Consider the following 121,896-nt stretch of genomic DNA (forward strand, 5'->3'; position numbering starts at 1 on the left):
ACTATATACAAAGGCAGGTTAGTTTTGTACTCATGCCCTCTACTTCTATAATCACACCTTGATTAACCTGCTCACATCTAAATTATCCTTGCCTTTTAGAATTTGAAAGACCTGTATACATTCCATTATTTTTTAATTAAATGAAAGCCAAACCCCAAACGAATGTACACAGCAGCAGCACAGTCTCACAGTTCATTATGTCTTCGGTGCTTCTCGAATTAATTTCCCTTCTGAGTATCAGTTGTTTTTGTATTAACCCACAAACTTAGTTTTGTATTTTAGCTATATTTGTAATATAAATAAGTTTCCTTAAAGGGATTAGATTTCAGCTGTTTTGATGTACATAAAACTCACTCGAATGTTCCTGTAGCTTCCCTACCAGCATAAAAACAAAGCCTATAGTTAGAAAGTACTAGTTTCAATTCCTGTATTGTACTTTTAAAAAAGGCAGAGACAATGCACTATCTTTGCATTTCAGCACAATATCTTTCACAGCATTTAAAAAGGATTCTTTTAGTAAAAGATCTACACAAATTATACAATCATCATCTTTTGCCACACCTTCAATAGAGACAGTGCACGTATATATTTTATGTATTGAATATACATATTTCAGTTTATCTAATATCTTTTAACAACTTGGGCCTGCACAGCCATGAAAAAAGAAAAGGATTTAAAAGGATACATCTGGCGCATCGACAAACTTCGCAACAAAGAATCCTTCAGCTGGCTAATCTGTTCTTGGAGCCTCTGCAGAGATGTCCGAATTGTCACATTCAGCTGGAGGGGGGCGGGGAAGGGACAAAATAAAATATTGGCTTCAAATCCACTCATCAATATTTCAACAAACATGATCATGTAAAAAACCCACAATAACTGAAAGAAACCTTCAAAAAGTCCTTCAGCGTTTTGAGTGAAATACATTCCACTACTAAGTATTTTTGCCATTTGGTACCTACTAAGTAGGAGACCAAAATAAACAATTGAGAAATTTGAATAATCGTTTCAAAATTTTAAGAACCTACACAACTGGCCAATACATTGCTCAACCTTTCAACTCTTTCAGATTGCTTTTTTGGCAATCAGTAACACATGATGTCAAGGAGCTCCGTTAATAACCCATCCCCCAAACATCCCCATTGACTCACAATAGAAGTACAAAGGGGCAGAGAAAATGACATCTTAGCTCAGGCAGAATAACATTCATGTGCATATGCCCCGATGTTTCCCACCGGAGAACAAAGTAATAACACAAGTCACCTAGTAAATTAAGAGTGTCTTCAACCTAAAATCAGCGCTTGAAGTAATAAATCAATTTAAGCAACACACATAAAATAACACAAGGCGCACCATCATTGAGTTGCAATATTCTGGATGAAAGTATGACATTTTTCACTTTATGTTGCAACAATATATTCAAGTCAATAAACAATATATATGTTTTCTCTTTGTCGATGCATGCGTTTGAGATGAATCAGAATTTTGGTGGTTTCTCAATTTGAAAATTAAATGAAATTTCATTAAAATGAAATGTAAAAAGTCTAACAATTTGGACAAGAAAAGCTTGTTTTAGAAAAAAAAAGATTTTTTTTAAAATGGAAAGTTATGTGCATGATCAGCAACAGATTAAATGTCCTCTTAACAGAAACAATAGGATAAGCAATGTAACCTGAATGTTTTCATCTCAGAAACAGTCAACAGAATGAGTTATGTGACAATCTGGATAATGTGTACAAGTGACAGGTCAAATGAGTATATCAGTTTAGGATGTGGAACACTTTCGTACTTTGAGCCAAGTTTAAATTTTTAAAAAAAGGAAGCTGTCAGTCAGTATTACCAATGGTAAATAATTACTCATTAACTTCCTTCCTATGTTTTTCAATTTTTCCTTTTCATAAATTATCTTCATTGTGAAGCCCAATCTATTTTTTGCAGTAGAGAATGGAGCAGATAATTGGAGAAATACAGGTAAAGAGGTCTCCTTCAATAGGTGTATTCAACAGCATTGTAGTTGGTGTTTCCAAGTCTCACCTGAGGAATAAACTTGGTGTTTATTCAAATCTCACCAAGTATAGGCCATTACTAAGAGACCGAGGAAAGAGGAAAACCACCCTGATCAGCCGATAATGAGTGGAAACTCCAATTTTTATCGAGAACAGTTGTTAGCTATATAGCTACTTTTCCTCTTTAACAAGTCTTCATTGAATGGAATCCCAGCACCACTCGATATGAAGTTATACTGACCCCTGGTGTATTTTGATCTTCATCAGCAATTTCCCAGTTTACATTACCTTTTCTCCTCCCTCTGCTATAGCATTCATTAAATACTACTTTATCAAGATCATTTTAAAAAGACTTTGTCTAAACCGTTTATCTATTTAACAGGCGTGTTGCATTGTGCTTAAAGCTCATAACAGAAAGAACAAAATACCTTACATATCTAAACATCTACTTTACATATCAAGTATTACTGTTCCAAACCAGTATAGAACAAATATTATGGCATAACATTGGCCCAGATTTTGCTGTAGTAGGACATCTAACAGCTTCAGCTCAAAACATTGTTGCCCACTAAGTTGCTGAAAGTGCGAGTTGATGTCGGAACAGGACATCTGGGGCCTGAGTGAACAGGGCAACCAACAGGGTATCTCCTTAACCAATGAGATTTAAGGATTGGGATATAAACAGCAGAATAACTAAGCAAAGTTTTCTATGCAGGAATTTTCTCCTGTTCCGAATAGGCAACCATGATTATTTTCCTACCGGACCCTAAATTAAATCGCAACTTGAAATGATTATTAAAGAGTTCTTACTGCCCCAAAGCCAAACACAGAGATGAGAACTGTGCATTTAGTTATCAGTCTGCAAACATAATTTATGAAATCTTGGCAGATTTCTACTAATCCTAGTGGATAAGTTTCAGGATGATGAGTCCGATGCACAGCCAGATTTACCAACATCAAATTGCATGGATGGAAAGCTGCATATACAGAAAGTGTCGTCGAGTTAAGGTAACTGCAAAAATAAGTGGCTGTGTATGATCTTGTATGGATGTGTACGAGGACATCTAGTGTCCATGACTGGGAAGGCAGGCCTGATTAGACTAAGGGAAAAATTAATTTTCATGGTGCGGTGCTCAGAATTCAAATGGAGACCCTCTGTTGGAATTGGATTTAATTCTTCTCTGCTTGGAACATTATTCTGCCTATCTATTGCTGATGGACCTGCTGTGTATTTCTACCATTCGCTTCAGTCATGTTATTAAGAGGTCTTTAAAATTATGAAGGGGTTCGCTAGGGTAGATGTGGAGAAGATGTTTCCACTTACAGGGAGTCCAAAACTAGGGGCCGTGAATATAAGATGGTCACCAATAAATCCAATAATGAATTCAGGAGAAACTTCTTTGCCCAGAGAGTGGTTAGAATATGCAACCTGCTACCACATGGAGTAGTTGAGGCAAATAGCACAGATGCATTTAAGGGGAACTTGAGAAGGTGGTGGTCAGCTTTCTTCTGGTGGAATCCATGTGGTGAAGGGGCAGCACAGATTCACCAGAACGATGCCGGGGCTAAAAAGGTTAAATTATGAGGCAAGGCTTACTAGGCCAGGCTTGTATTCCTTTGAGTATAGAAGATTAAGAGGTGATCTAATTGAGGTGTTTAAGGTGATTACAGAATTTGATAGGGTGGAAGAGAGAAACGATTTCTTCTCATGGGGGAGTCCAGAACAAGGGGGCATAACCTTAAAATTAGAGCTAGGCCGTTCAGGGGTGATGTCAGAAAGCACTTCTTTCACACGAAGGGTCGGGGAAGTCTGGAACTCCCTCCCCCAAAAAGCTGTTGAGGCTAGGTCAATATAAAATTTGAAAGGTCATCGACCTGAAACGTTAACTCTGTTTCTCTCTCCACAGATGCTGCCTGGCCTGCTGAGTTTTTCCAGCGTTTTCTGTTGTTATTTCGGATTTCCAGCATCTGCAGTATTTTGCTATCGTGGATAGAATTGAGTTAGGTAAGGTTATTAAGGTACATGGAAGCAAGGTGGGTAAATGGAGTTTAGATACAGATCAACCATGATCTAACAGGCTCGAAGGGCTGAATGGCCTACTCCTGTTCCTATTTTCCTAAGGTACTCCCACAATGCTGCTAGGTAGGAAGTTACAATATTTTGACCCAGCAATCATGGCGGAACGGTAATATATGTCCAGGTCGGGATGGTGTGTGAACTGGAGGTGATGGTGTTGCCATGCACCTGCTGCCCTTGCCCTTCTAGATGGTGGAGGTTGTGGGGTTGGGAGGTGCTACCGAAGAAGTGCAATGTTCATATAGTGTACAGAAACATTAAAGTGTACGCTTTTTAAAAAAGACATCCACGTCAATTTTATACGCCACCAAGAGTTACATTAACAGTTCACAACAGTTCAAGCTCTATTCATGCTGCCTGTTCACACCGCAGTGAAACAGAGCGAGGCTAAGTTCTGCACAAGCATACACAAACACATGTACAGACCATTGCTTACAGGCTTCAGAGTGCCAATGACCTTCTCAATCTTTGAAAAGAGCTGGCAAGCTAGTCCATACTTCTCAATCACTAAAATGTGAATACTGACACAACAGCCAACTACAGTGTATTTTCCCCTTTTTAAGAAAATATTTGGCAGGGCTTCAGACCAATGCTTTCATACTGATGCCCACACCCACCCTTACCAATGCAAGGCTGCCACTTCCAGGTGGTCTCATGGGCAGCATGCCAACATGGTTTGTCTGTTTTCTACTGCACTTTTAATGCTTGATTGGCACCCAAGAGGATATTGCATTGATGCTGAAGGTACAGTGTAAAAGTAGCGGCAATGTAGCGTGGCATTGGTGGTTCAATTCTGGAGAGACTTCAAGAATTTAATAGCTTGAGGAACTGAGGGAAGTGCTGTAGAAGTGATGGCTAGAATAACAGTAATTTAAGCACAAGATGTGCTTAATATGGAGAAATGTGAAGTTATCCACTTTGGTAGAAAAAATAGAAGAGCAGAGTATTTTTTGAAATGGCGAGTGATTGGGAAGGAGGGAAGAGAGAAAACGGGGAACTACAGACCAGTTAGCCTGACATCAGTAGTTGGGAAAATGCTAGAATCTATTATTAAGGACGTGGTAACAGGGCACTTAGAAAATAATAATAGGATTGGGCAGAGTCAACACGAATTTATGAAAGGGAAATCGTGTTTGACAAATTGAGAGTTTCTTGGGGTTGTAACTAGCAGAATAGAGAAAGGGGAACCAGTGGATGTGGTGTATTTGTATTTTCAGAAGGCATTCGATAAGGTGCCACACAAGAGGTTATTAAACAAAATTAGGGCTCATGGGATTGAGGATTGGTTAATGGACAGAAAACAGAGAGTAGGAATAAACGGGTCATTTTCGGGTTGCAGGCTGCACCTAGTGGGGTACCGCAAGGATCAGTGCTTGGGCCTCAGCTATTCACAATCTACATCAATGACTTGGATGTAATATATCCAAGTTTGCTGATGATACAAAGCTGGGTGGGAATGTAAGTTGTGAGGAGAATGCAAGGAGGCTTCAAGGCAACATAGATAAGCTAAATGAGTGGGCAAGAACATGGCAAATGGAATATAATGTGGAGAAATGTGAAATTAGCCATTTTGGTAGGAAAAGTAGAAAAGCAGAGTATTTTTTAAATGGTGAGAGATTGGGAAATGCTGGTGTTCAGAGGGACCTGGGTGTCTTTGTACATGAATCACTGAAAGTTAACATGCAGGTACAGCAAGCAATTAGGAAAGCAAATGGTATGTTGGCCTTTATTACAAGAGGATTTGAATATAAGAGGAAAGACATCGTACTGCAATTATATAGGCCCCTGGTGAGACCACACCTGGAGTACTGTCTACTTCCAATTCCTATCAAAACATTCTAAGACTTAAGCAAACGACTGGCCCATCTTAACCAAAAAACAGAACTACAGCAAATGTATCACAAGCACAGTAAAAATCAAGTACCTAAATCATATCTTCACAGAGGGTTTTAACGCCAAGCAAACCTGGAAGTTAAAGCTAACTGCCATTCATTCATCCACCTGGTATAATCGGCCTGGGTACAAATAATGCCAAAGAATCCCATACATCAGTATTTTTTTTTAAACAGCTGATCAATATCATATTTTACTTTACTGAAGTATGTGGATTCGGTTATTTACAAATTCTCTAAATTACAGGCCCAGCTACATTATTCTCTGTATGGGGCCACTGCAATAAGATGACAATTGAAAAATGATTAAAAATCTAAAATTACCACACAGTCAATTCTGTCCCAGTTTCTTAACAGTGAAAACCTAACAATGTGAAATATTTTAGAGCAGACAATATAATTATCCTTACAGTGGTCTCTGGCAGAAGTAACATTAAAGTTTAGGCATTAGATTTGAAAAGCAAATTGTATTCGAATATGCGGCACTGGGGAGGCCAAAAATGCATTGGGGTATAAGTGAAGCACTGGTATCCTTCCAAAAAGAGAATCAGTGACAGCTTCAAAAGATGGTAGTGCTACCATCCTGGAGATAATAACAGCAGCCCAAAGTCAAGATTAAATGTGAGGAAATGTACACACACACTACTGCAACCGGATCGGGATTGGACCAAGTGTAAAAACATTCGCAGAATGCATATTGAAGTGGTGTAGAGGGTTTCAATGGAATACAGACCTCTCTCGGGTTGGAATTTGTATTATGGTGTTTGTCATCACATCAAGTATAGATACTGAAGTGAAATCAGCTCCTGTCTGATCCCAATGTGCTGTGCTAACCTGTGCTGTGCTGACCACTGCACTAACCTGCTTCAGTTTTCTGTGCCTTAAAAAATCTAAGATAACAATGGCTCGTTGTATAGTCGTTCATATGCATTTGACTTGACCAGATGACCACTGCCCTTAGAATGATGGTGACAGAGCACTTTCATCTGCAAGAAATCTTATAAAAGTGATCACCCTCGTTGCTCTTCTTGAAGTTAATTTGATACAAGCTTATTTAATGGGTTTGAATTGAAGCTGTGTCAACAAAATTAACCTACTTTTCCAACATATAGTTACTTCAGTAAGGTGCTTTTCACCACAAAAACTAACCAGAGGTGCATCAAAACCAAGTTCCAGTTTTATTTAGGGATTATGCTCTGTATGTAGGAAAAACCATATAGAAACGATTTGTCAACTGAGAAAGTTAACTGTTTCAAAAAACAATGTTCTGATCAGCTGCCCTGACTGGTTTAGCCAGTGTGCATGCCATGTTGCATTAATACTGGAACCACTCAATTGCTATATACATAAAGATCCTGCGCTATTAAGTTCTACATGATTTTAATATTTGGCAGCGTTGCAGCAATCTCTAATACAAGATGGTTATGTCTGGAAAGCATCCGTCTACAGTTTCTACCAGATGGATTCAAAGGCCTTTTTTTAAACAGAGTACAATAGATACTTCCAGGTATGGTGTAAGATGTCAGTGGTGTGACACTCATGGAACTGCAAAACTGCACATAATTTTCCCTCTGTCTTCCTTATTGCAAATATATGATTGCATGTGAACTGCAGAACAATACAGTCTGTGCGCATGTTTAGTGGTGAAAGGATAATCCTAGTGTTCCCTGCCATGGATTACACTTGTTTAGTCAACTAAAAACAGACTATACATGCTTAGTACAAGTCTCCAAATCGCAACAATCTCATACACACTGCAAAAATATGAATGAAAAACAAGAGTTCTTGGCTTTCACTACAATTATCGACTTAATAAATGCAACCAAAATATATAAAGGCTTAAAATGTATATGCAAGCAAATCTTTGACACTCACAATCAACCTTCCTGCTGCTTTCAGCTAAGAAATTTAACAATAATACATTAGCATTGAAGGAAAAAAACGAAACTAGTCTGTAGCATTTGTCATCAATAGTTTTAATCAATAGTTCATTTCAAACTGAACTCTCCTTATTGGCCTTTGACTCAGCACAGCTCGTGCTGCATTTCAAAAGACCCAGGGAATGAAACAATGACATACAACATATTCCAAGCACCAGTTTAATGGAATAACTATTGCCATACACATACTGTAAGCAGCAATAAATGTCTCAGCCATCATTTCCGACAAACTTTAGTGGCTGAAATCCCAGAAAATGACAAGAAGTATGATTAAACCCTTCTCACGGCTGTTGTCTGGGAATGTGGTGGGGGGGCAGATTTCTCAGAAAATGAAACTTTCCCCATTTTAGGATGACCATGGTCGTCGGCTACAAAAGGAAACATTCAAACCTCAATAAAACACTTCCAGATGAATTGGTTATTAATGAGCACTGTTTTCTTTTACAGCAGACTGAACGTTAACCATGGAGGCACCAAAGTAGGATATCAAACTGTGATCTGTGAAACATATTGGGCTATCATCTGCGGTGGCAGGGCATCCACTGGCGTCTGCCGTTAGTTAGACTTGCCATTGCACGTTTAGGTTTTTACATTTTTTGCGTGGCGAGTTGCTGAAAGCGTGAGCTGATAACGTCGCAGCGAGGGAAAGAGGGCATCTGGGATCTGAGTGAAGAGGGCAAGCAACTGTGTATCTCCTTAACCAATCAGATTGAAGGATTGTGAAATTAACAGCACAAGGACTGAGAAGGAAGAGTAAATTAGAGTGAGTGAATTCAATGTCAAATCAGGTACAGAAAGAGAAATAAAGAGGGAAAGAAAGATTGGATTAAGCAAGAGAGAGAAAAAGAGACAGAAAGGAAAAGTAATTTAATTTTTAATTTTACATTTTTAAAAATTAAAAGCTGAAGGAATGAGACTCCATACTTGTAATAGTTCATTTTCAGTGCCAGAGAGGTTGATTGGCAGTAATTAACACTTGTCACATTGTTATAAGGGTACTTAGACTTGAAATTACTTGACTGAACTTTCTGTGGCGAATTTATTTCATATCTACCGCGCAAATACAGCAACTTCACGCCATTCAATGCATTTCAATGTTGAGGCAGACAGCGAGATGCCGTTTTCACAAAGCTAACAGAGGAGCAGCACAACTCGGATATTTGAGTTTAACCGCGCATCTGCCCCTCGCCTGAAGTTGCTGTATCATTTGCGCATAAATAATACTAGGCGCCATTAGCCTCACCGTTATTTTGACAGCAAAATTTGGGCCATTAAAAACAGAATTATGAAACAAGGAAAAAGTAACTTGGCCCACCTAACCCATTCCTTCCAGCAGCCCATGAATTACACTATCAAGGTATAGAGTGCAACTAACAGATGCAAGAGCAAATTGCCTTGAACCATCTTGGCAAGGTAATACAGCAGTTTGGATCAAAAAATTCTATAAACGGAAATTTAAAACTATAATTGCATCACAAAGCAAGTCAGTTTACCATAATTTCATTCTTAATTTAATTCTTAATGTATGAAGGAGGAAAATTGAGTGCTCTTAATGAGTTCCAGCATAGAACCTGCATGTTCAGACACTATTTTCTGATGAACTATATACTTATCCACAATTAAAGAGAATCCCTTCCTAATTGAATTATGCTTCTCCCCTCAACATTATTTCTTCAAACAATATAATAAAAACCATTATGTTCAAATAAAAGGAATTGCAAAATAATGGCAATCACCACAGAATATACCTTTGAAGGATTACCTCCCGTTCTCTTCTGTCTGTTACGTTCATGGATATTTTCAGCAACTTCTTGTGCAAGATGGCCGGTGGAATCATACTTCATTAACCTACACAACGCAGGGAAAAGACTATTAAAGATGTCCAATCATTAATAAGACTAAATTGTTTAGACTGTGATAGTTACATTTATTTAGCTAAATTGCATCAAACATTTGCTCATGACTTGGTTGGTAGCCCTCTTGCCTCTGAGTCAGACGGTCAGAAGGCTATAGTTTCAAGACCCACTCCAGAACTGATGCACTTGAACTAGGCTGACAGTTCGGTGCAGCACTGCGAGAGTGTTGCAGAGTTGGAGGTGCTGTCATTCAGATGAGGTATTATACTCAGTCCCCATCTGCCTGTTCCTCTGGTTCGAGTGGATGGGAATGATCGCCTGGCGCTATTTGAAGATCAGCGAGTTCTCCCAATGTCCTGGCCAAATCTACATGACCAAAACAAGTTAACTGGTCATTCATTTCATGGCTGGTGATGGGATCTTGCTGTGTTTAAATCAGCAACACCAATTCAAAATATGGCCAGTGCTTTGAGACATTTGTGAGATGTGATCTTTCAAGCTGCAGAAGAGCAAATTGACAGCAGCAGCAATTATTCGCTGAAATGCCCTACAAATTGAAATTGCAACATATTCAGGAAAAACTCTTTAGTTGTTTGGACAGCATCACACGACAACATAAATCATGCTGAAATACATCATAGTGTTACTTACGTGTGATGCCATTGTGGCAAAAATGAAACTTTGTCTACATTTTAGCTTGCTACGGCCTGTTTTAATTCTGTCATGGTCCTTAAAAGAGATTAACTGATTGGAACCTCAAAACAGTATTAGATAAACCAGTTAAATTGCAGAGAACATAAAAAGAGCAATGTTTAAGAGTCATTATAATTGTTTTAGCACTAGAATTGTAAACGATTCATTTTCTATTATACAAGCCAGTAAAGTTTAACAACTATGTTATAGTTCTGCTATCATTTATTTATTCTTTTACGTTTAATAAATTTGTTTGGAAGTTAAAGCCAAAACAAAGTTCAGTGTAATGTTATTCTGCTGCTTTTGAAGATACGGAAGAGACCTTTGAGGCACGGAAACACTACACCAGTGCTGAAGTAATCTAAAAAAGGATTCTCTATTCATTATTCTGGGTATGTTGTTGCCTAAATAACAGGTTAAGTGAAAAAACTCTCAAGTATGTAGGATGCGAGGGCTTAACTATGAAAAACACAGAAAACAAAAATATCTAGAATAAAAAACATAAATGAACATAACAGCCACAATGGCTAAAATGAAAAGTGTATAGCTTTCTCACTCAACAGATCATATAAAGTTTATCGACTATGCAGACAGGAATTTGTTTTGATTTTGAGATTCTACAATGTTTGTCAGCACGTTTAATGCTCTTTACAGACAGTATAGAGAAAGTCATAAACATCCCCGGGTGATTAATGGATAGAAATCTGATCAAGGAGCTCAGATGGTGGCAGCAATTTATAATTGTCATTTTAACCTTGAGAGGAGGTAAAAACCTTGAAATTACAGCTTTTTAAATGATGCCAGCTGACCTAATGTGGTGCTACTCACAACTTTTTTTTATTTAACAGTTGATTTATTTATATTATACCAGCTGATGTCCCATGGCATTGCTCACGGTGAGTCTGTGCTTTATAAGAACAAGGACGTTATGCTAAGTAATACTATTAGGATCACTGATTTATCGACATTGCACTGGGAGGAAACTCAAAGTCTAGAGGCACTTTGAAGAGGATTACGGAGATTGGGAGCACCATGGAGAAGCGTTCTGGGAGCATTTGGACAGGCCCTGGGAATTAGAATTACTAGGAGAGGGCTCCTATAATTTGTGAGGAAAGATGCCAAGATTTGGGAGCATTGGGAAAAGACATTCCCAGGGAAGGAATTGCAGTGGGGAAAAAGTTAAATGGACATCACTGGCAGTTTCACTGAATGGTGTAATAAAGACAATAATCTCAGTAGTAAGCTTTTTCTAAGTTGCTGAGCTGGCAGTTGAGATAACCTAGCCGGACATGGAACCATAAGAGGCCTAGAGGATGTAAGTCCTGTTCTGGCAGGAAAGTAAAACAGTGAGTTGGAAGTAAAGAGGCCTAGAGAGGCAGGAAAGGAGGACAATGAGTCATAAGTACAACAGCTTGTGGGATAACGGACATATACTTTTCCGGTAATAAAGGCGGTACTTTAATGTAACGCGGCATAGGCAACCAATCAGTGAAGATGCATACGGGCCAAGGTCCAATCAGGTGGCAGGAATGAATTTTGAATGAGCTGGACATGTGTATTGTAATGTATAATAATGTAGTGTTTGCTGTACCAATTTGGAAAAGTCTGGCTAAGACAGAGCAGGCTGTCTCCCCACCGATGCAATAAAGACAACTTGACTATTGATCTAAAACCTTGTGTCGAGTGTTGGTTTAAAATACTCCACAACAGAATCACTAGACATGGGGCTGGGAGTGTAGCAGCACCGCGGTTACGGATTCTGAGGAGAAGGAGACAAGTCCCAAACCGGGAGCATTGGGAGAAGCCCAGGAACATTGGAGCGACCCCGGTCTCTGGGAGGGTGGTCTAGGGTTTTCTGAACACTGGAAGGATCTGTAATCGGGGGCGGGTGAGGCTATGGAGGACCGTTTTCTGACGATTACCTCACTGTGTTCCCATCTGTCAATCTCCCCTCTAACCAATTTGTGTGGCCCCTTTTGGGCTTTCAGTCAGCCATCCATACTTTATCCATTAGTCGGCTGCTACCTTTAAATTCCTGCTTTACATCACTTAATACGCTATTAATGTTTTTTTGCCAACTTCCACATTCTTTAATAAACAGAGATTAACCACATAAAAGGCTAAAATGTTAATTATGTATGCAGTTTCCAAGTTTTAAGACAAAAAGAATCACCTTTAAATTTCTGGTGGGTTCAAGTGAACAGTAAAGATTAGTATCCAGTTAAAAAATGACTATTCTGGGGCTTCTCCCGTGGATCTCTTGGTTGTATTTGAAAAGCAGGGAGTTCTGTTATGCTGTTTAATGTCAACAACAACAACTTGTATTTATATAGTGCCTTTAAAGTAGTGAAATGTTCCAAGGGCTTCACATTAGCGTTATCAATTGAAAATTGACACCGAGTCACTTAAGGAGATATTAGGATAGAGTAGGTTTTAAGGAGTGTCTTAAAGGACGAGAGACAGATGGGGAGGTAATTCCAGAGTTTAGGGCCTAGGCAGCTGAAAGCACGGCCACCAATGGTGGAGCGATTAAAATAGGGGATGCGCAAGATACAACAGCAGGGAGGTTATGCTTGAACTGTATAAAACGCTAGTTAGGCTACAGCTAGAGTACCGCGTACAGTTCTGGTCACCACATTACAGGAAAGCTGTGATCGCACTAGAGAATGTACAAAGGAGATTTACAAGGATGTTGCCAGGACTGGAGAATTTTAGCTATGAGGAAAGATTGGATAGGCTGGGGTTGTTTTCTTTGGAACAGAGGAGGCTGAGGGAAAACTTAATTGAGGTGTATAAAATTATGAGGGGCCTAGATAGAGTGGATAGGAAGGACCTATTTCGCTTAGCAGTGAGGTCAATAACCAGGGGGCACAGATTTAAAGTAATTGGTAGAAGGATTAGAGGGGAGTTGAGGAGAACTTTTTTCACCCAGAGGCTGGTGTGTGTCTGGAACTCACTGCCTGAAGGGTGGTAGAGGCAGAGACCATCATCACATTTGAAAAGTACTCGGATATGCAATTGAAGCACCGTAACCTGCAAGGCTACGGACCAAGAGCTGGAAAGTGGGATTAGGTGGGACAGCTCTTTTTCAACCAGCACAGGCGCGATGGGCCGAATGGCCTCCTCCTGTGCCGTAAATTTCTATGATTCTAAGACACCAGAATTGGAGCAGTGCAGAGATCTCAGAGGGTTGATGGGCTGGAGGAGGTTACAGAGATAGGGAGGGGCGAGGCCATGGAGGGATCTGAAAACAAGGATGAGAATTTTGAAATTGCGGCGTTGCCAGACCAGGAGGTCAGCGAGTGCAGAGGTCAGCATTCCTCCTCCACACAAAGCCACTTAAAACTGATTGACCATTCACTTCATTGCTGTCTATGGAACGTTTCTGACATAAAATACTATCACATAAAATACTATATAACAAGAGACACAACACTTCCAAAGTAATTCATTGAGTGAAGTGCATTGAGCATTTCAATACAAGTGTTATATAAAATCCTAGTATTTCTATTTGTAATCAAAGGAACTGGGGGAGGGTGTTTAAAATTATAAGAATAATAGAAGGAACTTTAGTCTATTTGTGCTTTTGATCAAACACTGAGTGCCACTGTACAGGTTGCTCGATATGTTTACAGGTGTATGTGGAGTGTATACCACTATCACCACAAGAGGACAATATGGATGTAGGATTATCCCAACATTCACAGGAGTAGTGAAAGTCGATACTGTTTTAAATAGGCCCTATAGTTGCAATGCCTGGACAAGGAACACTGTTTCAAACTAGTTAAAAGCAAATTTTACATAGGATTACACAGGATATACGGCACACAAACAGGCCATTCGGCCCAACCAGTCCATGCTGGTGTTTATGCTCCACTCGAGCCTCCTCCTGTCTTTCCTCGTCTAAATCTATCAGCATAACCCTCTATTCCCTTCTCCCTCAAAGCTCTGCAGTCCTGCCACATCCAGTCGTGAATGGTGGTGGACCATTAAACAACTAACGGGAGGGGGAGGCTCCATGAATATCCCCATCCTCAATGATGGTGGAGCCCAGCACGTGAGTGCAAAAGACAAGGCTGAAGCATTTGCAACAATCTTCAGCCAGAAGTGCTGAGTGGATGATCCATATCGGCCTACTCCTGAGGTCCCCACCATCACAGAAGCCAGTCTTCAGCCAATTCGATTCACTCCACATGATATCAAGAAACGGCTGAGCACACCGGATACAGCACAGGCTATGGGCCCGACAACATCCCAACTATTGTGCTGAAGACTTGTGCTCCAGAACTAGCCACGCCTCCAAGCTGTTCCAGTACAGCTACAACACTGGCATCTATCCGACAATGTGGAAAACTGCCCAGGTATGTCCGGTCCACAAAAAGCAGGGCAATCGAACCCAGCCATTTACCGCCCCATCAGTCTACTCTCAATCATCAGCAAAGTGATGGAAGTTGTCATTGACAGTGCTATCAAGCGGCACTTACTCACCAAAAACCTGCTCACTGATGCCCAGTCTGGGTTCCGCCAAGACCACTCGGCTCCCGACCTCATTACAGCCTTGGTCCAAACATGGACAAAGGAGCTGAATTCCAGAGGTGAGGTGAGAGTGACTGCCCTTGACATCATAGAAACATAGAAGATAGGAGCAGGAGTAGGCCATTCGGCCCCTCGAGCCTGTTCCGCCATTTAATGAGATCATGGCTGATCATCCAAATTCAGTACCCTGTCCCTGCTTTCTCCCCATATCCCTTGATCCCTTTAGCCTTAAGAAATATATCCAACTCCTTCTTGAATATATTTAATGAATTGGCCTCAACTGCCTTCTGTGGTAGAGAATTCCACAGGTTCACCACTCTCTAGGTGAAGAAATTCCTCCTCATCTCAGTCCTAAATGGCTTACCCCTTATCCTTAGACTGTGACCCCTGGTTCTGGACTCCCCTGCAATCGGGAACATCCTTCCTGCATCTAGCCTGTCTAATCCTGTTAGAATTTTATAAGTTTCAATGAGATCCCTTCCCATGCTTCTAAACTCTAGCGAATACAAGCCCAATCGACCCAATCTCTCTTCATACGTCATTCCTGCCATCCCAGGTATCAGTCTGGAGAATCTTCGCTGCACTCCCTCCATGGCAAGAACATCCTTCCTCTCAGATAAGGCGACCAAAACTGCACACAATACTCAAGGTGTGGTCTCACCAAGGCTCTGTACAACTGCAGCAAGACATCCTTGCTCCTGTACTCGAATCCTCTCGCTATGAAGGCCAACATATCATTTAATTCTTAACCGCCTGCTGCACCTGCATGCTTACCTTCACCGACTGGTGCACAAGGACACCCAGGTCTCGTTGCACTTCCCCTTTTCCTAATATATTGCCATTCAGATAATAATCTGCCTTCCCGTTTTTGCCACCAAAGTGGATAACCTCGCATTTATCCACATTATACTGCATCTGCCCAATCACCCAACCTGTCCAAATCATACTGGAGTTTCTCTGCATCCTCCTCACAGCACACACACCCACCCAGCTTTGTGTCGTCTGCAAATTTGGAGATATTACATCTAGTTCCCTCGTCTAGATCATTTATATATAGTGAATATAGTTGGGGTCCTAGCACCGATCCCTGCGGTACCCCACTAGTCACTGCCTACCACTCGGGAAAAAAAACGTTTATTCCAACTCTTTGCTTCCTGTCTGCCAACCAGTTCTCTATCCAAGTCAGTACCTTACCCCCAATCCCATGTGCTTTAACTTTGCACGCTAATCTCTTATGCGGGACCTTATCGAAAGCCTTCTGAAAGTCCAAATACACCACATCCACTGGTTCTCTCTTATCTATTCTACCAGTTACATCCTCAAAGAATTCCAGTAGATCAGTCACACATGATTTACCTTTTGTAAATCCATGTTGACTTTGTCCGGTCCTGTCACTGTTTTCCAAGTGCTCTGCTATTACATCTTTTATAATGGACTCTAGCATTTTCCCCACTGCCGATGTCAGGCTTACCGGTCTATAATTCCCCGTTTTCTCTCTACCACCTTTTTTAAATAGTGGGGTTACATTAGCTACCCTCCAATCCATGGGAACTGATCCAGAGTCCATAGAATTTTGGAAGATGACCAGCAATGCATCTACTATTTCTAGGGCCACTTCCTTAAGTACCCTAGGATGTAGATTATCAGGCCCTTGGGATTTATCGGCCTTCAATCCCGTCAATTTCCCTAATACCATTTCCCTACAAATACTGATTTCATTCAGTTCCTCCCTCTCATTAGACCCTATGTTCCTCGACATCTCTCGGAGGTTATTTGTGTCCTCCTTTGTGAAGACAGAACCAAAGTATGTATTTAATTGGTCTGCCATTTCTTTGTTCCCCATTATAAATTCCCCTGATTCTGACTGCAAGGGACCTACGCTTGACTTCACCAATCTTTTTCTCTTCACATATCTATAGAAGCTTTTAGTCAGTTTTTATGTTCCCTGTAAGCTTACCCTCATACTCTATTTTCCCCCTCTTAATTAATCCCTTTCTCCTCCTTTGCTGAATCCTAAACTGCTCCCAATCCTTAAGTTTGCTGCTTTTTCTGACCAATTTATATGTCCTCTCCTTGGATCTTATGCTATCCCTAATTTCCCTTGTTAGCCACGGTTGAGTCACCTTTTTTGTTTTATTTTTATGCCAAACAGGGATGAACAAATTCTGTAGTTCATCCATGCGATCTTTAAATGTTTGCCATTGCCTATCCACCATCAACCCTTTAAGTAACGTTCCCAAATCCATCCTAGCCAACTCGCGCCTCATACATCGTGGTTTCCTTTATTTAAATTCAGGACCCTAGTCGCTGAGTCAAATACTTCACTCTCCATCTTAATGAAGAATACTGTCATATTATGATTGCTCCTCCCCACGTGGCCTCGCACAACAAGATTGCCAATTAATCCTTTCTCATTACATAATACCCAGTCTAAGATGGCCTGATCTCTAGTTGGTTCCTCGACATATTGGTCCAGGAAACCATCCCGTATACACCCTAGGAATTCCTCCTCCACAGTATTGTTACTAATTTGGTTAGCCCAATCTATATGTAGATTAAAGTCACCCATGATAACTGCTGTGCCCTTATTGCACGTGGCTCTAATTTCCCGTTTAATGCCATCCCCAACCTCAGCATTACTGTTTGGGGGTCTGTATACAACTCCCACTGACTTTTTCTGCCACTTGGTATTTCTCAGCTTTACCCATGCAGATTGCACATCATCAGAGCTAATATCCTTCCTTACTATTGTGTTAATCTCCTCTTTAACCAGCAATGCTACCCCACCCCCTTTTTGTTATTGCCTGTCTTTCCTGAATATTGAATACCCTGGATGTTGAATTCCCAGCCTTGGTCACCCTGGAGCTATGTCTCCGTAATCCCAATGATATCATATCCGTTTACATCTATTTGCGCAGCTAATTCATCCACCTTATTACGAATGCTCCTCGCATTAAGACACAAATTTGGCCCAGAAATTCGGGTCGGGGGCTTCCCGCGGGTGTAAGCCCCCGACCTGCACTTACCTTGCGCGCCGGCTGTTGAGCTGTGGGCCCCCGCGGACTTCTGATCCTGGGCCTGCTCCAACTGCCGGCGCGCAGTGCTTGCGTATCCCAGGGGCGCAGTTAGTTCGATGCGTCCCCTGGGATCACGTGGGCCATGGAGAGCCAATGGTAGCAGGGAAATGCCCATTCATAAAATTAACAGGAAGAGCTGTCAAAACCATAAATACTATAAGCCCCAAAACATCACTAAAACCTAAAATATTTTTTTTTTTTATCACATTTTTAAAAAAAACTATAAATTACATGAAATAACTATTTTAAACAATAATTTAAATTTTTGAAAAAAATAATGTTATTTTCTAATGGGGCTAAAAATAAACTTACCTTTCTTTAAAGTATTTAAAAATAATAAACCTGTGGAAAAAATGTTTTAATTTTAATTAATTCACCACTTACCTTGTAAAAAGCAGGCCTAATATCCTTCCTTACAATTGTGTTAATCCCTTCTTTTACCAGCAATGCTACCCCACCTCCCTTTCCTTTTTGCCTATCTTTCCTGAATATTGAATACCCCTGGATGTTGAGTTCCCAGCCTTGGCCACCCTGGAGCCATGTTTCCGTAATCCCAATCAAATCATATTTGTTTACCTCTATTTGCGCAGCTAATTCATCCACCTTATTACAAATGCTCCTCGCATTAAGACACAAAGCCTTCAGGCTTGTTTTTTTAATGTTCTTAGACCTATTAGAATTATTGGCCCAGTAATTTCGGTCCCAACACGTGAGTACGGACGGGGTACTCACGCGTGGGCCCGTTGGAAGTGCCGGATTTCAGCATGCACAGCGCATGCGCGGAAAACCGGCATTTCCTCTCCTCTGAACCAAGGGGTTAAGAGGCGGCTCCCTAGCCACGTTTGAGGCAGCGGGTACGCGTTGAACTTCGTTTTTTTTGACAGGTTTGTTTGTGCGTGAAGACCTCCACTTTTTACGAATGTAAAAAGCAGACGTAAGGACTTAGTTTTATAAGGTAAGTGGTCTAATAATTAAAGTTAGAAATTTTTTTCCACAGGTTTATTATTTTTAAAGAATTTACAGTAAGGTAAGTTAATCTTTGGACCCGATTTCTTGAAAAAAAAATTTTGGCAGAAATTTGAATAATTGTTTAAATTAGTTTTTTAAAGTTATTAATAGTTAATTTAATTATTGGAATTTTTAAAAACTTTTATTTAAAGTTTAAGTAGTGTTTTGGGTGCCCGTACTTTTCATGAGTTTGACAGGTCTTATGTCTAACTCATGAATGGACTTTTGTAAACTCCCATTGGTTGCCCAGTGCTCACGTGATCCCAGCCAGCTCATCGCACTAAGTACGCCGCTGGATCACACATGCGCAGCGCGCCGGGAGCTGAACCGGGCCACAGACCGGAAATCCAAGCAGGCCCAGTCTTCAAATGTCAGCGCGATATGTAAGTGTAGGTCGGGGGCTTGCACCCGCGGGAAGCCCCCGACCCGAATTTCGGGGCCAATATTTACTGTGGCCATGTTTGATTTAAACTGTTGATTTCTCTGACTGCCACTTTTGTTTTTCTCCTTCCTATCTTTTGTTTTTATCCTTGTTTCCCTTTCCTCTGTCCCGCTGCTCAGGTTCCCAACCCCTTGCCATTTTAGTTTAAACCCTCCCCCAGAGCACTAGCAAACACTCCCCCTAGGACATCGGTCCCGGCCCTGCGCAGGTGCAAACTGTCCGGTTTGAACCGGTCCCACCTCCCCCAGAACCGGTTCCAATGTCCCAGGAATTTGAAGCCCTCCCCCTCGCACCATTCCTCTAGTCACGTATTCATCTGAAATATCCTTCTATTTCTACTCTGACTAGCATGTGGCACTGGTAGCAATCCTGAGATTACTACATTTGAGGTCCTATTTTTTAATTTACCTCCTAACTCCCTATATTCAGCTTTTAGGACCTCATCCCGGTTTTTACCTATATTGATGTATACAATGCAGTGTGTGATACACGTCCTTTATAAGGAATGTATACAGTGCAGTGTGTGACACACGTCCTTTATAAGGGATGTATACAGTGCAGCGTGTGACACGTCCTTTATAAGGAATCTATACAGTGCAGTGTTTGACACGCATCCTTTATAAGGGCTATATACAGTGCAGTGTGTGACACACACACTTTATAAGGGATATATACAGTGCCGTGTGTGACACACGTCCTTTATTACGGATGTATACAATGCAGTTTGTGATACACGTCCTTTATAAGGAATGTATACAGTGCAGTGTGTGACACACGTCCATTATAAGGGATGTATACAGTGCAGTGTGCGACACACGTCCTTTATAAGGACGTGTATCACACACTGCATTGTATACATCCATAATAAAGGACGTGTGTCACACACTGCACTGTATATATCCCTTATAAAGGATGTGTCACACACTGCACTGTATATATCCCTTATAAAGGATGTGTGTCACACACTGCACTGTATACATCCCTTATAAAGGATGTGTGTCACACACTGCACTGTATAGATTCCTGATAAAGGCTGTGTCACACACTGCACTGTATACATCCTTTATAAAGGATGTGTGTCACACACTGCACTGTATATATCCCTTATAAAGGATGTGTCACACACTGCACTGTATATATCCCTTATAAAGGATGTGTGTCACACACTGCACTGTATACATCCCTTATAAAGGATGTGTGTCACACACTGTACTGTATACATCCCTTATAAAAGGATGTGTGTCACATACTGCACTGTATACATCCCTTATAAAGGATGTGTGTCACACACTGCACTGTATACATCCCTGATAAAGAACGTGTGTCGCACACTGCACTGTATACATCCCTTATAAAGGATGTGTGTCACACACTGCACTGTATATATCCCTTATAAAGGATGTGTGTCACACACTGCATTGTATACATCCCTTATAAAGAATGTGTGTCACACACTGCACTGTATGCATCCCTTATAAAGGATGTGTCACACACTGCACTGTATACATCCCTTATAAAAGGATGTCACACACTGCACTGTATAGTTCCTTATAAAGGATGTGTCACACACTGCACTGTATATATCCCTTATAAAGGATGTGTCACACACTGCACTGTATACATCCCTGATAAAGAACGTGTGTCGCACACTGCACTGTATACATCCCTTATAAAGGATGTGTGTCACACACTGCACTGTATATATCCCTTATAAAGGATGTGTGTCACACACTGCACTGTATACATCCCTTATAAAGGATGTGTGTCACACACTGTACTGTATACATCCCTTATAAAAGGATGTGTCACATACTGCACTGTATACATCCCTTATAAAGGATGTGTGTCACACACTGCACTGTATACATCCCTGATAAAGAACGTGTGTCGCACACTGCACTGTATACATCCCTTATAAAGGATGTGTCACACACTGCACTGTATATATCCCTTATAAAGGATGTGTGTCACACACTGCACTGTATACATCCCTTATAAAGGATGTGTCACACTGCACTGTATATATCCCTTATAAAGGATGTGTGTCACACACTGCACTGTATACATCCCTTATAAAGGCTGTGTCACACACTGCACTGTATAGATCCCTTATAAAGGCTGTGTCACACACTGCACTGTATAGATTCCTGATAAAGGCTGTGTCACACTGCACTGTATACATCCCTTATAAAGGCTGTGTCACACACTGCACTGTATAGATCCCTTATAAAGGATGTGTGTCACACACTGCACTGTATACATCCCTTATAAAGGATGTGTGTCACACACTGCACTGTATAGATCCCTTATAAAGGATGTGTCACACACTGCACTGTATACATCCCTTATAAAGGATGTGTGTCACACACTGCACTGTATAGATCCCTTATAAAGGATGTGTGTCACACACTGCACTGTATAGATCCCTGATAAAGGCTGTGTCCCGCCCCCCGGGCCCCGCGCTCCTCACCAGGGGTCTCGAGCCATCGCTCTGTTCCTGTTCTTCTCCACTTCCTGTTTGTTGTCCGTCTCGCTTTTCGGTCGCGAACGCGACCAAGTGCCCTGCACATTAGTTCCGTTCTAGATTTGTGCTTGTTGGTTATGAATCAGCTTATTATTGCATAATATCCGCGTAGGCAAGTGATGTCAAATAACCAGCATCTGCAATTTGTTTTTGCACATATTAACTTTTAACCTCTTTGTAAATATGTTGTATTCATTCACTGCTGCCACATTCCAGCCTGCACCTGTTGTTCGGAGTTGAGTTCTATTTGGTTACCGCAATTTTCCTCTTTTTTACATAAAGCTAAATCACAAGTGAATAATTCAACCTTTGAAACAGTTTCCAATGTATTAAGATGTTCTTTGCTTACAAAATGATACCGAAACATGATGTCATTAGGATTGCCAACCCTCCAGGATTGCCCTGGAGTCTCCAGGAATTAAAGATTGATGTCATGGACACCGCAAGAGCAATCCCGGGAAACAAAATCATAGGGACATTTAAAAAATGTATTTTTCATTTTCTTTGAACACATTTATTAATTTTACAAATATTGGAGAATAGAAAAGAGGCTGTTTGACTGGGCGGGGAGGTTGGCGGCGAGGCGTCCAGGAATGGGAAATACCTGTGAAATCCAGAATCAGTAGAGTGCAAGACAACCAAATGACTGTTGTAGGAATTTACAGTTTACTGAGGATATTTTGGATATTATACATTTTAGTGACTTGACTCAGTGCAACAGAAAGCAATGGTTTCAGAGCTACCAGTTGTATAAAAATTGTATGGAGTAGGAAGCTACTGTTACTTTCAGTTTGCACCATGGTTCCACCTCAGTGAAGCAAATAAGTATTTTGTTCTATATTTTGATTTGTACGACAATAAAGGAACTAGATTTCAGGTGCTATGGCTGCACTGTGGTTTACATACTGCACCTTTTCAAGCCAGTGACAAAGGCAAGACATAACACTGCCAATGCTCCTCGGTTTCAAAAGTAACGCCAGCGGTGAGACCAGCACCTGGAAGCTGTGGCCCAATATAATTCTTGCTGCATGGCTAACCAAGTGAAACTGCAGAATGTGACAGTAGTTAATGGCGAAAACTCTCAATTTACTAATGTGCACTGTCAGCCATGGCTCAGTTTTGAATCAGAAGGTTGTGGGTTCAAAGTCCCACTCCAGAGACTTGAGCACATAATCTAAGCTGAAACTCCAGTCTACTAGTGAGAGAGTAAAACCAGAACATGCTGGAAATACTCAACAGGTCAGGCAGCATCTGTGGAGGGAGAAACCAAGTTAACGTTTCAGGTCGATGACCTTTCATCAGTTCTGACCATCGACCTGAAATGTTAACTTTGTTTCTCTCTCCACCGATGCTGCCCGACATGCTGAGTATTTCCAGCATTTTCTGTTTTAACTTTATATTTCCAGCATCTGCAGTATTTTGCTTTTGTATCAGTACTGAGCGACTGCTGTAGTCAGAGGTGCCGTCCTTTGGATGAGACGTTAAACCGAGGCTCTATCTGCCCTCTCAGGTGGATGTAAAAGATCCCATGGCACTATTTCGGAGAAGAACAGGGGAGTTCTCTCTAGTGTCCTGGCCAATATTTATCCCTCAACCAACATCACTAAAACAGATTATCTTGTCATTTTCACATTGCCATTTGTAGGACTTTGCTGTGCACAAATTGGCAGCCGCATCTCCTATGTTACACAGTGACTACACTTCAAAAGTACTTTGTTGGCTGTAAAGTGCTTTGGAACATCCTGAGGTCATCAAAGGCGCTATATAAATGTAAGTCCCCTTTTCTTTTCAATTCACCTCGTGATATAATAATGTAATTGTTAGATCCGTGTATCTTAATGTTGTGTCCTTCAATAATCAGACAACAGACTGCAGGGAACGATTCAACGGGTGTTTACTGAATGAGGGTTACTCTAGAACTAACTATACAGATCACTACTCAGGGTTTATATACAGGTGTGGTCACTGCCGGTACTACAGTATACAGGAGCTGTAAAAAGTAGTTCTCTCCCTTAAAGGTATATATATACATTACATACATTACAGTCATGACTACATGCACATACATTTAAATACACACAAATATGTGTTTGAGCATAATGTACACTCTCGGGAGCCGCAAGCTTACATTTCGTTGTACTGCACTTGTGCACTAACAATGACAATAAAGTTGATTATTATTATTATTATTATTCATGCAGATTGCAAGGTCCTGTGAACTTAGGCAGGAATTACAAGAGTGAGACAACCTCCTGAGTTGTTCTCATGCCTCATGATGTTAGCACGGTGCGTAGTCTCCTGAATTATACAGCCATTTTCATGTTGATCCACACCCAAAATCCTTTTATAGTAACAGGAAAAAGGCAGTATAACTGTAATCCTAGCTACATTGTTGGTATAGCCTGAAATGGGACATTTCTCAGTGCAAAAATGATTGTTTCATTGGCAGTGGTCCCAGGTTCTCCACAGTATATATTTTTTTTTTTACTGATTTTTCTGTTTTGCCTTTATTTTCCTATAAAATACACCAAGAAAAGTATGTAAATAATGAGTTTTATGTGATGTACATTAATCATACCCTGAGGCAAATTTACAGTGTTAAATATCTCATCTAGTTCCTAATGTTTCTTTCAACTTATTAGACTGTTCATAACCACCTCATCTCAAATACTGTTGCTTGGACTGTAGGAACTCTTTTTATCTATCTATTCATCATATGCAAATATTCAGGACCAGTACAGGAATACCAAAATAAAATACATAAACATGGTGTTTATCATTCACTTGTGACACTGAATCCCTTAATTTTGCTTGTTGCATCACCCATATTCTCACCTCTCCCTTACCTTTTTCACTTGCCAAGCCACTGACTCGCCGCTTTTCCAGCCCTCTTCCTCACTCCAATCCTTCCTTTCTCTTCCAGTTTCTGCCTTACTCCACTCTATCTCTAGGTATCTATCTAGATTCCAATACAGGCAGGGAATGGCATTTTCTCATTCCATCCTTCCTTTCGTTCTTAGCAAGAATTAAAGTAATGATATCCGAGATTAAGATTATATACCTTTCAAAAAAAAACTTTAGTCTAACCTTTAGCAGGAGTGAGAAAGATGTCTGCAACTTTCATTTCTATAGAACATTTCACGTTCGGAGGATGTCCCAAAGCACTTTGTAGTCAATGAATTGATCTTTTACTGCAGTCACAGTTGTTTTGCAAGCAAATGCAGCAGCTGAAATTATACACAGCAAGGTCCACCTACTGCAATGAGATAAGTGACAGTTAATCTGTTTTTCAAGGTGTTGATTGAGGGATAAATGTTGGCCAGGACCCCTGCCAAATCTTCTTCAGAGATTAAAATTTCACACCATTCTTTTTCTTCTTCTCTTCCATGCTTTTAGGGTCTTGGGTTATAATACAATATTTAAACTTGCCAACGTTCCACTCAGACAATCAGTGAATATAAATTGCATTAAGTGTAATATTTGGAAAGTATGAACAAAAATATCAGAAAGATACAAATAATTTTCAGTAATGAGCAAGAATCCAGTGTTAGTGGCTACTGAGGTGCAGTGAAATGATTTTGGAGTACAATCACATCATTAAAAATATTCACTGCCGAACTTTTACATCAGATGCAGAAATCTATACAAATAAAGTAGGTAGAATATTTGGACAATCCAATGTTAGTTCACAGCTTTTGCCCGATTTTCTGGAGAGATGCAAAATGCCTAGATACTATCTTAACACAGAAGGTGTGATTGCAGTCAGAAAGATTCTCATCTGCATTGGTGATCAGTTTCCTGACATCATATACTGCCCAGTCCTTCCTGCCATGGTTACCTTTCTACTGCACCACAGTGAAAATGAAGCAGAATGCTACAAAAACGTCTTCAGGCTTCCAGCTTGTAATAATCCCCAAAATCAATTCATTGATCAAACTTTCCTTTCTTATGGGTCATTCTGCATGACATTTAGGGATCTGGCAAACAAGAATCTCACAAGCTAATTACCGCACAATCTCAGGCTATCTTTCAAATCTATGGCAACTGGAGAAAATGGGTTTTTGGAGATCTTCCATTTGACTATGCTGTCTGTGTTCGCAATGTCTTCCTACTTTAAGGTTACAAAGGAAAGGAGTTGTATTTATATAGTAGCTGCTTTTACAACCTCAGGACATCCCAAAGGGCTTTACAGCAGAGGAGAATTTTTGAAGTGTCATCACTATTATAAGGAATCACGGCAGCCAATTTCGGTACAAACAGCTGTGAGAGACACGACCAGGTAATCTGTTTGTGTGATGTTAGGTGAGGAATAAATATTGGCCGGGACACCGGGAGAACTCCCTGCACTTCTTTGAATAGCGCTATGGGATCTTTAACATCCACCCCAGAGGGCAGACGGGGCCTCGGTTTAACATCTCATCCAAAAGACGGCACCTCCGACAGTGCAGCACTCCAGATGAAGTGTCAGCCTGGATTAAGTCTCTGGAGTGGGGCTTGAACCCATGACCTTGTGACTCAGAGGCAACAGTCCGACCATTGAGCCAAGGCTGACACCTTCTTGCCTTGGTCTTGCCTTACTAAATCAATACAAGTTCTCACTGGCATCCAAAGAAGTTGAAACATATAATCAACTGGATCTGCAGCTTTTCATGACAAACATTTCACAACATACCACCGTTAACAAATGTCTGAAGAAAGCATTTAGCATCTGGCTCTTCTCGCTCAAAGAAATTCATCTTCTGCAACTGGCAAACAAGAAAGCCCTGGTACGGAGAGGCATCACGCTGCAGGAGTGGTGAAAAACCAGAGTCATTTTCACAATTCATTATAGGTCATCCTTGTAACTAAGTTTCTACAAAAGGAAACTTGATCACAAGGTGAATACATTGTTTAGAGGGTGGTAATAAAAGAGTGTATAGAGGACGATTAGGCTGCTTTCATTTGGCTAGAGTTGAGATTCATTGCTGGAATAATGTAAGAGATATTCCTCACTGCAGCGGATGGGCAATGCTCATTTGCCAGGCACTATGGAGAGAAAATGGAGGGGCGGGGGGCAGGAGGGTGCAGAGAAGAGGTCCATCAAGTCACCCCTTTTATATTGTCTAGGGATTTCTGGGGCTTCTCCGAATGACTGGAGCAGGCCAAGAGGCACAGGCCGAGCGTGGCATGTAAATGAGGTGCTGTAACATTTCCAGAACCCGTTGCTCGCCCGAGTATGATGGTTTGCATGCAGCAATAAGTGGTGCTGTCCAGATAAACAAATAAAGCAGGAAGCCAAAGCTTTGAGACCATTGCTTTCTCTAGCAATTGAGAATGTCTTTCCCCTTAGATAGACAAGTTCAGATTTCACATTAGGAATACAGTTTACTTGTGTTATTCTTGTGTGTTTCATACCACAGTATTCATTGTCATATGTTTTCAATGTATCTACAGTTCCTATCACTCCTATTCTCTACTATTGAAAATTAAAAATAAGGTCATACAATTATAATAAAAACGAATTCAAAATAAAAATATTAATACCCACAGGTTACAATGCTTTCACTCCGGTTCTCTGGTAGAATTCCAGTTACCAAACTCTCCCACTAGGTGGTGTACTTGGTGCATGGGGTAGAAATACACAGTTGAACGTTAACTGTCCTGTGCACATTGGCTGATTACTCTAAGTAGCTCTTTAATTTAAGCAAGACAGTAGCTCAGTATAGACCTTCCAGGAACCATTCTGATTACACAAATAGCAGCAGGATTTTAAGGACTTTGACATCAGAAATTCAATGGACCAATCTGAGGATTCCAAGGTAGTAACCGAATGCAATGCCCTGGTGAGACAGTATATAGAACAAAAGGTGTAATTTTTAAAACAACAACTTGTATTTATGTAACGCCTTTAACGTAGTAAAACATCCCAGGGCGCTTCACAGGAGTATTAGAAGACAAAAACGAGAGCCACAGAACGAGAAATTAGGGCAGATGACCAAAAGCTTGGTCAAAGATGTAGGTTTATACGAGCGTCTTGAAGGAGGAAAGCGAGGTAGAGGGGCGGAAAGATTTAGGGAGGACGTTCCAGAACTTAGGGCCTGAGCAGCAGAAGGCACGGCCACCAATGGTTGAGCGATGATAATCAGGGATGCTCAAGGAGGGCAGAATTAGAGGAGCGCAGATATCTCGGGCGGGTTGTGGGGCTAGAGGAGATTACAGAGCTAGGAAGGGGCGAGGCCATGGAGGGATTTGAAAACAAGGATGAGAATTTTGAAATCGAGGCGCTGCTTAACTGGGAGCCAATGTAGGTCAGCGAGCACAGGGGAGATGGGCGAACGGGACTTGGCAGTCCCGTTAGAACGCCAGCGAGTTAGGACACGGGCAGCCGAGTTTTGGATGACCTCAAGTTTACGTAGGGTAGAACGTGGGAGGCCAGCCAGGAGCGCATTGGAATAGTCCAGTCTAGAGGTAACAGAGGCATGGATAAGGGTTTCAGCAGTAGATGAGCTGAGGCAGGGGCGGAGTCGGGCGATGTTACGGAGGTGGAAATAGGCCGTCTGAATTATGCTGCTAAAACATTACATTTCATCACAATGGAAACTGAAATAGTTTTTAAAAATTCTGTATGATCAATTTGCAATTTAGTATTCTTCAGTCAAAATCAAAAAATGCTGGAAATAAGAGCCAAAAACAGAAAAATAAGCTGGGAAGCCACAACAGGACAATCAGCATCTGTAGAGGGAACAGACGGTCAATGCTTTGGGTTTGTACCCTCTTCAAAACAGAAAAGTAAGAGACAAACGAGTATATTAATAGAATCAGATGGGGGGGGCAGGAAGAGGAGGGGGGAAAAAAGCAATATTAAATATTTTTAAAAGGGGCACAGAAAAAATGAGCGAAAGGAAGAATTTGCCCTGTGAGTGTTCACTAGCTCTGATGCTACAAAGATTCGCAATCTGAATTCTCATGGCGAGGAAGCCCAGGTGGTGCAGCTGTAAGGACTGGAGCACTGATTCGGGCCAAGGAAAGCAAACAGGAACAAGGATGTGATCCAGAAACAAACAGCAGAGCAAACTGGTTGGTTCAGAGAGTTTGAGAAGGACACAAATGAAAGTGGAAGTGAGCATTTTATTGCGAGTGAAACCTGCAGCAGGGTGCAATTTTATTGTTATAAAGAACATAAGAAATAGGAGCAGGAGCAGGCCATTCGGCCCCTCGAGCCTGCTCCGCCATTCAATAAGATCACGGCTGAGCTGATCTTGACCTCAACTCCACTTCCCTGCCCGTTCCCCATAACCCTCGACACCCCTGTTTTTCAAATATATGTCTATCTCCGCCTTGAATATATTCAGACTCAGCCTCCACAGCTCTCTGGGGTAGAGAATTCCAAAGATTCACGACCCTCTGAGAAGAAATTCCTCCTCATCTCCGTTTTAAATGGGCAACCTCTTATTCTAAAACTATGGCCCCTAGTTCTAGATTCCCCCACGAGGGGAAACATCCTCCTTGCATCTACCCTATCAAGCCCCCTCAGAATCTTACATGTTTCAATAAGATCACCTGTTGGTTTATCGCCGTAAAAATCAGTGTAGTAAAATGGTGTCACATTTCAGGAGTGTGCTCTCCCCTAAAAGAAAGCATCACTTCTGTAACCATGAGCGCTCCAATAACAAACTGAAGAAAATTCCGATAATATAAGTCATACACAGTTGGAGGTTTTATCTTGTGATAAACAGAAGGAAGCATAACATACATGTTCAGTAGTGCTTACCTGCAAAAATTACAAATTCAGGTCCAAATGGAAACCAATTGTCTTTCTAATCTCATAGTGACATGATCTGTGTATTTTATTGAATGCAACTAGTCTAAAGTTGTGGAAAAAAGGTATACTTCAGCCAAAATGCATCACTATTACACCAGAAAAGGCATCTAATATCAGCATCATTAATTAAAATGTTGATGAAGACAGCATAAAGCTTAAAATGAATAAACTACAGAAGAGCAAATAATGACAGAAACTTTTAAGTTATAAGTACAAGAACAAATGCCAGAACTTAGAATACTATGGTAGATTAACATGTGATCATGTAACCAACATGGTTCCATTGTCCTAATACGGTGTTAAAATGGTTCCCTGGTACAATTTCAAATATTCCCCATGTTCAGCTATCAGGAACAGCACCTATAGCAGGGAAAGATAATGACTGGCCAATACCAGATCTATTGTCTGACTGAATTTAAAGGAAGGCCAACACCCAAGGCAATCATGTTTTTGGGGACAAAAGACTGCTTTGTATTCAGTGTAAGTGCGTGGACAATAAAACGGATAGGAACTAAGCGACATTGTACAGGATTGGTTTTCTAAATGTTCAATTGTGTAGTAAATTTTTAATTAGAAAATTCACAAGGCAACTAGGGGGGAAAGAAAGAAGCCAGTCAGCTAGGGCATACAGCAGCAGATGGGACATAGGCTGTCATGGATACATAGCATGGCACAGGGAATAAGCTAGAAATCAATGGGGATTGAAGAGATGCAGAGAGAAAAAAAAAAAAAAAAAAAAAAATCGCAGTTTGGTCCAAATGCGATCAGCTGTTGTTTTCTACTCTTTGAAGGGGCATTATCACCACAGTGGGGTATTTTTGGGCAGACCCCAAGTTTCTGGAACAGCCATATGGTGCAGCTGGAATATTTTAATGCATGGTGCATTTCTTTTTGCTCCTTAGCTGTAGAAATGGTTACAAACAGTAACATAATATTACAGCATCACATCATTTTACGTCTTCCAAGATAGGGTGTCAAATCTCATTACCCTTTAAAAAAAGCACCATGATCAAATATTGCTGTTGAAAATTGCTGTCACAATTGTCCATTTTGTAGCACCAAATCAATTGTTCTAAGGCTCCATAGAGTATTCTAACATAAACGTAATGTCAGCTGATTTTCTGCAACAATAGTTCGTCAGGTGAAATATCAATCTAACATGTATAATATTATAAGTACACTGGGTTTTGTATCCCGACAAATATTTGAATGGAACCAGATGAATCCTTAACCCCCTCACTTTAACTCCTCACTAAGGAACAGTCTCGGGTTTACCGCCCAGCTTATGTCTAGGTGTTAATGATGCTCGAGTTTGGCTCACCGAACAGTCTTACATCACCAAGTTCAGGTTGAATGAGATCATCTTGCTAACCCTCAATTAGGATACCCACAAAGCAGTCTTTTGTCCCAAAATCATGATTGCCTTGGGTGTTGGCCTTCCTGACTGAAATGAATTAACCCTTTTTTCAAAGGAGTCAGGACAAGAAGTCATGTACACACTAATTCTAAACTACAAACCACAATTATCACTAAACATTAAACAATTAGTACAGGTAGACTATCCTTTATCTGAAAACCTCGGGACCAGCCGTGTTTCGGTTTTCGGAAAATTTCGGATTTCGGAAGGTATTTTATAAGACTGGGAAATTTGTCGGGGGTGGGTCGGCGGGGGGGGGGGGGGGTCGGGGGTGGGCGGGGGGGTAGGCGGGAGTCGGGGTCGGCGGGGGTTCACGGGGGGGGGGTCGGCGGGGGGTCGTCGGCGGGGGTCGGGGTCGTGCGCACGACTTACACTGACCCTCTGCTCAGCGTAAGTCGTGCGCCACTCTGGTCATGTCGTGCGCACGACTTACGCTGAACAAAAAACCTTCGGTTTTTAGAGGGTTTCGGTTTTCGGAAGTTCGGATAAAAGGTAGTCTACCTGTATATATAAATAGCTATAGACAGGGGTTACTTAGCTATCTGAATAACAATTAATAGACAGAGTTACTCAATGAAATGCATAGAGGTTGTAAAGGCAATAAGTGCATCATTGCACTTCAAGTTTAATTTGATTGCTGAATATCAAATTATAGTTGAGATCAATGTGTGAGACCGATATAAATTGGTGAGATTAATCCAGGAGTAAACTCCTTAGATATCTGGCAAGTTAAAGCATTTGAATAATCTACGTGCTGGTGGTTAGCAATGTTTCCAGAGCTTATACAACTGTGTCCTTATGAGTGGCGTGGTTGAGTTGATTTTCTCACTCCTTCAGACAGTGCTGTTAGCTTCTGGGACATGGAGTTGATGAGCCCCTTCAGTGGCGGGATTATCCGTTCCACTCGGATCCTCTGATCCAGCTTGATTGCACATTCCGCATGAATGATGGTCTGAGCTAACTAGCTTAACTCTCACGTCTAGAGAATGGACAGTGTCCAGATAGGTGAAGAGAGGTTGGTGTGGGAGAAGAAATAAAAGGTGAAGGAAGTTGGTAGAATACAGAGTCCATTTAATTCAGTGACACAGGCCTTTAACCCTGCCTCATGGCATTTCTTTGGAGAGGGAGGCTAAATAAAAGTTATAAATAAAATATTTAAATGATATCCATTTCAGCTCATTTTAAATGTAATTTTCCTTTGAATAATTAGCACAGCATAATTCCAATACTCATTACATATTCTTTAAGAAGCTAAAAAGTGTTCCTTTTTGCTGTCTATAACGCAATGTTATGGAAGAAAACAATCTTCACTATAGCTTGAAAAGCTATTGTCAGTTGCTCAGAAAGATTTGTATCTGCTTAATAATCTAGTTTCTCCACGTTCTAACTTTGGTCTTGTTCTCCCACCCTGCCCCAACAAAGTTGGTACACATCAAAAAAGTAGATTTGTATTATGGAGCTTTATTTTCAATCAATTTCCTGTCTCCCTGAAATAATTTCACCTGCGCAATGAATGTAGGAGCCAATTAATGCACAAGTATAAACTGGAGTATTGTGCCAACAAGAATTTGGTTAGTTGACAAAAATGGCATGGTTTATATTTTAGTGGATTAAAAGTTTCCTGGCTTACAGACAATACAAGTATATTACAATTAAGAATTGCACTTTTATTTTAAGCTTTCAGGGAAAAAAGAGACACAACAACTTGTAAAGTTCAAATGACTTTATTACATAAAATAAATCAAAGTATACTAAATGCCACAAGGTTACCCATGCACTGTTACACGGGGGTTTGCTGTTCAATGGTCGTGTTTACACTCCACACACCAAGAATCATTTTTCAAAACAAACTTTAAGTCTTCGGTCTGAAATATTAAGCTAACTTCCGACAAAGATTTGGCAATAGACCAGTACAAAGACATCGCATGTCAAAAGAAATAATTTACAATATACAGTAATGTGCAACATGGTATAAATTTTAAGTTGCTGTAAAAGCTCAAAATATACAGTGTCTAAACAGTCTCCAGATACCATAGAAAAAAAGTGACAAATCAGGGTCTTATAGTCTAAAGATATTGGTCTTAGACAAGCAGCACGATTTTAAATACCAAGCAACTTTCCTAAACTTAATGTGCATTGTCAGGAACAGTTTGTACTGTAAACGTCCTTGGTCCAACGGGGCAAATGATTCCCATTTTCAAGATCTTCAATATGAAGCACGGTACGTAGCCATTTCCCCCCCCATTGGATTGAATTCAGTGTGAGCCCTACTTTTGAAAGGAACTGGGCAATGCATTTCTCCCCACAAGCATTGCTGGTCTCTTACCCAAACTTAAACTCATCTGACTAGATGTACAGAGTGAGTACAGTTCTAGTTCAACACCAAAGCAAACAAAAGTCTAGTATTCTAATTTAATGCAAGATAAACTAAAATAAGCAGGAAACAGGACATAAGTAAAAAAAGAGAAAGGTTCCTGAGCTTCATCAATCTGCTGCTGTCAACAATCCAACTGGAGAACCGTCTCAAGTTGACACTTTGGATAGGTAAAGCTACTAAATACACAACTACCTATAACAGGTAGGTTGTTTAAGGACCTTTAAATACAGATAGTCTGAATTGTTCCATGTTTCATTTTCTATGTAGTGACTAAAATGGCACTTCTACAACAAACATGTCAGCTTAAGCTCAGTTAGTAACACACTTGCTCAGTCATAGGTTCAAGCTCCACTTCAGGACTTAAACACATAGGCATGGAATTTCCTCAGTGGATACAATCCGCACCCATTCTGCCGATGTCAAGTTGTGCTCAAATTTCTTGCCAATCTCATTAAAATACGCCCAAACGTAAAAATGGGTGTAAATCAGCATGAAGAATCAGGGCCCTAGGAAAGTGATGACTTCACACCATATATTCCTTCTTTACGTATGAAAATTAAAGTTTCAACCCATTTAACCAACATTCATGCACACTAGGCACACGTTTATAAACCTAAAATCAGGAAAGCTGTTCAATTTTTAATGTGACTTAATCTTATGCCATAAAAATGTATTATAAGAAACAAAATATGTAGGTCTCAGAGAGGATAAATAAAAAAAGCTCAAAACATTTCAATAAAACACCAAGAAAAATGACTGAAATTCTTGTCATAATTTTAAAGAGACCCTCTGAATGATCACAATTGCAAGAAACTCATACAGAAGACTCTGTAAATTGGGGACGTGGCCAGTTTTATTGGTGGAGAGATCGATTAATAGCCATGAGAGAGAGAGAGATTTGGACGTATTGTCGTTATGCATATAACTGACTTACGCCCAAAATTCTGTGATCTTTAGGCCACATAATTGGTTTGCGCTCAGGATACATGTCTCTCTGGATGCAAATATGAAGGAAATTCAAGGCCATAATCTGGGCTGACACTACAGTACAGTAGTGAGGAGGTGCCGCATTGTTAGAGGTGCCAGATGAGGCGTTAAACCAGGGCCCCCATCTGTCTGTTTGAGTGGTTCAGGAAATTAAGATTCCATAACACTATTCAAAAGAGATGGGAGTTCTCCCAACGCCCTCCTTCAATCATAGACACAAAAAAAATCCATTCAAGTCACTGCAGTTTGTGGAACCTTTATACATTTACCTATATAGTGGACTGCTTTGGGTCATGAGAGAAGTGATAAGGTGCTCTAGAAATTCAATTTCTTTCTTTGCAAAGTTGCCTTGTGCCTATATTTAACTACCAGTGGGACTGATTTTCAGTTTTAAAATGGATGGAATTACAGGAATACCATTTTTTTTTTTTAAAAATCACACAATTAAACTTAAGTCAGTCACTGTAAATCAGTGGCCCTGTCAGTTACTTTGAGTGTCTAGCATTATCAAAGTTGCCAATAGGCCAACAAGAGTGACAAGCACCAAAGAACTATCAATGCGTGTGTTTTGGGGGGTTTTTAATCTTACAATATTTGTAGCTGGGATAAAATAGACAAAATAATACACCGATCACTGCATTACTTTTTTGTGCAATATGAAAGAATCTTCAAGACCAACAAAGAGATTTCAATTTACATTTTTGAATGAGAATTAATTCTTGCAGACTCCAGGGAAAGAAAGCTAACAAGGGTACAAAGTGACAAAACAGATAGTGGTTTTAAATTTAGAAGATATTGTTCCTTCTCTAATTAGTGGAAAATTGATAAGTTTGAAAAGTTAAAAGCATGAGCACCGACTCAATTTGACAATATTTTGGCTAGGCACTACATTAAGCAAGAAGTTGAGGAATGAAACCAACTGAAATTTCCCTCCCTCGTCCTTTTTCACTAGTTCAGTAGTCATCTAATATGAAAGCCTAAGCATGCTATAAATACTGCACAATATACAAACCAAATTAAAACTGTAATGAGAATTAAAAGGACCGGTCATCAAAAACCTGGGTGAACTACTGACAATGGTGACCAGTTTCAATCCCTGCAGCTTGAAAAAGTAGCTGTTAAAAGACGTTCATTTATATAGCGCGTTTCACAACCTCATGTCTCTAAATGCTTTACAGCCAATGAAGGACTTTTGAAGTGCAGTGGCTGTTGTAATGAAGGAAACGTGACAGTCAATTTGTGCACAGCAAGGTTCCACAAACAGCAATGTGATACTGACCAAGTAATCTGTTTTTTAGTGAAGTTGGTTTGAAGGATAAACATTGGCCAAAACACCCGGAGAATTCAAATAAAAACAGAAAATGCTGTAAATACTCAGCAGGTCAGGCAGCATCTGCAGACAGAGAAACAGTTAACGTTTCAGGTCGCTGACCTTTCGTCAGAACACCAGGAGAACTCCCCTACTCTTCCTCGAAATAGTGCCATGGGATCTTTTACGTCTACCTGAAGGGGCAGACAGGGCCTTGGTTTAACGTCTCATCTGAAAGACGGCACCTCCGACAATGCAGCACTCCCTCAGATTTTGTGCTCAAGTCTCTGGCGTGGGACTTGAACCCACAACCGTCTGACTCCGAGGCGAGAGTGCTACCGAGCCACAGCTATTGCTCTTATAGAATCATAGAATGGTTACAGCACAGAAGGAGGCCATTCAGCCCGTGCCGGCTCTCTGCAAAGAGCACTTCAGCTAGTCCCACTCCCCCGCCCTTTTCCGGTAGCCCTGCAAAATTTTTTCCTTCAGGTACTTATCCAGTTCCCTTTTGAAAGCCACGATTGAGTCTGCCTTCACCACCCTCTCAGGCAGTGCACTCCAGATCCTATCCACTCGCTGCGTAAAAATGTTTTCCCTCACGTCGTCTTTGGTTCTTTTACCAATCACCTTAAATCTGTGTCTTCTGGTTCTCGATCCTTCCGCTAATGGGAACAGTTTCTCTCTATCTATCTGTCGAGACCCCTCATGATTTTGAACACCTCTATCAAATCTCCTCTTAACCTTCTCTGCTCTAAGGAGAACAACCCCAGCTTCTCCAGTCTATCCATGTAACTGAAGTCCCTCATCCCTGAAATCATTCTCATAAATCTTTTCTGCACCCTCTCGAAGGCCTTCACATCCTTCCTAAAGTGCAGTGTCCAGAATTGGACACAATACTCCAGTTGTGGCTGAACCAGTCTTTTATAAAGGTTCATCATAACTTCCTTGCTTTTGTACTCTATGTCTTTATTTATGAAGCCCAGGATCCCGTATGCTTTTTTAACTGCTTTCTCAACCTGCCCTGCCACCTTCAATGATTTGTGCACATATACCCGCAGGTCTCTGTTCATGCACCCCCTTTAGGATTGTACCCTTTAGTTTATATTGCCTCTCCTCATTCTTCCTACCAAAATGTATCACTTTGCACTTTTCTGCGTTAAATTTCATCTGCCACGTGTCCACCCAGTTCACCAGCCTGTCTATGTCCTCTTGAAGTCCATCACTCTCCTCCTCACTGTTCGCTATACTTCCAAGTTTTGTGTCATCTGCAAATTTTGAAATTGTGCCCTGTACTCCCAAGTCCAAGGCATGAATATATATCAAGAAAAGCAGTGGTCCTAGTACTGACCCCTGGGGAACACCACTATATACCTTCCTCCAGTCCAAAAAACAACCGTTCACCACTACTCTCTATTTCCTGTCACTTAGCCAATTTCGTATCCATGCTGCCACTGTCCCTTTTATTCCATGGGCTTCAACTTTGCTGACAAGCCTATTATGTGGTACTTTATCAAATGCCTTTTGGAAATCCATATACACCACGTCAACCGCATTGCCCTCATCAACAAACTTAATCAAGTTACTTAAACACAATTTAACTTTAACAAATCCGAGCTGGCTTTCCTTAATTAATCCACACTTGTCCAAATGACTGTTAACTTTGTCCCTGATTATCGTTTCTAATATCTTCCCCACTAGCAAGGTTAAACTGACTGGCCTGTAGTTGCTTGGTTTATCCTTAGACCCTTTTTTGAAGAAGGGTGTAACATTTGCAATTCTCCAGTCCTCTGGCACCACTCCTGTATCTATGGAGGATTGGCAGATTATGGCCAGTACCTCCACGATTTCCTCCTTAACCTCCCTCAGCATCCTAGGATGCATCCCATCCAGTCCTGGTGACTTATCAACTTTAAGTACAGACAGCCTTTCTAGTACCTCCTCTTTATCAATTTTTATCTCATCCAGTATCTCCACTATCTCCGCTTTCACTATGACTTTGGCAGTATCTTCTTCCTTGGTGAAGACAGATGCAAAGTACAGGAAATTGTGTGATATCCGGCACCGACGGGACCGAGCTGTTGCCGTCCCATCAAAACTGCCGGACAAACCAGCGCTAATGTTAAAACATACAGAGCTTTTGAGCTCCGTATCTAGCAACAAACCCTGCAGCTTCTAAACAGTCGGCCATAGCTTGCAAGCGTCTCTGTAGCTAAGCAACAGCTTTAGCTAGACCTTGCAGAGCCTGACTGGTGGAAAAAAAGCAACGAAAAGAAAAAGAACTTACTGAACCGACTCCTGAATTTTGCCAGTGGATCGAGCATTCCGGACAGTTAACCTCTGGATAAACCAAAGTTTCCTGTACTCATTTAGTACCTCAGCCATGTCCTCTGCCTCCATCCATTGATCCCGAATCGGCCCCACCCCTCCTCTTACTATCCGTTTATTATTTATATGCCTATAGAAGACTTTTGAATTCCCTTTTGTTAGCTGCCAATCTATTCTCATACTCTCTCTTTGCCCCTCTTATTTACTTTTTCACTTCCCCTTTGAACTTTCTATATTCAGCCGGATTCTCACTTGTATTCTCGACCTGACATTTGTCATATGCACTCTTTTTCTGCTTCATCTTGCTATCTCTTTCATCATCCAGGGAGCTCTGGTTTTTGTTACCTTACCTTTCCCCCTTGTAGGAATGTACCTCGACTGTACCCGAACCATCTCCTCTTTAAAGGCAGCCCATTGTTCGATTACAGTTTTGCCTGCCAATCTCTGATTCCAATTTACCCGGGCCAGATCCGTTCTCAACCCACTGAAGTTTGCCTTCCTCCAATTAAGTATTTTTACTCTTGATTGCGCGCTGTCCTTTTCCATAGCTAATCTAAACCTTATGATACTATGATCACTGTTCCCTAAATGTTCCCCAACTGAAACTTGCTCCTCTTGACCCACCTCATTTCCCAGAACCAGATCCAGCAATGCCTCCTTCTTCTTTGGGCCGGAAACGTACTAATCAAGAAATCTTCAGAAATTCTTCCCCCTCTCTGCTCCTTATACTATTACTATCCCAGTCTATGTTAGGATAATTGAAGTCCCCCATTATTAATACTCTATAGGTCTTGCACCTCTTTGTAATTTCCCTGCAAATTTGCTCCTCTATATCTTTCCTACGATAGTTGGTGGCCTATAGATTACACCTAGTAGTTTAATGGCACCTCTATTATGTCTTAGCTCTAACCAAATAGATTCTGCCCTTGACTCCTCCAGGACATCCTCTCTCTCCAGCAATGTAACATTCCCCTTAACCAATACTGCCACCCCACCTCCTTTCTTTCCTTCCCTATCATTCCTGAACACCTTATATCCAGGAATATTTAAAACCCAATCTTGCCCTTTTTTGAGCCAGGTCTCTGTTATCGCCACAACATCGTATTCCCATGTGGCTATTTGCGCCTGCAGCTCACCAACCTTATTTACCACGCTTCGTGCGTTTACACACATGCACTGTAAACCTGTCTTAGACCACTTTGTATTCTCTCTTAGTCCGACCTCGCCTAATACCTTACTATTTCTTACTCTAGTGCTATCTGTCTCTCCCCATCCTTTGTGCACTTTGTTTCTCCTTTCTAATGAAGCACTTCCTAGAGGGGAAAAACAGCTCAATCAGCCTCCAATTCAGCAGTTATGGAAGCAGTGGCACAAATGAGATGCCTCTGGTCACAGTGGATTCAACCAGCCATGTGGGTTGAATGAAAGGTTCCAGGCGCCAGTCAATCTACAAGCCATCTATAATGCTCGTCAATAAATAATGTACAAGCATTGCATTAATACCAACAAAACACTGTACACCAGCTTTCATTTCCACTTAATGCCCATGACTAATTTGTTTGCATTATTCCATCCACATAGTGTACAAGAAAGGTGAGAAAAGCCATCCCTCTAAAACCTATTTTCATCTGAATGATTTCCACTTGTGACAGGCATTAGAAATAATAATTAGCACCATTTAACGTCATAAAGCAAATTACTGTTGGCTAAAATACTAAAGACAATCAGAATATATGAATCTCAACAAGTTCTTGCCAGTGATTAAAACGGAAATGTTCATATGATGATCATTCCACATGAGCATCAAATGCTCCATCAGTTGTAGACCCTTTAGTTTAGATAGGTGCTGCATGTCCTAGCAATGCAGCATCATGATCTTGTCATAATAGCCTGCTAACAGTCTATTTAGAGCAGTTAGTGATTGCTGAGCAAGTACAAAGTAAATAAAGCATTAAGTATATATTTGCAGATGTTAAGAGAATGGAATCCAGTTCTTAAAAGGATAACAGATCTTTTCAGTCCCAATTAGATGTCAGTGATGGTTCTCTTTTTCTTCACCCAATTTGAAAAAGTGTGTCCTGTTCTTGTACATCTCACCAGGAAGAAATAACCTCAGCTCTATTCATTTCAGGGAGACTACAGTCTGGATCATTGTTTCCAGGGGGAAAAATGACACTTCACATTGGACTGACCTTTTCAAGTGTGAGAGTGAGAAGTTAATTGTTACCTCCAAGCTAAGAGGATTTTGCAAAACCAAATTGCACCGCTTTAAGACCCAATCTTAAAGTGAAATTAGCTGGTACCTTCTACCTAGCAGCTGCAGACAAACTGATATAGGGTTTTCTGAACTAGTTTTAATTACAATCACCAACTCATTCGGAAAAGCATTCATTGATCAATTGTTAATGTCAAAATAAATTAAGATTGCACCCAATATATAGGGCAGAATGCTTTTCTTAAAACAAATCCTTCTACAGACTGGCTTTGGTATCTGCAAACACTGCAGTTGTATAAACTGATTAAAAATGGGGTCAAAAATTAACCTTTGTTAGTATAACTCCCCATCAATTCAAACCATGAGTGGTTAAAAAGTAAACAGTAGGAAACAACTTGGCATTTAAATTCTCCTTCATTTCCTTATTCAACTTTAATTAAAAACAAAGTTTCCCTTTTGATTTCTCGATAACTATTCAGCAGCAAGTTGTCCGGGAAAGGAAGATTCTACACTAGATGGATAAAAGAACTAGGTTGCTGACAAACTTGTAACTACTTCAAATACTGAACTTTTAAAGGTACATCACATACTGCAAAACTGATCATTTCTGTGGTTAAATCATCTCAGTTCTAGACATGAAAAGGCTACATTGCCAATTAAAGGATCACAACTGTTATTACTTATGCAAAACATGCATTAATGTGAAAAAGAGAATAAACCAAGCACAACTGGAAATATTTGCTATGTAAAAATATTTAGGTTTGCAGTATATAAAATGTCAACAGTACAAATAAAAATGCCTAGTCAACAAATTTTATAGCAATTGTCAACAGTGCTGAAATGATTTGAAATATTATGCTTTAATTAGTTGGTACTCCTGGTATAGTACCTACCATCACGATGTATATTTAAAAGAAACAATAAAACCGATTATGTGAAGTACCATTTGGTGAAATGGAAATTTTCTCACAATGATTCTCCTTCACTTCAAAAACAGGTCACTTGATTCTCATCCAAAAATACTTGAAATTTCTTAAATGTCTGAGTCACAAATAAAAGCATGTTCGAAGTTAATGAAATCTAACTGTAATGGATCAAATAAAATATCTATTTGCCAAATAACTAAACCTTAGCCCTAAAATAATGCTCTGGGATACTAGCAGGAAAACGCTTATAGCAGCATTTCAGTTCAGAGGAGGTCAATGTTTTAGAATATTCAGATTTAGTTTATTCAGAATATTTCTAGAAGTGCAGAATTTTAATTCTGTGCAGCAGAAATATTTGGTGAATACATCCTACTAGCCCTTCAGTGGCCAGCTTTAGATTAGCTTTTTTTTTTTTTATTGGCTTTATTACATTTCCTCCAGTTATAACTTTGTGTCGCACGAATTTGTTTGAGAAAATGTTATTTCAGGAAAACTAATCATACAGCAAAATTAAAATTCTCAAAAAAGTTACAGTAAAATTGTATTTAAGAATAAAACTAAGGGTTAAAAATTTACATTCCATTGGGTCTTTTAAAAGCTGGTTTCCTGATTAAATGCGATCATAACTGGAACCACGAGAATTCGCTTCTGCCTTCCACTCAACTAGGATGAAAGAGATTGTGCCAAAGAATCCAGCCACACCAAGGATAAGCAGCTGCCACTGGAGCAGTAGATAATTGCTGTAGCCAAACGCAATTGCTGCACTGATAGACTGGAGGGGGAGGAAAAAAGTAACACTCAGTGCAATGCTAAGTAGAAACTTCAATGTATAGGATAAACAAGTTCTTTAACAAACACATTGTATGTTGAACCATTTTTTATGTTGTTAAAATATTGTAAATTACAATTCATTTTATATAACTGTTTACCAGACCCCTTTAGGTCACGTGCATGCACTGGAAAGCTTTTTATTCTTACTTGCACAAACTTGAAGACAGCAAATGCAGGAGCACTTTCTTGGGAATACATAAATGCCACAATACTGAGGAGCTGGGTGTTGAAACAGCTGTCACCTAGTCCCAGAAGGAAACTGCAAGCTATAGCAATAGTTTTGCTGCAGAGCAAAAAGACAAATTATGAGCTGGAAAATTCATGGATGCAAACATAAAAACTCTAGTACATACCAATCACTATAATTCCAGAGAAATTTTAACTGCTGTTTTGTACGTGTTAAAAGACAAGACAAAAGTATCCAATTGTTTTGAAACTAGTTTAGTCCCAATGCATGCAAACAAGTTTAAAAAAAATAAAAAGCCAACCCATGTCTGACCTTGACAGTCAGTCAGAAAAAGGAATCCAAAAGGCAGGTGCTTCCCCACAATGAGGGTTTCACCATCTCCTTTAGATCAGAACAGGAGACCTTCAGTTCAGAGTAGGTCAATATTTTACAATACTCAGATTTAGTTTGTTCAGACTATTTCTAGAAGTGCAGAATTTTAATTCTGTGCAGCAGAAATATTTGGCGAATATATCCTACTAGCCCTTCAATGGCCGGCTTCATGTTAGTTTTTTTTTATTGGCTTTATTACATTTCCTCCAGTTATAGCTTTGTGTCGCACTAATCGGTTTGAAAAATGTTATTTCAGGAAAACTATTGATACAGCAAAAGTAAAATTCTCAAAAGTTACAGTAACATTGGTATTTAAGAATAAAGCTAAAATTTAAAAATTTACATTCCACTGGATTTTTTCAAAGCTGGTTTCCTGATTAAATGCGATCATAATTGGAACCATGAGAATTCTTTTCTGCCTTCCACTGAAAATCAAACTGAATGACAACCCAACTGGTTACATTCTGGACAGGTTCAGTTTACTGTTTATCCCCATGGTCAGTAACATTTCTCAAATAGTCAGTGTCCTAAACGGTTTAATGCCCTAGTCACAAGTATAGATTACATATGCTGCACTTACATTAACCAGAAGCACAAAAGCACAAATCAAAATATATGACTAACCTTGGAACTAAATAAGCAACTCGATTAGTTCCTTCATCAGAAACAATTGGCGCATCCCCTGGCACATTTAAGAATATCATATAGAAGGCTACAACATGACATAATAAACCCAGAAGGACTACGGGGTTTCTGCTATTGCCGAGATATTTGCTGAGGAATTTGTTCAATAAACCAAAAGTTGCACCACCTAAAAATAAAAAATGACAAAGGAAATAAATGCAATTCCATTTAATGAAAGCAGATTTCATTGTTTAATAGCAAATGCAACTGGAAATGATCACAAACCTATGATTTCTCCAACACCAATGAAGATGCCAGATAATCCAACCAGGCTTTTGGCTGCATCCCCAAAGTGATTCGTTGCCCCCAAGCAGGTGCCATAGACCCCACTAAAAAAGGTTAGCTCAATACCTAGAAAGGAAACAATTCAACATTTTCACAGACTCATTCTCTCATGATCTCATAACTCTATGTTGAAACGCGAGTAATTTTATCAGTTCTGCTTCCTCACATTAACGGCCAGCAGTCAATTAGCTGTACCACCAGACAGCCAACTGGCAAATTAACAATACCTGCATCGTGCAGGCTAGGTCCACGTCACTTCAGAGCATAGCGACACCAATCACGAGAAGTGCAGAGCTGAGGATATGCATTCTCCAGAGGTCAGTTACGCAACAGGATGGTAGACCCAAGATAAGTTTGCTCTTGCCGGGTATATGGTGAAGTTTTAAAATAAACAGGAACAAAACATTTGTAATCCAAAAAAACTGTAACCGAATCATCCTTGAAAATTTGTTTTTATTTTTAGCAAATGCATTTTTTGTGGGGTATAACTTCTTCACAGTATGATCGAAAAAATAGTGTCTTTCATCCTGTAAGAACGAACATTTTGAAAAAGGTATTTTAGGAATTATTCTGATGTACGACATACAAAAAATAGAAGATTAATTTAAAAAATCAATTTTTGACAAGAGAAATCTAGTATCCACACAAACTCCAATATCTGATTTATGAGGCTTGTGGGAGGATCTCACCTGTGTAAGCAATACAAGCACTTAGAAGTAGCATTTCTTTGGTGAAGAATATATGGATTGCACTTTCTGTTATAGAAAGAAAATTGCTATTAATTAACAATAAAAGATGTGAAGGCCCTCTAGTAAATTACTGTAAACAGGCTAAGTACACATACACACATAAAAGCACACTTACTAAATGCATCTTTTGCTTGTGATAGTTGTCCTCGAGCTCTGTAAACAATGCAAAACAATTTACTAATGATCGTGGAAATCTAACTGCTACCGAGTCACATAGAATTAGTGATAAATGTTTAACATTTAGTATTCAGATTAGTAGCTGCTTCCAACTGGATCAGTTCAACTGGAGCAGGGCTCTTGTCCTGTACATAGCACAAGACTGCATGATTACAAAAGGTCACACTCACTCGCTCAGTATAATTATGGATACATTTTTAGCAACAAAAGAGAGGTGAAAGTCATTGAATTTCTTTTCAGTACGATAGCAAAATACTACGGATGCTGGAAATCCGAAATAACAACAGAAAATGCTGGAAAAACTCAGCAGGCCAGGCAACATCCGTGGAGAGAGAAATAGAGTCAACGTTTCAGGTCGAAACCCTTCGTCAGGACTGAAAAAACACAGGAAATGAAACAGATTAAAAGGCCAGTTTGGGGGCTGGGAAATGGGGGTGAGAGAACAAAAGAGAAGTGAAGAGACATTAAGAGGTATTCAAAAGGAGATGAGATGGTGATAGGACTAGTGGAGAGACAAAAGACGGCTTTAGATTAGGTGTGAAATGCACTGGCAGAATGAGAGACAGCTGCCATGTGGGAGAGAAAAAAAGGGGGAAGGGCCAAAACAAAGGTGTGGATAAAAAAATCTATGTAAAAATGTAATAGGGGCCGAGGTTATGATCTGAATTGTTGAACTCGATATTGAGTCCGGAAGGCTGTAAAGTGTTTCTTTTCATCTGTTTTTGACACGCAAATTTAAGCTACACAGCCTTAACTTATAGTATGTCACACAAATTTGAATGTTGGTGAAGCAGGAATAAAGATAGGATTAAAACTAGAGATTAGTTTACTGCTATCCAAGAAGGGATTTATTTAAACCAATAAATTAATGTGTGTTGATGGATATGGTGAAGGAATTAAACTCATTTGCTAATGCATAAAGTAAACAATTTTTTTTATCCGAACTGTTACCAAGACAACAAACTGATTCGGTTAAAAATAAGGTCAGAAGCGCTGAACAGCAGTATTGGATAGGTGAAAGAAAGGGAGTTGATGGACTACAGCAGAGGTGTCCAAACTACAGCAAGTGTCATTCTGGCTCTTAAACCTCAGCAATCAGCTCTAGATGCAATGATACTTTCCTCACTTGCTTGGAGTTTTGTAAAGGTTTGTATATGCACATTAATGGTACAGTAATGTGATGATTTTAAGTTTCAGCCAGTGGCTCAGTGGGTAGCACCCTCGCCTCTGAGTCAGAAGGTTGTGGGTTCAAATCCCACTCCAGAACCTGGAGCAAAAAATCTAGGCCGACAGTACAGAAAGAGTGCCGTCTTTCGGATGAGACGTTAAACTAGGTCTGCTCCCTCAGATGGATGTAAAAGATCCCATGGCACTATTTCGAAGTTATTGCGGTGTCCTAGCCAATATTTATCCCGCACTAAACAAACAGATTATCTAGTCATTATCAAATTGCTGTTTATGGGAGCTTGCTGTGTGCAAATTAGCTGCCACGTTTCCTACATTACAAGTGACTTCACTTCAAAAAGTACTTCATTGGCTGTAAAGCACTTTGAAATGTCCGGTGGTCGTGAAAGGCACTATATAAATGCAAGTCTTTCTTTTCTTTCTTTCAAAGTTATATATTATGCACTTAAGGCCCACAAAGTCAAATAAACGCACACATTCCTCACAAGTTGAATGAATCTATCCTGAATATCTCATTTATATATTTGTGTGTCCATATATACAAGAAAAAATTAAGCCTACAAATTTACCAATATAGCAAATTAGTGGAATTGTTCATCATGGCCTAGATTTATTGAACAACGTGCAAGAAAAATCTCATCATTTCAAATGCCAATTACAGTAAATCAAAGCCTGTCATTTTTTATAAGAAAAAAAACTTACGCAGGTACAGTTTCAGACTCATCAGATTTTTCATCATCTACAGCCAGAAGCTCTGTGACAGGTTTCCTTATAAGGATGAACAGGACACTTCCCACCAAACTAATTACAGCTAGTCCAATAAAAACGGTCCTGCGATTATGATCTGAGGAGACCAAAGAAGAAATATTACTATGAAATCATTAAGCTACTAAAACAGAGGGAATGGGGTAGAGTGCCTTTATGAACTTAGGAGAAAGGGAACAAGAAGGTAAGCTGCCTCTATAAAGCAGGGAGGGGTGGGAGAAGATGGGATACAGTGCCTCTATAAAGAGACGTGAGGAGAAGAATGTTCTGTGAATGAAGGAAAAGGAAGGAGAAAGAAAGAAAATAAAGTGCATTCAAAAAAGGAGGGGAAGAAGAGTGGTAGCCTGTCTTTGTGAACAAATGTAAGAAGTCACACAACACCAGGTTATAGTCCAACAGTTTTATTTGAAATCACAAGCTTTCGGAGCGCTGCTCCTTCGTCAGGTGAAGTCCGAAGGAGCAGCGCTCCAAAAGCTTGTGATTTCAAATAAAACTGTTGGACTATAACCTGGTGTTGTGTGACTTCTTACATTTGTCCACCCCAGTCCAACACCGGCATCTCCACACCATGTCTCTGTGAAGGGGGGGAGCTGTCTGTGAAGGGGGAGGGCTTAGTATTTAGTCAGTCATGGATGGAAAAACTAGATAATGGTATTTTATAATTTTACAAAAGGGAATACCAATATTAAAAAGGTTGAAAACCACTGCATGTTGACAATATTGTACCATAAAGCATTCTGAGAGGTAAAAGACCAGGTTAATAGATATTGACCAAACAGTACTGAAAACCTTTAGAAAATATTTGCTAACCAATAGCCACCAGTTTGTTACATAATGGATTTGAGGCATTAAAAACTATATCTAATGTAATTTGAGATGGCAACCTTATTGAGATGCCAAAAGGAGCACAGAACATTTGATCTCAAATAATTAGAAACAGCAATGTAAGCAGTGTTATGGCAATGAGGTGGAACTCCAGGGAACTGTAGCACCCACATTTCGTTCGACTAAGACTCTGAAAAAGAACTAAAAATGTCAAAGTGTTTTTTAATTTTGGTTTTAGAATACGGTTTTAAAGTATTAGTTGCAGTTAAGTAACTAGTGCTACTTACCTGCTGATCTGTACTTTTAGCCTAAACTATATGGTCCATCGAGAGGTTCTGCCTATTAAAGTGACAAAGGAGCATATAGTGGGCATCCTAAATGTCCTCCAACACAAAATAACTAAGTAAAGCGGTTGCTGTTAATCTGGCAGCATGCTAACTCATTCACTCCTTAAATGAAGTATTGAATTTCAGATCATGGGATATGCAGGTATGCCCATGAAAGTTGCCTTTCGATGTGAGCACAAATAAGAGTGTTGGAAGAGAACCTGAATTGCAACAGCCTCACAAACTTAAAGATGGCCATGGATAGCAGTAATCCAAATCAGTAAACCTGTCTATGATCTTCCGCTGTACCCGTGGCAAATCTGAACAGCAGCTGATTATAATCCATAAGTGCACAGAATTATATTATACCTTCCAAAACACATCCTTCATAATGATAGGGAAGCTAGAGTTAAGGGCACTTAGTCAAACAGCACATTTCTTGAAGCATCTCTGAACAGCTACGACATTCGGGTTGTGTTCCATACTCCACTAATGCTATCCTCCTGTAAGGATGTACAAGAACTTCTGCTGCAATATAAAAATGGGGGTTAATCTGAAAGTACTTGTCAGGGTCAGCACTGGAGAAGCTAATAGTGCCAGTGTCCTGGCAATAACATATCATAAAAAATAGTAAGCATGGTGAATATTGCATATTGAAATTTGTGGATGGTCAGACAGTGCTGACGTACTAAAACTCACTACACACTTGGTTTGAGCATAAAGCAAGGCTTTAATCAACTTGTTTCAGAACATGGAGGTCTAGTTGTACTTCACTAGTTCCTTGTCTTTACAAAATGTCCCTGGCAAGCTGGGGCCAACGCCCGAGTATTTATACTCCTTGGACGGCGGCACCAGCTGGCCGTCCAGCGTTATTTCATAAGTAGTTTCTTGATGATGAGATTTATAACAAGTGCTATATAGCAGGATGCTAATAAAAATTCAGATTTACACCAGTATGCCAGATCAAAATAGTCAATAATGAGTGGAAGACTCTCCATTAGTTCCTTGGAGCATTCCTTTAATATTGTGCAATGGTACAGGTGATGCATGCAGCATTTGTGCAATGAAATGCGCCTCCCATTATTGGAGAAAGGAATTTTTAAAATTCATAACCAATAAATAGGGAACAAAGCTGCAAACTCTAAATCTGTTGGTTATTAAACACCAATATTCTGCAAGAAAACTCTTTGATGGCTCAGTTCCTACTTACATATGCTCAGCACAGGTTATGACTACTGACCTGTAATGTGCTTTTCTCCTTTCCAGGCAAAATATATATACAGATTTCCAAAGAGAAGACTAGAAAAAAAAGTGATTATTAGATTTCACTCTGAATAAAACAGGTTGCTTATTGTTAACGGAACTAATGCTCTGACTATAATAATAATTAAAAGACAAGAATTCATTGAAACTAGAGCCAATTAAAACACACAGGGAAATTCAAATAACATTTTGGTAATGATATTGTACCAGAGCCTACATTGTTTTACTATTCAAACTCAGAGGGTATGGTTCCAAATGCAGCAGCTGCCCTCCAGTACTTCACCCAAATAGTAAAAGCTAGAAACAAAGAATAAACTTGCCTAAAATAAAGACACCTGGACTCTATAGAAGAGCGTTTGATAAATAAAACTTGAGAAAACTTTAAAACCAGGTCAATCTGAATTAAAACACACTATTGTGAGTACTTCTCCAGAACATCAACCACCTTGGCCCCTGCCTCAACAATGCTCATTCATGCCTTTGTCACCTCCGGACTGGACAATCACAACGCTCTCCCGGCCAGCCTCCCATCCTCAGCTCATTGAAAACTCTGCTGCCTGTATCCCGCAACAAGTCCCGCTCACCCATCAACCTTGCTGACCTACAAGGCTCCCAGTCTCACAATGCTTCAAATTTAAAATTCTCATCCTTTTGTTTGAATCCTTTCAGGGACTCGCCCCTCCCTATCTCTGTAACCTGCTCTAACCTTAACCTCCACCCGAACTCCTTCCTCTGGCTCTGGCCTTTTGTGCATGTCCCCTGCCCCCACCCCACCCCACCCTTTGACCAACCATTGGTGGCCTTGCCTTCAGCCACCTAGACCCCACACTTTGGGATTCCCTCTCCAAATGCCTCCGCCTCATCACCACCTCTCCTTCCTCTTTTAAGGCCCTCCTTAAAACCCATCTACTTGACCAAGCTTTTGGTCACCCCTCCCAATGTCTCCATCTTGGCTGAGCATCCATTTTCACCTGGTTATGCCTGTGAAGTGCTTTAGGATGTTTTTCCACATTAAAGGCACTAAATTAATAAATAGTGAGTTGCTTCCTTCTTGAATTGTGTTACAGCGTAGAAAGCAATTATCATCAACTCAGATAAACATTTTACAACATATTAATGTTATATTTAGTACTGAAACATCAGGAAGGGAAAACAGAATAGATTTAGAAATATATTTTAAACTATACAAAAATGCATTTACCAATGTTTGATCAGATCACAATATGGACTAGCTGGCATCTATTTGAACATTTTCCATAGGATAAGTCCAACTCTGCATTTGCATAGAAGTGTTCACCATTTGAACTTTGTTTAGGATAATTAGTCTCAGTTTTACAAAATATATCAAGACGGTGACAAAAGGCAACACAGCTGACCAGAATCAGTGTACACCATGAGAAACTGAATTTAGAAGGGTACCAAAGCACTACAGGAAACTTTGTGTTATCCGGAGGCTAAGTGTCCGGCAAGCTCGAGCCACCGGCAAAAATCAGGAGCCATTTTGTTAGGTTTTTTTTCTTCTCGTGGCTTTTTTTTCTTCTCGTGGCTTTTTTTTCTCAACAGTCAGGCTCTGGAAAGTCTCTCTGAAGCTGTTGTTAAGCCACAGAGACGCTTCCAAGGTACGGGCCGACTGTTTAGAAGCTGTTGCTAAGCAACAGTGTTTGTTGTCAGATACAGAGATGAAAAGCTCCGTATGTTTCAACATTAACGCTGGTGTGTCCGGCAGTTTTGAGGGAACGGCAACAGCTCGGTCCCGTCGGTGCCGGATAGCACAAAGTTTCCTGTAATATTAAGATTATAGAATTATTTAGAAAACTCATCCCAAGATTTACAGGCTATCTTTAGCAAATATAGATATAAATTACAATAAGGATCTACAATTCCGTTGGGTTTAAATGTTGTGCACGCGATAATATTTACTTTTCCCCACACCATCAACTTCAAACCCCAAAGGAAAAAACATCTCATTTTACAAAACAACTCGAGGATCATTTTTTTTAAATTGCCATTGCACTTTTAAACTTTCAGTTCTAACTTTTAAATAGTTATGAGCTATTTGAACTTAAATGTTCAACTTTCGGTGCGGAAGTGCAATGTCTGTCGATGTTTGTTGGGAAATGTGATTCCCAGTTCTGATACTGCCAATTAGACACGTTACCAATATTGCTCTGCAATTAGCAAAGATCAATCAGAAAGCAAATTGGAATGTTATGTTCATATAGAAACAAAACTTTAAAAATAGATAAGGGGGGAGGGGGAAATTAACCAAAAAGAACAAATGGGCAAGTATTCGTAAGTTCACAAATTTTTAAAGTATTTTAACACACACATGCATACATTAAAAATTTTCACTTCCACATCACTGGCAGGTGCATACATAATCCTGCAATTAAATAAAGAGAACATGAGAATCGGTGGAAAACCCTCAGCCTGAGATCGTTCTACAATACACACATTTATGTATCCAGGTAGATTTCAGTAATGTTGTTGTATAGCTGGTAAACTTAATTTTTTTTAGTAAATACCTAAATTGTAACAGAGCCCAAAATATGCCACTGTTTCTTCCAATAGTGTTTTCATTCGAGTTTATTGTCAAAATGTTGCCTTGTGCAGTCCATAGCACTGAAAAAAATTAAGTAGAAGAAATGTTCAATCAATGCAACAATCAAATCAGCCAAAGTCATTACAGGTTGAGCGTCCTGAATCCGGCAGCCTCGGGACCGAGGCCAAGCCAGTTTTCCCGGACTTCGGAACGTGTTTCTGATGTCCGAAGTCCGGAAATATCCCAACCTGGGCTCGGGCGTTTCCGGACTTTGGACATCAGAAACACGTTCCGAGTCCGGAAATGCCTGGGCCCAAGTTGCGGTTTGACAGGGTGTCTGGATTCCGGAACATTTTACGGATTCCGGACGACCCCGCCACCAATCGTCCCGGAGACCGGATTTCGGAATTTGGACGCTCAACCTGTACTACAGCACAAGCTTTGCAGAGAAATATATTCATAATTTGACATTAGTTTGAGTTAAACATTCAGCAACACTGGTTATCTACAGCTAAATCAGTAGCCCCTTGGTACAAAACAATAAAGATTAAGGGGGGGGGGGGGGGGAAGAGGGGAAACTTCATCCTGTGTTATGGTTTTCTGCCATCTTAAACAAAAGATATGGAAACAGCAACATTTAACCAAGATTTGCACTTTTAAAAATGACAGAAAATATCTCAACCAATAGAATAAATGTCAGGTAATGTATATTTGAATAAGAAATGCTAAATTTATGTACCAGATGAAATGGTGCTACTTTGGAATCGAGCAGTAAATTTGTGAATTCCCATCAGGATTCCTCAATAAAGTAGGACACCGCTAATATTCACGGAAAGGGTGGTCTGATTAAACCAATATTTTAGAACTAAAACATAATAATCAACTAACTGAAATTATAACAGTGAAATGAATAGAAATAAAATACAAAAGGTATTGTGTGATGTAAATCTAATCCCACAGGAAGCAACCACAGGAAACTTTGGTTTATCCGGAGGTTATATGTCCGGAATACTCGCTCTAACGGCAAAAATCAGGAGCCGTTTTCTATAAGTTTTTTTAGTTCTCGTTGCTTTTTTTTCCCCAGTCAGGCACTGCAAGGTCTGTAGCTATAGCAACAGCTTCAGCTAGAGACGCTTGCAGCTGCAGCCGACTGTTTAGAAGCTGTTGCTAAGCAACAGTGTTTGTTGTCAGATACGGAGATGAAAACCTCCGTATGCTTCAACATTAACTTTGTATGTCCGGCAGTTTTGATAGATCGGCAACAGCTCGGTCCCGTCGGTGCCGGATATAACAAAGTTAACTGTAGTGTACCCCTTGATGTGGAGAATACCAATAGTAATTCAAACTCATCCAAATTTATGTTTTGGAAGAAAGGGTAAACAACAGAACCTGTATCATCCAATATTCACTAGTTACAGAAGGTCAGATGAAGAGGCCTGGTTTTAAAATGGGCCTGTAAATTGTGGGATTGGAGATACAATAAATGTCTGCCTTACTACGTAGGGCAAGGCTTATAATACAGGGAGGAATTGGCCCATCCAAACATATTGGCCCAGAAATTCAGGTCCCAACGCGTGAGTACGCACGGGGTACTCACGCGTCGGCCCAACGAAAGTGCCAGTTTCGTGCATGCGCGGGAAACCGGCACTTCCATTCCCTTGAAAGAAGGGGTTGACAGGTGGAATGCGTGCACCGGAGAGGCAGCGTGTGCGCATCAAACTTACTTTTTTTTGCAGGTTTCTCTGGGAGGGTAAGTCTCCAGCAGTGACACTTTTAAAAAGCAGGCACAAGGCCTGCTTTTAACAAGGTAAGTGGTGAATTAATTAAAATTAAAACATTTTTTCCACAGGTTTATTATTTTTAAATACTTTAAAGAAAGGTAAGTTTATTTTTAGCCCTGTTAGAAAATGTGATTAATTTTTTAAAAATTTAAATTATTGTTTAAAAGTTATTTCATGTAATTTAGTTATTTTATTAAAAATGTGATTTAAAAAAAAATTATTTGAAGTTTTAGTGATGTTTTGAGGCTTATAGTATTTATAGGTTTGACAGCTCTTCCTGTCAAACTTATGAATGAAGCATTCCCTGCTACCATTGGCTCTCCATGGCCCACGTGATCCCAGGGGACTCATCGAACTAACTGCGCCCCTGGGATACGCAAGCACTGCGCACCGGCAGTTGGAGGAGGCCCAGGATCGGAATCCCACGCGGGCCCACAGTTCAACGGCCGACGCGCTAGGTAACTGCAAGTCGGGGACTTGCACCCGCGGGAAGCCCCCGACCTGAATTTCTGGGCCATTAAAATAAAAACAACAGAAAATAGGTAAAACCAAAGCAAATACGACAAAAGGTGTCTTGCAGAGCCTGCCAGCCATGGAAGCCCAGATGAAGCAGTCCATGAGAATACAGCATCAGGTGCCTCTCCTTAGAGGGAGGACACAAGTAATTCAGGGTGGGATTGGCCTACCAAAACAGATATCTCCTAATAAAAATTAAAATTTGTATTATTTTCCCTAAATTTACCAAAGTTATCCTGTGGTGCTACCGTGCATTGAAGGCATGCAGCCAGCTGAGAAGACATCATATGTTAGTGTTCAACGGTTACCTGGGCATGAGTCCAACCTCTAAATGTTGGAAGCAGTCAGCTGGGTGAATCTGCATTCATTAGCAACGGTGGAAAAGGAATGAGTTTGGATGTGACTACTGACCAAATATATCCAACCAACTGTAGCATCAAGTACTGTGATGTACATCTAGGGTCTTTGACTGCAGATCAAGTAAAAACAAGTTACTCCAATTTTCTATAGGTCATATGTGCTGATGTTACTCTTTTGGACACCCTATCTACAAAAGGACAACATGTGTTGGACAGGATTCAAAAAAGAGCAACAAGGATGATTCTAGGATTTACAGTTACAAGGAAAGACCACCGAAGCTGATCTTGCTTCATTGAAGCCAAGAAAATTGACAGGGGCACAATCCAGGGCTTCAAAATACTGAAAGACATGATAACGTAGATGCCAGCACACTAATCTGAGATCAGAATTAAAGAGTGCAAAATTAAAAAGTCACAAGCTAGACTAGAGGTTTAAAAGATCATGTTCTCCTTCTGAATACCAGACATAGCAGTCCATCAACACGTTGCAAATAAAATATTGGGCTAAGATCATGGAAAACAACAAGTCCAGGATGAGTAATACAGAATGCAAAGTTGGGCAGATACTTTACACTCCCATTTGACTATCTTTGACGAGCAGTGGGAAATTAAACTGAGCAGCATCCACATTGAAGCAAATCATGCATAGTTAGTGGAAAGAAAAAGTCTGATGAGAAAACGGCCTTTTCTCATGCTGTGCTTTCTTACATTGGCCCGGATTTTAGGAGGCCTATGACCACATACGTGGTCGGAAGTGCCCCACGAGTTCTGGGTTTCTGCATGTTATGTGTGACGCAAGAAGACTACTAGGCACTTGGTCTAAGCGTTAAACAAAGCTTTAACCAACTGTTTTACAACATGGAGGTCTAGTTGTGTCCTTCACTAGTTCCTGTTAAGAATGTCCTGCGCAAGCTGGGCCCGTGCCCGAGTATTTATACTCTCCCTGGACAGCGCCACCCGTAGGCCGCTCAGTATTATTTCATAAGTCTTTCTTTCATGAATGACTGATTCATGTCAATGCGCATGCGTGAAAACCCGGAACTTGCGATCTGTCAAGTTTCAGCTTCACAGATCATCCGCATGCGCAGGAAATGGACATTCACTAGCGCAGGGTTGGGCTATTTGCCCAACTACTGCCCACGAAACCCTTACGCCTGGTAAAAGCAGACGTAGGGCCTTCTTTTACCAGGGTAAGGGTTTAAATAAATATTAAAATATATATATTTTTTAAACTTTCAAAAACCTTTGAAATTAGTTTAGGTTATTTTTGGCCCCTTTTCAAAAAATTACATTTTTGTTTTAAATGTTTAGTTAAATTGTATTTTAATTCATTGTAAACACATGGTGATTTATTTTTATTTAGGTTGTGTGACAGTGTGTTTTTTATGTCATTCCTATTGTGCTTATGGGGACTCCATACGTAAATGGAATCCCCATAAGCATAATGGGAATCCCCCTTTGTGATTGGTTGAACCGTATGCGCCCCTGGGATCCGTGGGCCTTTATGCTGGCGTATGCCTGCAGGCTCAGGACTGCAAGAGTCCAAAGATACAGAGGCACCAGCCTGCGGGAAGCCTCCGACCGCAATTTCAGGTCCATTATCTTTTTCTTCAGCCCTGCATTTATTTCAATATTTAACAGATTTTTTCAAATTTGCCCTCGAGCAGCAAGTGACACTGGCAAGGCAGAACTACCAATCCATAGCCACAGGGCTGGCATAAAGAAAGAGTTAACCACATAGTGTGGAGCTGGAGTCACGTAGCCCAAGTCACGTTGGGCTGTCAGGCTTCCTTCCCTGAAGTACATTAGTGAACCCGTTGGGTTTTTACAATAATCCAGAAGCTTTCATAGTTTTTTTTTGCTACCATCCCCACAAATTACCAGATTTATTGACTTCAATTCTCAACTTACCATGGTGAGATTTGAACTCGCAATCCGGACCACTAGTCGAGTATGACAACTACGAGACTACCATACCCTACAATGTTTTGAATTAAAACCAAATTAAAATTTAATACAATTTAGTTCCTCTAATATTAATCAAAGTAAAGAATTTCTATTGTGACTTCAGTCCATGAAGTTGGAAACTGCTCCATTTGGTGTGATTCTGAACCGTACAAAGCTAGGGAGGTCCTAGGTCAGTGTTAAATAAGCCAGTTTCAGCAAAGGCAGTGGTTGGAGCACAATTAGCTTCAGCATCTAGGGCTGGAAGAAAAAAAAATGGATTCCCACTAACAATCACTAACCAGTGGCCATTGCTGGAAGAACATATACTGTATATGTGAAGACAGGATCAGTCGATCCTATGATACCTTCAGTCAAATAGCTTGCCAACACTCATATGAGGAATGGCCACTGTAGATAGATACCAGAAGCTTGCTCCTGCCTGTGGAACCATGAATCACCATCTCCAGGAGTGAAGGGAAAGAACTAGACAGGAGGAAGAAAAATGCCACATCCTTACAGCAGTTGAAAACAGCTGCTAAAGAGGGTTAAATCAAATCAACCCAGTCCAAAGAATCCAAATGGAATCTCTGCTCAGCTTTTGTTCATAATAAAGCAAAATGCTCCTGCCAGGCTACAGGCTCACAGCCGAGATAAGACTAATTTAGGAACACAATACAGTGGGCGGATTAGGAAACTTCTCATGCATTATGGAATTTTTGCCATTACTTTCTCATCCTGAAAAGAGATGAAATTCCATTAACAAGTCAAATTTAATCAGTTGTCTAAGTCAGGTAGATAACAGAGACCTTCACTGAAAACTTTTCTCCTCAAGTCTTATTCATGTTGCTCAATACATCTGAAAGAAAATTCTCACCTGCAGCTGCTAATCCAATTATGACTGAAGCCAAGTAAAAGGACCAAGTGAGTGGCTCAATGAAAACTGCAACATAAGCACTGAAAAGAAAGAGACAATTTCAGATCAAATATACATGTAGCCCAACTGAACTCAGCTAATCACAATCCCTCCATTATAGACAGGGTTTCATGAAAAACACATGAAAGGACTCCACGGAGCAGTGAAACAGGAAACTATCCTTTCATCTCTACTGCCCAAAATTTAACCTGTTCACTGATTGAATACTCATGAACTCGGTGTATTTTGTATGCAAGCCGATTATAAGCTATATATTTTTTAAATATATCATTTATCATTAAGAAATTATGCAAATGAGTGACATATATTTCATTTTATGGTGAATATTACTAAGTATTACAGACCATATTCAGTTTGAGAATACTGCTTAAACCAGTGTTCACATATAGAGACTGCAAAATATGGTGTTTATCCAATAAGTTTCAGAAGTGCTTTCGCGTTGCCTGTACCATTCCCCTGTCCACTCAACAGCACTTTTCCTGCTATCCTGAAAATCCTATTAGGAGAAGCAATAATTTATGGTAGTATAAAGTTTGGAAGCCTGCTAAGCATGTTTAGATTCTTCTAATTACAAGGAAGTGACATGATACTCCTATGGCCAAAAGAAGCAGCAAATTCCTGCTCACTTTTAGAATCACAATCACGCCACAGAAAAATTAAGCTCTTGGATTGTACATGTCACAGAAAATCGTTGTAGCTTTATATATACACGCACACAAAAAAAATCAAAACAAATTCCTCCACTTAACTGATTGTGACAAACCCTCCAACAAATCCAGGGTTTGTTTCCTTAATACTTGGAGGTAAAGTGCAAAAAAAACAGCAAATGGAAATATAGGAAGACTAGACAGGACCAGTGCCTTCGCTGATCAAGCTCATGAGCAACATTAATGGTGGAGAGCTCTTATCGAAAAGAGGAAGCAATGTAGTCATAGTCATAACGGCACAGGAGGAGGCCATTCGGCCCATCGAGTCTGTGCCGTATGAAACCTTAATTTATAATTGCTACATTATAACCCAAGATGAAAATATTTTTAACTTGTTGCTATACTGGATGTGTTGGGTACAAATGGTACACAGGAAAATAATTTAAGGAAATGCGGGGGGGGGGGGGGGGGGGGAAATACAAGAAAGTGAAACCATTATTTATCTTACCTGTAAACTAATCCAGAAATGAACATGGAAAGCTGACCTCCCAAAAGAGCAACAATTGATGGAGTCAACAGATTGGAGGCAGAAAATACAGTATAAATTATGGCCAAGCTACAAGAACAACATAATCGGTGTTAGCACAATGATATGCTGGAAATGACTATATCCCAGCCTACAACAATTGAAGTAATAATATGAATAAAAGAATTACATTGAAAACAAGCACAGAGATATAATTTATCAAGTTTTTCTGACCTTTTTCTCAATGATAGATAAAATGGTTATGCAAAAGTATGCTTCATTACAAAAGATGTATAGTTCTACTAAAACATTTGTAAGAGTAGGCTTAATATTTCAGCATAATACGAAAATGTCCTTGCAATATAATTTCACAGAGGAAAATAGACAAAGAAACACCTGGTATATCCACTTCCTTGAAACCGAGTACTGTTGATGCTCTTGATGACCGTTTGCTGTTAAACAAAAATCAACGTTATTTTAATAGAAAGAACAAGACTTTCAACACAATCAATCGTTAACATCTGCTCATCTTTTACAGGTTACTGTGGTGACTCAAAGCAACCATATTAGGGATGAACATGACGAAATGGAGGCTTTGAAGTTAAGTTTCTGGAACAAGAACGGTAGTCAGCATGCCCAATGTGACCATGGGCAAGCTTTTTGGTGATGCAATGATACCTGGCACTGGCTGGTTATATCAGCCTACACATTATTATTTGTACTTTTGAAAAACTATATCTGTGGGAGACTGTTATTTACTTGAACTGGGATCAAACCAGCTTCATTTGACCGGTTGCTGCAATCAGTCTCTTAACATAAATTGCAAAGAATGACTTCCATGGAGATGCATTAATACTCTCAATTCTGCAGCATAATCTGATATATAGCAATGCAGGTTTGAATTCAGCCTCTACAGTTTTGAATCAAATTAAATCTTATCTGCCTTTCAACAGTGATGGATTAGTCTTTCTCAAATTTAGGTGAAGAACACCAGTACTCAACAACTGAACACTTCAATTGTTGGTGCACAATGCCAGCATGAAGCACTTCCAAGTCAGATACACAATAGGACAGATGCAGAGCAAAGCTCCAGCCACACCAGTTTGTCCTGTTTCTCAGTTAAGTATTAGTCTATGGACTTGCACTAGAACCTGAATTGAGACTATTAGGTTTATGTCATACATATACATGCATGTATACATACACATGTAAGAATCCTGAGAAATCTCCATTTCAGATTCCCACTAGCTAACATGGACGAAATGAAACAAGCATTATTAGTCGCAGGTTTAAGTTTGTATTATTTAACAGTTAGTCAATGCACGCCGATTCTTGAATAATCATGCTTTTAAACTAGTGTAATATGCCTTGGGTAGACCCGGTTAGATTTTAAAATGGAAGAGGCATGCTTGACCAAATGTTAAAAATGCAGACTCCAACAAGCCTCGTTAGCAAAGCAAGTCAGTCTGTGAGAAAAGCTGAGAGAATTAATGGAATTCCAGAGACGGAGATAAGAGACGGGGACTGTAAGATTGTTATGAATTACGTTCGTTTTTTAAAAAATATTGTTTTATTATCTTATAACCATTAATATCTCATAATCATCAGTAATAGATCTATAATAGCGTGTAAGGATTAAATGTAGAAGTTTTTAATCATCACAACCTGAGTTATGTACAAAATGCAACTCTCTCATCTTATAATTAAAAGCCTGTGAGTACGCTGTAACCATTCAACCTGGGGTGAGAAAGAGATTGCCATGGTCGAATAGACTGCAGTTAGCCTGGGAACCAAGGTTAGCTGTCGTTAACATTGTGCTGGAATGTTAGAACATCCACAGTGAATTCGAAAAACAAAGGCCAACACAGCAGGGGTCGTATCTCAACCTATGGAGACATCGTCCTTTGTATTGCCACAAATACCCCAGAGAGGAGTCTTGATGGCCAAAAACAGGTGATGCAAGAGTGTCACAAGACTAAAAGCCTGCGTAAACCAGGGTGCTACGAACATGGCATCTTTATGTTTGGATTTTGGGTTTGGGTGTCAACCAGTGATTGGTTCAGGAGGATTCCACAGGTTTTGAATGAGAGTATAAGGGTATAATAAGAGGGTCTTAACAGCCACAAATGGTCGAAGATTTCAGGATGAATCAAGCAGACACCCGGGCGACGAGGAGAAATGAGACAAGAGACTAAGGGTGCAGCTTACTCATGGGTTGCAGCTTCTAGCCAGAGTACAAGTGGTAATAGAAGTCTCAATTATACTCTGTAAACTGCTGCTTGAATACTGTAATGTATTAAATCTTGCTTGTGCTGAATAAAGTTAAATCACTGTCCCCAATATGGATCAAGCTCAAATCATTTGGAACCAGGGTCCCTCTGGGATCTTATACATATATACATATACACAAATAAAAATGTTGCTCCTAATACTTCCATGATGCCAACAGCTTTGTGAAAATGAATACAATGGTAGGATCCAACCCTTGTTTATAATGACGTTCATTTCTCACCACAAACTTCATGCTGTCTGACCTTCACTTTCCAGTAACAGAAACAAAATTTATCATATGACTTAAATTTGAGAAGTATACCTGATACAACAACTTGCATTTATATAGTGCCTTTAACATAGAAAAAAGTTGCAAGGTGCTTCACAGGGACATAATTAGACAAAGATTGACACCAAGCCAAAGAAGAATATATTAAATGGGTGGCTAAAATCTTAGTTAAAGAGGTACGTTTTAAAGAGCGTCCTTAAAGGAGGACAGAGAAGTGGAGAGGTTTAGGGAGGCAATTCCAGAGCTTAGGGCCTATATGACTGAAGGCACAGCTGCCACAGGTGGAGTGAACAGAGTGGGGGATGCACAAGAGGCTAGAGTTGGATGAATTCAAGAGTTCTTGAAGGGTTGCAGGGTATGGAGGGGTGAGGTCATGGAGGGATGCGGGGGGGGGGGGGGGGGGGGGCAAGGTTATAGAAGGATTTGAACACGAGGCTGAGGATTTTTAAATCAAGGCAATGGTGGACCAGGAGCCAACGTAGGCCAGTGAGGGCACGGTAATGGGCGAGTTGGACTTGGTACGGGTTAGGATACGGACAGCAGAGTTTTGGATGAGCTTAGGTTATGGAGGGCGGAAGCTGTCTTTGGATAATGTTACCGAAGGGCAGCATGTAGATGAGCAATAGGATAGACTCTCGAGGTATTGGTGTGAAGGTGGGAAGATAAGCCATTGTAGGAGGTGGATAATTGGCTACGACTGGATAGGCAAGAGTGGAATTAGTCAAGGGCAATCCCACACAGCTGAACAATGGAGACGTGGCATTGAAGGTTCAAGGGTGGGTTTTTTTTGAAGAGGGGGGGATGCTGACAGCAGATTTGAACAGCAGGGGGACAGTATCTGATGAGAGGGACATCAGCTAGCATGGGGACCAGGAAGGGAAGTTAGGTGTTCAGTAATTTAGTGGGTATAGAGGCGAGAGAACAGGAGATGAGTCTCAAGAAGAAGAGGAGCTTGGAAAGGACACGAGGAGAGATAGAAGAGAAACTAGAGAAAGATGTGAGTTTAGGGCTAGGGCAGGGGGGAACCTTGGCTTGGTAGGCAAAGGGAAGGAAGGGCTATAGCAGAGACAGCTGAACAGATGGTCTCAATCTTAGTTACAAAGAAGTCCATGAGCTCCTCGCAGTTGTTGTCGGAAGCGAGGGTGAAGGGGGCAGGAAGAGGGGTTTAAAGGAGATGGTTGGTCATGGAAAAAAGAGGCCAAGGGTTTTCTTTGCATTCCAGGATAATCCTGGAGTAGTGAGCAGTTTTGGCAGAGGAGAGCAGGGCCCAATCGTGCTTGATGTGGTCCAGCCAGGTCTGGCAATGAATGGCTAAACCAGTTGTGCGTCATATACTTTCAAGTCTGCACCCGTAAGGTTCTTGGACTTGACACAAACTTTTGGCTGCAAATAATCTTTATTGAGTTGGACTGAGTCTGCACACACTCAATATCTTAAGCAAGTCACACAAAGAAATAAACAATATTATCCACTTTTGCTCTGGGTAGAGAATGTAACCTTCATCAACTCTTACATTCTTGTCTCTCTAAGAATTGTGAAGGAAAGCTTAAGATCTTTATACGACTCTAGTCACGTACAGCCATCCCTTAAAACTGAGTTGGTTTTCAGTTTCGCAACAGATCTGTTGATCGTCGTCTTGTTTGTTTGTGATATAGACTACCCTATTTTTTGTTATTCGTTTATGGGATGTGGGCGTCGCTGGCAATGCCAGCATTTATTGCCCATCCCTAGTTGCCCTTGAGAAGGTGGTGGTGAGCCGCCTTCTTGAACCGCTGCAGTCCGTGTGGTGAAGGTACTCCCACAGTGCTGTTAGGGAGGCAGTGCCAGGATTTTGACCCAGCGACGATGAAGGATTGGCGATATACTTCTAAGTCAAGATGGTGTGTGACTTGGAGGGGAACTTGGAAAACATAGAAACATAGAAACTAGGAGCAGGCCATTCGGCCCTTCGAGCCTGCTCCGCCATTCAACGAGATCATGGCTGATCATCCAAACCCTAGCACCCGGTCCCTACACCGACAGCCATCCCACCCAAGCCCTATCCCCGTAACCCCACGTATTTAATCCCCCCCTAACACTGAGGGCCAATTTTTTTTAATTTTTTTATCATGGCCAATCAACCTAACCCGCACATCTTTGGACTGTGGGAGGAAACCGGAGCACCCGGAGGAAACCCACACAAACACGGGGAGAATGTGCAAACTCCACACAGTCACCCGAGGCCGGATTTGAACCCCGGTCCCTGGCGCTGTGAGGCAACAGTGCTAACCACTATGCCACCGGAGGTGGTGGTGTTCCCATGCACCTGCTGCCCTTGTCCTTCTAGGTGGAAGAGGTCGCGGGTTTGGGAGGTGCTGCCGAAGAAGCCTTGGCGAGTTGCTGCAGTGCATCTTGTAGATGGTACACACTGCAGCCACGCTACGCCGGTGGTGGAGGGAGTGAATGTTTAAGGTGGTGGATGGGGTGCCAATCAAGCGGGCTGCTTTGTCCTGGGTGGTGTCGAGCTTCTTGAGTGTTGTTGGAGCTACACTCATCCAGGCAAGTGGAGAGTATTCTATCACACTCCTTACTTGTGCCTTGTAGATGGTGAAAAGGCTTTGGGGAGTCAGGAGGTGAGACACTCGCCGCAGGATACCTAGCCTCTGACCTGCTTTTGTTGCCACAGTATTTATGTGGCTTGTCCAGTTAGGTTTCTGGTCAATGGTGACCCCCAGGATGTTGATGGTGGGGGATTTGGCGATAGTAATGCCGTTGAATGTCAAGAGGCGGATTGGATTTGTCCTGCTTTTTGTGGACAGGACATACCTGGGCAGTTTTCCACATTGTCGGATAGATGCCAGTGTCGTAGCTGTACTGGAACAGCTTGGCTAGAGGCACGGTTAGTTCTGGAGCACAAGGCTTCAGCACGATAGCTGGGATGTTGTCGGGGCTCATAGCCTTTGCTGTATCCAGTGTGCTCAGCCGTTTCTTGATATCACATGGAGTGAATCGAATTGGCTGAACACTGGCTTCTGTGATGGTGGGGACCTCAGGAGTAGGCCGATATGGATCATCCACTCGGCACTTCTGGCTGAATATGGTTGCAAACGCTTCAGCCTTCTCTTTTGCACTATCGTGCTGGGCTCAACCATCATTGAGGATGGGGATATTCATGGAGCCTCCTCCTCCCGTTAGTTGTTTAATGGTCCACCACCATTCACGACTGGATGTGGCAGGACTACAGAGCTTTGATCTGATCTGTTGATTGTGGGATCACTTAGCCCTGTCTGGAGCATGCTGCTTCTGCTTTTGAGCATGCATGTAGCCCGGTGTTGCAGCTTCCCCAGGTTAGTACTTCATTTTTAGGTATGCCTGGTGCTGTTCCTGGCATGCTCTTCTACACTCCTTATTGAACCAGGGTTGGTCCCCTGGCTTGATGGTAATGGTAGAGTGAGGGATATGCCGGGCCATGAGGTTACAGATTGCGGCGGAATACAATTCTTCTGCTGCTGATAGCCCACAGTGCCTCATGGATGCCCAGTCTTGAGCTGCTAGATCCGTTCCGCATCTATCCCATTTAGCGCAGTGGTAGTGCCACACAACACGCTGGAGGGTGTCCTCTGTAAGAAGACGGGACTTTGATTCCACAATGACTGTGTGGTGGTCACGGCTACCAATACTGTCATGGACTGATGCATCTGTGACAGTAGATTGGTGAGGACGAGGTCAAGTAGGTTTTTCCCTCGTGTTGGTTCTCTCACCACCTGTCGCAGGCCCAGACTGGCAGCTATGTCCTTCAGGACTCGGCCAGCTCAGTCAGTAGTGGTGCTACCAAGCCATTCTTGGCGATGGTCATTGAAGTCCCCTACCCAGAGTACATTCTGTGCCCTTGCTACTTCCAAGTGGTGTTCAACATGGAGGAGTACAGACTCATCAGCAGAGGGAGGGCGGAAGGTGGTAATCAGCAGGAGGTTTCCTTGCCCATGCTTGACCTGAAGCCATGAGACTTCATGCAGTCCGGAGTCAATGTTGAGGACTCCCAGGGCCACTCCTTCCCGACTGTATACCACTGTGCCCGAGGGACAGGACATACCCAGGATTAATGATGGAGGAGTTTGGGACATTGGCTGAGAGGTATGATTCTGTGAGTATGACTATGTCAGGTTGTTGCTTGACTAGTCTGTGGGGCAGCTTTCCCAATTTTGGCACAAGTCCCCAGATGTTGGTGAGGAGTACTTTGCAGGGTCGACTTGGCTGGGTGTGCCATTGCCCTGTCCGTAACCGGTGCCAAAGTCAATGCTGGGTGGTCCATCCGGTTTCATTCTTAATATTGTGTTTCGTAGCGGTTAGTTACAACTGAGTGACTTGCTAGGCCATTTCAGAGGGCAGTTAAGAGTCAACCAAATTGCTGTGGGTCTGGAGTCACATATAGGCCAGACCAGGAAAGACAGCAGATTTCCTTCCCTAAAGGACATTAGTGAACCAGATGGGTTTTTACGACAATCCGATAGTTTTATGGTCACCATTACTGATACTAGCTTTTTATTCCAGATTTATTTTAATTAACTGAATTTAAATTCCCCATTATTTAAATAATTATTCAAATTTCCTATTATCTGGGAGACCATTAACCACATATTAAGCATTCCCTGCTTACTAAAGAACTGTCCTTGCGGACACAGATTTTTCTTGCTAAATGTAATCCGTACCCTGTAGAATTTTGGGAATGAGCAAAATCAGCCATTTTATTATTTCTAGCTACAGTACCATGGGACGGCACAGAGGGACGCGAGTTTGTATCGGGGAATGCGAGTGGCGATGGATATACACACACACACTTTCTCTTCAACTGTCTTAAGTAGAACCGTTACTGGTTAGCTTGTTAAAATTAATTTCTGACACTATACTTGAAACATTCATTGTACATGGACAGCCAAGGGGACTCTGCAATGTTTGTCGAAACCCTTTGTCAAGAGTTTCTTCGACCTGAAACATTGACTCTATTTCTCTCTCCACGGATGTTGCCTGGCCTGCTGAGTTTTTCCAGCATTTTCTGTTGTTATTTCGGATTTCCAGCATCTGCAGTATTTTGCTATTGTAGAGGAAGTTTCATTGTTCAACTCATCAATAAACATCGTATATACTACCTACTTACTCATTTTAGATAGCAGAGATTTTCAGAACAAATAAGTTTGCATTAAAGGTCTTTTATAGTACCACAAAACGGTTTTAAAAACGTTAAAAGTCTATTAATTCCTCCTACTGTCAAATAAAATACTAGAAGGACCCTGGATTCAGGTCCAGGTCCCAAACACTCACCTCAATATTGCCGCAAGTTTGAAATGCGGTGAAAACGAACATAAAACCACATCCCAAAATTATGACATTCATGAGTTTTACTCCTTCTGGCTTCATTGTTAACGGCTGGCTATTTGCTGGTCAGGCTTGCTGTTCTGTAATAATAATAATGTATCTTAAATCTCACTTTGTGAACCATCAAACTTCAAAGAGATTTTCTTCCCTATGATCGACCACTGAATTGGCAACAGGACATGTTTCCTCCTCACTGTAAAAACAGGGCAGTCAGCTGAGAGGCTCGAAGCCCAGAACCGGAAACGGCGCGCGCATGCGCCACAATAGCAACCTACATTTAAATGTATAACTTTCTGGTTGAGTAGATTTAAATCGGCATTTTAAAGTCGCGGCTGATAATTACGCTTTTTTTTTAAAAACAGCGAAGGCTATGTGTTGCGCGGCTCGTATTAAGAATCAAGAGCGGAAGTGGGGGGGGAGAGGCGCGTCGGTTTGTCGTCTGAAGGGGGAAAACTACAATACCCAAGAGGCACTGCGCTTTGAGTGATTTATTTCCTGTGTCGAAAAAGGAAAGATTATCTGCAGAAATTAAAAGAGTTGATTTAAAATAGAAGCGTGCAGTGAATTAATTCTTATAGCTGGTAGAATGTAATTTTTTTAAATGATTGTTTGAATAGATAGTTCCTCAGTTCGGATCTGCTTCCGGGTGAGGCGGGCGCCATCTTGTGATTGTGCCTGGCTCAGGCGTTGGTTTGTGGCGGGGGTTTCACTCGCGGGTCAAACGTTGGCCCCGTCGATCGCGCTTATTTTTTAAAATTATTTTGTCACTGATTATATCATAACTTTTTAAAAAAAACAATTAAGCGATGAGTTACGGTCGAATGCCGCCCGATATCGAGGGGATGACTTCGTTGAAGGTGGACAACCTGACGTACCGCACGTCGCCCGAGACGCTGAAGCGCGTCTTCGAGAAGTACGGTAAAGTGGGCGACGTCTACATCCCCCGCGACCGCTTCACCCGCGAGAGCCGCGGCTTCGCCTTCGTCCGCTTCCACGACAAGCGGGACGCCGAGGATGCTATCGACGCCATGGACGGGGCGGTGCTGGACGGCCGGGAGCTGAGGGTGCAGATGGCCCGCTATGGCCGCCCGGCCGAGTCCCACCGGAGAGGCGGCTCGTCTCGCCGGTATGGCGGCTCTTACGGCCGGAGAAGCCGCAGGTTGGTGATATTCCCGCCGCCGAGGGGGGCACGGTTTATTTTCCCGAATTTTGTGCGGCAAGAGTGGGAAATGCTTATTAAAGCCGAGGATTGGCCCGAACTCTTCAATAAACTTTAAGGGCGGCGATTAGCTATAAATCCAGTGGGTGACCTCTGTACGCGGGAATTTGCTTTTTGAGTGAGGTCAAGCATCGAATTCAAACATTCAGCAAGTCGTTGCCTTGGCACTTTGCCTGGAAAAAGGCAATGATTTTGGTTTAACTTCAAAGCAAACTGGGAGCAAGGGTTTTTGAGTAGTCTCAAAGTATATATTTTTTCCATGTCCCTAGTAGATAGACGTTTTCCTTTTAATCTTTTATCTTTTTGTAGATACTAGATACCGCACTGAGAGAGGCTCTGTTTTCACAGGCTGCTCTAGACGGTTATTAAAAGTTGACTATTTTGTTGCACTTCTATCACTCGTACTGTGAACGAGCAGTGTAGTTAGGTTTTCGGTTAAAACGGTGTTAATCTCGTTTATGCATGGTTCAACAATTAACATTTGGGAGACAGTTATGGCAAACAGCAAGTGACAACATTGTTGGTCTTTTTGTTTCGTTGCGACTTTAGGAGGAGAGTTGACGTTCATTAAAAATAGAGGCAATGGATATTTTTCAGAAATTAAATTTGCACCGTAAAAATTTATTGTACAACTTTAGTTGGGAATTTCTTTAGCGTTTCTAATGGAATCCTCCTTTTAAACGTACTTTTTGAAGTATGTCTTATGTTTTTACTATAATCTAGTTTATTTTTCTGTTCCATGTGTCCCATTTTTTTAAAGCCCGTTTTGCTCTTCAGGTTTGTACATAAGCGTACTTTACTACTTCATTCTGTGTAATTCCCTGGTGGTATGCTTCCAGACCATTCCTGCTATGGTTGTGGGAAGACATCAATTTGTCTGTGGGTGCTATATTTTTTTCTTTTTGGAAAAGGCGATACTTGGCCATTCTGCATTCTCCCTAAGCATCTGAGAAGTATAGGCATAAAGTTGCATTTAGTAATTAAATTGTAATCAAATGGGATAACTTCCCATAAGCTGAGGCTTAAGTTTTTCCAGTCTCAATTTTTTTCTGTGCCAAGGAATATTTACAGGTTTCAATATAAACTAAGTCGAAATGGAAAGCTTGTGTTCTGTTGAGCTTAATGAGCTCAGCTGGAGTCACAAGCTGCTCCTCGGTTAGGGAAAGGCTGCTGATCATTGTGCAACTGTGGCTGTTGGAGAGTGCACACGTGTAGATTTCAGCTAATGGCAGGTTCATGCTCATCTGCAGCATTACCCCATGATTACATTTCCTGCCAGTATTAATACACAAGTGAAAGAGGGCCATTCAGGTAAGATATTGAAAGCAGACCGTCTCCTATGGGGCTGTATTTCAGCATAAGTAAGCACCTTCAGGAGGGTGGGAAGTTGGCAAACAATAGCTTTGTGTCTACTACTCATCAGCAGTATTTCATAGTTTTACTGTTTCCCCCCCCCCCCCCCCACTTTTAACTAGTTTATTTATCTCACTAAAGATATCCTTTGCCCCTAGTCCTAGAAGACGACGTCGATCTCGTACGAGATCCAGAAGCCGAAGTCGAACTAGGTCAAGATCTCGCTACAGCAGGTCCAGGTCGCGCTCGTTTTCTCCGTCTAGATCCCGTTCAAAATCTAGATCTGTTGAGAGATCAAGGTCCAAGTCCAAGTCGAAGTCTAAATCGAAGTCAAGATCTCGGTCCAGATCGAGGTCAAGATCAAGAAGTGGATCTCGGATGTCTCAAGGGTCAAAGTCGAAATCCAGGTCTAAGACCCCAATTAATTCAAAATCTCCACAGAACGATGGAATTGAATCACCATAAAAAAGTGGTAAACTGCATCAAAGTGAGTAAATACACTAGAGTGATGGAATTATTTTTAAGATCTTTTACATTGGGTAGCAAAGCTTATTTGTCTGTGGTTTTAGGGAGAACATAGAACAAGCAAACATCTAGACTATAATTTGTATTCGAGTTGTATTAAACTATGTGTAACCAATGGAAACAATATTCTTGATGCAGACCCCTTGAACACTTGACTTGCAGTGGAATTCAGTCATTGGGAGAAGTTTTCCCTAACTACCATACTATGCTGTTGAAACCTTTGCATGTCCATCTGTCAGCATGCACTGCTGTTCACTCAACTCAGATTTTCATCCCTGAATGCCAATCCAATGTGGGCAGTTACTAAATAATACTGCTGGCCAAGTACTCCTGTGTAATTGATCATTTGTTAGTTGATGACTTCATGTTTGATCAGCAACCAGGAGCAAAAATTGTGTATTTTCCTCAGACTGGAGATGTTGGCTGAAAATTTGCAAGGTGCCCCACCCAGCTGGAAATGTTGGGCCCCCAAGACAATGCGATGCTGGTAATTGCCCTTTAGTTCACCCCCTGTGCATCAGTGAGAAGAAAACAAATTAATTTCCCCAGAGAATATCCTTGCTTTTATAAAATTGGTTACAAGGAATTGTTTACCTTAACTTGCATTTTTTCCTATTTAGCAGGGGTACTGGCCTGGAGAGTTGCTGTGCCCAGCAGTGTGAGAGCTGAATGAACAAACAGTTGAAATTACAGAGTTGCTGATGTCATGATCCCAAGATGTTGCCTCTTCTGATAATTTGGCTCCTTCACACTTCAGGCACATTAACTTTTTCAAACCATTTCCTTAGTTTGTCATCCACATTCACATTTGAACAAAAGCAGCAGAAATAGAAAATTTGAAAAGCTGGTAATTCATTACATTTCTTTTAAAGAGATAGTGATATAGACACTCAAATTGAGGACAGTATGTTGGACCAAAAAACATGATGCTGGTTCCTCTTGTAGTGCAGGAGAGAAAAGAAATGTTAATATTTCGACAGATTATGTTGATTAAGTGAGTTTGCCCAAAGTAACATTTTTGTCTAGAATGGACATAACATCAAAACAATTGCGATTATTTACATGTTTAATTAAGTTGTCAATTCTTCCAAGGATGCCACTTGGTGCTAGCAAATGTCTTTGAGTCTATCCATTTCTGTTAAAGATAGTAATCATTGGATAATGAGGCTAGTTTAAAGTAATTGCATATGGTTGTATACTGCTGCAATAACATTGCACATCCATTTGGTTTCAAGATTCTATTGCATGAATACATTGTCTTGTGGTGGGCTTAATCTTTAATTTTTCAAATCCTGAAAAGTTTCTGTAACAATAGCTCCAGAAGGGTTTTTAGCCTTTGGAGAGTTCGTGAGCCCTGTTGCACTCGAGTTCTGCTCCCAAGCTGACTCTTGCGAAGAGCCTTGCTGTCTGAAGTTTAATGGTAGGTAAAAGCTGCTGCTGGAAATAAATGTGATTCTGAAAAGAATTCAAGTAAAAGCAGAGAATATTAGAATGACATAGGAAGGCTGTGCACATCTGAAAAGAGAAAACAATGGTTAATGTTTCGGCTTGAGACCATTTGTTAGAATGAACAGAATGGTCACTATCCGGGACATCTGTTCTGAGCCTTTATGCCTCGTGTACTTTTTTCCCCCCTTTCCTGCATGCTCTGCGCAATCAGATCTTCACCTACAGTCTACACCCTTCTCCTCCTGTTCCAAGCAGTGGAACTTTTGAGCCGAAGCCATTATGTGCACAATACTAAAGACTTTCCTGACACTTGAGTGCTAAGCAAAAGCAATCTGCAGTTTAGTGGCACTTGTGATTTTAGGGCTTCATGAGCTATTTCCAGGCACAATATCCTGATGTATCCGTTTTAAATTCATTTGTTTGGTCCTACTTGCCCATCAATATTTCACACATTTTAATTCTGCAGTATTTCTGCTTAACCACCGAATTTTAAAGCTCAAGTTTTTTCACCCTTTCTTCATAGTCACTAATCTTTCATTATAATAGGTTATCTTATTCCAGCTAAACAATTGCTCACTTTTGGCAGCTGTTGTGAAATTAGTCTATTTCGAAAGTGAAGAAATTTAGTTTTCATTTTTAAATAACTTTTTTGTTTGCAGTTCAGCCAATCAAGCTTTAAATATTTGGAGAAACAGGAAAACTGTTGGTTGACATTGCAAGTTAATTTTTTTATATTGAATTTCTACATCGCTGACTGCAGAGCACAGTGCTATAGATGCAACAAAATTAATGGTGAAGTTACATCTTGCTACAGTGTTTTCAAATTTCACATTGTAACAGTCTGAATATTTTCTTTCCAAAATAAGATTCAAAATTATTGCAAGATGTTTGAGTTAATTTCTCAACAATTTTATGTAAGATCAGACTTCATAAAATTTCTCTTTAGACAGAGTTCAAAATCCTGTTCTCATAGTTACTGTTGTAATCTATTTACATTCATCCATTAGCAACTGTAATATTTCCATTGTCACCTTTAAAAGTTTCAAAGCTTGCATCACAGTACATGGCATAAAAGTTTTGGTCCCTAAAATTTGAGGATGCACATTTTTAATATGCTCTTGAGATGTGGGGGATTTTTGCAAGGCTGCATTTATTGCCCATCCCGAGTTGTCCTGAGAATGTTGTGGTGGACCGCCTTCAACTGCTGCAGTCCTTGTGGTTTTGATGCTCCCGCAATGTTAGGTAGGGACTTTGGAATTTGACCCAGCGATGATGAAGGAACAGCTATTTATGTCCCAAGTCAGGATCCTGTGAGACTTGTGGACGTTGGAGGTGATGGTGTTTCCATGATTTTGCTGCTCTTGTTCTTCGGGGCGGTAGAGGTCATGTGGCAGGTAGGTGCTGTTGAAGTAAGCTTGGTGAGTTGATGTACTGCATCCTGTAGATTATACGTACTGCAGCCGCAGTACACTGGTGGTGAAGGGATGGATATTGAGTTCAATGGCGGGGTGCTGAGAAAGCGGATTGCTTTGTCTTGGATGGTGTCACTTTTCTTCAGTTTTGTTGCGGCTGCACCCATCCAGGCAAGTGGTGAGTATTCCATCACACTCCTGACTTTAAGTGTGAGATTAGTATACACAAAGTCTTGGATTAATAGTACTATTACACGGCAGTCAAGTATAGATGTATTAAAATCAACTGGGCTTTATATTGCATTGAAATTATCGTAAGATTTAAATGATAGTGTCTCCAACTTGTAATATTTTGCCCTTTAAAGTAAAATAACTAGGAACTACACCTGTAATATAGTCTCGCATTTCATTCAGCCTAGTGAAGGCAATGATACTGCTGGGGCATCCCAAGAAGTGCACCAGCGTCCATTTTCTTTGCTTGAGCAAATATAATGATTTGATTTTAACTTTTTAAAGATTTTTTTTTGAGATTTAACGTTAATCTTACAATCTGTAAAATAAAACAAATTATTTGCAGTGAAGTATTGCTGAAATTGCAGCAAAATATCTAAATCCCTGTTTTTCTTTTAGGCTTCATAGGTAATACTGTCGCACTTCAATTGATAGTGATGGGGGTATTAAGAGTTGTTTTCTGGCACTTACTGAGGAACTGCGCAGAACCAAAATTCAAAAATGCAGCTTCTAAAGAATTCATGCTGGATTGTGTTGTTAAATTGCATTGTGCTCCAGAAATGCGAACTACAGTATTTCTATTCCGTTTGTGTAGAGTTTCATTCACATGGTTCATCTCTCTCACTATTCATCTCCAATACCATGTGACCTGAAAGCTGCCCCAAAAATCCCTTCAATGTCAATTTAATGAATTGTGCTCTTTGGGGATGGTGTACTATTATTTAATTATCCTGTTTTAAAAATAGATGGAAAGGCTTTGGTATTGATCAAGTGAGCCACATATTTGGACTAAGTGTAACTTTTACAGTTCTAATAAACATGGTTATTTGGGATATTTTCTACAGTTGTGAAATAGAATATATACCTTTTAAACTTGAACTTCTCTTTGTTTTAGATATTCTGGATGGCTGGAAGATTTACATGGTAGATGCCTTGCAAGAAATACCATCTCTTGCCATCTGTTTAGGTGATGGAGAGACCTTCCTAAATAAGCAGTGATCTACTTAAAAGGTTATTATAACATCATTGTTTATAATAGGTTTTGTCAGTTTTAAGTCTTGAATTTAAATTAGTGTCTGAAGGCTTATTATATGTTGCGTGCCATCTGTGTTGCTATTACTTAAACTTCTTACAATTTAGTGAAATGCTCGACTTCAGATGCATTTTGGCTTGGATATGTACATAAGGTAAAAAGCATGGAACGTATTTCCAGGTTTTGCAATGTTTCTTTCTGTATACTGAAGTAATTATCTTCTAAATTTCAACTTTGCATATGTCTTTTTTTCCATTTTTTAAAATTTCAGTTCAATACTAATCTTATTGTCTCATGTATTTTTGTGCACTAGGCGCAGTTGTGTAGCAGTTCTGTAAAGCGGGTTAGCTGTAAGGTGGCGTGTTGCAGTGCAGTGCAGAGTGCTTGGCTGTGTCCTGTATTCTCCTGATTGCTCCTGTAATGATGCCTTGACGTGCAGAAAATATGGCTGTCCAGTAAAATGCCTGTCAGCTGCACCTCCAGAGACGTGGCTGCGTGTAAATTATGGAGCAGGCAGTAAGCACCTTTAGCTACCTTGTTTTTGTACTTGGTAATGTGGTTTATACATTTACACATGGAACATACTGTTTAGAAAGCTGTTAATTTTGAACTTGATTGTAATTAACAGTTATATTTGTTTCAGTACATAAAATCCTGTACATCTTGTATTTCTGTAATGATATTAAAGAATTTTTTTTCTTGGTGTTAATTGTTCTATGTTTATGACTATTGATGCTGTATTTAGAAAACACTTTTTAAGAACGATTGTGGGATATTGACGTAGCAAATGTGAATGGTTGCTTGATTGAACCGCTGTAAATCTTTGTTTAGTGTGGATGTCTTCTCCAGTTTTATAAATTTGGTAACTAATAGTTTTGTTCTACTAAATTAAAACAATTCTGTGCAAAACAAACAAAAAAAATCCGTGCTTAAGATCTCCATATTTACAAAAAACATATCCTTTTACCTGCTCTGAAAATAATTAGATGTTTCTGGTAAAGCTTAAATTTAACAAATTTTATGTAAACTTAAGAACTGTCTTGTAGCAACTGTATGAATGATCCAGTGTTGCACTCAAAACTTGACCCAAAACCCTTGAGTTAATGATTTTTCCATTTATAAAAAAAAAGCTTTATTGACTTTGTATTCGTTAGTGATTTTTGCTGCACTGGGAGATTCTGTTTTCAAATTTTAAAACTACATCCTGTTCCCCTTGGAATTGTGCTCGGGCTATAAAGCGCAAAATTCAGATGTCTGATGTAGATCCCTTTCAGATTTCAGTTGGAAATCAAAATTTGCCACATGCGCTAAGCAGGTCATTTAATATGTCCTGGAGGGGTAGATCTGACGGACCCTCTGTGCCCGGCAAAGGGAACAATGCAGACCAAGCTATTGCTGCATTGTATGTAATGAGTAAACCTTGGGTTCCTGGTGCTAAGCTTGCAGGTACAATGCTCGTATTGCAGAGTGAATGCTATGGCACTAGTGGGAATAAACAAACCAATGCATTTGCAGTTGTTTGAAACTCTCAAGTCTTGCTGCTGGAGCATTTCTTGATGGCTGGGGAAGATATGTAGAGGCCAGTGATGGGAAAACCACATTCTGTCCCATGGGCAAAAGTAGCACCATCAGAGGTGTGAATAGATCTTGCAGCCCTGGCATCAATGGTGCTGGAAAAAACACCTCCTTTAGGTCTTGCTATCTCTGAAGATAATAGCAGCAGCTATTATTAATTTGTTTTTAGTATGGCTGAATAGATAATACTCCATGTTCTGAATGGGGCTGGTAAACTCTTTGCATATAGTATTTAACTACATAGATTGTTTTTATCATTTGTGTTTTGGAAAATTGCTTTAAGGATTTTACAGTATAACACAACAGTCAGTGGTGCACTATGTTTGCCATACCTCAGCACCACATGAATAGTAAAACCAGGAATTTTGAGAATTTAAAGAATAAAGCATAGGTTGAAATGTTGCATTTGGCAAGATGGAAACTGGTGTTGCATTTCACCCTCCACTCCCAGTAGGTATTTTAGTAGGGAATCCAATGTGTACGAATCACATTGATTAGTGTTACCCGATACACTGAACTATAATTCAGGGTGATCCTCTTGCATGTGATTGAGAAATGATTGCCTTTAAAATTGCTCATAATTTGTAATTGAATGTTTTACAGCACAAATGTGCTCCTCTAGGTGTAATTGTTGTACCTGTAGAACGTGTGCTAGATATCAAGTGCACGCCTGTACAGTTTCATTTGGAAATGTCATCCGTATTGTACAGTGATTTTTACATATTAACATTGTAAAAGCTGAAACCAAAATCTTCTGGCTCTGCTTCTTAACTGAATAGGAAAAGAAATGTTTGTTCTACCTCAACTTCCTACTATGGTTATACAGGTAGACTACCTTTTATCCGAACTTCCGAAAACCAAAACCCTCTAAAAACCGAAGGTTTTTTCGTTCAGCGTAAGTCGTGCGCACGACATGACCAGAGTGGCGCACGACTTACGCTGAGCAGAGGGTCAGCGTAAGTCGTGCGCACGACCCCCCGCCGACCCACCCCCGACAAATTTCCCAGTCTTATAAAATACCTTCCGAAATTTTCCGAAAACCGAAACACGGCTGGTCCCGAGGTTTTCGGATAAAGGATAGTCTACCTGTAGTATATGGACACTAAAGTCCTGATTTCAACTGGGAGTGGGAATCAAGGGGGTGGGGATGGGCGAGGTGAGCACCAAACCCCCTGCTTGGAACTTAGCAGTGTGAGGTCTGGGGAATTATATCTCTCCGGTCTCATCTGCATGCTGCCGGACAACTGCCTGCCTGAAACTGGCTGGAAGTGTCAACTGGGCAGGAGCAGGTGGAGACACGTGTATGCTGTGGGGCGTGGGTTTCAGGAGGGAAGGGGGAAGCCTTGGGCAGGGAAAGCTTAAACTTGTGGGGCCCAGGGAACACTCCTGGCTTCACAAGGAAAGTTTTTTTTTTAAACTTCTGTTTGGGCCTCTTCTAGCCCCAGGTATTCTTCCTGACTTAAGCTGATTGGGGAAGCCACTGTGGTTCTCCCATCAGCCCACAGTTAAAATTGTAGTCAGAGCCTGATGATATTGGGCATATTGAAAGGAGGACCCAGCAGGCTTCAGGTGGCCTCTGAGGAGCAGGTTAAAATCGAAGCTGGCAGGATGTTGGCAGTAGGTCACCTGGTCAATTTTAACTGCCCGACCAGCCACTTTCCATCAGACAGGCAGGGTTAAAATTGTCCCTCTAGATTCTAGGCTGGAAGAACAAATGAAGCATGAGGCACTGCAAGTGTATTAATTAGCCCCAGCCTCCCATTTGATGACTGAACCCTGCAGCATTACAGCTGTATGCTAACTTCAAATGCCATTCTAACAATATGCAATTCAATAGTGGTTCGCATTGGGAATAGGACAGGAAAGTGAAGTTGAGGTAGGTCAGCCATGATCTTATGGAATGGTGGAGTAGGCTTGAGGGGCTGTAAAGCCCACTCCTATTAATTTTATGCATCTTTAAAGGAAGGTCACTGAACTACAGCCATTTGTCTGTTGAATCCAATGTGTGTTGTAAATGAAACTTATGTTAGGTGACTGTTCAGCAAAATAGCTAGTATGCAGTAGTACCCTGGAGATTTGCAAGATTTAAAACCTGGATGGGGGTGCACATTATGGTCCTGGACTTCATGCCAAGTTTATTTAGTAATTGATGACTGAAGAGCTCCATACATCTTGGCGAATTCACAAAGGGGCCACACTTTATGCAGCCAGAGGATATCTCCATAAATTGTTGTGCAAACTACCTGGACCTGGCAGGAGAACAATGTTCCAGCCAAATTATTGCTAAGCAGTCTGTAATTGTATCTTACCTATACTCTAGAAATTCCTTTTTAGTTGATGTCACTGAACCATAATCTCAATGAATTGAGTGTCTTCCAGCCAGTTTGGAGGAACCCACTGAAGTATCCATTATAATGAGAATTATAAACTTACTGCATAGCATATCAAAGAAACTAGTTTGGATTCAAAACACTTAACCTGTACAGTACCAGAGAAGGAAAAAATCACTTGCTCTAGGTTGTAGGTGCCTTTTTCTGGAGTTATAAGTATTGTGTAAGTGGTTGGTTGTCCTGTACGAGCAGTGGCTTCAGTTTTGTGGAAGTGCAAAATCAATGCAGTTGACATAATGCTCTAAAATTAATGAGAAACTCAGTTGCTGTGAAATTAAAGTTCACACATGAACACAAAAATACTGGGTTTTAAACAATTAGTATTATCATTTAAGTGAATGGAACTAATTATGTGAATAGTTCCATTTGTTCAGGCAATGACAGTTGAGTTAATTATTAGGTTACTAAGTCACTTAGTGGTGCATCACAGATTTTAGGTATTGTACCCTAGTTTATTAATTAAACTAGCATTTGTAAAAGTTTGACTACTTTTTATAGCCACAAAATATTAACCATATACGTTTGAGCTAAGTATGTTATTGAGTTAATTTAACCATAGTTTGCAAAATAAGTAGTTGCCTTGTCAGGAAGGAACCTTTTTAATTATTGTTCAGCATGCAAAAATTCAACCAGCAAGTTCAATCCAGCAGTTCTTTTTATACTGGTTTTACCTCATGCATCACAAAAGTCTAAGGATGTAGATATTTCCAAAGTACAAATTATTCAAATAGAACTGAATAACTAACTGGAAAACATTAATTGAAATTAAGACAGTGTAAAAGTTCTAGCCAAATTAAAATCATACAACTTGGAATACTTACTGAATATCAAACTAATTAGGCATTGGATGTTTTAAATATAAAAATTAATAATGTCCGCTGCAATAATTAGCTACTTTTGCGGTTGGTCTCTGGTGACCTGTTGCAGAAAGCCTTAATATTTAGAGTCTGGCTGTATTCATAAAGTGGCAAGTTGTGCTCTTAAAATGCTGAAAGTGCTATAAAAAGTTATGTGTGTTGTATAAATTTGGATACTGGAAGGTTAACCAAAAGAAATGTTTAAAAACAATTTACTAGGTTTTCCAAATTTACAAAAGATTCTTATTAATTCTTAATCATGAAATGATAAATGCGGGATTAGAGCACTAGAACTTCTCCCAAAGTGGGCTTCAGCAGTGACTGAAATTCAATTGTTTACATTTAGTAAATCTTGTAATAAAGAATGTTTCTAAAAGTCTTAAGTAACAGTGCATTTGTTAAATGTCTGGACTTTAATATAATGTAGAACTAGCTAAATTGTTTAAAGAATGCTTTTTGACAACAAAATACAGTGTTCAAACACATGGGCTGGAAGTTTTACCTGGTAACCCGCCCCGGGGGGGGCTCAGTAAACCACAGCTTTCACGCTGTGGACTTTTAACTCCATGGCATATGTATGATGTCATGAACAGTTTCCCCGCCCAGAAGTCAGCCTGATTGACTGGAAGCCAGCCAGTCCGGGAGAGAACACTGGACAAGAGGTTGCAAGTCCATGACCATTGTCTAGAAATGTAAGATTTGCAGGATTATGGTAAAGGGCTACATATGTATTTTATATATGTATTAACCCAATCTACCTGAATTCAGAGAGGAGGTAGAAGCAACTGCTGGGTGCTATAAAGACATTTTGGGATACTCTATTTCAAACACAAAGAAAAGGATTAGTGGTTTTAAAGTTTATTGGCCTGGATTTTCCAGGGCCTATGACTGTACGCACACCGTATGCACGTGCGCTGTAAGTGCCCCGCAAGTTCTGGGTTTCCGCACGTGATGTGCGTGCATGAAAACCTGGAACTTGCGATTTGTCAAGTTTCAGCTTAACATCGTACGAATGCGCAGGAAATGGACATTGGCTGGCGCAGGATTGGGCTATTTGTCCAACTACTTCCCGGCGAATACCCACAAAACCCTTACGCTTGGTAAAAGCGGGCATAAGCCCCTTTGACTGGCGTAATGGTTAAAATAAAATTAATTTTTAAAAATCATTTGAACATTTGAAAACCTTTAAAATTAGTTAATTTTTGGCCCCTTAAAATGTTAATTTTTTTAAATATTTAAGTTGTATTTTAATTTTTTTAACAATTTATTTTTATTCAGGTTGTGAGAAAATGTATTTTTTTTAATGTGATTTCTATTATACTTATGGGGATTCTGTACCTAAATGGAATCCCCATACACAGAATGGGAATCCCCTTTTTGATTGATTGGGTCAGCCCACGTGATCCTGGGGATGCTTGCGAACTGCATGTGCCCCTGGGATAGGTGGGCCTTTACGCAGGCATATGCCTGCAAGCCCAGGTGCACGAGTCTTCGTAGGTCTGGGGCCATAGGGTAAGTACGGATTTTACTTGCGGTTCGGAGGCATTTGCCCACCGGGAAGCCTCTGACCGCAATTTCAAGTCCAATGTATTTATCAGAAGATTTTAAGCCACACCATTCTACACTTTTTTATTCCTTGATAGACAAATCCTTTCAACATCAGAACTGTACTCTGCAATGAAATGTTTATGTTGTACATTTTTCACTTATTCATGGCATCTTTTACAAACTGGAATATTTAGAACACAACTGCAAATAAAATAAAAAAGTCCAGCATCATCCTCTACTTTTAAAAAAAAAAGTACAGTTGAAAATATCTAAATTTTGATTTGAAGCAGGCTGATAGATAAGCACAAGCAATTTGAAGTACACCCTTTCAAGTTTTTATTTTGATTGATACAAAACAGAAATCTTCCTTAAAAATGACCCTGTGCAAGTAATTGATTTTGGATGGAAAACATGATGTTAGCAGTAGTGGAAGTTGTAGTCTTTCTAAAATGTTCACTGCGAGAAAAGCATCTTTGCCACTGGACCAGCTTTAGGTTACTACGGGAATGTTAGTCCTTAAGGTGATAACCATCATGTGAACAGTGTGACTTCCAGGCAGATTTGACCCAGCAAGCTGTTCTTCCTCGGCATTAAATGTTTCTAGTCGAATGTGAACACACTTCAAATTCCACTTGTATAGCAATGCTTCAATTGACCAATCAGCACTGGAAGAGATAATAAATTATTCAGAAACTACAGTATAAAGAAAATTCTTACAGCAAGATTAGACGGATTGCTTACATAATCCAAACTGGGGTGGATCACTCTCATTTGTTTGAATAAATACAGTGAAGTTAATAGGCATAGTAAGGCTGTAAATGTAATATCATGTTGGGTAGAGATCACCATCAGAATAATGATCAGGCCTTAATATACTACTGGAGTGCATAAGGACAAGAATAATGGGAGTAGATCCTGTTAAAGAAGTAGGGTATGGTCCTTGGCAGATAAACTAACAATATGGTACAGAAAAACAAATTGAGACAACTTGCCAAGATCAAAACTTGCAAGTAAAAGACATTAGAGAGATGGAGCAAGAAATGTAAACGAGAAGTGAACGACAGTTTAAAATTATAATAGCCCAGTTATAGAAATTCAAATGAGTGAATTGCACGGGATAATTTCCACTTTGGGCACAATCAGAAAAATGCACTTGAAATTGCTCTGGTTGGTTAGGCTAGAAGTTTGGGCTAAAATATATCTGCATAATCACAAATGTAAAATCTTCCACGAACCTGCAGAATCGGGCAGCATAATAGAAAGTAATCATTTACTTTTTTCTTTCCATTAAAAAGTATTCCTTGATGTATTTAAGAGTGGTAACCTGGTGCAGTTTTATTAACAGCTGAAAATTGTTTTCTCAGCAAAAATAAGCATCTTTACTCAGGATGTCCAGTTTTCCACCTGTGAGTAATCCGATTTAAAATCACTGAAAATTACTTTAAAAAAAAAAACTATACTGAACCAGTTATTAGTTTCATTGGTGTACACTAGTCAGTTTTTTTATTAAATAACTTTCTTTTAATAAAAAACTTTTAAAATGTGCCTGCTAGAGGATTCACCCTATCACCTCCCTCCCCATCCCTTAGCATTTTTACCCTGCTTGAGCTGAATACTGCCCATTGTCTTGTCTGCCAGTGTGCAACGCCATGGCAGATCAACTAGTGTTAAAATATAAATACAGTCGACCAATGGAAAATTTCGGTCAGTGGCAATGTACCTCATATTCTTGGTCTCGTACAACATTTATGGCATCATCCAGCAGTACAACACGATTAATCTGTATTTCACACAAATAGACCTACAGCTATTTGGCTTACTGAAGGATCATGTAGAGAAATATTGAGAATAATGAATGGATATTATCACAATTACAGTATTGTTTCAGTATGGTTACAGATTGGTACTAAAAACACTTTGTGCAAATTAGCTACCGTGTTTACCTACCTTACAACAGCAAGGTAAGTACACTTTAAAAGTACTTGATTGGTTGTCAAACATTTTGGGGAGTGGAAAGCGCTGTATAAATGCAAGTTTTTCTTGAATTTATAGATCTCCAACATACAGTTGCTGAAAGAGTTATGGAGCTTGTTGCATTTCAGCTATAGGAGGGCAGTTCCTCCCTTCTCCCCACTTTTCATCTAACAGATGACCTGATAATGAGCGATGGAAATAACACACCGAGAGAAGAATGAATGCAAATGCCAACTAAGACTGGCAAGGCTGAATTTCATAAATCTGAAGTGGCTTTGCTATTAGGTTGAAATAGTCACTTCATTATCAGTTGAAAATTCTCATTACATATGGAAATATTGTGTTTTAGTCAAACATGCAAATAGTATAATTAAAAAAAATTTTTTAATGCTGTTCCGACACAATCAAACAGTGAAAAACTCACCTACGTTCCTGATAAGTGGTCCAGAAAAGTGCATGTGGATTTTTTTGTAGGAGGTAGAAAATAGTTGTTAATATATCCTCAAAGTCTATAGAAAGATCAATTAAAGAGGAAATTTAAAACTTTGCATATATTTTCCTATTTATTCACATTCAATAAGAATTATAAACAAAGTATAAAACCTTAACAATGTGAGATTTAGCACAAAAAGTGGTGTGTTAGTCATCTTAAATGTTCCAGCCGCAGACATAACCTACACGCAACGTTTCCTAAGTTATAACGAGGTGCTACTTTAAACTGGATTTTGTGGTAAGTTTAAACAGCACATTTCAGTAAGAATAAGATGCAAAAGTATTACATTGATAAAATGCCTAACATCACACAAATCTACTCCAATTATTCAGCTTGTTGACGAGGGTAGCTGTGCCATAGAGGCCAAGAATATCTTGGGTTCAATCCCCGGTTGATGCTGAGTGAGCTGATCCCAAGCCCCATATCTTTGGGACAATAAAAAAATGTATACCATATTTTATATTTTGAGTGTAGAAAGTTGCATCCTTTTGTTTCAGGATTTATTACTACACTCGTAACAGCATTAAGGATGTCACACAATTACCAGCATTTCAGAAGCAAAGTGTATCACTATTACACTATTTTGTGGCAAGCAGGGCCAGGCAGCTATTCTTCAGTGAGGGATAAGAAGTCATCGCCCATCAGCCAGGTTTCATTCATGGCCAGGATGTCAATAGATTCATCTATGATGAGGTAGTGCAAGGTGAGGGTGTTGTTCTTGAGGGCAATGCAGAGCAGGGAAAATGGTTCCTCATTGCCAGGCTCAGGAGCAATGGAACAGATGGATGAGGCGGTGGTTGGAAAAGCTAACTCCTCTTCAAAACCACATTATCTTCAAATTCCACTTCAGCCTATTTCTTTGGGACCTTCTCCTTCAACTACCTCACTTTCAGTCGCCTCTCCTAACTCTCCCACCATAGCTTGGCATCGATTCCTTTTCATTTTCCCTCTAAAGCCCCAAGGAATGTTGTTAGTCATTGCAGTTAACCATGAAGCAGAAGCTTAACTTCCTACTAAAATTAACAACACCCAATCGTGTTACTAAACACCCAAGTTATGTTTTAGGCAGTGGAATTCTTTGTGTTTTTTTCCTCTTGGGACAAATATATCATAAGTTGTAAAAAAAAATCCATTATTCAGTCAGTAGAGAATAAAATAAACAATACAATATATCTTTCTATCCTGGCACAGCAGTATAGAATAGGTTTTGTAAACTTTAAATCTTTACCCTCGGGCTCATAAAACACATCAGATCCCAGAATGACGTCGATCTGTGGCAACAGCACTAGATCAGGAGATATTTGCCCCCAGGTTAAACCGATGACAGGCACATCTTCAAGGTTATTAATCTGACAACTTCGACGACAGTTGTCCAAGCAATTCTGAAGCTCTGCACCATCGGATAAAATTACTTTGGCACCACATTTTGCTGCCACTATACCAGGTAAGCTTGCACCAGCTCCAATCTGATTGAAAAAGCAAACAATTAATTCTTGCACCATTGCCTAATGATAAAATAAATTTACCTATTAATATGAATACAATAAATATCCAATTTACTGTGATTTAAAAGTATTGCTGCTTTTTACTTGCAAATTGAATCATAAATCTTTTAGAAATGTCAATTAACCTAGCAGGCTGAGCAATCATAGAATGGTTACAGCACAGGAGGAGGCCATTCAGCCCGTCGAGCCTATGCCGGCTCTCTGCAAGAGCACTTCAGCTAGTCCCACTCCCCCGCCCTTTCCCCGGAACCCTGCAAATTTCTTTCCTTCAGGTACTTATCCAATTTTCTTTTGAAAGTCACGATTGAGTCTGCCTCCACCACCCTTTCAGGCAGTGCATTCCAGATCCTAACCACTCGATGTGTAAAAAAGTTTTTCCTCATGTCGCCTTTGGCTCTTTTGCCAATCACCTTAAATCAAATAACAATAACAAATGCCAGAGAAGTAATCTTTTTGGGGAAAATCTGCACGCATTACTTTTAAAATAAACATTCAATACTTTAATTAAAAAAAGTTAATATGTACTTTAAATTTGAAGAATTCCAATGCAACCTTGCTCGAGCATTGGATAAAGACATGAAAAATTAATGCAACTGGCATACTTTTAAAAAAATATCAACAGGCCATACTTACTTAAATTTTTTGTGAAACTGGCCAGTTTGCCAACATTTTAGTAGAAAATTAGTAAATAAATTTCTCATATTAATAACATTTTTTATTCTGTAGATTTAGTCTTTAAAAGACACTTCAGCCTTGACCAGCAGAGGGCACTTTCTTTTCACACTGATCCTATTATGTAGCAAAACGCACATGGAATAGTCCAACAAATCAGCCTGCTAGGTTAACTGTCATTATCTCAGAAGTTTCAACCTATTTTCTGCCTGTGCATGAAATACTATTATATAATCAAAATAAAGTTAATTTATTTTACCTCTAAAATGGTCTTTCCTCTTACTGAACTTTTGTAAAACCACACGTATTGAGCCAGAACCACAGCACTTGGCCATATGTACATCCCATATTGGGGATCCAGTATCTGAAGAAACAACAACAATTTGCATTTATATAACACCTTTAACGTGGTAAAACATCCCAAGACACTTCACAGGAGCGTAATCAGACAAAAACTGACAAGTCAAAGAGGGAGACCAAACCTTTGGTCAAAGAGATCGGTTTTCAGGAGCCTCTTAGAGGACAGCGAGGTGGAGAGGCAAAGGAGTTTGTGGAAGGAATTCCAGAGCTTAGGGCCTAGATGGCTGAAGGAATGGGGGATGCACAAGAGGCCAGGTTTGGAGGAACGCAGAGTTCTCGGAGGATTGTAGGGCTGGAGGAGGTTAGAGAGAGGGATGGAATCGGTGGCTGGAGAACGGAACCAGAGCCAGAAGACTCCAGAGGTAACTGCGCGAGGGCGGAAACAAGCGATTGCAGGAGATTCTCTGGCTACGACTGGATGGATAGGTGAGAACGGAACCAGGCGAGAGCAGTCCCACTTTGCTGGACAATGGAGGAGAGACATTGAAGGAGGAAGGTGTGGCCAACCGTGTCAAAAGTTGCAGGCAGGTTGAGAAGGATGAGGAGGGATAGTGCACCACAGTCACAGAGGATGTCATTTGTGACTTTGATTAGCGCCGTTTCAGCGCTATGGCAGGGCCGGAAACCAGATTGGAGAGGTTCAAACATGGAGCTGTGGGAAAGATAGGCACGGATTTGGGAGGCGATAACACGTTCAAGGACTTTGGAAAGGAGCGGGGGGTTGGAGATGGGACTGTAGTTGGCAAGGACAGAAGGATCATTGTTCTCACTGCCAGTTATGGGATCTTGAGTACAAATTGTCTGTTTGTAATTACGCTTCAAAACAAATGAATTGGCTCAGTCAGCCTTGGTTCAGTGTTAGCACTCTCACCTCTGGGTCAGAACGTCATTAGATTCAAGCCCAACTCTAGAGACTTGAGAATATTGACACTTCGGTGCAGTACTGAGGAGGTGCTGCACTGTCAGGGATGCCGTCTTTCAGATGAAACGTTAAACCGATGCCCCATCCGCCCTCTCGGGTAGATGTAAAAGATCCCACAGCACTCTTTAAAGAAGAGCAGGGGAAAGGCCAGAATATTCGGTCCAATCAAACATATTGCTTCAGAATGCCAAATTGCAGTTTCCTTTACTTGTTTTTCTTCATTAAGCCATCTTTCACAAGTAGCAACAAAGTTTTACAGTACCTCCATCAATGAATCGCAACAACTCAATTATTCCAAATGATTTACTCCCCAGTTCTGGCTTATTATATAATCAGATTGTTTAAGGTTTTTATAATATTCATGGAATTGTACAAACACAGCTTTACAATCACAAATAACGTGTAGTTGATGTCTAATTAGCATTGTTTTACCTTTTTGAATATATATGTAGCCTCCTAAATTAAGAACTAACCACACATAAGAAATAGGAGCTGGAGTCGGCCATTTGACGCTTCGAGCGTGCTCCGCCATTCAATAAATTCATAGCTGATCTTCTACCTCATCTCCACTTTCCTGCACTATCTCCATATCCTTTGATTCCCTTAATATTCAAAAATCTATCAATCTCTGTCTTGAATATACTCAACGACTGAGCCTCCACTGTCCTCTGGGGTAGAGAATTCCAAAGATTCACCACCCTCTGAGTGAAGACATTTCTCCTCATCTCAGTCCTAAATGGCCGACCCCTTATTCTGAGACTGTGACCCCTGGTTCTAGACTCCCCACCCAGGGGAAACATCCTCCCTGCATCTACCCTGTCAAGCCCTGTAAGAAATGATCCTTCTGTCCTTGCAAACTACTGTTGTACTCCCTCGATGGCAAGTATATCCTTCCTTAGATAAGGAGACCAAAACTGTACACAATACTCCAGGTGTGGTCTCACCAGGGCCCTATATAATTCCAGTATGACATCTTTACTCCTATACTCAAATCCTCTTGTAATAAAGGCCAACATACCATTTGTTTTCCTAATTGCTTGCTGTACCTGCATGTTAACTTTCAGTGATTCGTGTGCAAGGACACCCAGGTCCCTCTGAACACCAACATTTCCCAACCTCCCACCATTTAAAAAATACTCTACTTTTCTATTTTTCCTACCAAAATGGCTAACTTCACATTTCTCCACATTATATTCCATTTGCCATGTTCTTGCCCACTCACTTAGCCTGTCTATATCCCCTTGAAGCCTCCTTGCATCCTCCTCACAACATACATTCCCACCCAGCTTTGTATCATCAGCAAACTTGGATATATTACATCCAAATCATTGATGTAGATTGTGAATAGCTGAGGCCCAAGCACTGAGCCTTGCGGTACCCCACTAGTTACAACCTGCAACCCGAAAATGATCCGTTTATTCCTACTCTCTGTTTTCTGTCCATTAACTAATCCTCAATCTATGCTAGTAATATTATCCTCAATCCCATGAGCCCTAATTTTGTTCAATAACCTCTTGTGTGGCACCTTATCGAATGCCTTCTGAAAATCCAAATACACCACATCCACTGGTTCCCCCTTCTCTATTCTGCCAGTTACAACCTCAGAAAACTCGAACTTATTTGCCAAACACGATTTCCCTTTCATAAATCCGTGTTGACTGTGCCCAATCCTATTATTATTTTCTAAGTGCCCTGTTACCATGTCCTTAATAATAGATTCTAGCATTTTCTCTACTACTGATGTCAGGCTAACTGGTCTGTAGTTCCCCATTTTCTCTCTCCCACCTTTCTTATATAGTGGGGTTACATTTGCTACCTTCCAATCCACGGGAACCGTTCTAGAATCTATGGAATTCTGGAAAATGACAACTAATGCATCCACTATCTCTATAGGCAACTCTTTCAAAACCCTAGGATAAGAACATAAGAAATAGGAGCGGGAGTAGGCCATTCGGCTCTTCGAGCCTGTTCCGCCATTCAATGAGATCATGACTGATCTTCTGCCTCAACTCCATTCACCGGCCCTATCGCCATACCCCTTGATGCCCTTACTAGTCAGAAATCTATCGACTTCTGTTTTGAATATACCCAATGACTGAGCCTCCACAGCCCTCTGGGGTAGAGAATTCCAAAGATTCACCACCCTCTGTGTGAAGAAATGTCTTCTCATCTCAGTCCTGAATGGCCTACCCTTTATCCTGAGGCTGTGGCCCCTGGTTCTAGACTCCCCAGCCAAGGGAAACATCCTCCCAGCATCCACCCTATCAAGCCCTATAATAATTTTGTATGCTTCAATGAAATCCCCTCTCATTCTTCTGAATTCAAGAGAATACAGGCCTAGTTTACTCAATCTCTTCTCATACGACAGTCCCGCCATCCCAGGAATCAATCTCGTGAACCTTTTTTGCACTCCCTCTATGGCAAGTATATCCTTCCTTAGGTAAGGAGACCAAAATTGTACACAGTACCCCAGGTGTGGTCTCACCAAGGCCCTATATAATTGGAGTAATACTTCTTTACTCAAATCCTCTTGTAATGAAGGCCAGCATACCATTTGCCTTCCTAATGGCTTGCTGCATCTGCACTTTCACTTTCAGTGACTCACGTACAGGAAACTTTCTGATATCCGGCACTGACGGGACCGAGCTGGTGCCGTACCATCAAAAGTGCCGGACATACCAGCGTTAATGTTGAAACATACGGAACTGAAAAGCTCCGTGTGAATCAACAAACCCTGTTGCTTAGCAACAGCTTCAAAACAGTCGGCTGCAGCTGCAAGCGTCTCTAGCTGAAGCTGTTGCTATAGCTACAGACCTTGCAATGCCTGACTGGGGAAAAAAAAGCAACGAGAACTAAAAAACTTATAGAAAACTGCTCCTGATTTTTGCCATTAGATCGAGTATTCCGGACATATAACCTCCGGATAAACCAAAGTTTCCTGTGCAAGGATACCTTGGTCCCTTTGAGCATCTGCATTCCCCAATCTTTCACCATTTAGGAAATACTCTGCCTTTCTGTTTTTTCTACCAAAGTGGATAACTTCACATTTATGGATGTGGATGTAAGCCATCAGGTCCAGGGGATTTATCGGCTTTCAGTGCCATTAATTTCTCCAGTACTATTTTTTTACTAATACTAATTTCTTTCAGTTCCTCATTCTGGCTCGAGCCTTGGTTCACTACTATTTCCGGGAAGATTTTTGCATCTTCTTCCGTGAAGACAGATACAAAGTATTTGTTTAATTTCTCTGCCATTTCCTTATTCCCCATTATAATTTCTCCTGTCTCAGCCTGTAAGGGACCCACATTTACTTTCACGAATCTTTTCCTTTTTACATACCTATAGAAGCTTTTACAGTCTGTTTTTATGTTTCTCACTAGTTTACTCTCATATTCTATTTTCCCTTTATCAATTTCTTGGTCCTCCTTTGCTGAATTCTAAAATCCTCCCAATCCTCAGGCTTACTGCTCTTTTTGACAACATTATAAGCCTCTTCCTTTGATCTAATACTATCTTTAACTTCTCCTGTTAACCACGGTTGGACCATTTTTCCTGTGGGGCTTTTGTGCCTTAATTTACAACAAATATACATTCCTTTATGTATTAATTCTTTAAATGCTAGCCATTGCTTGTCTGCCGTCATACCTTTTAATGTAGTTTCCCAATCTACCGTAGCCAACTCGCCCCTCATACCTGCAGTTTGCTTTGTTTAGATTTAAGACCCTAGTTTCGGATTTAACTAAATCACTTTCAAACTCAATATAAAATTCTATCATATTATAGTCACTTTCCCCTAAAGGCCCCTTTACTACAAGGTTACTAATGAACCCTATGCACAATACTAGATCTAAAATAGCCTGTTCCCTAGTTGGTTCAACATACTGATCTAGAAAACGAACTTGCATACGTTCCATGAATTCGTCCTCCACACTATTACTGTAAATTTGGTTTGCCCAGTCTATATGTAGATTAAAGTCCCCCGTGATTACTGTATTACCCTTATTACATGCACCTCTAATTTCCTGATTTATACTCTGCCCTGCATTAAAACTACTGTTTGGAGGTCTATAAACAACTCCCACCAATGTTTTCTGCCCCTTGCTGTTTCTTAGCTCCACCCAAACTGATTCTACTTCTTGATTTTCGGAGCTAAGATCCTTTCTCTCTACTGTCTTTATCCCATCCTTTATTATCAGGGCTGCCCCTCCTCCTTTTCCATTTTGCCTATCTCTTCTAAAAGTTAAGTATCCTGGAATATTTAGTTCCCAATCTTGGCCACTTTGCAACCACGTCTCCGTTATGGCTATTAGATCAAACTTATTCATCTCTATCTGCACTATTAATTCAACTATTTTGTTGCGAATGCTTCGCGCATTCAGATATAGTGCCTTTAGCTTTGACTTATTTCTATTTTTCCCTGATGTCACCTTCGTCACTGATGCCCTATTCCCTTTGTTACTATCTCTGTCCCTTCCTGACCCACTCTGCTTATTTTTACCCAAAACTCTGCTCTGCTCTAGAGCCTTGACATTTCTCACTGCTTTTAAATTTACTCTTTCCTGAATCGTCCCACCCTCCCTTCATTAGTTTAAAGCCCTGTCAAGTGCCCTAGTTATTCGGTTCGTCAGGACACTGGTCCCAGCCCGGTTTAAGTGGAGCCCGTCCCAATGGAACAGCTCTCTCTTTCCCCAGTACTGGTGCCAGTGCCCCATGAACTGAAACCCCTTCCCCCCACACCACCCTTTGAGCCACGCATTTAAACCTCTGATCTGTTTGTCCCTAAGCCAGTTTGCGCGTGGCTCTGGTAACAATCCAGAGATGATTACCTTTGAGGTTCTGCTTTTTAATTTGGATCCTAGCTCCTCAAACTCCCTCAGCAGAGCCTCATTCCTTGTTCTACCTATGTCGTTGGTTCCTACATGGACCACGATAACTGGATCCTCCCCCTCCAAGTTCTTCTCCAGCTGCGAGGAGATGTCTTTAACCCTGGAACTCCCGGCCGTGGCTGCAGAGAACAGCATCGATCCCCCTGACTACACTGTCCCCTACCACAACTACATTCCCTTTCACTCCCCCCACTTGAATGGTCTCCTGAACTATGGTCAGCTTGCTCATCCATCCTGCAGGCTTTTCCCTCATCCACACAGGCAGCAAGAACCTCATACCTGTTGGACAAGGGCAAAGGCTGAGGCTCCTCCAGCACTGCACCTGGGGTCCCCTTACCTGCCTGAGTTGCAGTCACACCCTCCTGTCCCCGACCACTAACCAGACCTGTACCACTACCTAAACTAAGGGGTGTGACTGCCTCCTGGATCAAAGTGTCCAGGTAACTCTCCCCCTCCCTGATGCCCCGCAATGTTTGCACCTCAGACTCCAGCTCAAAAACTCTGAGCTGAAGTTCCTCATTATGCAGGCACTTAATGCAAACGTGGTTGTCCAGGATCACAATGCTCTCCACAAACTCCCACATGCTGCAGTTGCGGCACACCACTTGCACTGCCATCCCTATATGACCTTGTTTTATTGAATTAAATTTTTAATTAGGTAACTTAGTTTAGCTTCTTGTCTACTTATTTGATCTAGATTAAGTTAAGGGTACTGTAATTAAATATCTACCTGTAACACAAAGCACCTCAAGTAGTGTAGGCAAAAAGCAGCAACTCCTTCCCCCTCTTCTCCGAATTCCCACTCTTTCCAAATTCCCCCCCCCCCTTCAAGTATTAATAAAGGGAATGCTTCATGAAGTAATACATTGCAATTTTATTTTCATTTGTGAAGCTGACTGGAACTAATTTAAGGAAATAAAAATCAGATTACACTGCAAGGCATTCAGTTTCCTCCATATGTTTTGCTGATAGGAAAGGCCATGGAAATTGCCTGATGACTTGGTTTGTCGCAGGAATATGTTATTATTCAGTAATATTAGAACATTGCATGTCAAGAAACAGATGCATCTTTCAGGAAATTACTAACTGTTGTTAAAAGAAAATTATTTTATTTACCCTACTTGCCAACAATGTTCTTTCTCAATTGCCAATTTTAATGTTGCGTTCCACATAAAGTCAACAAACAAAATAAGCAGCATTCACTCGTAGAAAAAAAAATGATGTACGACGATTCTAAAATAGAAAGGCAATGTAACTGGGGCTTCTCCGATGGATCCGTGGGTAAGTGCATCCTATAGTACAATGCAAAACCAGCACCTACACCATCAGCACGAGTAACAGCATGAGGAGGGGAGAAAATTGAGCAAATTGATCTCAATTCAGTCACCATAGAATCATTCCTCAGGAATTTCCTCTCTCCTCCCAGCACATAATGGATGTCTTTGTCTTTTATTTCTGATCAAACCACAAACCAGTTCCTGCACAAGAGAGTGCACATGTCCAGTTCCCAGACATCCAATCATCTGCTACAACCTCCCTTACTGTGGAAAAACTGAGATCAAAGAAATCAGCACAATAAATCATGGGCACAAACCCACATCCAGTCACTCTATGCCACAGTATGTTTAAGCATCATCTTATCAACTCTTAAAAGGTCAGACTGCCACCTTTTGCAAACTTCAAAACTGGAGAATCCCCAGTTGCATCAGTTTCAATGATACACTTCATTAATGAGGCAGGTGAGGATAAGTTGAAATGCAGAAAGCCCATGAATTACAGTTGTGTGATGGGCAGTCACATTTCACCACAATACAGCTTTAATATTTTTGAAGGTGATCACACCAAGAACACAGATGCTTCAATTCCACTATATAAAATCTACTTAAAAAGAAAAAAAATGAAAAACTTCACAGATCAAACACAAATGCGTTAAGTGTTAGCACGGAAAAAGGTGGTATATGAATCTTATTTTTAAAAGAGACAGCATTTAACTGATAGTCAATAACTTAATTCCTACCCATAACTAAGGTCAGATGCTCTAAATTCTTATGTACTGGTACAGTGCTGAAACTGCCTCAGTGTAAGCCGTATGTGACACTTCAAAGCAACAATGCTCAATAGGGATGGAAATCACCATCAGGCTGTCAGGACCACTGGAAATTGCAGATTATGGCAAAAATCAATTTTTCATCATTTCTTGGAGAAATTGCAGACTATTGAGACTATGTATTGGTAATCTTCATTGCTAAATTTGATTGCTTTAAATTGTTAACAATCCAACTCCTTTACCAATTCACACTGCCATTCTTCTCCTTCAACCTCCTCAGCTAACTTTGACACTTTTTTTCTCTCCCCCTTCCCCTACAGTTCGTGGCAATCTTCAACCACCTTCCGCTCCGCCCCCCAGCCAACCCTAAGTTCACATAACCAGTCCACCTCAATTTGCCCGTCGCAGCAACTAGCCAATACTGCTCTGGGGATCAGCTGCAAAACTACTGAGATTAAGAATTCCCACTCACAGCATAGCTAGGGCAACAGCTGTCTCCTGACAGCAACTGCATGGGAACACAGTCACCTCCAAGATCCCATCCAAATCGCACACGATCCAGATTTAGACATATATCCTTCATCGCGCTGGGTCAAAATCCTGAAACTCCCTACCTAATAACCTTGTGGGAGCCCTTCCTCCACACAGACTGCAGCGTTCAAGGCAGCGGCTCACCACCACCTTCTCAAGGGCAATTAGGTATGGGCAATAAATGCTGACCGTGTCAGATCCCAAGAATTAATAAAAATAAAATGGTAGGAGCCAGAAGCAGCAGCAATGGACAAGTCCAGAAGCAGACAAGGGCAATTTTCAGATTCTGCAATAAGAACTCAATTGCATTTTTCCAGCAGCTCTGCATATTGGTTATAGGAATATATATTTAAAGAATTTGAAAGAAGCTTTAATTTATAAGAGAAAAAACTTGCATTTATATAGCACCTTTCACAACTTCAGGATGTCACAAAGTGCTTCACAGCCACAGAAGTACTTTTGAAGTGGAATCACTGTTACAATGGAGGATAACATGGCAGCCAACATTCGTGCAGCAAGGTCCCGCAAACAGCAATGAAATAAATGGCCAATCACGGCTGTTTTTTTTGGGCAAATGCAGCCACCAAATTGCACAGAGCAAAGCTACACAAACGGCTTACGAGATAATTCATCCGTTTTGGGGGTGTTGTCTGAAGGAGGAACATAAACTAGGAGACTACACAATTCCCTGCTCATCTTCAAGAATGCGATTGGATCGTTTCACACCCACCAGAACAGGAGGGTTTACTATCTCATCTAAAAGAGATTTTCAACAATGGAGCATTTCCTCGGGATACACACTGAAGTGTCGGCCTAGTGTCTTCTTTACAGCCCGCAGAGGGGAGAGAAATTCAACCCCTCACCCTGAGCTCAATCTGCAGTCAGGTCCCAATTGTGAAAGTACACGCTCTAACCCATTGCACCGATCTAGTCTTCGCTCAACACTCTTGACTGCTAAATAAAAGTCACATCGAACATTTCCCAGCTCCACAGCAAGTCCAGTGCGATGCCCAGTTCCACTGGCGGGGGTGGTGAGCGGCACATTTACAGAGGGCGCTTGAAATGGCGCTCACTCCGTCTTTCGGATGAGACGTTAAACCGAAGCCGCGTCTGCTCTCTCAGGTGGACGTGAAAGATCCTATGGCACCATTTCCAATAGCAGGGGAGCCATCTCGGGTGCCCTGGGGCCAATATTTATCCCTCAATCAACATCACTAAAAAAAAATCATCTGATCACTATCACATTGCTGTTTGTGGGAGCTTGCTGTGCGTAAATTGGCTGCCATGTTTCCTACATTACAACAGTGACTCCACTTCAAAAAAAAGTACTTAATTGGCTGGAAAGCGCTTTGAGGCGCCCAATGGTCGTGAAAGGCGCTATAGAAATGCAAGTCTTTCTTTCCACGGAAAGCGGGAGGCTTCCATTGGTTTATTCTTCAAAGGCTGGGCCGCGGCCTCCAATGAGGGAGAAGGCGCTCAGGTCAACTGAGGGAAACGCGATTTGAATTCATCTTTTCCTCATCTAACGAACCAACAGCGTCTTAAGCAATTTTTTTTGTTTTTTTAAAAGCCTGCCACCTCGGGTACGAACACCTCCAGCCGCTCCCCGCCAGCACTCGACGGCTCCGCCACAAACACGAACCGCTTCGCACGGGAAGGCGGCCCGGCGCTCATGACGTCACGGGCTTCAACTCTGACCTGGCAGGCGCCGGGGGGGCAGGAACCATGTGGTGGGGGGCGGGGCGGGGCTCTTTATACGTCATAAGAGAGACACACGCCAACCCGGCCAATTAGACAGGCTCTAACGCCGCGGACGGGCCAATAAGACACGCCATAATGCCGCGGACGGACCCGCTTTAACGTCGCGGGTGGGACAATTAGACACGCCTTAACGCCGCGGACGGGCCAATCAGCACCGGGCCTGCCTTTCTGGGCTTTGATTGACAGACCGCTGCGGGCGAGCGCGGCGTGAAAATTCTGCAAATCTGCTCTTTACCTCCTCGAGTCTGTTTGCCTGTTGAGAGTGAGGAAGCTGGCGGGGGGAGCCGGCCACCGTTTTGTTTTTCTACCACACACCCCAAACCCCCACCCTCCTCCCTCAGGGATCTTAGTGCCAGTAGCCCGCGGCTTTAAAGATTAGGAAATGAATCACAAAACTAAAAAACGAATAAAAGAAGCCAAACGCAGCGCTCGGCCCGAGTTAAGGGACTCTTACGACTGGACAAAGCACAACTACCATGAAACTTTCCCTCTATCCTTTAGCACGGTCAAGGTAAGGAGCCGGGCGGGGGGATGTCCGCCTCCACAGCCCGGGGCCGGGGCTGGGGGGTGTCCGAGAGAGAGAGAGCAGCTGGCCCAGACACTAGGCAGCACGTCCCGCACGTACACACACACACCCACTCCCTCCCCTCACCTCACCTCAGAGCCCCGAGGCGGCCGGGCTGGGCCGGGGGGAGCTCATCCCGCACAAGGTCGTCGTGCTTTTGGATGATGGAATGGGGGGGTGCGAGAGGAGGGTGACCCCACTCTGGGGTGGGGAGGTGTCGTTGGGAAAGGGCCTGGCTCCCCGAGATCACTCGGGCCTGGCGATCTCTTCTACTCAGGAGGTTCAAATAAAGAGACGACTTTGGGCCCGGCTTCACTGGAACCAGTCCTGGGGAGGGGGGGAGGAATTTATTGCATTTATTTTTTGCGGTGAGAGACGGTGTCCCGATTACATTTTTGACACGGGCCCGTCTGCAGGATCGGATGTAATGGGCACCCGGCGGCCTGTCCCAACACAGCAGCAGCAGCACCGCGCTGTGGTCACCAGGGAGGTGGCACTGGTTTGTTTGGTGGTCATTGTCGCAGGCGGTTCTGAGATGTGGGAAGTGCCAGTGGGTTTGGGATCACTCTTGGGGGAGAAACATGAAGGAAGAGGTGGGTTGGCTGTTCTTGATCACTCTTGGGGGGGGAACATGAAGGAAGAGCTGGGTTGGCTGTTCTTGATCACTCTTGGGTGGGGAAACATGAAGGAAGAGCTGGGTTGGCTGTTCTTGATCACTCTTGGGAGGAAACATGCTGTTCACCGGTCTTATAGAGAACACGAGTCTTTTTTTGGGGGAGGAAGTTTCAAAGGAATTGGGTGTTTGTGGCCTCGCCAGGGATGCAGTAGCATCGAATCTCGAGTTGCAAACTTCAGTGTTCAATTGCAACAGGATTGCTTTTGCAAGTGAGATTGTGATACCATTTACAAAACTTTACAGAATAATTGGGGTAACCCTCCATTTTCAAGGTCAGTAGTTTATCTATCGCACTTGGTGTGATTCTACCGTATAATTTGCTACATAGCTGTGGGTATTTACTGTGATGAGTACTGTTTGGACTTGAGTTTGTTCTGCAAATCAAGTTAACACACCAATTTCCCCAGAGTGTGTACTGTGGCAGTAGCAATAATCTGATTATTCAGTGTGCCAGTCTATTTTGATGTTTATTTCTATCCCTCTAGATAAAAGAGCTGACTTTATTGGCCAGCGTCATTTTACACCATTGTGACCTTTCAGCCATACTTAAAAATAGTTATGACTTACACAAGATCCTTGGGATGCATGGAATTGATTCAGTACCACACAGCTATGCTTTCTCAACTGTCAGCTTGTCCAGTTATACATGAAATCTTTGAGCTGGAGGGCTAATTTGGCAGTTACTGTAAAATAAAGCTCTACAATCTGTTCAGTTCAAATTCTACTCTTAAAAGACTCGAAGCCCGTTAATTCTATCTCCCACTGGTGCCGAATGTTGCCAACCACCTTCATGCCCTGCTCATCCTTCCCACCGCTGACCACTTCGACTCTGCCAATCATCACCTCTCCACATCGCCAAACAAGGCCCTTGCCAGCCATGACCATATTGTGCATAATTGCCATGATGGAAACTTGGCTCGTGGGTGACAACACCTTGACCCTCACTGAAGCCTTTCCAGCTGGCTTTGTCATCCACCGCCTTCCCGGCCCAAACTGGCATTGTGGCCCTTTTCACCAAATCCCTCTTTGGTCTGTTCCATTACTCCTCTGGCACCTCGCCTTGCTGTCCATCTCGTCGGTCCTTTAGAATCCTCAATCTATACCACCCACCTAAGCCCCATCCTGAGTTTCACTCAGATAGCTTCACTCCTTTCCTCCCTGACCCTCTGCACTAAGCGTCTCCTTAACCTCGGTGATTTCCTCGTCCATCTCAACTCACCTTACCCTCTCCTCACCTCAATGCCATCCTGTCCTCCCTTAACCACTTCCTGCATATAAACTATCCTACCCATATTGATGGCCACCCCCTCATACTTGTCATCTCTTATGGCCACTCTATTCCTGTCGTCTCAATTACAGGCAAGGCCAGCTCTGAACACTTCCTTGTATCTTGCGCCACTCACAACCCCCTTGCAAACCCACTTTCTTCTGCATTCGTCCCTGGTATGATCTCTCCCCTCTAGTCACTTGCAACAGAACTTTCAAACTCCCAGCTCTTTGGTCCCTCCATTCGCCACGATACTTCTGCACTGTTGGTGGTCTGCACAATCACTCTCCCACCTCTGCCTTTGATGCCCTTTTCCCCAGTAAAGCTCTTATTCTCTCCCACCTTGGTCATTCCAACTGGTACATCCCCCCCCCCCCTCCATCTTTGCTCCAAGAGGCAAAGACTTAGGAATTAGGAAAGCAAAGCGATGGCATGGATAAATATTGACAAGGAAAACCCAAAGATGTTTTCTAAATACATAAAGAGCAAGAGGATAACTAAGGAAAGAGTAGGGCCTATTACAGACCAAAAAGGTAACCTGTGGGTGGAGGTGGAAGATGTGGGTAAGGTTCTTAATGAATACCTTGCGTCTGTCTTCACGAAAGAGAGGGATGATGCAGACATTGTAGTTGAGGAGAACTGAAATATGAGATGAGATAAACATAGTGAGTGAGGAAATATTCAGCGGTTTAGCATCTTTGAAAGTAGTTAAATTGCCAAGCCTGGATGAAATGTATCCCAGGCTGTTAAGAGAAGCAAGGAAGGAAATAGCGGAGGCTTTGACCATCATTTTCCAATCCTCTCTTGCTATAGGTGTGGTGCCGGAGAACTGCTAACGTTGCACCGTTTTTTAAAAAGGGAGAAAGGGATAGACCTATCAATTACAGCCTATCCTCGGTGGTGGGCAAATTATTGGAAAAAATTCTGAGAATCAGTATTAATTGTCATTTGAAAGGCACGGATTAATCAAGGGTTGTCAGCATAAATTTGTTAAAGGAAGGTCGTGTCTGACTAACTTGATTGCATTTTTTGAGGCAGTAACAAGGAGGGTTGATGTGGGTAGCGCGTTTGATGTAGTCTACATGGATTTTAGCAAGGCTTTTGACAAGGTCCCACAAGGCAGACTGTCAGAAATGTAAAAGCCCCTGGGATCCAAGGGAAAGTGTCAAGTTGGATCCAGAATTGGCTCAATGGCAGGAAGCAAAGGGTAATGGTCGACTGGTGTTTTTGTGACTGGAAGGCTGTTTCCAGTGGGGTTCTGCAGGGCTCAGTACTAGGTCCCTTGCTTTTCGTGGTATGTATCAATGATTTAGACTTAAATGTAGGGGGATGATTAAGAATTTTGCAGATTGGCCGTGTGGTTGATAGTGAGGAAGAAAGCTATGGACTGCAGGAAGATATCAATGGAATGGTTAGGTGGGCAGAAAAGTGGCAAATGGAATTCATCCGGAGAAGTGCGAGGTAATGTATTTAGGGAGGGCTAACAAGGCAAGGGAATACCCAATAAATGGTAGGATACTGAGAAGTGTAGAGGAACACAGGGACCTTGACGTGCATGTCCACAGATCCCTGAAGGTAGCAGGACAGGTAGATAAGGTGGTTTAAGAAGGCATACGAGATACTTTCCTTTATTAGCCAAGACATAGAATATAAGAGCAGGGAGGTTATACTTGAACTGTATAAAACACTAGTTAGGCCTCAGCTAGAGTACTGCGTACAGTTCTGGTCACCACATTACAGGAAAGATGTGATTTCACTAGAGTGGGTACAGAGGAGTTTTACGAGGATGTTGCCAGGAGTGGAGAATTTTAGCTACAAGGAAAGATTGAATAGGCTGAAGTTGTTTTCTTTGGAACAGAGTAGGTCTCGAGGGGAGATTTAATTGAGGTGTATAAAATTATGAGGGGCCTAGATAGAGTGGATAGGAAGGACCTATTTCCCTCAGCAGAGAGGTCAATAACCAGGGGGCATAGATTTAAAGTAATTGGTAGAAGGATTAGAGGGGAGTTGAGAACTTTTTTCACCCAGAGGGTGGTGGGGGTCTGGAACTCACTGCCTGAAAGGGTGAGAGAGGCAGAAACCCTCATCACATTTAAAAAGTACTTGGATATGCACGAGAAGTGCCGTAACCTGCAGGGCTACGGACCAAGAGCTGGAAAGTGGAATTAGGATGGATAGCTCTTTTTCAGCCAGCGGCGGCACAGACACAATTGGCCGAATGGCCTCCTTCTGTGCTGTAAACGTCTTTGATTTTATGCTCTCCTTTGCCAAAACTGCTCTCCACTCCAGGATCAACCGTCTCCTTACTTGCACCTGCGTGCACTTTCCATTGACTTTTCTATTATAAATTCATGCGTCCACATTTACACTATAATGGAAACTGCCTATGTAAACCTGCCACATTGTAATAACACGCTATCCACCCTGCAGGAAGCGCTGTAGCACCACAACTACCAAGAGTGTCTAATTATGCCCTGAACTCGTATTTTTCCTCTCGTTTCTGTCCCATCTCCCTTCAATGTTCTGCGAGTTCCACTTGTCAGTCGACCCAACTCCTGCTCTCTTGACCCTATTTCCACTAACTGCAGACCATCCAACTTCCCTTCCTGGCCCCCATGCTCGCTGACATTGTAAATGGTTCCCTTTCCTTTGGTATTGTCCTCTTCCTATTCAAAGCTTCCGTCATCACCCCCCCGCGCCCCACAAAAACCATCCTTGACCCCTCTCCTTACAAACTACCACCCCAACTCCAACCTCTCGTTCTTCTCCAAAGTCCTTGAACGTGTTGTCACTTCCCAAATCCGTGCCTATGTTTCCCATGACTCCACGTTTGATCCTCTGTCACTGTGACCCTGTTGCACTGTTCCTTCTTGTCCATCTTGACCTTGCTGTAGCCTTTGACACTGTCGACCATGCCATCTTTCTACAATGCCTCTCCTTCGTTGTCCAACTAATTGGGACTGCACTCGCCTGATTCTACTCATAACCTAGCCATTCGGGCCAGAGAATCTCCTGCAATGGCTTCTCTTCCCACTGGCACACCGTTACCTCTGGAGTCCTCGAGGAATCTGTCCTTGGCCCCCTCCTATTTCTCATCTACATACTTCCCCTCAGGGACAACATCCGAAGACTTGACATCCAGCTCCACATGTATGCCGACGGCACCGAGCTCTACCTCACCACCACCTTTCTCGACCCCTCTACTGCCTCTGTGTTGCCAGCTTGCTTGTCTGGCATCCAGTCCTAGATGAGCTGCAATTTCACACCACAAACTCCGATCCCTCGCCATTGATTCCATTCCCTTTTCCGGTCACTGTCCTAGTTTGAACCAGACTGTTCGCAACCTCGACGTCCTTTTTGACCCTAAGCTGAGCTTCCAAACCCATATTTTCTTCATCAGAAAGTCTGTCTACTTCCACCTCCGTAACATTACCTGTCTCCACCTTGCCTCAGCCCATCTTCTGCTGAAAACCTCATCCATGCTTCTGTTCCCTCCAGACTTGATTATTCCAATGCTCTCCTGACCAGCTTCCCGTCTTCCACCCTCCACAACTGTGCTGCCTGAAGCCTAACCGGCTCCAAATCCCAGTCACCCATTACCCCTGTGCCCGCTGACCCACATGGTTTCCAGTCCACTAACACCTCCAATTTAAAATTCTCACCCTCGTGTTCATATCCTTCCGTGGCCTCCCCATCCCTATCTCTAACCTGGTCCAACCCGCCGAGAACTGCGCGTTCCTCCAACTGCTTTTGCTCCACCATTGGCAGCCATGTCTTCAGCTGTCTAGGCCCTGAATTCCCTCTGTAAACATCTCTCTCCTCCTTTAAGACTCTCCTTAAACCCTATCTCTCTGATCAAGCTTTTAGTCACCGTTCCTAATATCTCCCTCTTCGGCTGTGTCAATTTTGACTCCTTTTGAAGCGCCGTGGGGCATTTTCCTACATTAGCGCCGCTATATAAATGCAAGTTGTTGTTGTTCAGCATTGGTGATGGATAGAAATGAGTTCTTGAAGTTGCAGTCCGGTTTGGACAACTAACGTTTTATGTCTTGCCCTGTCTTCCCTCCCCTTTCTTGGTTCAGTGACACATGAGTTGTTGAGCCTGCTCAGAACAGTGAATTCCCTTGGGAATCTGGGATGTTTGCAGCTAGCTGGGGAGATGCAACTTTAGTTTCCTCTGTTGCGGTGAGCTGCAAGATTGGGGCCAGCTGGGTGTGTTCAACTGCTGTCTGTTTTTGAAGTTTATAGATTTAAAATGTTATACTTTCTTGGTGGTAGAATCACGATAAAACAATTCTACCACCAGCGTCGTCATTCTATAGCTATCATTTTTAGGCGTCTCTTGTATTAGAAAATAAATAAATAGTTGTATTTTTCTATTTTCTCACCAATGTTTTATTCCATTCTTTCCATTCACGAAGGAGGTCAGTACTTATTGGGGTACAGTTTGATAAGCATTAGTTGCCCTATAGAATTTTACAGCACAGAAACAAGCCATGTGGCCCAACAGGTCTATGCCGGTGTTTATGCTGCACACAAGCCTCCCAGGATGCTGAGGCTTATTGTCATGTCCCTACCACTGCCCCAGTGAAGAATGGCTAACCTAGCACAGACTGGCCTTGATCTTCCTGATCTGCATAGCTCATCTATTCACTGCTTTAACCAGCCCAGCCATTTTGATGCTTATTTTAACCCATCCAGATAAATGAGGTGGCTTATTGACCAGTGTCATTTTCTGCCAGTGTGGCTTTATCAACAGTACTTAAAAATAGATATGACAACACAAGATCCTCGGCATGCATGGAATTGATTCTTTTTGATGCTGCATCACACCAAGGGTCTTGGTCTCCACCAGGACCGTGTGGCGATCACTGCTCCAAAGCTGACATGGACACATCTGCGACAGAGAGATTGGTGAGGGCGAGGTCAAGTGGGTTATTGCCACATGTTGGTTCTCTCAGCACCTGCCGCAATCCTAGTCTGGCAGCTATGTCCTTCAGGACCCAGTCAGCTCAGTCAGTGATGATATTATGGAGCCACTCTTGATGATGGACATTGAATTCCAGCACCTAGAGTACAACCTGTGCCCTTGCCAACCTCTGTGTTCAACATGGAGGAGTCCTGATTCAGAAGCTGAGGGAGGGTGGTAGCTAGTAATTTCGCAGGAGGTTTCCTTCCCCATGTTTGACCTAAAGCCATGAGAGTTCCTGGGGTCCGGAGTCAATGTTGAGGACTCCCAGGGTCACTCTCCCCGACTCCATGTCACTGTGCCACCATTTCTTGTGGGTCTGTCCTGCCAGTGGGACAGAATTTTATAATCTGAATTCAAATTCTCAAACTTCTATGATAGGATTCGAGCTCACATTGTCTGGATTATTCGTCCAGGCCTCTGGATTACTAGTTCAGTAACATAACCACTGCGCTACTGTACCCAACTGATTAAACAGTTTTCAAAAATTAACTGGCGACTTTTCAAAAAGGCTATCTGTTTAATGTATGAAAGAGGAAGTGCATTAAAACCAAAATATAGTAATTTTTATTCGCTGCCTTCATTTTCTAGTAACTCAGTACACCAGGGAACAAACCTGGGAACTTCCTGTTCCGTGTGACTCACCACATCCGGAGGTGTACTTACCTGCCATTGAAGAAGACATACATTTTGATTTTATTATTTTTACATTACCTATTATGCGCACTGTCACAAAGTATTAGAGCAATTAGTACAAACCAAAGCAGTCAACTTGCATTCCATGACTGTGGGCGGGTTTAATCTATTGGGAGGCCAGATTTGCACACTAATAAAAGTAATTTTAATAAACTGGCAACAATCTATACTGGTGATTATTGTAAACAATATTGCTGTGCAGTTGTTATATACCTTTAATTAGACACTATAGCTTTCGCACAATTTGAAAATTAAATTGACAAACTAGTGATTTATAATGTGGCCATTAAAGGCCAGCCATCATGCAGAAGGGTTTTTGTGCAAATTTAAAATAAATAAAACAGTTGGTTTGAAAGAGGATACTGCAGTTGTTTGTGTGTAATTACACACTCACTTTACGCAGAACAAGGTTGGCAGAGGCTGTGGAGATGTGCTCAGTCATTCTCCAGGAGCCTGTGGTTCCTGGTCCTAGAAGATAACAAGTGGAGAAATTAATGTATCTTCAAAAATTAAGCTCAGTTGCAAGGTAATTTGATAACAACAGCCAACGTGCATATTAGACCTGTGAGCCACAGTGAACTGAGCACAAACACGACAATCCAATGTGACTCAGTTAATGAAGTAATAAATTGTAGCAGTCAGGAGGAAAAACATAAGCATTAAAATATGCATATAAAAATTGCAAGGCATTGCTGGAAACAATATAACATAACCAAATGTTATCCTTGAAGGATGAATGATAGCTTCAGGGTCCCTGTTGTTTTCATTGGGAGCTGCTGATCTCTATCAAAAGCGAAAGAAATCCATTATTTCTAACTCGAAGTTAATTGATTTTTAACCAATACTTGTGTTGCCTGAGTTACAGCTACCTCACTGCAGTGGCTCAATCTGCATTTCCTAATTGCTGAAGTTGCAAAAGGCAACCCATTTTATGTTGAATACAGTATATTTTTCCTTTTGTTGCAGGACAATGTAGAAAGGGTAGATGCCCTCCAGACGTCTGTTGAAGAATTCATTGAGAAGTATGAGAAACCGTATAAGCCTGTAGTGCTGGTAAATGCTGAGCATGGGTGGGCAGCGCACGAAAAGTGGACACTGGAGCGGTTAAAGCGCAAGTACAGAAATCAAAAATTTAAATGCGGGGAAGACAACGATGGCTACTCTGTTAAAATGAAGATGAAGTATTATGCCGACTACATGGAAACTACAAAAGATGATAGTCCTCTTTACATTTTTGATAGCAGCTATGGGGAGCACCCGAAAAGGAGGAAACTGTTAGAGGATTATGAAGTGGCAAAGTATTTCAGGGATGATTTATTCCAGTTTGCAGGGGAAAAGCGAAGGCCTCCATACAGGTAACAGCACTTAAACAACCAACCTTGGTGATTAATTGTTAGAAAGCAGTAATGTAGGTCAGTGTGTACAGAGTACCTCCTCCTGTATCCCATAGCTTTCATGTCGGATTTCTAGCGTGACAGAGCAGGCCTTAGTTGGAGAGCTCTTTTAGAGCCCGAGAGACCGACATTCCATTCAAGCAAAAGTGATGAGCTCTGTTAATGTCGGGCAGTAGATGCTTGTGCAGCACGTCAGCCGCCTAGCTGAGCAGTTAGCAAATGTTAGTCTCTTTCATCAGACAAATCAGGAAAGTGTCTTTGTCTTGTTAATCCTCAGTGAGTTCTGCAGCATGCACAGGAAAACCTGTGGATTGTGCCTGAATGTTTTTTAAAAACTGGCCACGATGATGGAACTATTCAGAACGATGCCCTTCCAATGTCTTGCTGATCAAAGTGGTGAATACAAATGACAAATTTAGAAAACATGCAAATAATCAAGTTTATTTTAAGAAAAGGGCCAAGTATCTATAGATTACAGACAAGTAGTGTTTTCATGTGTATGGGATCAAAGCACAAATGGAAATGAGTGCACTATCCTGCAAATCTATTTTTTCAAGTGTCCCATTATATTTCTGTTGACCCTGATTATAACCATTCACAAACACTAAAACTTTATTCAGGGAAAGCTTTCCTAAATGCTGGAATGTAATTAAGAACCTCAAGCCAGTTAAAGCACCCCACTCAAGTCAGCTCAGCTGTCTTGATACTACAGTATAAAGCATATTGGATTATTCATTTTGATCATATAAACTAGTCTGTCTGAAGAAATGCCTTCTCGCTGGAGTTACTTTTTTGTAAATGTTGTGCTCATCGAGCTGAGAGATGCTAGAGAAAGGAATGCTTCAATTTCGGGCATGCAGTGTCAGCATCAAGAATTCTGAGGTCAGGTAAAGTGTGGTTAACTGCAGAGGAAATCTTCCTCTACTCTGTCCCAAAAATATACCTGAAACCCCAACCTCAGAAGGTCATGTCTAACTGCACCTGTGTGACAACTTCATTTCCCACACCAGCTATTCTGTTGAACTTTGGCCTCGTATCTTGGAATTAGATCAAGAGAACGGCCGAACGCATTTCATGTAGGATCCTTACAATAATTAATAAGTCTAGCCTCTATCTGAACCCAGGTTGCAGCAGTGAAAGGTTAGCGTCTAACTCACTGTGCCACCCAGTCCCGGATAACTCATTCTAAGTGTAGTCGATTGCACTGTAAATACTTTATGGGACAGTTCAGAATTATTTACATAAGAACAGAAAACAATTTGGGTTTATATAGTGCCTTTAATGTACTGTAATGAGGAACCCCAGGGTGTTTCACTTAAGAGTGCTAGCAATGAACACGAGGAGGTGAGTTAAGAGAGATCTGAATGAATGGTTAAAAAGATAAGTTTTGAGGAGGCTTTTAAAGAAAGAGAAAAGTAGGAGGCAAACGGGTTTAAAGACTGAGTTCCAGAGAGGACGATAGTGAAGGTTGAAGGCTCTGGCACTGAAAGCAGAATGGCAGGAAGATGAGTCAGAACACTGCAGGACAGGGCATGGAGGAGGGTGCAGAAGTAGCGAAGAACAAGGCCATTGAGGGATTTGTTAACAGAACAAGGAATTTGAGCTTAATGTATCGGGACAGGGAGCAATTGGAGGTCGACAGGGGTGATGGGCAAGTGGGACTTAGTGCAGGATGGAATGTGAGCAGTGAAGGTTCGAATAGTTAGATACCCTGGGTAAGATGAGTTAATGTTCCATGTACATTTTTTATATGATTTTCTAATTATCAGCAATTTTCACAGTATACATGCATTTATGACTGGGTGCAGAGAGTAAGAGAATTGAAAAGTTACTTTCTGAATCGCCACTTAAGTTTTTTTTGAAGAAAACAAGGACATTGTGCCTGTACAGGAAGAATATTTCTAGTAAGTGTTCTGTATACAGCACATCAGTATCCGGATCAGCATTGAAAAAAGCTTAGTATTACAGTGTAGAAGGATAAATGTGAAAAATAATTCCTATGTTTTATATTTTTAGATGGTTTGTCATGGGCCCTCCTAGGTCTGGAACTGGTGTCCATATTGATCCTTTAGGAACAAGTGCATGGAATGCTCTAGTTCAAGGTCACAAGCGCTGGTGTTTGTTCCCTACAAATACACCTCGTGAGCTTATCAAGATGACCAGGGAAGAAGGTGGAAACCAACAGGATGAGGCCATCACGTGGTTCGTCATTGTCTACCCTCGAACACAGCATCCGACCTGGCCGCAGGAGTTTAAACCCTTGGAAATCCTTCAGAAGCCCGGGGAGACCGTCTTTGTGCCAGGTGACTTTTTTTTAAACAGAAAAGGTTTGCTTCCACAGGGCTTTGTTGAAGGGGATCATTGCTGTTGGAAAGTCATTGGCATTTTTTCCACTGGTGCTCAACATATGACATAAAGGCATTGTTTCTGTTTGAAAACTGATTTTGTTGCTTGTGGGTGACATAAAATGACAAAACCCTTGTCCAATCCAACCAACAGTGCCAATTTCCTTACTATTAAAAAATACTTTTTCAGAGTTTTACATTGATTAAATCGTTTTGGTCATGTGCTTCTAGCTATACATACTAGCACTTAGAATCTGCAGGGCTCTACACACTTTGATGGTGTTCCCTATTGAAGGATTTAGGACAATTTGTTTGTAGTGGGTCTGGGGATGACGGTCAGGAACCTCTAATATTGTCCTGTGATGGGTTGTCAGCGGTCGTCTACTGCCCTGTAATAGGGGTCAGAGGAACCCTTAGATTTCCAAAAAAAGAGCCTCAACACTCATTCATCGCACACTTTTTCCCTTGCATTCTCTCCATTCCATAGGGCCCAGTTGCCTTCTGATACCCCACTCAAATGATTATTGATTAAGTGTGAGCTTCGACAGTGAGTGCTGGAACAGATACGTCTCATCCAATCTGTGCCCGATATCCAAATAAGCCAATTTTTCTCTTAAGTAATCTGGGGCGATAGTGTCTATCACTATCCTGGTTGAGTGCTGCTGACTCCACACAGACCACAGATTGAACCTATACTTTTCCTGTTCTGTGTAGCTCATCTGTGGTGACTTTACCATTGAGCCATTGTAATGTGCGCATTCATACTCGTTCCGACTGGCATATATATACATCACACGTTTGTTGCTGTCAGTCATGGGAATTATGCTATCCTGTCATGGAGGCTCCTCTTCTATGGCAGAACTGACGGGCAGGGGACGTGCTACTGAAACTGAGATTATTCGTGGCTAAATGACCTGTCCATACATTTTATGATTCTGTGAATCGTAGAAAGGATGAAACTATTTTAGCCTAGTTTCACTTACACTTCGGAGCATGGGTCAGGATAGGTTCTGGACTTCTCCAATGCAATTGTCGGTCTGTCAGTAATTAAACTTGATTAAATGTACGTTATATTGATTGAGATTTAGAAATGGGTTCCTTACATAGAATTCTTCTTGTCTTTCAGGTGGATGGTGGCATGTTGTACTCAATATGGATCACACGATTGCTGTTACTCAGAACTTTGCCAGTGCAACCAACTTTCCTGTGGTATGGCATAAAACAGTTAGGGGACGTCCTAAACTATCCAGAAAGTGGTACAGGTAATCTCAGCTAGAGATTATTATCTGGAGTGAAGTAGGCTATTGGTATTCAGGAGATGTTGTTTATGGTGGGTCAGTGATGGTGCATAATGTAAATGAGTAAAGAAATGGTATTGATGGGGAAAATAGCCTTTTCTTTACTTGTACGTCTGCCCATTGCCTAAAGCCTATTAAGGCAGTGAGTAGTTGAACCATACAGGGCAGGAAATTCCAGTTTTGATTCAGTGCTGAATTACTTGATCTCAGCCAGGGAGTTACGGTACCTTTGATTCAGGGGCTGCTGTCCCTTGCCCCATGCAGAAAGCACGCATGTGCGGACATTGGATGAGGACAGGATTAGGCGTGCTTCTGTTCCCCCATGGCGGATATTCTCTGTCAGTCCTCGTGTGATGAATGACCACTTCTGCGAAGTACCAGAATTATTCCCCAGTAAAGAATCAGGGGAGAGAGGGAGCAGAGAGAATTAGCAAAAAAAAGGTGAATGAGAATTTTTAGGGACAGGAAATCGTTCTTATACCAACAAGCCCATTCCTTACTCAGACCAGTACCACCTGCCCACTTTCTTATCATATCTCTTCTCTCCGGAAACTTATCCAATTGTCTGTTCCACCCACTTATTCTGTCTACTTCAATGGCCTTTCATGGTAACTTATTCCACAATTCTGTTACCCTTTTGGTGCAAAGTTCTGCCAGACTTCCCTTCTTACTCCTAACTTCCCCTCCCTCTTGAAATGCTACACTAACAGTGTACTTTTAAGGCACATTGTAAGGGCAATTTGGGGAAGCTTTGCAATCCTTTTGGCACGTGTCATATCTCATGGAAGTGCATTTGACATTGGCTCTGAGTGCAGAGTGAAAACATGATTCTTCAGTCAGTTTATGGAAAGTTTCCAGGGTTAGTATTCCTGCTAAGTTGTACCTCCTTGTTGTTTATGGTTTCACGTGTGCCTTGTGCTCTACCATACTTTGCTGAAGTGACCACCCATCATGTGTGAACCTAGACAGTGAGTGTCAGCAGACTGCTCCAGAATACGGGGAAGGGGAGAACCGTGTTCTCAGTGATTTACATACACACACACACAGTTCCAGCAGAGCTTGCTGGAAAGTGATTGGAGTCCTGACCAATTTTACCCTTCCCAACCTTGGGACGCCAAGATGAATTGGTGCTTTTGCTGTTGCCAAGGTGAGATTGTCTGGGATTTAACCTGCAATGTTTCTGTTCTATATGGCTCAGTTACTCACTGCCTTAATATGCTGAGCCATTGGGAGAGCCTAACATTCTAATTGTTAGTGTGTCCCCTAATATTTGAACCCCTTCACCATGGTAAACAATTTGCACAGATCAATTTGTCAATTCTTCTAATAAACTGGAAACTTTAATTGAATATCTTGAAGTTTTTCCAAAAAATAAACGAGCCCAACTTGATTAGCCTTTCCTCTTAAATTCAATTCCAGATACAGGAAACTTTGAGTTATCCGGAGGCGAACTGTCCGGCAAGCTCGAGCCACCGGCAAAAATCAGGAGCTGTTTTTTATTCTTTTCGTTTCTTTTCTTTGCTTTTTTTGAACAGTCAAGCTCTGCAAGGTCTGTAGCTAAGCAACAGCTTCAGCTAGAGACGCTACAGAGATGCTTGCCGACTGTTTAGAGGCTGTTGCTAAGCAACAGGGTTTGTTGATTCATACGGAGATGAAAATCTCCGTATCTTTCAACATTAGCTCTGGAGTGTCCGGCAGTTTTGAGGGAACGGCAGCAGCTCGGTCCCGTCGGTGCCGGATAGCACAAAGTTTCCTGTATGTAGAATCAGTATTTTTTGCTCATCGCTACCTTCTCAAGAGCAACATTATCCTTCCTACAATAGGATGACTGGACTATAGACAGTACACCAGATGGGTCTGGTAAAATCCTTACACAATAACAATGTAACATCTTTTGATTTGTACTCTGTACCTCTGATAATGCAACCAAGTACCTTAATTGCCATTTTTTATTGCAACTAAGCCTTAGATATCTTCCTTGATCAGCAGAGTTGAGTCACTGTACCACTTAGTGCATACACCACATTTTAGTTCTTTGTTCTCGCACTAATTATTTTATTTGCCCACATTGATTTGAATCTACCACTCTCTGGCCATGTTATCCAAAAGATCTAGATCCTTCTGAATCTGGTTAAATTTTTCCTCATTATTTGTGCTGCCTCCTTTTTTGTATCATCTGCAATCTTGCTTAATAAATCATTAAGATAATTTTTTTTTAAAGTAAAGACCTTACGCAGACCTCTGATGTAACCCACTTGCCATAGAGGGAGTGCAGCGAAGGTTCACCAGACTGATTCCTGGAATGGCAGGACTGTCCTATGAGGAGAGATTGGGTCGACTAGGCCTGTATTCACTAGAGTTTAGAAGAATGAGAGGGGGTCTCATTGAAACGTCTAAAATTCTGACAGGGCTAGACAGACTAGATGCAGGGAGGATGTTTCCCCTGGCTGGGGGTCTAGAACGAGGGGTCACATTCTCAGGATACGGGGTAGGACATTTAGGACTGAGATGAGAAATTTCTTCACTCAGAGGGTGGTGAACCTGTGGAATTCTCTACCACAGAAGGCTGTGGAGGCCAAGTCACTGAATATATTTAAGAAGGAGATTGATAGATTCCTAGACACAAAAGGCATCAAGGGGTATGGGGAGAGAGCGGGAATATGGTATTTAGATCGAGGATCAGCCATGATCTTACTGAATGGCGGAGCAGGCTCGAAGGGCCTACTCCTGCTCCGATTTTTCTATGTTTCTCATATTTTCAGCCTGCAAAGTTCCTATTTATGACTACCCTGTGTTGTCTGCTTTGAAGACATTTTTAGAACCAGCAGTACACTTTATCTCCTGTTCCATGATCACAAATGTGGAATTTTTATCAAAAGTTTTCTGAAATGATAGTTTATTTTCTCCCTCTTGGACCAAGAAACAGAAATAAGGTAGTCACACAGCAGTACAGGTTGAGCGTCCTGAATCCGGCAACCTCGGGACCGAGGCCGAGCCAGTTTTCGTGTTTTTCCAGACTTCGGAACGTGTTTCTGACGTCCGGAAATATCGCAATCTGGGCTCGGGCGTTTCCAGACGTCGGACATCAGAAACACATTCCGAGTCTGGAAATGCCTGGGCCCAGGTTGCGGTTTGACAGGGTGCCCATATTCTGGAACATTTTACGGATTCCGGACGTCTCTGCCACCAATCGTCCCGGATTCCGGAACTCCGGATTTTGGACGCACAACCTGTACTGGAAGAGGTCTGGGATTAAACTGTTCACCTGTCATCTCAGTTGGGAAACCCACGTAGTTCATTCTATTGTTACTCTTTGCATGACTTGTATCTGTGACTTGGCTCTAGTATATTGTGTGATCGTTTTGCTGAATTTTGTGGCCAGATCCTTCAAATTGAAGAGAACGAAAAGTCAATGGCTTTAAGTCAGAGCATGCATTGTGGCTTTGTTCATAGTATACCAGGCACAAACTGCTTCTTTTCTTAATACTCCATCAGCTTATACAAGTGTAGCATACTTGCATATGGGATAATTTTGATATTCAACATCTGAATAATCTGCTTACAGAGCAAAGAATAGGGTATTGTTTTAATAAAGATTGTTTTTATATATGAAATTCTAAGGAGTACTGATATGAAAAATGAAAAGTACTCTAACACCCCTTGGTACTTTGCATGCTGTACCTGTGCGCCCAGAGAGCTGTGTCTGGTTCATATCATCTAGAAATTGGCAATATAGTTCTCAATCTGCTACATTTAAAATGATAACTTCTACATTGTTCCACTTAAAGATCTTTACTAGTGCTGTTGTTGAACTTCCTGCTTTAAAATACAGGAACGGTCCTAGGGAGCCTCACACCGCCAATTTTTTGTCCCTTCGTTTGGTACGCTTTTTTTCTGATAGTACAGCTGACATCAAGAGCTGAGCATTTGGGATATTGTGATGAGAACCATTTCAGTGAACCTCAAACACTTAAGTTTTAAGGAGGAATGTAATTCAACAGGTAAATACCACCTCTGATTAGTACTTACCTTAGACTTTGTCCCGGAGCTATGCTTTTTAAAAAAAAAAAAAATTGTTTTTAAATCACTTAGTGTTTCTCCATTGATTCCCGGAATAGGGAACCATATGGAATAAATACTCTGCAGATGATATTGGTCCAGATTCTGCGACTGAGGATAACGTGCAGTACCTTCATTTATCGCACCCTATATATCGACTCTTGTTTGAACCAGAGTGTGGGCTGAATTCACATCAGCATAAAATCTTCAGTTTAAATGGGATTTAATTGTGATAAATGAGACTAAACCACAAACAAGTACACTGCGGTAACACTAAATTAGTTAGAGCTGTGAAGTACAGCATATGCAGCTTTAAATTAAAGAATTGGGTAAGTGAAGGTGTAGGTTATTTACGTACAATTTTTATATTGTGTTCAGTTTTGGCAAGTTTCCATGTCGAGAAGAATCGAACATTTTCTGCTTCTGTATTCTGGCAGGATTTTAAAGCAAGAACGGCCAGAACTTGCTGTAGCGGCAGATTTGGTTGACCTGCAGGAGTCTACGGGCATTGCGTCAGACAGCTCAAGCGATTCCTCCAGTTCGTCTAGTTCTAGTTCCTCAGACTCTGACTCCGAGGTGAGAACTTGTTTTCCTTTCCTGCAAATAATTGGGTTAAATGTCACTTGTTTATTTTCATTTATGGTGTGGTCAGTAGAAATTGGTAAAAGCTGTAATATATGTTCAGCAAATCGATTTGGAATCATGAATTCCCACTCCTACAGTTGGAAATGGAAAAGCCAAAAGCAAAAGTTATGAGGTAAAGAAATGTTTGGTTTTGATAACTTGAAGAGTTACAACATTATGTAAGGATGCAATACAGTTGTGTGATCCTGTATATCTCACATAAAGATTTAATCATATATCCTTGCTCCAATCCTATGATTGAGGATTGTACTTGTTTACATTAATAAGTAGTAATATGCACCCGTTTATCAAAATAATCATTTTATAGTGGAGGGTAGCTGATATTTTCAAGCAATTGAGTACTTTTTAAATTATTTCTTTTTCAAATGCAGAGTGCATTTTTCTACTGTAATCTGAACTAAACGGTAATGTTGCCATGAGCTGTGCTTGGTCTTGGTAGAAAGTTTTCAACAGGAGAATGATCCTTGAAGATGTAAACAAATTGTCTCTATCCAGAGGTGTGGGGAATTCTAGAAAAGTAGTGCACCCAAGAGTGGAGAAAGGGAAAGAAATGCTGACAAAGCAAACTCCATGGTTAAGAAGGGCAAGACAGATTAAACTAAGTTTACAGAGCTAGTCAGAGAGCAAAGCCTCTTGAATAATGGTTAAATTCATACAAGGGAGTTTGGAGGTGAGAACAAAGTTCTATTATTAAAGCTACAGTAAGTGAAGGCCTACCTGATGGAGCAAGGATAAAGTAGAAACCTAGATGGCCTCAGTTAGAGTTTTATCAACAGTATTTTGCTCTTTGATATAACAGGGTAGCTAAGAAATGAGACCGTTGTGTTTATTTTGTTTTAAAATGTTGAAGTAGGACAGGAATATTGCTTTTTTATTCATTCACGGGATGTGGGTGTCGCCGGCAAGGCCACCATTTATAGCCCATCCCTAATTGTCCTCGAGAAGGTGTTGGTGAGCCGCTTTCTTGAATACGGTGGCTTGCTAGGCCATTTCAGAGGGCAGTTAAGAGTCAATCACATTGCTGTGGGTCTGGAGTCACATATAGGCCAGACCAGGTAAGGTTGGCAGATTTCCTTCCCTAAAGGACATAAGTGAACCAGATGGGTTTTAATATTGGTCTCACATTGAAGGGAACATAACACACAGTCTTCAGATTGCCTGATGATGTTTATAGTGACTTTAAAAAAAATTCAAGGCAAAAGGAAAAAACTGCTTACAGCCACTAGAGAGTGAGGTCATTTTGGCTGACATGATTGCTGTAGCATCATAGCATTAAGAATCTTTACAAGCTAAACAAATGGGAGGGTTTGAATGAAACAAAAACTGTGGGAGGTTATACATTATGCTTTACCAACAATCTCAGGCCCCTGCACAAACATTTGGGAGACCTGCTGCTGACACTGAAATATGTCCAAAGATTCTTACAATAAATCAACCACATACAGGCAAAGTTGTGAGAAGTAGATTAAGGAACCTTCCCAAAATGGCAGTAATTAAGAGTAAGAAAGGAACGGAAGACTAAAAAATAAAATCTATTATGAATGGAATAGGGAAACCAACATCTTGGAGGAGCTTGAACTGGAGAGGGTGAAGAATGATTGCAGACAGATTTGAAAAATCAACAATAATGCAACAAAAATAATCCTTACTAATATGTGTGTGTTTGTGCATTTTAACATATTGAACCTAGTGGGAGTGGGTCACACAATAGATTAGGAAAAAGCTTTTTATTTTCTTTCATTGCTTGCCTCTGGCCTAGGGGTTAATTGAGCCCTGATTAATGGGACGGCTTTGAGTCATGTCTCAACCAAAATTTGGTACCAATTAATGCCTTCACACTCGAGGCTTTAGGGTGGCTGGTGTGAGAAATATCAATGTCACAGTGGAGCTGCAGTGATCCTCTTTTGATGACTAGTTCATGGCAGATCATTGACGGCCTTTATTTTGCATCTTGTAGACACTACCTGCTCTTGAAGTGCTTGACACTGAGCGCAAACACTTTATATTCTCCAGCATTGACATCCTTCACCTTGATCGTCACTAAAGGTCACCTTCCCCCCCAAATATTAACAATGACTACTTAGCGCACTGGAAATGGTTACACAGTTCTTGTATTGTGTAGTGACAGGTGGGGAATAGATCGTCTCGTTTGCAATTATATTTAAGTAAGCGAAGGTGGTAAATGGATGTGGGAAGTCTGTTTTATTTTGCATAGAGATGAAAGCCAAATAATAGGGCAACAGTAATAAAAGCAAGGACACCATTCTGGAATAGGACCCAGGAAGGCAAATGTTATTATTGCCTATGGTGAGCAAGTGATTTCAGTTCATTCAAATTGAAGTTAGAGTCATTGCAATCAGAAGGACATTGCACTTGTTTTATTCTGATTTAGACTTTTCCACTTTTTTTTTTCTTTTACTTCCTTTTCTTCAAATTCATTGTGGACAACAGAGAAAGGGAGAGAAGAGAACAGAAACAATGGACAAAGACATGGAGAGATTTCTGGAAAGAATAGGACTAAACACAGAGGAAAATGTAAATGAAGCAAAAGTATATTCTTGGGGGAGGGAAGGTGAAGAAAATGGCTGCAGCAAATGCAAACTCGTCTACAAGACAAACCGCCGAGATCATTAGACACACTTTAAGACTGATAAACAGTTGCTTGTTATCTTGTTGTTTATCTTGCATCTCGAAAAAACAACTGCAGCCAGTTTTGAAGAAATAAAGCCTCCCATAAAACAGCAGCTGGAATGCCACAAAAAGTTATTTTGAGGAAACAAGTTGTTTTTTTTTGAAAGCTGCAATTTATATATCGTTTCTTTGGACATCAACATTTTTTTTAACAGACCTGTAACTGCATCGCTCAGAAACCATCTTATTTTTTGTCTGAAGCTTGTCTGCAACCAACAGTGAGAGAAAGTAACACCTGATTGGTTTTGACAGCCTTCAGTCCAATCTACTAACTTGGGATTTAGAAAAACAAATTATTGATTTGATTGGTTCATACCGTCAACCTCTCATCCCAGTGAAACAAATGATTTTTGTTTTCTGAAATGCTAATAGGCTGCCACATGGGTTGGAATGCTGACCGCAAGCTTAACGCATGAGCAGTTGCCATGAATGTGTCTTCAACTTCAATTCATTCTTTCCCACAACCTCAACTGTGGAGCTCTTTACTTCTCTCTTGTAGGGCTGGAGAAGGTGACAGAGATAGGGAAGAGTAAGGGCATGAAGTTTAAATTGGAAGCTTTGGACTGGGAGCAATATGTAGGGGAGCAACTATAGGGATGATGGGTGATAGGGTCTTGGTGCGGAATAGGCATACAGGCAGCAAAGTTTTGGAGGGTGGTAGATGGGAGGCTGGTCAGGGAGAGGTTGTATAGGAGAGCCTTGGCATCGTCAAGTCCAGAGGTGAGAAATACATGGTTGAGGGTTTCAGCGGCACGTGAGCTGAGGCGGAGGCGAGCGATTTTTTTACTGAGGTAGAAGTAGGAGGTCTTTGTACTGGAGAGTATGTGGGTTCAGAAGCTGAGCTTGCAGACAAATAGGATGCAGAGATTGTAAACAGTCTGGTTCAGCCTGAGACAATGGCTGTGAGGGTGGTGCAGGGTATCAGTAACGAGGGGACGGAGTTTATGGCTGGGACAGAAGATGTTGACTCTAGTCTTCTCATTGCTTAACTGGAGGAAATTGCAGCTCATCCAAGACTGGAAATCGGACAAGCAGTCTTGAAACACCGAGGCAGTAGAGGGGAAAAGTGAGATGTAGAGCTGGGTAACTGACTTATCTCATCTCCCTTCCTACCTTTTTCAATCTTGGTGATGTTCTGCACTATGCTTCTTGGCCCGTCAGCAATGTTTTCATCAGTTAAGAAAAACAATTGTGAATAATAAACAGCTATGTTCAAGGTACTAATCCATAGGACACAAGATCCTCATAAAACTGTTATGTTTCCTGCGCTTTGGGTTTTTATTAAATATTGCTCTTAGCTAAGTGATTTCAAATTAAATAAATGTCAAGTTTTTAATATTGCCACAATTAAGAATTTATAAAGAGAAAGCAGCATATTTGCAAAAAACCATCTAAATGACATGGAAAAGAGATGGAGAAGCACCAATTGTGTATTGCTCCCAGCCCTCTTCAGAAACATGAGGGGCGGTTGTTCTAATGCACAAAACCTGAGTCCTGGTCGTAAAAGTTATGATGGCTGTTGTAGAAGGGAGACTTAACTAGTGAAGGAAGGGTTCATGTACGTAGAAACATTCACTCCACCATCTTCGTCTTAATGTATAGATACTTTATTTCCTCAATCCAAAAATTGATAAACTGGTCAATACTACAGCTCCACAATTAACAATGACAAATTCACTGAAGTATATGTACTTCACAGTTTTAGACCCGATAGATTTATGGTAAAATCTACACCCCTTTCCATTCAAAGCACACACAAATCCAACTGTAGGGTATGTTTATTCTTCATACCTACATTCCACATAAAAAATGTTACACTCTAAAAAAGGATCTATATTACTTATCAAACTGTGCCACAGTAACTCTTGGGTGCATACACCACCTTCCACAAAAATTAAAAAATTGGGGACTAAATATCTTGCTCTTATGAAGCCTAAATTCCTTCCATTCTTCTGGATGTATCTGACCCCATTCTGAGACACCAGTAGATCCTCTGAGGTTTCATTAATTCTCTGTGGTAAAGGACCAAGGCAGTTTGCTAGGGGTGAAAATGGAAGCAAAAGTCACTCAAACTACCAAAGTGAAAAATCTCAAGCTTCAGCAGCAGCATAAGACCACACACAATCAGGCTGTTCATAAAGATTAAATGCTACATTTGTTTTATAAACTTTCATAAACCCATATTGAATTTAAATTACTGCCTTTATTGGTAAGTGCTTTCCAAGAACACTGCCTACTTTTAAACCTCATTTCCTTAAATACTCTTGGATGAATTCTACATGGACCTGTTGCCTTTTGAATAATTGTGTGCCAGTTTTTGTTTTCATTTCACAACTTTTACAAAATGTTATGAATTTGGATGCATCGCTTACTCCTGCAAAAATGATGAGATGCTAACAGATATAGTGGGAAAATATATTGCCGATATTTTCTTTCCAATTTCTCATTTTGAAACCCACTTTTATCTCAATTCCGTGCCTATTGTGAACCTATCATCTTCAAAAAAAAAAAAAGTCCTTACAATATTCGATGCCATTTCTTTCTTCTAATTTTCTTTTTTAGTAGTTTGCATATTTTTACAATCTCCCTTCTTTCTAGAATTCTTAAATCTTTTAAAACATTTGTTTATTTCTATACTATTGCCATTCCTACTTCAGCACTTCCGACTGGTTTTGATATTAACCACCTACCTTTATATGGTGTATGTTTAATTTACATCATTTCTAGTATGCCCTTAAGCTTTACGTTTCATCTGCCACTTTTTCCTATCCATTTCAATCTTCCTGAATTTAAATGAGTCTCCTGAAGTTTTTTTTAAGGGTTACTGTCTTCTGGCAATACTCTAGGAATGCATTTCAGATTTTAGAGCAGTCTTTAAAACAGTGTTTTTCCCCCCAAGACTGACTTGACATGACTGCAAGGCTTTGTTTAACATTACCTAAAGTACCAATGCACTACCCCATCTGTTGATTACAATAATACATGTAGCTACGTCATTTATATATGCACATATACTCTTATCCAATGCAGCTACATCAATATTTGAATATAGGAGCCCAGCTTATAACATTGGGGCTCCTGCTAATTCTTACATACAAATAAGTTACATTGGCCCAGAACTTGCTGAAGCGGGGCATCTCGCAGCATGCCCCGATTGTTAGAGTTTTTTTCCTTACCCTTCAGCTCGAAAAACTTTTGCGCTACAAATTGCTGGAAGTGCGAGCTGATAATGGTCAACAGGGCATTGCTGGTTTTTTTTACACAATAATAACGATGTTATTTGAGCTCACCATTATTTTCCCAGCAAATTCTGGGCCATTGTAATCTACATCAAAAAAAGTGCCTGCATAAAAATATTTCCTTTCAAATGCCTAAGAAGCTTGTGTAACATTGTTGTACAGTTAAATTGCATCTCACTCCTATTATAGAAGATCTATAAAAATGTTTCCAGAAATAAGTGGAAATGTATTGAAATAGAATTAAGATTTCTTCAACAAACTCTACAGCAGGTGTTCTGTCCATTTTGAGGCTTAAGGGATCAAGGGATATGGAGAGAAGGCAGGAACAGGGTACTGAGTTTGGACGATCAGCCATGATCTCATTGAATGGTGAGCAGGCTCGAGGGGCCGAATGGCCTACTCCTGCTCCTATCTTCTATGTTTCTATGGGTAATAAGATTATGTAGAATGGGAAAGAGCTCAAATAAGATAGTTTATGCATTTTGCAAATTTCATTAATATTGCCATCAGTTCCCATCAGTATATCATGTTGACAAGAAATGTGTGTATGACATATATGTCATTGCAAATGTTATTTCATAGGAAATGTTTGTTCATTTCCCTTTTCTGATGCCTTGATTTCATTTACTTAAATTCATTTTGCTTGTTTGAAAACTAGTGTGACTCTGGTGCTGAAGGAGATGGAATGACGCATCGAAGGAAGAAAAGAAGAACCTGCAGTATGATGGAAGATGGCAGTTCTCAGTCTCGTGATGACTGTGTGAGCAAAGAGCGCAGCTCCTCCAGGTGACAAGAAGCACTGGAAGATACCGACTTTGCATCCTAAAATAAATTAAGAATAAAAATGCAGTGAAAGATAGAACATAATTGCCAGTTTAAGACTCAATTTTAAATTCTGAAATTTCATTTTTCTGTTGCCAATAGATATCTTTTATTTACCTCCCTGGTGGTAATTATAAATGCAGACAGAAATCTGTCTCGGATAGCCATTTAAGAAATACAATGTTAAATAATGGATTTTTTTTTAGTTAAAATTATCTGGTGTTGTAAAGATATTTTTGTAAACTCTTCCCTACATTAACAGTAATACTGAGCTAAACAGTTATTAGTCAGTGTTGATGGCCCAGATTTATTAGATACTCTTTATTACTGTTGATTAATATTTCAGTTCAAGTTCTGCTTGAACTAAATAAAGTTAAACACTGAATAAATATGTTTTTATCTTGAAGCTCTCAATTTAGAAAACAGCATTGCTACATTTTGCACATAACTTGATTCAAAGGCAGATTTACACAGAATTCCTATCTTTATGGCAACTGCTCTAAATTCCAGATTAAAACTAAATTTGTTCTTGGTCCATATTTATTATTCTGTTAACTAATATTCCAATTATATGTATTCTCATTGATTTTTTTTTGCAGATAATGTTTTATAACAGTAGAGGTGTGTACGTTATATAGAGCAAGTGATTTGTTGCCAGAGAGAAATTGGTTATCTTTTTTCTATCTTCTTACAGTTTTTGATTACATTGTCTTTTAGCGCTTCTTAAAAAAGTGAAAACCCATATGAATGGAAATGTGCCATATCAAGTTCAGTTAGCAATTATACTTAAATGTTATAATTTTAATAGCTTCTACTATGATGGTACACGACAGTCTAGATGAATTGAAAACAGAAAATGCTGGAAATGCTGAGCAGGTCAGGCAGCATCTGTGGAGAGAGAAACAGAGTTAACGTTTTAGGTTGATGACCTTTCATTAGAATTGGAAATATTTCGAAATGTAACAGGTTTTAAGCAAGTACAGAGGCAGGGAATGGGGGAGGGGAGGAAAGAACAAAAGTGAAGCTCTGTGATAGGCTGGAAGGCAGGAGAGATTAAATGACAAAAGAGATGATGGTGCAAGGTGAAAGGAGATGGTAATGGGACAAGTAAAGAAACAAAAGATGGGTCTAGAAGAGGTGTATATGGGAATATCAGAATCATCAGCAATAGCTGCCGTCTGCAAAAATGGGGGCAGAGGTTATGATCTGAAATTGTCGAACTCCATGTTGAGCCCAGAAGGCTGTAAAGTGCCTAACCGAAAGATGAGGTGCTGTTCCTCGAGCTTACTCTGAGCTTCATTGGAACCGTGTAGGAGGCTGAGAGTGGGAGTGGGGCAGAGAATTAAATTGACAGGCAACTGGAAGCTCGGGGTCACGCTTGCGGACTGATTGGAGGTGTTCCGCAAAGTGGCCACCCAATCTGGGTTTGGTCTCCCCAATGTAGAAGAGACCAAATCGTGAGCAGCGAATACAGTATACTAAATTGAAAGAAGTACAAGTAAATTGAGCTAAAATGTTAACACTGTTTCTCTCTCCACAGAGGCTGCCTGACCAACTGAGTATTTCCAGCATTTTCTGTTTTTATTTCAGATTTCTAGCATCTGTGGTATTTTGCTTTAGTCTAGATGATCTGCTCTCGATTCTCTTTAGAGGTGATTCGCTAGTACTTAGGAGTTCCCAAGCAGAATAAGTGTTAAATTTACAGTACTCTAGATTTCCCAATGGGCATGGGTAGCAGTACTACCCAGTATAGCATTAAGGCATACAGACCAGAAGGCCCAGGTTTGATTCTATGTCTGTGCTATTACCTGCTTCGCTGGGGCAGTGATCAGGGCTATTCTTTGACCTCTGCTGGAAGGAAAGTGTGTACTATCAGGCTTGGCCACGTTCCCCTCCATATTGGAACATAACACGTAAAGAGTGGTCATCTGGGTGAGATACAAGAGGGCTGCTGATACCAGCATGAATCAGCACCTTCAAGAGAAATGAGGGGGGAGTTTACATGACTCTTAATCGCAACTAACAACTACATTTTGCAGTGAATCACAAAACTAGTATCATTTGGTTTAGCTCAGTGAACACCATGCACCAAAACTGAAAATGCATGTTCAGTGGTGAACTGTATTTAATAGCCAGAAATTCACATTTAAAGTGCGAGTTTTGTTTCTCTGCAGTAGCTATACTAAATTTGAACAAGTATTTAATATTGTTCTCTAGCTTTAGACAGCTCCAGGAAAGGAGGTGGAGAGTTTGGACTTTAATTGTGGGG

At 41.0% G+C, this 121,896-nt stretch overlaps 5 protein-coding genes and 1 long non-coding RNA gene across 13 annotated transcripts in view; 2 read left to right on the forward strand and 4 right to left on the reverse strand.

Annotated features, from left to right (window-relative positions):
* Positions 1-22,067, reverse strand: part of stx8 (syntaxin 8) — a 160,501-nt gene extending 138,434 nt beyond the window's left edge. For both annotated transcript variants that reach the window (XR_015073090.1, XM_085963554.1), the window contains exons 1-3: positions 21,995-22,067; positions 9,661-9,760; positions 686-780 (exon numbers count right to left, since the gene is read on the reverse strand). Coding sequence is in view for 1 of the 2 variants with exons in the window: in XM_085963554.1 (XP_085819680.1) it covers positions 686-780; positions 9,661-9,760; positions 21,995-22,011 (212 nt within the window). In the remaining variant the exon portion in view is untranslated. The remainder of the gene's footprint in view (positions 1-685; positions 781-9,660; positions 9,761-21,994) is intronic.
* Positions 22,068-32,971: 10,904 nt separating this feature from the next.
* Positions 32,972-66,641, reverse strand: mfsd11 (major facilitator superfamily domain containing 11). Its single transcript, XM_085963555.1, has 13 exons — positions 66,165-66,641; positions 58,703-58,758; positions 58,289-58,396; positions 57,074-57,153; positions 51,580-51,676; positions 49,032-49,090; positions 46,578-46,719; positions 44,629-44,666; positions 44,454-44,519; positions 43,705-43,830; positions 43,420-43,606; positions 42,384-42,519; positions 32,972-42,177 (listed from the first exon to the last, which is right to left on the reverse strand). Exons 1-13 carry the CDS (start codon positions 66,258-66,260, stop codon positions 42,016-42,018), a joined length of 1,353 nt encoding a protein of 450 aa, XP_085819681.1. The 5' UTR covers positions 66,261-66,641; the 3' UTR covers positions 32,972-42,015.
* A 217-nt stretch (positions 66,642-66,858) lies between these two features.
* Positions 66,859-74,144, forward strand: LOC147102767 (serine/arginine-rich splicing factor 2-like). Of its 4 annotated transcripts, none has more exons than XR_015073093.1 (4): positions 66,859-67,377; positions 68,949-69,277; positions 69,936-73,418; positions 73,754-74,144. XR_015073093.1 is itself a non-coding variant. In XM_085963562.1 (3 exons), exons 1-2 carry the CDS (start codon positions 67,025-67,027, stop codon positions 69,253-69,255), a joined length of 660 nt encoding a protein of 219 aa, XP_085819688.1. In that variant the 5' UTR covers positions 66,859-67,024; the 3' UTR covers positions 69,256-69,277; positions 69,936-74,144. The 4 variants fall into 4 exon arrangements, 2 of the variants coding, with proteins under 2 accessions (XP_085819688.1, XP_085819689.1); XR_015073094.1 differs by having other exon boundaries at positions 69,936-70,162; positions 73,303-74,144; XM_085963562.1 differs by having other exon boundaries at positions 69,936-74,144.
* A 3,771-nt stretch (positions 74,145-77,915) lies between these two features.
* mettl23 (methyltransferase 23, arginine) lies at positions 77,916-95,764 on the reverse strand. Of its 2 annotated transcripts, none has more exons than XM_085963561.1 (5): positions 95,619-95,764; positions 84,714-84,818; positions 83,506-83,743; positions 82,209-82,293; positions 77,916-80,475 (listed from the first exon to the last, which is right to left on the reverse strand). In XM_085963561.1, the coding sequence occupies exons 2-5, from the start codon at positions 84,795-84,797 to the stop codon at positions 80,301-80,303; spliced, it is 582 nt and encodes a 193-aa protein (XP_085819687.1). In that variant the 5' UTR covers positions 84,798-84,818; positions 95,619-95,764; the 3' UTR covers positions 77,916-80,300. The 2 variants fall into 2 exon arrangements, with proteins under 2 accessions (XP_085819687.1, XP_085819686.1); XM_085963560.1 differs by lacking the exon at positions 95,619-95,764 and adding an exon at positions 94,779-94,895 and having other exon boundaries at positions 77,919-80,475.
* Positions 95,161-120,016, forward strand: jmjd6 (jumonji domain containing 6, arginine demethylase and lysine hydroxylase). 3 transcript variants are annotated; one of them, XM_085963557.1, is made up of 7 exons: positions 95,161-95,472; positions 104,101-104,489; positions 106,545-106,831; positions 108,000-108,135; positions 112,668-112,806; positions 115,327-115,410; positions 119,464-120,016. In XM_085963557.1, exons 1-7 carry the CDS (start codon positions 95,344-95,346, stop codon positions 119,593-119,595), a joined length of 1,296 nt encoding a protein of 431 aa, XP_085819683.1. In that variant the 5' UTR covers positions 95,161-95,343; the 3' UTR covers positions 119,596-120,016. The 3 variants fall into 3 exon arrangements, with proteins under 3 accessions (XP_085819683.1, XP_085819684.1, XP_085819685.1); XM_085963559.1 differs by lacking the exon at positions 95,161-95,472 and adding an exon at positions 95,887-96,119; XM_085963558.1 differs by lacking the exon at positions 115,327-115,410 and having other exon boundaries at positions 95,165-95,472.
* On the reverse strand, positions 117,113-119,609 carry LOC147102770 (uncharacterized). The gene is made up of 2 exons (XR_015073097.1): positions 119,520-119,609; positions 117,113-117,604 (listed from the first exon to the last, which is right to left on the reverse strand). It is a non-coding gene; the product is annotated as an uncharacterized LOC147102770 (long non-coding RNA).
* Positions 120,017-121,896: the final 1,880 nt, after the last annotated feature.

Source organism: Somniosus microcephalus, chromosome 21 (assembly GCF_052327205.1).
Source record: "Somniosus microcephalus isolate GS21.2 chromosome 21, FLI_Smic_1.0, whole genome shotgun sequence".
NCBI lineage: Eukaryota > Metazoa > Chordata > Chondrichthyes > Squaliformes > Somniosidae > Somniosus > Somniosus microcephalus.

Bases quoted from the DNA above. Each gene is read 5' to 3' on its own strand.
- jmjd6 (XM_085963557.1), top strand. From the start codon at position 95,344: ATGAATCACAAAACTAAAAAACGAATAAAAGAAGCCAAACGCAGCGCT. The intron at 106,832-107,999 runs GTGACTTTTTTT...CTTGTCTTTCAG, and splicing joins GGAGACCGTCTTTGTGCCAG to GTGGATGGTGGCATGTTGTA. The intron at 108,136-112,667 runs GTAATCTCAGCT...GTATTCTGGCAG, and splicing joins CTATCCAGAAAGTGGTACAG to GATTTTAAAGCAAGAACGGC.
- mfsd11 (XM_085963555.1), bottom strand. From the start codon at position 66,260: ATGAAGCCAGAAGGAGTAAAACTCATGAATGTCATAATTTTGGGATGT. The intron at 58,759-66,164 runs GTGAGTGTTTGG...TTTGTTTAACAG, and splicing joins AAACTTGCGGCAATATTGAG to CAAACGGTCATCAAGAGCAT. The intron at 57,154-58,288 runs GTAAGATAAATA...CTTTCTTTTCAG, and splicing joins ATTTCTGGATTAGTTTACAG to TGCTTATGTTGCAGTTTTCA.
- mettl23 (XM_085963560.1), bottom strand. From the start codon at position 94,874: ATGAGCGCCGGGCCGCCTTCCCGTGCGAAGCGGTTCGTGTTTGTGGCG. The intron at 83,744-84,713 runs GTAAAATAAATT...TTTTTCAATCAG, and splicing joins GAGGAAAGACCATTTTAGAG to ATTGGAGCTGGTGCAAGCTT. The intron at 82,294-83,505 runs GTAAAGATTTAA...ATCTTTCTATAG, and splicing joins TGTGTTTTATGAGCCCGAGG to ACTTTGAGGATATATTAACA.
- LOC147102767 (XM_085963562.1), top strand. From the start codon at position 67,025: ATGAGTTACGGTCGAATGCCGCCCGATATCGAGGGGATGACTTCGTTG. The intron at 67,378-68,948 runs GTTGGTGATATT...CTTTGCCCCTAG, and splicing joins TACGGCCGGAGAAGCCGCAG to TCCTAGAAGACGACGTCGAT.